Below are 144,179 nucleotides of genomic sequence, written 5' to 3' on the forward strand. Positions count from 1 at the left end.
ATACTTAATATTAAATAAAATATAATTATATAAAAATGAAACTAAATGTAAAATCATTATATAAAAAATATAATTATATAAAAATGAAACTAAAGGTAAAATCATTATATAAAAATGTACTGATGAATATTCTTAAAGTGAAAGGGAAATCTTATAAAAATAAATGGGAAATATTACTAACAACCTATTACAACCAAATAATGGTGAAATGACATGGTATTTTAATGATAATAAAAAAAAGAAAAAAAAAAGAAAAGAAAAATGGCAAATAAACAAACGTTTCATATTTGTCTTTTTCCAAAACTTCACATTTCTCAAAATTATATAGTCACTCCGTAGTTTATTCCTACCAAAATACCCTCACTTTCAATTCCTTCTTAACATTTTATTTTGCTTGAAGTGTGAACAAATGGGAAAATAAATAAAACAGCATTAAGCACAGAAAATATACTTTATTTTGTTCCATCTTGCAAACAATGAGAACGAACTTGACCCTAATAAGGTTGTGAAGAAAGTTTTGACAATTGCACATACTTAATGAATTGTACATAGTAATATACTAATACATAGTAGTATACTAATGCTTTATAAACAAAAAAGTAAAGTTTATTGGCACTAAAAAGAAGGAAAAGAAAATATATTATAACATTTTCTAATCACCCAAACACATAAAACTAAATAAATATATACCATTTGACATGTTTTAACACTGCAAAAAATATATTTTCATACAATTTAAAATATATAGAATATTCGTAAGTTACATTATATATATTTACAAGTTTATATTACATGGTCAATTTAGAGGAAAATTTATTTTTTAAACCTTTGCTGGTTTTTCTTGGTTTAAAGCGAATATAATATGTTCATATGACATATTTAAATTATAATTTTTTCTAAGATAGAAAGCAGATTACTATGGTAAATAAGTGTTTTTTAAATGTATAAATGAATGAAATTACAGAAAGGATGAAAGTGACTGAATTAGACATAAAAATAAGTTTGGGTGAAGTTTATTGCTTTTAATGGAATTTTTTTAAATTTTTAAATAATAAATTTTGGTTAAATTGAATCATTCAAACAATATACATTGTATATAACTAAATATGTGAGGATAAATTTGATGCTGCACAATAAATGTTCACAAATTATTAAAGAAAATCTAAATTTTGTTAAGTCGTAATGATAATGTTAAAGCAATTTATACAGCGAAATATTATGATATGCTAAATATGATGTAAAAGTTCGTTTGGGGGGATATGGAACAGGCTGTTCTAATGACAAAATTGAATTTAGATATAATTAGTTTTGGTTTATTTCATGCTTGGCTAATTGATCTAGTATTAGGACTTTTTTTTTTTTTAAAGATTTGAGTAAGAGTAACGAGTAAACAAAATCTATCAGGACTAACCAGTTTTTATATTTCATTATGCCAATGAAATTAAACATCAGCCTGTGAAATTGTGACAAAAGAAAACATGAGGTAAGCAAATATATATTCAATAGAATAGAACTACCATTTAAGCTAATTATACGTCTAATTTATTAATTATACTCAGACTTCAGAACTTTTTCTTGAAACTAAGCAGAAATGCAAAAAAGAAAGAAATACTATATGACCTTAACAATGCTAATATTAGGGATTTATTCTCCCTATAATCCTGTGAAAAATAGATAAAAGTAAACTACATCAATATAACTGTGACAGTTTGAAAACAAATTCATGGATTTTTATTTGCGAAAAGTAATAATAAAAAATAATAAGACTAGGATATAACATACATTGTTTAAATAATTTTTAAAAATTATAGGAGGCACTATTTATTAGGGGGGACTTTGGAAGGTGGAAGGAGGGTCTGCAGGGAGACATATCTGTCCTTGTCAGTTGTGCCGACGCTGGTGATGTGCTGAAAGCAGCATGGCTGGGAAATATGCGACTTGGCAGGAAGCGTCCTCTGTGGCTGCTGCTTCTTCGTCTTCCTGGCCACTGGGACTGAGAGGCTGATGTTCTCCGGGCAGGAGGTGAGCCTCTCTATGTGTTCCCACATCTCACGGGCAGCCGATTCGCAATCGAAACTCAGGCCGATGTATGTTGTATGGTCTGTCGACAAGCACATGGTGTGGAACGATGGGCTGTTTGACCTGTATGCTGACAAATTGTCAATTTTATCTGACCAGAGCCTGAAGGATGAGCCCCTCTCTGCCAAGACGATGCTGATCCCTCGATTTGTCCTGGATCTAGCCTCTCCTGTGTCAAGAAGCACCACAGGAACTCCTGTGTACTGAAGAGTCCACCTCCTGTCGCTACCCTTACTCGAATAAAGGTTTACCAGTGATCCGCATACAAACACCTGAAATAAAATTAAACTTGTTATTTCCTTCATTTATACAGAAACCCGTATGCAGTTTATCATCAGTTTATCAGGTTATAAAGTACAAATTATAAATTTTTACATTCCTACAAAAGGTGCATGTTTTGACCTTATCTCTCAGGATGTCATGTTGATTTAAAAGGTAATGAAAACATTTGTTAACATAAAAACTGGAAATATCGCCCTCTTACACTGATAAATTCCAGACTATCGAGCATCTGAGGAAGTAAAAGCGTGAGTGAGGAAATGATGGGAATCGCTCACAGACACAAACACCCCAAAATGTCCTTGCAAATTTGGATAAAAAGAAACTACAGAATAAATCAAAGGAAGCAGGAAAATATACTGAATCCTAATAGGGCAATGGGAATTTGAGAAAGACTATCGATACCAAATGCAGATTCTGCGAGAAGGCAGAGACCCCAAACATACTAATATCAGATCAAGGTAAGAAGAAAGCAAATTCAGTTGTTACTGCCAAACTTTTGACCTATTTTAAGGTCATCGTCAGGGCAAACAATCTTAAGTATATATACAGATTGACATATTTAACTTTTTTTATAGGCAATCTCAAATTTCCTTGAAGACCGACTCATCCCAACATTGCCAAGGACCTTAATAGTATTGCAGTTACTGCAAAGCAACCTGTACAATCTCTGAAAATTTAATAAAAATTGGTCTCATGGTTGTGGAGTTTTGCCGGTTATAAGGAATTGACCTCAGACAGACAGACATACACTAAACAAAATTAGTTCAGAAGGTCATTTGATTGATTTGACATTTTGATTTTGGAGGACAACTTTTTTTCAACTTGAATGAATACAAAGCTACCTTACTTTGGTAATTGGGAAGTAAAATATAACCAAATCCTTAATGAATTCATTGGCAGCTTACTTTAGGTACTGAGCGGCGGTAAAATGCACGGTTAGCTTCCCCTAGAATTTAAATTTTCTCTCTTTTATTCTGCCAAAAAATGGCTATAAAATAAAACATGGGGCAGAAAGTAATAAATATTACTTCAATTCACTTGCTAAAAAATTCACAACTTTTTTGTTTATATATAGCCTTTCCGGTTTACTGGTTTAACTAGCTACATACTCTATTTGGAACTATTAGGAAAATATAATTTAAGCAATACTATTTCCTTGTTTCTATTTTAACTGTAAGCTCACTGGATTGATGACTTTAAACATTTCAGGTTGTTGAACTCATGATTGTGTTCCCCCATCTACGAACCTATAGATCAACTTCATTATCAGCTTATTTCCATTTGGTTTTATTACAAATTCCTCCGTTAAGTATAAAACATGCTTTCAACTCGAATTCAATCTCGAGTATGTTAGTTGATAAAATGTTGTACTATTGACTAGTTTGATTTTTCGACTGAAATGAAAAACAAGCAAGAAAGTCCATTATGCTAAGAATACCATAGAAGTCACTGAGCCCAGCAGCTCATATCCGGAGGAAAAAAGAATTATTTCCTATCATCATAAAAAGAAGAGGAAAAAGAGATAAACTAAATGGCCCGCAATTTTTTTGTTCCCCTATGACATTGAACTTGACCGAAGCTCGTCCATTTTGCAATGGGGCACTTTACTCGAAGGCCTTTCACAAACGGCTTTGAATATTCACAAGAACATTTCACGCGATTTTCGTCTCCCATTAGGAGATATTGCAGTAGGAAAAAAGAGATGAAATAACAACGGTGTTAAGCAATGCCAATTTACAAAACAATCTCATCAGCGAGTTCTCAAGGTCGGAAAGGGACTTAAGAGCAAATTGCCTTCTCGTGCCTGGCTAATTTAGCCTGAAGAAGATACAAGTGTCCATTCCGTGAGACCCATTGTGTAAACGTTTCGAGCTTTTTTCAAATTAACAGCAAATCGTTTTTGAATTTCATGATATTAGCATATCGATCAGCGATCTAGCCTACATAAAAAAAACTAATGCTTAGTTAAATTTTTTTAAAATAAATAATTTGCGCTACTACTTCAGTAATTTAGTGTATTAACATAACTCAAAGACAAAAAACGGATTTGTGCTTGTTTATTTTCCATAATAACTAGGTCGACTTAAAACGTCAACAAAACATTAAAAACTTGTTGTTACCTTTATAGTGTTTGTAATCCTTTACACTCATTAGGCTAAAAATAAAGAAAATCAGTTCAATTTCATCTTTTCCAGAGGCAACTTGTCGAGTTAATTAGTTTTTTAAATAGTTTTCTTTGATAAAACAATAAATTTGAGTAAAAAATTATTAAATTTCCCCCGAAGATTTCGCCCGGGCAGATGCTTTGACCAACGACGGATGTCTGTTTAGATAGCTCAAGTCCTTGGTGTGATCGCTCTACCAATCACGATGATCTGCAGGATTTAGGACCAGCGGAAGTCTAGAACGAAGAGAAGGTGGTCGACCGCGATGTTCGACGGCTAGAGACCGTTGACTTGAAAGTCAACTCCAAATGGTCCTTAATGTAAGGATTCTAAAACATTCATCAGAGAGCTTCTTGAGAATAGCCTATCTCTAGACGTCCCGCCTCAGGTTCCCTACTACTGGCATCGAGTAGATAGATCGAATAGGCGACTTTGCAAATTTCGCTTGGACACTTGAACAATGGGGGCACAAATGACTGTCGGTTTGTTTTGTGGCTTTCAGATGACCTGGACCGTGGAATTACTTCTACATGTATTACTTTATGTGTCATTCGTGAGTAGACAGTCAAGACAGTCAGTATGGGGTGGAATCAACGTCCATGCCCATGCCGAACTGATTATCATACAGAAGGATCTTTGAGTTCTGAGTAGGTTCTGTTCCATTTGCTACATTTATTGGGAAGAACCTCCAGTTAATTGATATGCTCGAGTTATCCACCCGTTACTTAGAGCAAGGCTTCCCAAACTTTTTTAGCCAGCGGACCCCTTTCACAGAACAAAATGGCGGACCCATCGCATTCAAGTATTTAACATTAGATACTTATAGTATATGTAGTAAATTAAAATTTTATAAATTGGCATTAGGCAGTTCATTCCTAATTAGATGATGGAAAGAGATACCATTGTGAAAACAAATGTTAGATTGACATATTTATCGTTATTTACAAAATCGGGAGGTTAAAATCAATAGGTATGTAACACTCGAGCGGGAGGGTGGAGTCTGAAATAATGACCATCGACTTTCATATTCACTTGAAGACAGAATGGTTGGCTTTGTCGAAATTGGAAAAGGTTTGACCACCCATTCATGGTCTTGCAGCAGCTGTTGGGAGGACATCTCCCAACTTCGAAGGCGTTCATATAAAAAAGGAAAACAAAAATTGAACACAGGAAAAGATTCCGCCTCTTCCTTCTCAACAAATTCAACACAAAACTGGATTTTCCTTTTGAAGTCGTGACCTTTGTATAAGGGGGCGTCGGTGGCCGCAACGGTTTAGGCGTTGACACGGCACTCATCACTGTAAGGTAAAGGTCCCGGGTTCGAATCCAGCGACCCTGCATTCGAACCCGACATACTTGCAAATGTTTTTTTTTTCTCAAAAACACCGGCACCCTGTGGAGAACACAATGGCTGGCAAAATAAAAACTTTTCGTTTTCAGGATTCATTTTATTATTTTTAATTTTATTTATTCATTCTCCGTTTATTTTTGTAATTATTACTTTTTCTCGAAGTTGGCCGCGGACCCTCAAGGGCTTTGCGTGCCACAGTTTGGGAAGCCCCGACTTAGAAGATGTACCACAATGAACTGTACAGGACCTTCCCCTGACACGAATCCTTAGAACACTAAAGAGATGGATTAGATATCGTTCGCCTTATCCAAAAAGCTTTGAACAGTTTCAAACAATTCTTGTTGAGGAATGGGATTCTGTTTTACAAGACGAAATCCGATCGCTTATTTACTAGATGCTTAGGAGACTTAAAGCCCTCCACGAGGCCAGAGGAGGAAGTACGCGGTTTTAAGAGCAAAACTAGGTAATAAATTGTTTGTTAAATTTTAATCTGTCACTGGAATGATTTTCTGGTATTTTGGCGAATTTTCTTTCAAACCATCATAATTAAATACACGTTTAATTTGGTTTACATTAAAATGAGTATGTTGTAATTAATATAGTTATAAAAATACATATAGTTTGAAATAAGGCGTGGGCGGGAAGGAAATCTTTTAACCTTAGGGCTCAGGTCATTCTGCCCACTTAAACCGGCCACGGCGAGGCGACCACATTCCAAACCAGTAGAAATCCGATTACACTGCAAAAGGAATCTGCAGACTTGAATCTTACCCGTCAGGGAAAAGTGACGGCTGCTGGTTGCATTTCGCCCTGACAGACATGGATGCCGGGCTGATTAAAACAAACAAGAAAAATTTTTTTTGGGTAATATCGTTCTTTATATCGTCCTCTTACGTTCTGTAAAAAAAATGCTTATCGAGTAATTTTATAGATATGCTATTATCTTATTCGTAAGGCTGATCCCTGTCTAACAGACGCAGAAAATTTGAGATTAGCGACAATTAAGATAGAGCTCGTAAAAAAGACTTAAGTATGAAAACCCCCATTGGACTTTTGATTACAAGTTATATTATCCTCCTAGGAATATGGTTAAAACCGACCATTCCAAAACTCGTCTTGTGGTTTTCAAATGGCATTAATTTGCGGGGATCAGTAAAATTGTTTATAAACAATTTGGTGCTGCCTGTCCTCGCTTGCCAAAATGGAGTGTGCAGTGGTACCGAATAATTTTACACTTAACGTTTTGTGTTTGTTTCTCATTACTACTATTCATTATTACATATAAAAACGTAAAGTAGCAAATAAAATAAGTAACTAATAGATTCAAAAGGTTTGTTTTATCTTTTAATTGAGAAAATTCCTGTTGTACCACATATGGAATAGAGTTGAACATAAAGCCGTAAAATTAGAATGTATAAAAATATAAGCTTGAAAATATATTTTCTTCATAGAAAAACACAATTTTGATAATTTAAAGTGTGTTTATTGCAATATAATTTTTACGGAGGAGATTAAAAACTTTTTCCGATTTTTTATTTTTATTCTCACTCTCATTCTTTTTATTTCTCTTTATCCTATCTCTCTCTCACTCTTTCTATATTTATCCTTCTTTCTCTCTCTCAATCTCTCTATCTCCCATGTCTCTATCTCTCTCCCTCCCCCTCACTCTCTCAATTTCTCTATCTTACGTCTCTCTGTTTTTTTCTTTCTCCTTCAATCTCTACCTTACATGTCTCTTTCTCTTTCTTACTCGTCTTTCCATTCTCTCTCTCTCTCTCTCTCTCTCTCTCTCTCTCTCTCTCTCTCTCTGTTGTCCATCTTTCTCTTTTTGTTGTTCATCTCTTTTTCCTTACATGTCTCTCTCTCTCTCTCTCTTCATCTCTCTCTGTCTCTCTAACTCTGTATCTTACATGTCTCTCTTTTTCTCTCACACACACACACACACACACACACACGCACACACCTATACACTCTCTCTCACTCCCTTCCTTTCCCTTCTTTACTTCGTTAAGTGTTCTTATCTCATTCTAACTATTTTATTTCTTTTACACCTTATATTTCTCTCTTTTACTTTCACACATCGCCTTATCTATTTTTTTCTCTCATTTTCTTTTATTTTACTTTCTTTCGTTCTCATAACTCCTCATCTTTCATTCTCTCTTCTCCTTAGTGATTTTTGCTTTTTATTCCTTTTTTCTTCTCGCATTCTCTTTTTTTAAACTTATTTTTAACGTTTCTCTATTTATCTTTGATTGTATTATTTAAAGTTCCTCTATTCTTAAATCTTTTCTTTCTTTTTTACTCCCATTCACTCTACTACTCTACTATCTCTTTATGCCGTTTTTCTTTTATATACATTTATACCTAAACCACAGAGAGAGGGAGAGAGGGAGGGTGAGTGAGAGTGAGAGCGAGAGAGAGCGAGAGAGAGAGAGAGAGAGAGAGTGAGAGAGAGACATGTAAGATAGAAAATTTGAGAGATCCAAGAAATCCAAAACTTTTGTTTTTGAGCAGACAATAGTTAAATATTTTTAAAGATAAGTTGTGAAATTACCTCTAGAATTAAACACACTCAATGTCAAATTGAAACATTTTATGTAAAAGTTGTGTTGTTTTAACTGTTTCCAAATCAGTTAAGGAACTCGGACCAAACCAGTGTCACTGTTTTTTCCCCACGTATGAATGCAAATTTCACATCCTGTCAGTTTTAGATTGACATATATTCTACCGTCTGGGCAGGACAAGGTGGTACATCGTATCTGAGAGGAAAGTCAACGGAGAGGAAGCGTTTGCGTAAGCGTGTGCAAGGGGAGATAATTGGAATAATGGGCCGGAGCAACCCTCGTCCGGCAACTTCTGACAGCGTTTTCGCTTTAATCTCTGTAGCTGTTACGAACTTGTTTGATTAAAAAAAAGTTTCAATTTCAAGTCGACTTCCTTCAGGGAGGAAAGGAATAGCGATCTTCAATTGGGGCGAAAAGTGAAATCTTGTTTCAGACGGATTGGGGAAATCGGACGGCCGCACGCAAAGACCTGCCATAAACGTTTGAAAGATTAAATTCCAATGATTTTTTTAGTCAGGTTTTCATTTCATCGATGGCGAATGAAAAATTCAAATGAACAATTGCATAATTTCGATCCAATATTGCTTTTCATCTCTGGCTCGCCGAAACGGGAATAGTACAGAAATCGGCCATTTCTCAAGAGCTTTTATATCTATTTCTCAACTTTTGCGGATCGGAGTTGAGAATTTTTGTTTAAAAGTCAAATCTTTTTCTAAAGGAAAAACAATTGAGATTGAGAAAGGAAAAGGATCAAAAGGATGGTTGAAGCAGGATAAAATTAAATTTCATCTGGACCATTTTCACCAAGGCAATTCTAAAGAGATAATCGAGCAACTCGGCTTTTTTAAGCTATCATCACAAAAATAACACTAATAACTTTCCGAAAAAAAAAAGAAATTCTTAATACCACATTTAACACGATGTACCAGTTTCGTAATCATCCCAAATAATATAAAAATATATCAATCTTACTTTCACCATTTGTTATATATTGCTCAATACATATTTAATTTTAGGAGAGTGAGCTATTAGTTTACATGACATGGCGAAAGCTTTCGATACAGTCTGGCATAAAGGTGTTGTTTACGGGCATATAAAGTACAACTTAAAAAAAAAAAAAACTTAAGTTACATTGCTAATACACAGCTATGTGCCAATTTGAACATTTAGAGTAACCTCAAATGAATTTGTCTCGCCACTGTGTAATATTTTTTTTATCCCACGAGGTTCAGTCTTAGGGCCAACTTTGTTCAAAGTATTCATAAATGCATTCCATAGTCTTGATTGTGAAATTGCTAGATACGCTGACGATATAGCATCTTGTTCATAGTGGAGAGCGAGTGCTATCATTAAGGAACTGACAATGAGTCGTGACCTCCAAAAATTTTCTCACAGATGCAAACTCAGGCTAAATACAGCAAAGACCGAGACAATACTTTTTACAAAACGATATACTTGATAACAAATTTAAGTTCGGTGTTATCACTCGCAAAAAGGTTAAAAAGGAGAAGTGTGCCATCAAGACTTCATTTCCTCGTTTTTTGTATTGAATCAGGGTTGAGCCTCGAAAATAAATAAATAATTTATAAAACAATAGTTAGACCCATGCTGTTACATGCCTCCTAGGTGTGAGTTACACAAGCCAACATAGAATTCATACAAATAATTCAAAATAAATTTTTAAGATTAATAACATCATCTTCAAGGAGCACTCTTATAAACTAATGCATGCGATTTTAAACATCCCTTATATTAAGGATGATATTAAGGGGGGCGTCGGTGGCCGCAACGGTTGAAACGGCGCTCATCACTGCATTGGAACCCGACATACAAATGCGCTTTTTTTTCAAAAACCCCGGTACCCCGAGGGGATCGAGAAATAATCACGAAGTTGAAATATCCTCTTAAAAAAAGAAGGATGATATTGAAGGATTAACCAGCTCCTTTTTTCACGTAGAGTTGAGAGTACCAACACAATAGTACAAAACATAGGAAACTATAACTCTCCAAAATTTGGAAATAGACCAAACACATTTTAATATAGGTAAGGCTTTTATATTTATATATTTAAATGTTAAACTATGTATCTATTTATTTATTAATGATGTATTATGAATGTAAATTTACTAGTTTTAGAAACAGTAATAACGGTATCGTCAAACAGTGTTGTTTCCTAAGCATGCTGTGCAAAAATTTTATTCTAACTTTGTACGTGGATTTTTTAAAACTTTAAAATATAGTTAAAATCTCCTCTGCCACTAGGAAGTTTATACTTAATGGCCTTAGCTACCACAATCTTCCATTTACTGTTTTTTTAGACACGTATGTACAATATTAAGTATTAATATATTAATCGATATATGTCTTTAGTAGTCATAATTGTCTGTATTAATTATTTTAATTAATTATAATTTTTAATTAAGGTCTTGGTTGAGATGAAAAAGCTACTACTACGAGCGGGATTCGAACATCTCAGCTGAAGGTCGTGGGTTCGAATCTCGCTCGTGACATTAGCTTTTTCATCTCAATCAAGACTTTACATAAAAGCATAATTAATTAATAATATTTGTTAAATAAACTCAAATTCAACTCAACTTCTCACTTTACCCGGCGACAATGACGTAAAGTTGGATTGAGATGCGAATAATTTTATGGAATAATTGCCCCCTTATGGTTGTTTATTTCAGTACGAAATTTTCCGAATTTTCACGAAAGGAAGTTTGGTTAGTATGTATTCGTTTAAATTACAAAAATTATCCTCTAGCTTGACCAAATGAACAACATACTTGATATACTAACTTTATTATTTGTTATTTATTTATGAGACAAGTTGAATAGGAATTTTTGAATTGCTAATTGTTAGGTGGATTTTCAAAAGTGGTTTCTTGTATCCGGCCCTTCCTTATGCAAATTTTCTTCATACTCTTGTTAATTTGGAAAAATGCTAGATTTCTTAAATGGTAATTAATTCATTCAACTTGTATTATAATTATTTTTATTTATAAAAAACGAATGTACAATTTGATAGGTATCGTTATGTAGGTGTTAAGGTATGTTACCTTATGTAACTACAACTATTTATCGAAAAGCGAAATCACAAAATGAAGCAGAAGTGTAAAGAATAAAAATGGACGGGGGAAAAATGTAATCCACTCTTTCAAACGAGAAGGTGAGTAACGAAGCCGATCGAAAAAGGAAATGGGGGGAATAATGGATGAAATTACGAAATTAGAGTGGCTGGGCCCCTAAATGCTCCCATGGATCGCGAAAGTAAATCGACCGGGCCAAGGTGAAACAATTTGATTGAAGCCCTCGGGCCGTTTATTTCAAATAGGCTAACGCCAGTTTATCTATGAGGTCAAACAACCTGTAAAACCGGACGGTTGCCGAAACAAAACGAGACTTTTCACCCGAAAAGGTGAATTTTGGTTTGTACCTGGTGATATGATCCGATTAAAACACCCCGGTCCGCTTATTCTAACGGTGTTTTTCGGTTTATGTTCTTTCTTATATATATACAAAAACAAAACTGACATGGCGATTATTTTTCGGCTACTCCTACGAACTATTTCTGTCATTCTGATGGTGTATTACGCTGTACAATTTGGCCCAATTTACTACGCAACTTACTGACCTCTACCGACATTAAATTGCCCTTTAACTCGCCTGAGTTGTAATTAAACAATTAATACTGCAATTAAATAACAATGGGTCTAAAAAAAATAAACATAACAAGTTTATATTATGATTTAAAAAAAAGTCTGGCAAATATTAATGTAATTCCATTTATACGAGGGTCTGGTACAACTAATATATGGTTACAAAGGCAGAAATTCGACATTTTTTGTACTCAGGGGTGCCGGTGTCGCAATTTGTGCGTTGGATTTGAAGTCTGGTCAGCTGGGCTCGAACACGAGACTTTTACCTTACAGTTTACGCCTTACCGTTGCGGCCATCGACGCCCTTGATAATCAACTATGATTGGTAAATTTAAAATTAATGCGTAAAAGGTTTTAACATAACGTAACGTAATTTTCACAAGGATATCGCTTTTAAGGCATCGATGACAAAATGAAAAACATTTACTTGATTAACAGAACATAGCATTTCAATGGGTGATGTTGTACACATTTTTTTGAGACTATATAGTTTTTCACACATATATGAAATTATCATAAAACTTCTAGTGACATTTACATTTCCATTCCACATAAATTGTGAAGAAATTGAAATTTTGGGAAAATAAGATCTAATCGAGTTGGAAAACATATAATTGTGGGTTATAATATAAATATACATCAAGATAAATGAAAATAAAAATATGCCAAATATTTAACAAAAAATAACAATGTACAATATATTTAGATCCAAAGATAGTGAATAAAAACCACTATTTTTCGATCTAATTATATTGTACATTGTTATATTTTTTTAAAAATATTAGACATATCTTATTTTTTATCTTGATGTTTATTTATATTATAATCCACAATTATATGTTTTCCAACACGATCAACATCAAGATAAAAAATAAAATATGTCAAATATTTAAAAAAATATATTGTACATTGTTATATTTTAAAAAAAAATATTAAACATATCTTATATATTTTATCTTGAGGTTTATTTATATTATAACCCACAATTATATGCTTTCCAACTCGATCAACACAAGATAAAAAATAAAATATGTCAAATATTTAAAAAACTATAAGAATGTACAATATATTTAGATCCAAAGATAGTGAATAAAAACCACTATTTTTCGATCTAATTATATTGTACATTGTTACATTTTTTAAAAATATTAGACATATCTTATTTTTTTATCTTGATGTTTATTTATATTATAACCCCCCCCCCATTATATGTTTTCCAACTCGATCAACATCAAGATAAAAAATAAAATATGTCAAATATTTAAAAAAATATAACAATGTACAATATTATCAATATCTCGACACGAACGCAAGAATGGCACAATTACACAGAAAACAAACACTTTGAGCCCTGAAGATGATCTCAATAAAGATCGAAACCTAGATTTGGCAAGATAAAGAAAATGTTTTTCTGAAACCTACATCACACCAGACCGCATCCCACGATTTCTAAATAAATGTACAATGTATTTAGATCCAAAGATAGTGAATAAAAACCACTATCTTTCGATCTAAATGTTATTTTTTTTTTAAATATTAGACATATTTTATTTTTTACCTTGATGTAATTTATGTTATAATCCACAATTATATGTTTTCCAACTCGATTAGCTTTTATTTTCCCAGAATTTCAACTTCTTCACAATTTATATTATGTCCTTTTTTTACTATATGTTGACTTAATCTTCTTAAGTTATAAGCCTCTTAACTTCGTTTTATTTTATATGTAGAATTTTATAGGTAGTAAAACACTGGGTCTATTTACAAAAAAACGTGGATTATTAATTAATAGTTTGTACTCATTTAATTGGGACTGAAGTGTAGTTGTTGTTATGAACATCGAGAATTTTCAAAATTTTGCTCTATTTCAAATATAAAAATTGATTGATATTTAACAAGTTGAGGTACTCGGCAATATATTTTACTGTTATACTTTCATGATGTAAAAGATCTGATCACCTAAACAGACTCGGTGGAGATCTATAATCAAATGTTAAACGGCTTTGTATCAACGAATCTGCAGCAATTTTAAGCTCTCCTATCGGGAAGGCGGTCGGGACTTGCAAACCTAAGTACCATATAGTTTTACAGTAGTGGGGGAACATATCTGAATACAAAATGACCTCACCGTTCCAAGGTCCTGGGAACCTCGCTGGGAAAAACGGCGGACGATAAATTCTGACCCCGGAGAGCCTAGCCAAAAAATAAACAAATCAAAACACTTCCCGTTATCTAAATTTTCTACTTCCAGTAAATAACCCACAGGCCGTATCGACTGGATTTGGCACCCCAAAAATGTAAAATTGACGAAAGTTCAGAGTCCAATTTTCCAACAAGGGCATGTTTATTGAGCAAAAAAAAAATCATTCTTACCTTCTGGCGTGTTTCAAAAATTTCGGAAAAGTGAATACATTATATTTTCAAGAGTTGATAATATAATTTTATTAAAAAAAGCAAACATCCAGGAAAAACACGAACAGCTTCGTTTGTTTCAAATAAATAACAATTATTTCCATATTTTAGAAAACAGTTAATATAAGCCAGTAAAATAAGCCTTTACGTGCTTTTTCATTATATTTTTAATATCTATATAACTAAATTGTTAAAAAAAATTATACAGGATGCCCAGCACGTCGTGATAGTACATCTAAATTGGAGTAGAAAGCCGTAAACCTCATGGTTTTTCTCAATTCGGTCAAAATTCCGATTTTTTAGTGTTTATGTAAGAAAAACACGTTTCTTTACATAAAACCTGAATTTTCGCTACTCTAACGTAACTTTTGACCCAATTTTTAGATTTAGCACCAAATTTCCTTTTAGATGGATGCACTTTTATTCTAAAAATTACCGGTCTACTTACAATATATTTGTACAAACATTATGAAATTTGCGAAATGGTAATTTTGGATCAACTTTTTAAACCGTAGGTCCTTTAAATGACAGTTTTAAAAATGTCAAATCGGCTAAACACTTTAAGATTTTATGAGTTTTCCACCGGTAATTTGATTCTTTTGATGGGCAAATTCAGTTGGGAAAACGTGGTCCGAGATGTATCCTGGGAATAAATGCAAAGCACCAAGAGTTGACCAGGCATGTAAATTAATAATTACTAAATACATTCCGAAATAATTTATTAGCAAAGAAACAAACTGTTCTTCAAAATGAAAACCCGATCGACTGGCAAATTTTAGAGTAAAACTTGACTAATCTGAAAGGAAAGTCGGTACTAACTTTAAAAGTGGAGTCAAAATTTGGGAAAAGTTACGTTTGAGTAGAGAAAATTTAGGTTTTGTGTAAAAAAAGTTTTTTAAATTTTTTTTTAATAAACACTAAAAAATCGTAACGTTTGAACGAATTGAGATAAAACCATGAGGTTTACAGCATTCTACTCCTGTTTAGATGTACTGTCATAGAAAAATTATTTTTACCAAGACGAAGCTGACCACCCTGCATATTCTTGTGGAATTGATTTAAAAAATTCCTTTCCGAACAAGTTTCACAGGTTCCGGAAAAACGAAAATATTTTAATACAAGCAAGAAGAGTGTGGAAGATGTGGGAAAATTTATCGAGCTTCCTTTCCAGATTTGTGCATTGTTTTCCGCTAATAATAGTACGATTTTCGTACCATGCGGTTTGTTATTTTTATACTTAAAATAAAATATGAACAGATATGAAGCTTGCTTGAAACTGAGTAGAAATAAACAAACATTTCTATATTTATCTAGTTTTTCATGTATCTACTACTACGACCCATCGGGATATGGTATCAGTAATATGGTCGCGTTTTTCTACGGCAGTTTGTCCCTAGGAATAAATATGAAATTTTTGTAAAAAAAAAACTTTTCACTAACATTTAGAAACATAAAATATAAACCGCTCTTTGTTCGAAACATTACTAACAAACACTTTGTCTCATTTACAGACAGGAAAACCTGAAATTTAGCTAAATAAAAAATAAAAAGTACATACATTATTTTTCGAAACTAGCCGATATGAAGATTCGGTGAGAATGTAGTGAACGTGTGTTCTAAGGTGTTTCGGAGGGAGTTTGTCAAATAAAAGGGAATATCATTTTATCTAAGAACAGAAAATTCCGAACAAAACGAAGAAAAAATGAAGATCATGTACGTAAAACGTATGGATAATGTTTGCTCCATATCTGAAGTAAAAAAGTATATATTTGCTTCTAACCTCTTACATTCCTAGTTTTTGCAGGTGTTTAAGCGACAACCATAAATTTTGTCCGAAGAATTTTTTGTCCACTTGTCTAAAAATTGTTTTTATAATAAACAATCATACTACACATAAATATTTGTATTAAGACAGATTTAATAATGAAAGGTCATACATTTAGGGAGTCGATAATAGACCCATAAAACACTGTCGTAATATATTTTTCGTTTTAAGTGGCAAGGTCTGGAGACATCGTCAGCCCTAACCCTTAAAATATTTATGCCCTTCACAACATGGACAAAAACAAGCAGGTCGTGTTTCAAAAAGGATGCACTGAGTCGTGTGAACTCTCGAAGATCAAAACCCTCTAGTTTTAGTGGACCCTTTTTAGTGAAACTTCGATTGGGAATCCACCGTGTCCCGGCTCTGAGCATTGCGTCCGTCGGGTCTTCTTGTGTGACGACCTGTCCCAGTCACGTTTAAGTTGCTCAACATGACAGGGTCATTATTCTTTACTGTTTGCTCACAGGAGGACAACATAAGCACGGCTCTTCCATTATGCTATTGCGTCACTTGCAAATAAAGACTCGACGAGAATCTTGGGTTAAATAGTTAACTAGTACTTTGTGATCTGAAGCCATCTTCAAGGAAAATTTCTTAAAGGTGTATGTAGTTGAGAAAATTTTTTGCATTTTACGGACACGTAATAGTAGTGTTATTTAGACCAACCTTTTAACACAATAAGTTATAATGGATAACGTGGAATTTACTAAATAAAAAATATGTATGCAAAATTGTCTTTCATTTCAATATTACATGATTGCTGATACTAAAATTGTCTTTCATTTCAATATTACATGATAACATGATGCTACTTCTTGAATTGCTTTTTGAACGATTTACTTGACGAAATGGAAATGTACTGACAATGCCACTCTCGAATATATTTATTTAGTTTTAATATAAAAACTGTTTTGCGACGTACAATTCAAAATCGAGCGAGTAGATTTTTTTAAACGAAAGAATTGTAGAACATAGTTGTGGGAAAAATGATCGTTTTGAAATCGGATTGCACAGTATTTTCCGGTGAAGGATGGCACTATGAAGGATATACAATTTTGGAGATTTAAATTTTTTGTCATTATTACATACAAAACAACACGGAACAATATATTGATCTGTCGGTTTAGTTAAAATTTGAAAGTGCCTTGAAAGTCAATGCTGGGAGGTAGAAAAAGAACCGACAAGATAAAAGAGGGGTAGACCAAGATTATAATTCATTATCGTTTCGATTATTTTATATTATCTTTTAGACACAAAATTACAAAATAGGCAAAAACGCAAAACAAAAGATTAATAATATCGATTGTAATTAATTATTTCGTAGTTTGGTCATTTCCTTTGTCTATCATAAGCGTTTCGAATTTTTTGCATCTTCAGTCTTTCGTCTATGTGTTATTTATAACAATAAATATAACGTAAAGAAGGTTTTATACAGAATAGCCACTGAGGATGGCGAGAAGCCGATGAGTATCTGACAAATAAAAAAAGCTAGGGTGGGCAGGCAAACATAGTCGGAAATGTTTGCAGACCTCAGGAAAATTTTTCGCAATTCCATATTTTGTTTTTATAGATTGAACGGAGTTGCATATTTTATGTATTAAAAAAGAAGAAGAAAAAAAAAACCAGTTGTGATCTGTTTGGACCATAGTGGAAGAAAATGGCCTCTACTTGAACCAGGAGCTGGAGGGAGTTTTTAAAGAGCATAAAAATTTATCTTTCCATGTGGTTTCTTTTCTCCGTGGAAGATCGGCGAGCATCTTGAGCCCCCAGGGGACTTTTTTGCCCATATAATTTTCATTGAGATTAGATCAATTCGAAAATTCCTCGCCGAGAGTTCGGCCATTTTTGAATCACTGATCGAGAAACTTTTTATCCTCTTCAAATCTCGCATCCTGTTTAAATAAATAAACATGACATCGCTCTGGGTTATTCGATATATGGTGATACATTTCATTGTAAATTTTTCACCGATCTAGGCGTAAAGAAGTTTCAAACAGCAAGAACAAGATGCTTGAGTAACTACATTTTACAAAAATTACCATTCATCTTAGGGGATGGATTTATGAAGGAACTTATGTCCTTCTTAGGAATTGTGTTGTAAAGATTGCTCAGATTCGATGGATGTTTTGTTGAAAAATACTGCGGGCTTACTGAAAAAGAACGCAGACTTGGGATCTCAGCAGGGATAAATAAAGGAGGAAAAGCCGTGACGGATAGTTTGACAGCTCTCAAAATGTTGAATTCTTGATTAAGATGAAGTAGTACTTTAAAGTTCAAAATACTTCGACAATTACCACAAATCGAAGCTGGACACTGCGAAGACACGAAATCCAGCTGCCAAGTGTGTTTCGAAAAGGATGCTTTGAGAGCTAGTATCTCATCACTTGATAAAATTTTATCCCCTAACCTGTAAATCGTAAATTGTTCTATTTTTTAGAAAATCCTTCTAAAATTGAGTGGCTATATGCACAGTCTGAGAAAGGAGGAACGATCATCACAAGAAATGTTAAAATAAGAAAACAGAGTTAAGCCTCAGACTTTACATCTTTAGGTCCACAAAGGTAAAAATTTTTTGCCTGCAAATTAAATTTAAGTAATCATTGAAGCCTAAGTAAGATTTTAGTCCTGGTTTTTAAATATTTGAAGTGGAGTCTCACGAAGGATAAAGGAGAATTAATACCAAGATGAAGCATAAAAAAGATATGTTGGTTTTAATAGCTGATCCGTCGCTTGCGAAACCAGTGTTCAAGGTGTTTCAGATATAATAAGTGGTGTGCAATGTTTGAGTCTTCAATTGTTGAGAAAATTGTACGTGTATCGGCCATGATGAAAAAAATGCGTCAGGATGATTCGCAATATCGGAAGTGCGTACTGAATAATAAAGGAGACTTGAAATTACAGTCTAATGGCCGTACGAAATGCTTTTTATGAAGTACATAAAAGACAAAAACAAAGAAGATTCGCGGGTATCGATAGTTTTAAAGAACCATTGCCTTGAGGAATTCTTGAAGAAAATAAAACGTGAATAATGGGCAGTGGGCCCTCTGTTGAGCTTCTTCGGTAAGCCCAAGTGCTATATCAGATGCCTTGTGAAAAAACAAACGAGAGTGAGAAGATTGCTGTTTTGTTTAAAGTGAATGAAACATAGTACAGATAAAAATATCAGAAAACGGTCTAAAATCTTTGTTTACCACGTTCTTAACAATCAGATATCGATTATAGATGAAAAGAACTCTCACCGCTAGAATACGCTGGAATATTCTCTTCGCCCATTGATTCTCACTTTTGTCACATAAATCTAGGCCAGTACGCCGGTGAACGGTGACGACGTTTTGTGACGTGTTTTTATCGGTTTTGCGAACGGTATTGGGGCAATAGCGGAGAATGTTTTATTATTGGATGATTGCCGTGATACAGTTAGATGCGGTCCGTTCCATGCCTTCCTCCACAGATGGAACATATCATACTTCATGCACTTGCCACAAGCTGACAAGGTTTTTATCGTCCGAGTTGGGAATTATGTTTGATTTTGAATCACTGGAAAATTTATCTATAAATCATTCCCAAAGAAACTTCAAAAATACCTCTAAATCATTGGTTTTACTGCAGTGTTTTTATTGTTCATCTAAGCATAAATTCAAAGCTGTCAGGGATTTGTTTTACATAACTGAATATTGAATTAAACTTGAATTAACCGAAGAATTTTGATTTTCCCTTTAAAAGGATATACAAAATGAACTCTGTTGATTAATCACGTTAATTGGCAGAGTTGTATTATCGATAACTAAGCAGTTGGCCCTACCTTGTTGTAGGGCATTAGCAAATTCCTTTCAATCTCACCCGATTATTTCTATCCAACTCTAATCTTTTTTGGATGTAGTTTATGTAGTAGCAAGAGGATGTTAAATTCCAAGAAAAAATCTGTTCGGTTTAATTTCAGCACCCTCCTTAAAGGATAACAATAAGACAAACTTACCAACATGTACAAAATTATCGTGAGATTTTCAAGTTTGATTGTTTCAGTTGTGTTTTGGCCAGTCAAATATGTTTCGGCTTCTTTAGTGGTGAATCAATTTCTTGTTTATTCAATGTCCTTGTGACGAACCAAGCACGAAGACGAAATGTAAAAATGCGTCTAACCAAAAAGTCGATGTTAGGCAGATCAAAATGATCGGAAATGACCAAACTACAGATTTATTGATAAATTGTAAAACGCTGTTTATTAAATAACCGAGTGGATCGAAGTCACGATAGCTCAAGTGGTTTAGAGAAGCGAGGTATTGGGCCGAAGGTCGTGGGTTCGAATCCCGCTCGTGACACTAACTTTTTCATCTCAACCAAGACCCTACATAAAATGAATAATTAATTGAAAGAAGTAATTTGGTCAATTAGACCACTAAACATAAATGGATTAATAAAAAAATTTTCCTTGACTAAGAGTGTCTACATGAGTGTGCATGTGAGCGAATGCGTATATGCGCGTGCCAATTATATTATTACCAACAATTATGTTTTATTAAAAACTACTAGACTTTATATCAAAACATTTAGTAATTAGACTTTGCATAATATTTCACCTTCTCGTCAATGTGAAGAATGCAAAACTACTACGTAATATTTAAAATTTATTGGTCCTTTGCCATATGAAATCCGATTGTCACGGCGGGGGACTTTTTCTAGATTTTCCATTCGAACCGAAGATAATCCAACGTCTCCCAATGACCACGGAATCTGCCGCCGGACGGATATGCCCGGCCGGAGGAACTGAAGGGGTCGCGATGCCGCTCCCCGGGCTTGGCAAAGGGAAACAGGTCGCCTCTCAGATGCACAGCCGATTACTTTCTTCGATGGGCGGCTTCTTTCTGAGACACCCCGAGAAAGTAATTTCTAAAGCCGGTTTGACTGGGTTCCAAATCCCAATAAAAGTGTTGGGGTAGAAAGCGAAAGCTACTATTTGTTCATTGCCGGCCATCCGTGATTTAACGCATTCATTTAAATTTAATAAAACTTTCGGTGAAAATCTGCGGGCACGCTGAACCGCCTAGCTTTCGACACCGTTTCTGTAAAGACCCTAGGAAGACCCAACGGAAATCTTCTAGCTACTATCCATCAACGCCTTTATTAATAAATTATTTCAGAATGTATTTGCTAATTGTTAATTTACATGATCGATCAATTCTTAGGCTGTGCACTTATTCCCAGGATACGTCCCGGACCTTTTCCCAATTTTCAACTGAAATTGCACATCAAAAAACTCAAAATAATCGAGGGTTCGAATAAACAATTGCAAAGCTCATAAAAAATCACAAAATGTTGGTGTTTAGCTGGTATTTTTTAAAATGTAATAAGCATACTTAACCATTCTTAACCATGAATGTAAGGGAACTAGGGTTTTTAAGAAGTTGATCCAGAATTACCGTTTTGCAAATTTCATGATATTTGTGCAGATATTCTGTAAGCAGACTTGCACTTTTTAAAACAAAACTAATCTAATATGAAATATGGTACTAAATCTACGAGAAGTCATACGTTAGGCAAAGTTACGTTAGAGTGGAGAAAATTAGATTTTATGTAAAGAAACATGGTTTTCTTAAATAAACACTAAAAAAAAACTTTTGAACATATTGAAATAAAACCATCGTTTTACGGTATTCTACTCCACTTTAGAACTAGTGTATCCGAATTTTGTTTTTAACACGATGAGCTGACAACCCTGTTTATAATTATTATATCGTTCGTAAATATGTTTGTTTGTATGAAAGGGCCGATGGGTTACGTTCCGCTAGTGCATAAACCAAATAAATAATTAATTTAAACCAAAATCCTTTTGTTATTGTTTGAAAATCTGAAGAGATAGTGGGGTGTAAGCCATGAATAAAGTGGTAATTTCAGCAGACAAGAACGTTTATTTATATATTAGTTGATAGTTTTGTTCAAACAATATTAAAGAATTATCCATTTACGTTTTCATAGTCAATTGACTAAGTTACTTCTTTCAATCAATTAATTATTCTTTCTAAGTTCTTGGTTGAGATAAAAAAGTCAATGTCACGAGTAGGATTCGAACCCACGACCTTCGGCTAAATACGCGGCTACTCTACCACTTGAGCAATCGTGACTTCGATCCTCTCGGACACCAACTATCCGAGTAGAAAACGAACTAATAAAACGTAAATGGATTAATATTTAAAAAGTAAAAGAAGTATCGCTTCACGAAACAGCTTCCCGTGGACACTTCATAAGTCGCTGAGAATCCGATTACACGTCATTGAAAATGGCAAAAAGAGGGAAAATTCGAACGGTTATAGTTTGAGATGGAGAGTTGGTGTCCCAGAAGTCGATAGTTCAAGTGGTAGAGGAGCGGCGTATTTAGCCGAAGGTCGTGGGTTCGAATCCAGCTCGTGACACTGACTTTTTTATCTCAACCAAGACCTTAGAAAGAATAATTAATTATTAAAGAAGATGAACAATTATTTTCCTTCCAATACGATCATTTTATTAAGACAGTTCTATCCTTACGATGGAGTTATCGTTCTCTGAACTAAATTTTTCATTCGCATTAACCAACATTTACGAACTCACACCACTAAAACGGACTATATTTTTGATTTTTTAAAAATTGATATAGTGCTGTGTGAAGAGAGACCGGGTTTGAAATTAAATTGAAAAAAAAAATCTGATATTTTTTCTTTCTTTTGATTAGATAAAATGATGTTTTCAGGGACCGTAACCATTAATGCATAAACTTTATAAACATAGATTTAAATGTTCAGATCTAACTCAAATTAATTAATTAATTTTTAATTAACTCAGTCGTTATTAATTGACATTAAGCGTTTTGTCACGCAACGACTTTATTTGTTATTTAACTGTCGCTTTCACTTAATGTTAAATTTAAAAATAAATGAAGAAAAAGTGAAATTGAAATATAAATTGGAGTGTAAAATTTGGAAACTTGGAATTACTTTAGTAATTGAAAGATAAATCATTCGAAGTGTATTGTAATGATATGTAAAATAAAAGATATATTTTCATAATTTTGAGATATGCACTTCTAAATAGATATGATCGGGATATTTCTTGTTAAGGTCTACTGTTCATGAAACTACATATGGTCGTTCGCCATCCTGTTCGTCTTAATCTCACTGTTTTGGTATATCACGTATTCTGGCTTTTCACCATTTTCAGCGGTTAGTATGTGGGTTATTTCATTACAACAAACATTTCTAAAACAAGATTTCAGGCAGACCAATCGCTGAGTATGATAAAAAGGCAAAACAAGTGGCAGACGTAAGGGTATATCAAAGCGGACCAAACCAAACGATTTTATTAAAATTATATTTGGTGTAAGAAAAAAACCATCCAGAAATAGCAGCGTCGCTTTTTTACAAGGAAATAAACCTGTTCGGTTTAAACACTTCCGCTTTCTCATTCGCTTTCGGTCTTATTTACCCAAGGGTGGAGGAGGTTTATAGTCTGTTTGTTTCCTTTGGGCAAAGAGCTGATCCGGGGCGTAAATAACGTAAATCAACCGGACTCAGTTCTTTCTCACGTTCGGATCGGCCGGGCCGAAAGCGAAGACACCCTTGACAGGACGATAAGCAAAATAGAAAAGGCAGCCGGTGAGAGCGGAGTGAAGAGGTCCTTGACAGGATGGCCCTAGCCCCGCTGTCAAGGTTTACCTTCTTGAATACGGAAATAAAAGTCTTGAGCGTTTCATGGCTTCAGTTATTCCAATGGGTCACGTATCGTATACCTCGATCGTAAAGATCATGATTCATACAATTAAAACAAAAAAATTACCAAATCCGGCAGTAGGAAATAGTTTAGGATGTTTTAATCATATCAAGTATGATCTGGTTTATTAATCTCGCAGTTTTTGTTTCATAGAGCTCATTCTGTACAGCAAACATCTATCTGTGAATATCAACGGAAATGACACGACTCATTGCACGTATTGTATTTTATTATAAATCCTTTTTTCTTTATTATACTACGACGTCAACTGAAATTGGTACGAAATGAAATCCGCATTAAATACAAATTTGAACTTTTAAAACATACTCGTTGAATTCGTTGAATAACGGAAATGCAATTAGGTGGACAAGCCGGTCGATTTGTGCATAGATTTTGTTGTAAAATTGTTTGATTTTTAAGATATCGAACAATCTGAAAGTGTTTTGACTAATTGATATTTAAAAACTTAAACTCAATTACTGAAAGTCTAGAACAGATTTTTGCAAATTCTTGTTTTTGCGTTTTGAAGAATTCAGCCGTGTTGACAAGAATTGCGACATTTGATTTGACATCCGAACAACCGTAACAAAACAACCATAGTTGCTTCTAACGAAAGAGAAAAATGGATCACATGATACACATAAAACTCAATAATATTGTGATACAAATGAAAAAAACAGGCCAAATATCTAAGCGTTGCATTAGATAAAGCACCGGCGGTAACACTACCAAGAAAGCGACACGAACATTAGTGGTGTGCAGAAGAATAGCACGAAAAACTGGGGGATTGAAGTTAGAAACTTCGCTCTGGATGTATACCATGGTGAGACCTATCCTTACGTAGTGCAAAAACCTGGGCCGATAAATTAAAACATAAAACTGAGGAAAATACACAAACTCGCATGCGTTGTATATCGGGAGTGATAAGAACATATCCGACAGCTGGTATGGAGAAAATATTGGGATTAATCCACTCCACCATATGGTAATGAAGACATCATATAAAAGTATTATTAACATCGTCAAAAAGAAACTTCAAACAAGGCTAAAACTAAATTGTAAAGATAGCAACAACGTAATGAAGGAACATGAGATACTCTTAGCCCCAAGATGTGAGAGTAGAGGGCAAAGAGTGAGCGAACGCCCTTGCAAGCTTCCTGCTATACCCCGTCCTGAGCTCTTCTGTGGCATAGGGTTCACACTATCAATGAGTACCTTGGATAAAAAAGGACAAAATGAGGAAATAGTGGAATTTACTTATTGGACGCAAACAATCAACAGTATACTGGGCATCTGAGGAAGATTGACATAATACAACACGTCACGTGCAGATTCTGCAAAGAAACAGAGGAAACACCAACACACCTACCAACAAACTGTGGCGCCACATTTGCCAGCAGGAGGATGTGTTTTGGGATGTACAACCTAACTGTAAAAGAAATCCAACCACTGAAACCGGGCCCCAATCAAGTTGGGGCGATGGCGGCCGCAACGGTTAAGCGTTGAAGGGTGCTCATCACTGTGAGGTCCGGAGAGTTCGAATCCAGCGACCCTACGTTCAAAACAGTCATACTTACACATTGTTTTTCCCTTTAAAAAACACGGGCACCCCGAGGGTAGATACGATCTCTACTGTTGAGAACCCTTTCCCATAGGGTAACTTCACTACGGGCCTATACAAGCCCTACCATCAGCCCTGGCGCCTAGGGATAACCAATGATGGACGCAAATCCCCTTACCTTCCTATTCCTATCCTTTCCTTTCCTTAATTCCTTCCATTCCCCCCTCCACTTTGGTGGAGGCCTCCTGGGTTTGTGAACCCTCACCCCTCGGGTAACGGGTGAAAACGGTAGGGGGGCGATCAGTCTCACCTTAAAAATAACACAAAGGGGCGTCGGTGGCAGCAACGGTTTAGTCGTTGACACGGCGTTCATCACTGTAAGGTAAAGGTCCCGGGTTCGAATCCAGCGGCCCTGCATTCGAACTGGACATACTTACAAAAGGGATTTTTTGATATAACCTCTGCTGTTTCGAATCTCGTTTAAAAAGAAAGAAAAAAATAACCACGGGAGGGGGTGACTCCACGTAGCCCCCAATTGAGGTTGGACTCGTGGTGGTCGTAGTTTGTAAACAACTTGTACCTCAGGAGAAGGGTACCGACCGGAGCCGGGAGTAGAGCTACCCTTATCTACCTCTCCAGTGGTGGCTGAAGGTGGAAACATTGGAAGCCACCAAACTCCTCGGGGTGTTCCGGCACCCCTGGGCGTCCGGTAAGCCTAGTAATAGGCAGGTACGTGCGTTAAATAACCCTGAGTCCTTAAAGGACAAAGGGAAGAAAGGGAAATATGTTGAGAACCCACGTAAAAACATTTGCCAAATGGGTAACTCCACACATGCGCATATATTATTCCGTTTGGAATTAAATAAGAGATCATATAGAAAGCAACTAGCACAACCCCTGCAAATTTAATCAAACTCCGTGTAATGGTTTCGGAGATACAGCTGTGTATGGGATTTTATGTTTGTAAATGCGCAGGCGATACCGGTTGGGATGAAATAGATAGGGGACCGCCTAGAAACCAACCGGCACAATGTCTGAAAATTTCATAAAAATGGGCATCATGATATCGGAGTTTTGCCAATTACAAAGAATTAACCACAGGCAGACAGGCATCGGAACCAAATCTGTTCAGAAAGGTCTGAAACGCAAAACGTTAGTAGAATTTTGTTCAACTTCCCGCATGAGGTTACCCTTCGATCGGTAGTTTGGAAGCAAAAAAAATATTTAGAACATTTTATGCAAACGAATGAATATATAAAATTTTAACAATAATAATGATAATTCAAAATAATGTGGAGTAAAAAATTTTTATAACTTTTTAAGTCTTACTCATTATAATAATTTTCAAAATTTGAACATCATGCATGATAAAAATTTTGAATTTAAACCGAAATACCAGCTTTTAATTGATGCAGTCCTAGGCGAGTCACGAATTTTCCCCCTTCATTTCGCAAAAGTGTATTTTAACAATTGGACTATAATTGTTTTGCAGATTATATAACCATTTTTGTTATACGATGTATTCAAATAACTAAGGACAAAAAGTCATTGTTTGAGGAATGCCTTTTTTAAAAGATGAATTTCAATTTGCAAGAGTTTATTAGAAGAATGAGAACTTGCTCATTTCCACATCACTCCGTACCATTGACGTTGCAGGACGTTAAATTTCCGTTTGTACGTACGGATTATTCCTCTCAATGATATCAGAACAAGGATATTTTCCCTGATATTTCACTCTATGATGTGTAACGACAGAGAAAACAAGTATGTTAAATCAAAAGGCTCCATCAAAATACTGCAGATCCCTCAAAATTTATTATTTAGATCTATGGTTTTAGATATATCAGGCGATTTAGTTTTTTTAAAATACTATTTTAATATTAAAATTAGCAAATTTTCTTTGATGCTTGTCAAAATTTTCACATTTGCCCAGGTAATGTTACAAGGACGAGGAGAAAACTTCATTCTTTGATTTGACTTATAATATGATTATACGGGTAGTCACGCAGTGCTAATCGTGTTAATCTATGATTATTTCATCAAGCCTACTTAACCATTGAACAGTTTAAGTTCATTCAGATATTTAAGAGTAGGAAAATATATTTTAAAAAGAGAGCACATCATTAGCATAATAAAGAGAAATCATGAACATAAAAGTTGACAGAAAATTTATCACAGTTATTTAATTTTATGCCAAGTTCAGGGTCATACAAGTGTTGCGTAAAACTTAAAATTCGTAACAGCTTCAAAGACAGTGCCATCATAAAGACAAGGTTACATTCATCACAACTAACATTATGAAGAAAAATTTGCCAAAGTCCTTGTGCAAAATTATTCGAAGGGGGTATTCGACGAAGTTCTGCTAATATATCTGTAATTATGTTAAAAGTCGGGAATATTTATGACGAAAGTCTGTTAACTGGTGTACCATTTCATAAACTCCAAAAATTTGACATTTTTAAGGCTTAAAAAACAGAAAAGAAAGGAAGAAACATACAGATTGAGAAAGGAAGGATAATGAAATTCGTCAAAGCGCGATAAAATTCGACCAAACCATTTCGATCACTTTTAATTACATATGTATATATATAATAGTTATGTCTCTTGTGCTTAACATTGGAGTTTTAAAACGTCAATTAATCATTATTGATCACCAATAGACTCATTAAAGTTATTCGAACTCATTTGAACAAACTTTCTTTAAAATTTGAAAGTTTCACGCATATTCATTGACGATTGATTGAATGCTCATTTTTGACAATGATATCAGAAAATCTGTTATTTTTCCCAATGTTACAGGTATCGAACATAAAATCAATTTCTTTCTATACTATAATAAACTATTTTTAATTATACTATTTTTGCTTTAATTCACGTCTCTTGAACCAGAGATCCATTTAGAATATATTTATATTTAATAACGTGAAATATTGTTATTCAAGATGTGATTAGACGATAATGTAAGATGAATTTGTTTTATGTTTAGTTCCTTTTGAGAGAGGTTGAATTTTTAATAACCTACTTACTTGTCCAGACATCCTACTTTTATGTTTAAACCGCATTAAAACAGTTTTCATTCAACCTACGCCTACATATATTATTCAGAGATATTTTAAAACCTAATTATTGCAGGATACGAATACCAAGGGGATACAAGTAGAACGCCTATTTGCATATATCATATTAACAACTTATAACCTACTGACAAAAAGTCGTTTGCAGCCACGCAAAACATAGAATAGCACAATTTTGACCGTTTTGAAAAATAGTCCTACGTAAACTTGGCGAAATACTTAGATAACGTATGAAATAGTTCCTTATCATGTAAGTGTTTTAATCCATTTTCTTAATGGCGAAGCTTGAAATTAAAAGATTAGCAAGTTCGTCAGGTTGGAGGGAAAAAGCTGACCTTAGTAATCGAGGATGAGGCGTGTGCTAAATATTGTTTCATAAAGGTCAAAAGAGCCTTCTCAAAGCGGCTGTGCCAAACCTAGAAATTGCCCCGCGACCTTACTCAACCAGGCCTAAAAGTTCACAGAAGCGATTTTACCTTCATTCACAAATGGCTGCTCATAGCTATTCAGAAAGAAGGAAGGAAAGCGATTAAAGCAGTACAGAATGAAGTAAATTATAGAGATTTTTTCTCCCAAAATGTCGTTATTTGTAAGCTGGTAGATTCATTTTTATTAAATAAATTGTTATTTTTATGATATTTAAACTGTTGTATAGATAATTTAATTGCCATAAGCCAACGATATATTATAAATAAAATAACTTATTTAAACAAAAACGGCAATAATGAGACCCAAATATCGAAAAACGGAGTGAACGATATCCCTCCTTAGATTGTTGTTATACATATCAAAACCAAAACATCGATATCCTAAATAAAAAACTAATCATGGATTTTCTAACTATAAAAAACGAAAAGATCGCTAAGTCATAAGCAAAACTATGATTCCCTAAATGTAAAAACAAAAAGATAGACATCCTAAAGTATACAAATACAGTTCTAAACTAACCTATTTTAAATTAATACGTGGTCACCTACTGCCACAATTATCGAAGATCTGGCCTTATTGAACAAACGAGAAACACCTTCTCTGATGATCAAGGCAGAATTCTTGCGAATTTTAAATAACTATCCCAATTATAAAGTTTTTTATACCGATGGATCTAAAAATGAAATTGGTGTAGGGTGTGGGATATTTGCTGATGGGTATCCTCAGCTGGTCTCTATCGAATGAGGCTAGCGTATACATACACAGCTGAACTTCATGCAATCAGAAGATCATTGAGCATTATAAAGGAATCGCAAGGAATTTGTAATGCCATTATTTGCTCTGATTCGAAAAGTGTTCTCGAAGCAATCAAAAATAATTTCTCGGTTGACCCATACATCTTAGAAATTCACAAATATCTCTATGAAATCAGAATCAACAAACATGTGGTATTCGTTTGGGTTCCTAGTCATGTCGGCATTTCTGGAAATGAAAAAGCTGATCAACAGGAAAGGAACGCTGCAAACCATCCACAAAGAACAGATCAATTTCCTCTCCGCCCAGATGATATAGTCGTTTATGTTAAAAACATTATCAAACGAAAGTGGGCGGCAAGATGGAATGTCTGTAGAGATAGTTCGAAAGAAATTAATGTTGGCCGTTTATGGCCAACTGAGGAACTTGAGAGAAAAGAACTTGTGATTCTCTCTAGGTTGCGGCTAATCCAACGGATAACATCAGGCTAATCCATAATAGGCTTTTAGTAGGCAATAACCGTCCAACTTGTCCTCGATGTATACGAAGTGGAGTACGTATCATTCTGACAGTAAAACATATTTTGGTCGACTGTCCCACTTGAACCTTTAGGCAAAGGTTCAACCTTTCGAGTTGATTTACAGGAGTTACTGGGTCCCCAGTGTTTCTTTCGAAGAGCACTTTTCAGTTTTCTCAAATTTATTGGAATTTATAATGAGATTTAGGCCTTTTCCCAAATTGTTATAGCATTCAACGTTTGCCTGCTAATGTTTGAATGAAAGTTGTGCAAGATTTTTTTTTTCAGAAATTTTTGATGCTGCCGGAGCGGAAAAATGAAATGGAAGAAAATACAAATTGCGGGGTAATAAACTGCAATCCCCCCCCCCAAAAAAAAAAATGTATGAGCCTATACTCATGCTGAGACTGTTGGCGCGTTTGACTGATAAAAACAGCAAGGCTGGAAAGGTGAAGTTGATCGTGGACGAAGCATCGATTAAAGAGCGTTCATCACCTTGCACATCTCACCACAATGTTTCACAAAAATAGTTATGTCCTCATTTCCAAACAGTATTTTTTCTTCTTTACGAAGGGCACGAAGAGATTAATCGGTTGCAAAATGGAATTCCATCAGAAAAAGGAGCTAATGCGGTCTAGGCTGGTGATAGCTTATAAAATTAGAGACTGATTCATCCAAATTGGGTTTGTAATCGGCTCTTTCAAAGAAATAATTGTAAACATTCTTGAGACTAAAGACTGAAAAACAAAACAGAGGTCATATCAACCCTCGTGTCTAGTATTCTTCCATCGAAAAAACTAATTTGGAAGTACTTTGGATTCGAATTCAGGGTCGCTCAGCCGCCGTGTCAACGCCTTAAATTTGAGAAATAAAAAGAAATCCGAAATATCAAAAACAAAAAGGACGATAATCCTTATAGCCTAATTACACAAAAATAAGGTAATCAATAATAAGATAATAGATTACCTAAAAAAATACGTAACAACTTTGCGTCAAATTAAATACCGTAAAGATAGTTGCCTCAAATATATAAAACGAAAATGTCTACCTCAAATCTAAATTATGTAAAGATAGTTGCCTCAAATATGAAAAACGAAAAGATAATTTCCTCAAGCATAAAAAAAAGATAGTTGTCACTAATATAAAAAACGAAAATATCGTTGTCTCATATATAAAAAACGAAAATGCCTGCCACAAATATAAAGGTTATAAAGATTAGTTGCCTCAAAAATAAAAACCGAAAAGAGAGTTGACTAAATATAAGAAACGTAAAAATCATTGCCTCAAATATAAATAATGTATATATAGTTGCCTCAAATATGAAAAACGAAAATATAATTTCCTCAAATAAAAACAAGATAGATGTCACAAATATAAAAAACGAAAAGATCATTGTCTGAAATATAAAAAACAAAAATGTCTGCCACAAATATAAATTATGTAAATATTTGTTCCCTCAAATATAAAAAAAGAAAAGATACTTGACTCAAATATAAAAACGTAAAGATCATTGCCTAAAATATAAATAATGAAGGGTAGTTACCCCAAATATAAAAAATGACAAGATAGTTGACTCAAATATAAGAAACGTAAAAATCATTGTCTCAAATATAAATAATGTATATATAGTTGCCTCAAATACGAAAAACGAAAAGATAATTTCCCCAAATATTTATATAAAAAACAGATAGTTGTCACAAATATAAAAAATGAAAAAATCGTTGTTTCAAATATAAAAAACGAAATGTCTGCCTAAAAATATAAATGATGTAAAGATAGTTGCCTCAAATATAAAAAACGAAAAGATTCTTCACTTCAACATAAGAAACGTAAAAATCATTGCCTCAAGTATGAAAAACGAAAAGATAATTTCCTCAAATATTTATATAAAAAACAGATGTCACAAATATAAAAAATGAAAAGATCGTTGTCTCAAATATATAAACGAAATGTCTGCCTCAAATATAAATGATGTAAAGAAAGTTGCCTCAAATATAAAAAAAGGAAAAGATTCTTCACTTCAATATATGAAACGTAAAAATCAAATATAAAAAACGGAAAGATAATTTCCTCAAATGTAAAAGAAAAGATCGTAGTTAGAAATATAGAAGAAAAAAGATTATGTTCAGAAACATTAACAACGAAAAGGTCGATACACTAAGTATAAATAAATGTTGAAAACTACAAATAGATACACTAAGTATAAAAAATCGATATTCTAAATAACAAACCAAAATTTCGATATCCTAAATATCATAAACGAAATGATCGATGTCTGAAACAACAAAAACAAAATGATCATGTAAATATCAATAACAAAAATAGTTCTTCAACACCATGCAAAACAACGAAAACAATGATCGGAATTAACATCGAGTAGATCTAGACACTATATATCAACAACAAAAATATTGATATTTCATCATACAAATCAGACTGAGTCTGAAATATCAGAATCAAAAAGAAATACCAAAAACTGTTATTTCAAAAGGCTGCCAGCAAATTTAACCATAGGCAACATTTCAACATTTTAATTTTCTTTCTCCAATCTGAATGCTTAAAATAAAGAAATCGAAATATACATGTATGTACTTATGTGAAAAGGTCTTCACTGTTTCGACGTACATAAGTGCAGGTTGCGTGACTTAAAGATGGTTCTAAAAAACAAGTCTACAGAAGGAAAATTGAGGAGAGTGAATTTGTAAATGACACGAAAGCACCTCTCATTAAAAGACGATCTCACGAAACGTTTCACAACCACTGTCGTTTCTCTGTTCCATTCTTCAGTTCAAGAGTAATATTTTGCCTTTGAGTATTCAAATGTAAAGTGATTTATAGCTTACTTGTGTGTTAAGTGCTCTGAAGCAGGAATCTATCTGAAGTCTTTCCAGTTCGCTTAACTCCGTGGAGCTGTCGCTGCTGCCTGAAGTGCTTGCAGCAGAGCTCTCGCCATCCTCCGGAGAGCCTGTTCTCTGTCCTGTCCAATCGGGCATGGTGTTCCTAGAACAAAATAAGTTTCGGTATTATAAACCCTGTTGAATTTTAAATTTCAACTTGATTTCCAACCACGTTCAGGTAACGAATGCAACGTAATCCGATTGGGTTTAATCTTTAATATCTCATAAATCGTTGAATGTACTGGGGAACCGGTCCCACCTTGTAGACTTGGTCCGGTTTTTGAACTAACCCAGCGGCCGCCAATGCCCATTTATTATTTGGATAACGGAAATGCAAATGTAATTGTTTTAACGTAAGAAAACCCTCGGATAGGATAATCGTTAACATTTTTAACTGCGTCCATGCGCTTGTAGGACCTTGTTTGGAAAAATCAATTACGCAAAAGAGGTTTTGACCAATACCGGATGAGAAGTCATGTCCTCGAGACCCCAGCAATGGCAAAGAGTTATTTTTTCACATAATGAGTTTACTTAAGGGCAAAGTGAATTTCTCGTAAAACAATTTATTTTTAAGTTAAAAAAAGGAAATGTTGAAATTTATGTAATTAACAGTCGGTATAATGTAAAGACTTAAATGACATCTCAGTATATTAATGATTAACTATAATTTTGACCTGTTGAGATCTTTCATTTGTAATCTTCATTCTATTTGTAAATATTAACAAACCTGAAGTGACCGATTTGATAAATAGTTTATCAGTGACATATTTTTTTTCTCCTTAAACCTATATCAACTGGGCCGTTCCAGGTCACTGTAGTTTCATAATATCACATTGCTTTATCTTTATTGACAAACAGCAGTAGACGACGAGGTACTGAAAATATTAAAAAGGGATATGATTTACGAAAGGGGGGCACGTCCACAGGGGGGCGATTAAACGTTGGCCAATCAACCAAGATTGGGGTTTGATTGTCTGAGATTTTGGACGGTAATGAAAAAATTACAAGGGTCGAAATTGACAGGCACGTTTCAAAACTAATTACGTAGTATCTTTCGAAAAGCTACTAAGCCTAATAAAAAAATTACATAGATTTGTATATAATTCAATCATACATGCAGAAGAATCGATCCTTCAAATCTAACTTCTAGATCAGGTCTAAAGATCTATTTGAAAGTTCAATTTTTTTTGCAAATGTTACTACATTTCAATATATTCTTTTAAAAGTTGGTAATTGTTATTTTTTAATATTACCATTTTGACGTTTTTGATATGGTTTACACTACAGAAATTAAAGATATTTTGCATATCGGCGTGAAGGAAAGGAGTTCATCAGTAGTTTCATATTTTCACAGGAAATTAGGACGCAGGCGAAGGCTGGTCTTAATAAATTGCTATAATAAATTTAACCTTAATTAAAGGGGTACACTTCATACCGGCTTGTATTCCTAATTCTACGCAAACCGGAAAACAAATAATGCACCATATTCGAAATATTACCAAAATTTCAAAACAAACTATATGAAGATGTATCGAAGAGACTGGGTTCGCCGGGGTAAAAAATTTTCCGGTTCAAACTCAAAATTGAAATGAAATGAAAAAAAAGGATTTTTTTCATTAACGTGCCAGAGGTTTGTCATGTTTTGTGGCCACGCCAACACGACATATAAACGTACAAAAACAGTTCGTGTGTCACACGGACTCAAAGGTCCCGTCGGTGAACTTATTTTTCCCACCTCAAGTTCTCAGGCGATTATTAAAGATGGGGAAGTACAATTCACCTTTGTCACAAGTTTGAAACTTCAATAAATTTATTTTTTAATAGCACTTGATAGCCTATTAAAAACTTCAGAAACGTTCTATTTTCCCACTTGATGTTCTCAGGGCATTGTTAAACATAAAAAATGCACATCTCTATTTTGCCAAGAGCTTCCTGTTCGAATAAATATATTGTTTTTATTATTCTTGTTTTTATGGTCACTTGACGTTTTTATGATTTTGCGTAACTGTTGAGATTGATTTTCTGGAGTAGCTTTTGGTTGGATTTTTGCCGTGTTAAAATCGAGTGTATCATTATCATGCTGGCTTAGTGATCGTGTCGGCCGAGGGAACGGAAGAACTGATCATACTGACTGGTGGCTTCATCGCGACCGGATCTACCTTCCTTTTATTTTAATTGCATCAATATACTTTTGCCTTTTCAAATTGTGTCCTTTCTCTATTCGCTCATAACATATAGATGACCGGGTATGGCATCAGAGACTGCTTGCAAACTTAAAAGCTTAACCTTCTAACACACTGTACAAAACTGTCCATTCATACCTAACAAATCGCACTTTTGTAGAAAAGTGTGGAAATCCATCAGTAATTTAAGTGCTGAATAGGTCCATGCTTATACTTAATACATAAGTTGTTAAGTTATATTAACTTCGCAATAGATAAATCAGTTTAAGTTTTTTCCCATTTTATGTTATAAAATCATATAATAAAGTAACGTCATCAAACGAGCGAAATCTTCCTGTGGAACTTTTATGCCTCAGCTTTCTGTTCAACATTCTTTCTTCTTCTACGCGAAGGGAGGCAATTGTTTTTGAACTAATCCGTGTGTCCACTTCTGATGTAAGAAAATAGCGAAAGATGTAGGTGTAGATATAGTTTCGGGGTATAGTATACTGCGCCCTTTAAGAGCTATTGTATCCCCCGTGCTCTACCTAAAGCACATCGGTGAGTCCTATTTCATCAAGAAACTTGATTAATAGGCCCGGTTTCAATGGTTGAAGCTCTTCTATGGTCACATTATACATCCCAAAACATTTCCTCCTGTGGGCTAGTGTAGCTCCGCAGTTCGTTAGTAAATATGTTGGTGTCTCTTCTGCCTCTTTGCAGAATCTGCATGTGCCATCTTGGATTATTCCAATTTTCTTTAAGTGTCCATTTAACTTACAGTGTCCTGTCAGGAATCCTATTAGGATTCTGTAATTTCTTTCCTTCCAAAATTGGTTAGTTGGATTGTCTGTGTCCAATGAGTGAATTCCAAAGTTCCCTCATTTTCTTTTTGTCCTTCTGTCTGAGATACTCGTTAATAGTGTGGGTTCCTATGCCACAGAAGGGTTCAGGTCCTTTCAGCGGTGTAGCAGCCCCTTTTCTTGCAAGGGTGTCCGCTTTCTCGTTGCCTTCTACTTCCCATATGTCCTGGGACCCAGCAGAGGCTGACTTTATTCTGCGTACCTAGTATGTTTAGTTTGGTTTTGCAGCAAAATAGAGAAAAGACACAATTTGAAAAGGAAAAAGTATATTGGAGCAATGAAAATAAAAAAAGAAGGTGTGAGGTCCGGTCGAGTTGAAGTCTCGAATTAGAATGATCAGTTCTTATCGATATGAACTTGATTAAAGGATTTTAAGAATTTTCTTCTCTTCAAGAATTTATTTGTTTATTTAACTCTCCTTTTTTGTTGTTTAGTGACGCTATTTGAGTTGCGAAGCTCACTTGTTTTCTCGCTCGGGTTGTCACACGATCTCTAAGCCAGCGTATTAACGATGACACTCCATTCTAACGACATCAGTTTTTTTCTGTGACAATTTCAATATTTCCAAGGGCTTGAAATGGAAGTTACTGTGAGGAAGTCTGATGTATGCAATAAGTCAAGTGTCATAATGGGAATAATAATTATGTGCACAAATATTTATTGTAGAAAGTTTAGAAAAATTAATATAGAGAAAAAAATTAATAAAAGATTCGAAAGCAGATGTAAAATTGGTAAAACCTACATTGTACCGTACTGATAACATACTTAAATATAACCGGTAATTAAAAATTAGCATAAGCACTCATGTTTTAAAATTCTAAGGGCGGTACTGTGGGAAATTCTGCGGTGATTACAGTCCCCCAACGGTATTGGCGTATAACCGTTGGGAATTAAAACGATTCTGGGCTTTTTTAAATCATTACAGTAACTATATCGGATTTTTGACACTGATGATTTATCATGATTGGTTATGGTGGTTCGTTTCATTTCGGAAGCAGACAATGAGCCTTTTTATCGTCGTCCTTGCATCGAAACATAACAATTGGGACTTTTCCCTTGAACGGCCGCGGGTTGACGCGGAAACGAAAGTTAATTAATCAGGCTGGAAGAAGCAGAAAACGATAAGAAATCTGAACCCAGCGACCCAAAATCTAACGGACTAGCAATTAATAGGGAGATAAATCGGATAATTGAATATAACAAGCGAAATTTATTTTATAATTATGCAATTCAAAATAATTTGTTGCGCTAGATGAACAATCGATTGGATTAATTGGAAAACAACGCACACAGGATTGTGTAATCCGTTTCACATTTATAATATGGAGAATTCGCGCAACCGTTGAATCGAGTTGAATGTGCTATTATGCTATTGTAAAGATTATTCATAGGGTTCTGAATAAGTTTCGTGATTTCTTTTTCACGATAAATAACGATTAATTGATTTGTTAAATGCCAAAAATATGTAAAAAAAAAGGCGAAATTATCTGTTGTAAATTTTAACCTTTTTCGACCACCGTTTTTGTTTTTTCCTTTTTAAATCAAGATTGTTTCTTACGGTAGGTAAACAAAGCTTTACCTTAAGGTAAGAAATATAACACTTACACACCGTTTAACAGATCCCTGATCGTACAAGCTACGAGTGTGCTATTGGTTCGGAAATAGCAAAATTGCATCACAAAACTCCTCGACGTTTATAATTCGATTAACACAGTTTGCTTGAATCCCCTTTATATTTTTTAAAAATATTTATCACAATGAAAAATATATATATTCCAAAAATTATTCACACAAAAAACAACTTGAAAAATTGTATAGATTTCGTTAAATATTCCCGAGAAAATAAATTTTTCTTTGAGGTTGTTCAGTTGAGTTGTTTATTTGCACTTTTACGCAACGCTTTTACACCCCAGAATTGGGCAATAAATTAAATAAATGTAATTAATTTACTATCATCTTTGAACTTTACGACTAGTACTTCTTACATATGGATTCAGGGCTTTCTTTTTTATTTCAATTGTTTACATTATTACCGCAATAATTAATTAATAATTTAGCTTGTTATGGATTACGTATGCAAGTTAATGATTAACACGATTAACCCAGTTTGCTCGAATACCCCTGTTTTATTTTCTTAGTGTTTACCTCAATTTTACACAAGCATGTTTTTCAATAAATAATTAATTTATATTTAAAAACCATTTCCAGTTGTAGATTTTGGCCACGATTATGGGAAATATTTTTTACTGGAACATTAGTAGTAACTGCAACCTTCATAGAGTTTTGATATTTTAATTTTTTGTTTCTTTTCTTGTTTCAGATTTTTGTACTTTTACGCAACAGTACTATGCCCCAAAACTGAACAATAAAATTAAACTTTAAATTTACTTTAAATTAATTAAACAATAAATTTACTTCCAGCTTTGAAGTTCTCGGCTAGTCTTTAATATATTGATCCAGGACTTTATTGAAATAAATATTTTTGAAATACATTTTGACTGTTTAATTAATTATTTAGCGTTGGTTAGCACTTGTTTGTGTGTAAACAATAATAATAAAATCTAAAACAAATTGAAGAATGTAGTTTGCCACTCGATCTTGTCATTATCAGGGCAAATGAGGAATTTGAACATCAAAGGATTTGGTAGTTTTCTCTGACATCAGTGGGACAAATAATCAATTTGCAAGTCAAATCAAAGAATTACGTTTCTACAAGTCCTTGGGCAATATTATTCGGATTAAATATTGAAATTAGTATTACCAAAAACGCTTTTGCTCAGATTATCCGGTTTTTAGGTCTACAAATCATTTTACGCAAGGATTTTTTAATATTTTGAAAGGACGAAGATAACCTCAGATCTGCTTATGTAATTGGATTTCTGTTTGAGATGCGTTTTTCTTTTTTGTCAATCCGGAGTCCGGACGTCAGCACATATTACGTAGGGAAAACCGTTGAGACGCGCTATCTCTACAGATTGAACGATTTCAGACTTTTGTCCATTACTTTGATAAAAAAAATAACCGAATAAATAACAATTTTTTACGATATTATTTTTAACTACGCGCCGGGGAAAAAACACTATAGCAGAAATATGCGGAGGTAGCGCAATATCTAATGGACAATTTTCAATTACCTGAACAGAAAATTAATGGAAAAATGTTTACAGGAAAAAGAAACAAACGAAAAAGATAATTTAACTGGTAGTCTGCAGTGAACATATATTATGTAGAATTAAGGGGCATTTAGAGAACTAATCGGTTCATTTATATTTTCTGTTCTATGATCTCGGTAGCAAAATCCGCGCTATTCAAAAACATAAAACCATGTTTTTGAAGAATCTTAAAGCTGTTTTCTTTAAACATTTTTGGAAGGGAAACATGACATGTAAATTTTTTAAATAAAATAAAAATTATAGAAAATTAGGCGTAAGGCCAATAACTTGCGAAATCACATCTGACCAATGAATTTATAGCATAAAACAAGACGGGGACATTTTACTAACAAGATTTATTCGAACCTAGGTTCTGCAGGGAAGTGTCTGGCCTTTATTTGTGCTATGTCCATGACATTCCCAGCCAACGAGAGCCATGTTTCCATATGATCTTGCAGTACTAAGTAAAGGCAAAAATGGTGTATTAGCTTCTAAGCAATTACATATCACCAATCAAAAATGGTGTATGAAAGTAAACCCTCAAAGGCTGCCCTAGTTCACCTATCGCACAAGAATTTAAACGATACTAGTCCTGGATGCAGCTCGGGTACTGAAAGTTGATTCCGTCAAATATTTAGGCGTCACACTCGATAAAAGTTTAACATATACAAAACATATCATAAACGACTTTTGGGTTCGGATCCGTCTTCTAAAGCCCGTCCTTGTTCTTCATCAGTCATCACTTTCGCTCTTCAACAAAAGGTTGTTATACCGATCACTTCTCCATACCATTACGCAGTATGCGTGACCTCTCCTGAGGCCTGCAAGTGACTGTCATTTAAAAAGACTCCAAGTCCACTAAAATCGAGTTCTGCGGATTACTACGAATGCGCCTTGGTTTATTCGGAACTCATTTCTTCCCCATGATTTAAATATACCATACCTCGCTGAAATGGTGAAAGAAGCATATGCGAAATTGTATCAGCTACAGGGTTAAAACCTCCTTACATTTTCCATGAGTTAATAACGTTAACGCTGGTGTATATATTTTCATTATTTGCCAAATTGAGTATGATTTATGTCCAATAATGTTGTTTATTTTGAAAAATCCACATTTCGGACGACAACTGCTGAGTTGAAACATATTCCATGTCTTAATAACATTAACTCTCGTGAATATTTTTCATTATTTGTCTATGTTTATCTATAAATAGAGTTTATGTCCAATAAAGTTATCTATTTAAAAAAAAATCCAAATTTCGGCTAGGTACACCACTTGAGCTATCGTGATTTCGAACCTCTCGGACACCAACTCCCCATCTCAACCTACAACCTTTCGAACTTTTCTTCCTTTTTGCCATTTTTCAAATGTCGTCTAATCAGGATTCGATTCTTGGCGACAAATGAAATGGCCTCGGAGAGCTTTAGTGAAGATATACTTCGTTTTACTTATTAAATCTATTATATTTCATGGTCCGATTGACCAAATAACTTCTTTCAACTAATTAATCTTTATGTAAGTTACTGGTTGAAATAAAACAAACTAGTGTCGCAAGCGGGATTCGAACCGTCGACCTTCGGTTAAATACGCCGCTGCTCTACCACTTGAGCTATCGTGACTTCATTTGTCGCCGAGAATTACACATTTGAAAAATGGCAAAAAGGAGGGAAAATTCGAAAGATAGGTTGAGATGGGAAGTTGGTGTCCGAGTGGATGGAAGTCACCATAGCTCAAGTAATAGAGCAGCGGCGTGTTTAGTCGAAGGTCGTGGGTTCGAATCCCGTTTGTGACACTAGCTTTTTTATTTCAACTAATACCTTACATAAAGATTAATTAATTGAAAGAAGTTACTTGGTCAATCGGACCACGAAATATAATATAATGTCAATAGCGTTAACGCTACAGTATATATTGTATTTTATCTTATTTGGCAAACTGTACGTGAATTATGTCTAATAACGTTATCTATGACATTTTGTTCGCAGTACAGCCACTGGGTTGAAACCTGGGTTCCATGTGTCAATAGCGTTAACAGTGTAAATAATTTTCATTATCTGCCAAACTATGAATTATGTCCAATAAATTTATACATATTAAAAAAAGTTATGTCATGATACGAAAAAATTCTTGTTATGTTCAAGTTGAGGACTTAACTATCTACGCAGTTTGGATGTCTGACAGTATGAAAACTCAAGAGGCAAGATTTGAAGTCTGGACTTTGCTGTCAGCCAACATATATCCTTGGCCTTCGGATCACCTCCTAAACCGGTCCGGGGCTCACTTTTTGTCGAACAAAACGTTAGGGACATTAGTCATGTCAAATCCCTTGCCTCTTTTGTAGCACCGGACACTGAATTACTACAAAAGAATGTATTTCAATGAAAACCATCGGACAATATTTCAAAAAAATAGCTTCGAACATTTTAACATTCGCTAACAAAATAGAAATGTAGAACCTCCTATGTTTTACATTTAAATAAGCTATAACAATAAAATACTAGAATGAAATTTATAATATGTTCATTAGTAAGCTAAAACAATAATTATGTTAAAAAATTATGTATGAAAATAATAGATAATCTTAAACTGAAAACATAAAATAAAACTTATTACAGACCTAAGGAAGTATACCCTTTCCAAATTTATTAAATGAACTCGGTTTAAATACAAATACAATTATTTTCAGACGTTTTCTTCGTTGGTTGTAATTTTTTCTTAAATTATTGGATGGAATGTTGAACTGTAAACAACCAATGTGAATAAAATGCAGTTTATTGCCGACGGATGTTGGTTCATTTTCTGACACTAGTTAGTTAAAGTATATAGTATCCAATAATGAATAATATATTTAGTTCGATAATTAATTTCAGATGGTAATTATAACATATGAATATTTTATCTTTAAACGGAGAAATAGATACGTGTCAACTTTTAACCTCAAAATAAAAGATTCCAGGATATGGCACTTTAAGTATTTTATATTATTTAAATTAGAGTTGAAAAATTATTTGTATGGCAAGTGTTGGACTAGTAGAACAAATTACTTTAAAACTGGATGAAATAGATACTAACAATCGAAGGCAACGGACATGAGGTTATCGATTTTTATGTAACTTTTTATTAATTTAAAAAAAAATATTTCATGTGTTTTTAAATAACATGGACATTTTTAATACCAACTTGCCTTTTTTAATTATTTGCTTTTATTAAAACAAAATTCATGTGGTTTTTCTAAAACTAACTTACGTAACTAAATTTAAAAAAAATTTAACTAGATGTCTAAACTTTATAATACGTTTATTAGTAAGCTTAAACAATGCAATATTAGTTATTTTTTGTCATACTAGACCTGAAAATTATTAGACAGGTTCAGACCATTTTGACAATTGACTTTTTAAATATGGTTCTCCGCCTTTCATATGCATATAGATATATAACAAGTAAAAAATATTTATTGTAAACTCTTAAATACTCATTTTAATTTCAATTAAATCAAACAATAGACATTTTTGCAATTTTTTTCTTATGTCCGGTGTTCCAATTAAAAATTCCTAACTCCTCTTGATTTTATCTAACGTCCACTGTATTACCACTGTTGGAAAGCTGAATCCGTTTAATTTCAGCCTATGCAAACATCGTTTAGATTTTATGCCAGTTTTAGTGAAAAAATGAGGGGAAATCGACAAAAATTCCTCAAAAATTCTGTGTTATATCTCTAATTCTAATTTACTTACAGAGGTCAGTTTTATGCCATTTAGTTAGTTTAGAGTGTTCTATTCTTGTTAAGTATTCTATAGATCATTGGAATCGTTTCAAAGTTATCTTAATTTTTGTGATTTTTGAAGAAAAAAAAATCGGAAGTATTCGAAAGGCGAAAAAATTGTGCAAAAATCTCAATTTTCTTGATTTTCCCAAATATGACAATAACATATCGTACACACCATATCAAAATAACCTTTTTTTGCCTTCTATTGATTATTTTTCCTTAAGCGGCTGCAATATCAGGCTTTGCTTGTAAACTTCACAACCCTTTTGTATGTATCTTTTGACGCAGTATACACTATGGTTGTATATGATGAAAATATTGATAGGTAGGTAATATAGGTATTCTTTAAAAAATAGAGAATAATAAAGTAAAAAATAATAAAGCTAAAATAGACATGTCTCTGCTTGATTAAAATCAATATTCGAATTCATGGCCGCTGGATTGGAACCCTGGACCTTTACCCTACAGTGGCTCAGTCACTGACGCCCCTTTTACTACTCTTATTATGAAACAAATGTGTAAAAAAGAGTCTGGAAATTTAAAATAAGCCTCTTTCTCCAATGTAAAAAGTTCGTTGTTAAATTCCTGACAATATAAGATAACTGTATGTTTATTTATACAATATTGTCTTAAAAATGGCATGTGAAACGTAAGGTAACACGCTGGACAGAATTAGCATAAATTCCTCGTGGAACAGGTCAAAGCTTTATCTATAATAAATTCTATAGGACGATTCCAGACAGACGAAAGCCTCAAACCATCATTTACTATCATTTGTGACTCTGCATATTCCAAGCATTCGCCGAGATACACGGCGTTGGATTTAAAACCGGAAACATATTATGCATGGAAACGTCAAACGTTGCATAATCACACGTTAAATCACAAGCGAGTTATGTCAAATAGCGACAACGTGCAGACCAATACCCATACTAAATCCTTAAAGTGTAAAATGTGCATACAAATCTTGAACAGATTGAAAACTATTTTGCTATTAGAAAATACTAAAAAAATATTACTATATAAAACGTAAAATCAAAATCAAGGAAAAAAATCTTTCTGGTTGGAGTTAGTGAAGTAGTTCAGTATTGACTAATAAAAATGGATGTGGGAGTACTTGAGTTCAATGAGTTTTGCGTGACATTTTTTGGACTACCTTTGGCAATATCAGAACTAAAAAAAAAGATAGGTTGAATAATAAAATGGATTAAAATAAGGAATATAACGACACTGGGCGGACCCAAAGGGTGAGTCATGACAAATTTGATAATATAAAAGTGAAAAAGTATCCGTCAAAAAATAAAAAGCGTTTGCCCCAAAACCGCACAATCAAAGACAAATAATATGTCCTAAAGAGTAAATTAAACATACTTTTAACGTTTTATAGACCAACCAACACAGAGCTAAGCTAAGCAGATAATTCTCATTAAAAGTGAACTAATTTAGCTTAAATTTATTACAGGGATCATATTTACAAGAATTCAAGGATTGCAAGAAGGGTAAAGTGACAGGAGCAAACATGGGATTTTGTAAGGTTTTCCATAGGAAGATTTTTATTTGTATAATTTTTTACTGTTATGCCAACATTAGAACCCAAAATTCGGTTCTTTCAAATAAAGTATATTACCTTCCTTATTTTTAACGTCAACAAAATAATACAGTACATAACATAAAAGAATAATGGTATAAGGTGGACCCATAACTATTAAATCCTTCATTGAAAATGTACTTAAACTTAGACTTATGAATACTGTACTGAAAATTTCAATACTGTGCAGTTATAGACCACTCTCTCTCCCTCTCTCTCTCTCTCTCTCTCTCTCTCTCTCTCTCTCTCTCTCTCTCTCTCTCTCTCTCTCTCTCTCTCTCTCTCTCTNGAGAAAGTGAGAGAGAGAGAGAGAGAGAATGAGAAAAAATGAGTTTTCGTCAGGTATTTGTATACAAGCACCGGAAATTTTTAAATCTAAATTTGGAGGGTTAATGTATTTACATGCATATGCTTTCAACGGTCGAAGAAGATCTTTAAATCTAAATCGTGTGTTAATGTATTTATATATGCTTTCATCGAAGCATCGAAGGTCTTAAATCTGGAGAGCTAAGTTTTTACATATGCTTTCACCGATCAACTATCTTGAAATCCAAATCTAGTGGCTCTGAGCTGCACAAATTAGAGGTATTTATGAAGTTATGGTATTTATTCATAAAATTCAGTTCCATGTTGTTCTATGGCTAAAATGAAGCGTCATTAGACGGAACATCAGCTAATATTTTTGTGTTAATTATGCGTAAACATATGGTAATTTAATGAAAGTATGCTTTAGTTGTTGGATGATTCAACTGAACCGAGATATGCTTTTCTATTATTAAGTTTTTTTTTGTTAATCCGATATCGGGTATGCCTTTGATGCTCCGATTATACGGATAATCCTAATTAATAAGAGGTGAACGACCTTTGAAGAACAAAAGAGTTAGTGTAATTGCTTTCGGCCCATTGTACGTACCCTTGTGCAAAGTTCAACCAACTCGCTAAAATATCGGCTTTAACCAGCGAAATCCTTCCCTTTGGCACATTTACTCGGATATAATCCATTTGGAGACTGTGCCCCGGCCATGGGCGATCCCCCCTCAGTCAATTACGTGCGCTTCATGACACGTTAAAGGAGGTCATGCAAAATGTACACGCGGATAATTTCGACACCGGCGATTATACGGGAAGAGGAAACAACGCCTTTATAATTTCATGGTTTTACTTTCTAAGGCGCACTCCATTGTTTTCAAGACGGAATTGCGTTCTTTCTTACGTTCACTTCCATTCATTTCTACTGTTGTAGGCTATATTTGTATTGAAGCTTATCCACCTTTGTATGAAATCGTACAAATTCCTATCGGGTTGTCCGGAAAATAATGCAGGATTTTGGTATTAAACAAAAAAAAAGAAACTAGTTACTTTAAAGCAATGTTCTTTAATCAAAATAATTTCCCANCAGAGGTAAACAAACAATATCATTTGGAAGAGGATTAATAAGTGTTGACATTCATACAAATGAGTAATCCTGTAAACGTAAAAAGAATATTTTATATAGATTTTTTTTAATGAAAACTTAAAATCCTGCATTATTTTCCGGACAACCCAATAATAAAAAAATTAAAGTTAAATCATACCATTCTAAAAATTGTGAGTGTTCCTTCTTAGTGGTATACGAAGTGATGGACCTGTGATTAGTTTGGTCTGTCTATGCTTGTTGAAGATAACGAAACGCCGAAACGCGCCTGACAATCAAAATCAGCGGGAAGACTACAATTTAAAAAAAGGTAGATCTATGACAAATAACCAAAATTATAAACTGTTGAAAACAATCTGCGAAATTGCCTGGTTTTGATAGATGAATAGTGGAAATTCCAAACGTTCTAAGTACCAATTTCCTCAAAACAGATTTTTTTCTTAGTATGTTCTATGTGCCATCGCCAATAACCATAATGATGTTCTAAGTGCCAAACCTCTTTAAAAGGGGTAAACGGCACTGGTCTAATTATGGAACATACCATTTTTCCAAAGGTTCTTTGTGCCATGGCATATCAGCTGGTTAACACGGAACATTCGTACATTTAGACTTAAAATACAAAACACGCCTGTGACTATATTAAAAGTAAATTTTCCAATTGCAAAAGCTACTATGCAAAAGTTTCCAAAGATGATCCAAGTTTTATTCAGTATATGTCCACATTCAATGGCACAGACTTGTGGAAACGTGTTAATATGCACTAAAAAAAGGGGCTAAACTTGATGATATTAAAAAAGTATGTACGTCATTGATTCAGAAGCCATTCCTGTCGGATGGCAAGAAAAAAAGATTTCTCTACCATGTTGGATTTTTTAGCAAAACATTCTAAATAATTAAAACTTTAATTTATCTTTATACGTTAATTTCATATATTAAATTATTTAGGTTTACCATGTTCTATGTATCAATATAGTTTTCATTCAAAGAGTTCTATGTACCACGGTACATAGAAGATTTCTTCAATTTCTTGTTTTTTTTTGTATATTAAGGAGTTTGTTTTTGTTTTTCATTGGACTAGCTGCGAAATAATATACTCCTATATTACCAATAAAATATATTTCAATATAGTTTTTGAGCTACCATTTGACTTGCGCAGTTTTATTGCTTTCCTGGAAAAAAAAGAAAAAAAAAAGAACACGGCTTGGCGTATTGTATAGTCGGCAAGATGATGGATGTACCTTCCCTCGGTAAACAATCAAAATAATCCACTCCTAACTCTTAACTAAACAATTCCAAGTTTCCTTCCGATCATCCGTTTAATAAAGGAGAGACATTGTCACTGGTGTTCCTCAAGGCTCTATCCTTGGGCCCATCCTGTTCTTTGTACATTTTAACAAAATATCTCGCCTAAAGTACTGGCTCTACGCTGACGACATCGACTCTACTCTTCCCCTTATAGTCTGCGGGGTGGTAAATCTGTAATTTGTTTTATCCGAATATTTTGTCTATTCTTGTGGTTTTTGATTATCACTTCTTCTGACAATCTTTATCGATGCGAATCTTAGATCAAAATGATTTAAAATTTTATAGACAATCTTTTTTAAATTGAACACAACGTTTGGGCAGCTGAAAGACTATTTTTTCTGCACTCCCTAGTATCTTAAATAAAATAGTTTTATTAATTATCTTTATACTTTTATTATTCAGAAATCGTGAGATGCGGTCTGGTGTGATGTAGGTTTCAGAAAAACATTTGACAACATGAAAAACATTTGAAGACAAACACTTTGAGCCCTGAAGATGATCTCAATAAAGATCGAAACGTTGGCACGATAAAGAAAATATTTTTCTGAAACCTACATCACTCCAGACCGCATCTCACGATTTCTGAATAATAAAAGTATAAAGATAATTAATAAATTAAATTAGATTAATTAATAAATTAAATCGATTAACGGTCACTAATCATCACACATTTATACTTTTAATCGACTGAATGTGGGATTCACATTTTCTTATTATATTAGTTGTTATTTATATGAAAAAATCATACCGTATGTTGAGTAAAATTGACTGAATCAGTTTTGAGTATTATCACAATGTCAGCACATCTAAGCTATCAGACTACCATTTCAAAAGACATTATAAAGCCACCCCTATTGTATACTTCCACCCTATGTCCATTTAACGGTTTGAAGTTTTCATTAACAGATAAAACTAATTTTTTAAACATCTATCTTATTGTAAAATAATTTTCGCTGGTGGAGCATATACTCTCTTATTTATTAATGATATCTATCTTGCTCTCACTTCTGCTCAATTTTTATTATTTGCTGACGATCTGAAAATCTATTCCAAAATTACCTCTCCTTCTGATTGCTTTCAACTACAAAATTCTACCAATAATGTGCTAACCTGGTGCTCTAATAACAAACTTGCTCTCTATGTCTCCAAATGCTACACAATTACATTCTCTCATAAGAAACAACCTTTTCTTGTTCACTACATTCTCCATGATTCTCTTTTAACGCGAGTGAGGTCGTAAAGGATCTTGGTGTACTTTTTGATCAAAAGTTCAAGTTTAAAGAACATATTTCTTCAATAAAAAATAGATCTGTGAAGATGCTAGGTTTCATCATCCGGAACACCTATGAATTTAAAAATCCTCTGTGCCTTGACCATTTTTATAAAGCTTTTACAACCCATACTAGAATACGCTACACCTGTTTGGAACCTATACTATCTTAATTATCAAAAAATTCTTCACTCTTTACAAAACAAATGAAAAAAAAACCATTCTTACAAACTCAACCTTCCTCCGAACTCTGCCTACCCTGGAATCCGCTCTGAATTTAAACTTTTTGAAATGGAACTAAGAAGAGATTACTTTGATATTGTTTTTGTATTTAAATTATTAAACAATCTCATTGATAGTCTTCTCTCTCTGCTACAGCTTAACGTTCCTTCGCATTCTCTCAAAACCCACGAACTATTTTATATTGAATTCCAAAACTCTAACTGCATACTCTCTTCTCCTCTACATCGAATGATGATCAGAGTAATAACATCTGCAACAGCATTGACTTTTTCAATAGTTCTGTGCAATCTGTGAAAAACCATATTCTACAACCCTACTCTAGTTGAATTTTCTTACCAGTTTATATTTTTTAAATATATATAACTAATATATAACTTTTATATTTCATACTGTTAAAAGTTTATTACAATTTATTTCATTTACTGATTCACCTAAATCTTGCACTCTAGTTTTATTATATATCTACAAAGAGCATTATTTTTATTAAATATGTACCTAAATATTATAGTTTCAATTGTCTTAAAGTTTTATTTGGTTTCCTTTGCTTTAATTTTGGTTAATAATTATGTCTCTCATTTTTGTTGTTGTTCAGTTTTTACTCTTTAATTGTGTTTTTATATTTATCATTTATATTTAGCATTTATAATGTTACCATGTATATATGTCGTTATTCTTTTCGTAGATATTATTTGTTTTTTTGCATATATTATTTTGTATATTGTTTTTATTTTTTGTTATTGTAAAATGTCTTTTTACAGTGGATTTCGAACCGTAAATAAATATATAAATAAAAACTAAAAATACCAATAAAACTATAATTGATATAATTTATTTTTAATGATCGACACTTGAACCCTACAGAGTATCTCGTCAGTTTATAAAAAATTCAAAGTATTAATTTTAAAAGAATGTTGAGGAATAAATAAGTGCTGGAATGAAACCTAACCTTTTTCTAAGGTTTTTTCAATTAATTAAGGTTTTTTAGTTGAGATACAAAAGTCAGTGTCACGAGCGGGATTCGAACCCACGACCTTCGGCTAGATACGCCGCAATTCTACCACTTGAGCTATCGTGACATCGATCCGTTCGGACACTAACTTCCCATCTCAACCCACATTTTTGAATTTTCCCTCCTTTTTGCCATTTTTCTAAGGGTTGTTACTCCCGATGTGCCGATCCTAGGATTTATACCTACACCGTCAAACTGCTCTAGTACTCTCCTTAAGTCAGATGGAAGGACTACCACACTCAGGACCAGATATTATTATCCTTACAGAAATCCCGTATAAATAACGGGAACATCGTGGAAATAGCACACAATAATGATTTCATGGTACTTTAAGATTTTTAAATTAGGTATTAACAAACCTAGTTAGGCCTATTGATTGAATGAATGTACGTGAATGTACTTTAAGTGAGGTTTTCTTGTCCAATTCAAGGAACATCACATTTCCCGTCTGATTTTCCACTTACGGTAATCGGATTTTTCCGGTCCTGTGATATGTATGTGGCCTATTACTTTCTTAAAAGAAAAAAAAGACTTATCCCGACATCAGTGGAGGTCAGTGGAGCAACGGCGGTATTCCGTAATGATACACCAGAAGAGCCCTTTCATTACAGTAATTCGGTAACTACCAAGCCCGGGACGCGCTGGATCGTCGTTCCTGCCGGGCAAAAAACTCAAAAAATCTGACAAACGAGAAAAAGGAGAGTTTTATAGTTCGCCGGGGATCGTTAATCAGCGTCGACGGCTTCCACATTAGGGTCGTCAGTGATGTCACTGCAAAACTTTCTCATCTTATCGTCCCACTTTTTCTATCGTGTCTGCACCATTGACCCGTCAGAAGTTAATTAGGCTCATTTGGGACCTGCTCGATTTTTTCCTCTTGAGTGTAAATGCACGCAAAAACAATGTGACCTACTTTCATAGAATGGAAAAAGTGGAAAACTGATAGGCGATAAGACCGGAACTCATACAGGTGGTTTCAGGGCTGAGTATGTACCTTCCAAAATTTTATATCATTTCTTTATAATTTTAAAGTTGAACATGGATCCCTAAATTAAATAAATGAACAGTAGCAATAAATTATTAGTAAATGGAAGTGAATTTATTCTTTATGTATTTAATAAATAAGATTTAATTGATTGAAATTATAGTATCAGAAATGGTTAATAAAATGATGAATTCAAAATTTGAAAATAGTTCTTAATTTTAAAATAATGAACATGATTGTCACAAAAGAAGTAACACATACAATAAGTATATTAGCGAAAAAACCTAATTATTTCATCATTTGTTTTATTTATTGTAAATATTTGAGTTTGAGCATAATTTTTCGTGATCAACAATTATGGACGAATTAACATAATAATTTCTCTATGTTTCAAACGAAATAAATCACATAATTAATAGCTTGGTCTATCTATTTTAGTTGTTTGGGTCTTTCAGACTTCCGACATAGTAAGTGGATGGCTTGGGATATAAGCAGGTTTAGGCAAGATAACAAAATACTGGCTTGAGACTAATCAAAGGTTTTTCTACCACTCGAAACAGTTCTTTCAGTGCACATTAGATCCAAGTAAAGGACCACAGTTGTGTTTACAGACTCATTACTAAAGATGGCGATAGGTAAATCACAAAAATAACCGAAAACGACCCAACAACAATTACATTGTATTTTTTCCAAAGTTTAATAAATAGTTTTCTGTACTTCAAACAGAAACAAATAGATTGGAATTTTGAACGTTTCCGATCATTTTGGTCTGTTCTGTGTTTCGGTCTTCCGCCAACGTCATTGGTTGGCTAGGGATATAAGCAGGTTGAGTACAACACCATTGCATTCATTATGATTGATGTAGTTAGTTTATTTAAGCTCTTTCTTTCCTTATAACTAATGAGTTAAAATACCCCAGTTTATGATTTTTTTCCGCATTGGGGTCAATAAGATAAGCATAACATTCATTGTGTTCGTTTTTTGAAGCTTGAAGAATGATTATCGGGCTGGATTCTATGAGTGTACGAAAATGCAAAATTAATCGGCATCTTGATATTTCTTTTTATTCCTGAAAACAAATTCCATAAATGCAAAGAGTTAAATCACAGATAAATGTGTTTTTTGGAATCGAGGTCAATGCCCTGGGCTTGAAACAGGTTCATTTTCTATAAAAATTTATTAACAATTAGGGGAAGGTAGTCGGTATGGAATCCGTGTTTAGTCCGATTCGTCAGTGCCTAATATACAGAAAAATTCTGACAGTCCTAATTTTTTTTAGCCAAATATATTTTATATTTTCTGGCTCCTTGTTCGCTGTTTGATGAATCTGATAAGCGAAAAACCGGACCTAGAAAGGAGTTGTCTGAGGAAGTGTTGGTCCGAAAGGGGCCCTGCCAGAGTAGGGCATAGCGGGCAGGAAATCTCACAGCGATGGGTGCAAACTGGACTGGAAAGGAAAAACGGTACGTGTCTCGTCCAAACGGCTTTGTTTACCTCATATTCCAGGGCGTAGCCGGTATTCTCACGTACGGAGATTCTCCAAATTCGTCCCACCTCACTTACGTAAATTTTCCCGTTGGTTTCAAGGTTGGAGTCGTAAACTTTTTATCTGCCAATGGGTCGGGTATTGGTTTCATAATTCGGAATTACGTGACCGGTTGACAACGGTGGGCCCTGGCTGGACCTGTGCCACCAACAGCCCACTCGCCTAACCTTGGCCTCCATTGGCAATGTTTTCAAGAGAACGATGATCCCTTTGTTTATAAATAAGCCGATCACGGAATAAAGTGATGATTTACCATTTGCACGAACAAAAAAAATTATATGCCAAACTAACTTAATATGTACTTTATGTATCTATATTCCACTTTGAAACCATGTATCTGATCGATCGGATTCATGACTACCACCGACATGATATTCTCAAATATTATTTTGCAAAAAATTCCACATTTAAGACTTTTCGGAGACAATTGCATCTAACTGTAAAATATCCAACGACACCATTCAGTAACCATCTTAAGGTAAGTGTTTCAAATAAGCCCATGCTAATTTTCTAGAAATTTTCCCTCTGAAATTTCTAAATGATCATCTTAAAACTTGGCGTACGTTTAGATTATCTTCATTTTTTATATATTTAAATATGCATGGTTTAATTTTTCTTATTTTTAGGTTTTTTTTTTTTTTTGAAGGCGGTTAGAGACATTTTTGTGGGTCATAATCACTAAATCACTTACAAATGGGCTTTTTAATACCAAAAATACCAGCACTCGAGGGTTCATATAACTTCATAGTTAAATAAAGAAAACAATGTTTTTCTAATATAAAAACCGTGTACTTGAAAATGACCCAGAAAACCGAAACGTCATACATTTGAAAATGCCTTTAAACACCATCAAAAAAAGACCATAAAATAAGAAAAATAAATCATCTTTAAAAATATAAAATAAAAAAGAAGGAAAACAAAACGAAGAAAAAATATTATTCTTCAAAAAATTTCCAGTTGCCTAGTACATTGACGAGATCAAGTGTAATAAATTTAAGTTCTTTTTTTAGCATAAAATCATTTTTTTATCCAACTGTTGATGCATTTTTAGGTAGGCCAGTTTTGCATCCTTTGTAGTTTCATTAAATAATCCAAATATCAAAAAGGCGAAAAATATGAATTTTATGTTTCCTTCAATTTGCTTTAAGTTACATAAGTTCACTCGAATATCATAATATACAGTGCACTGCTAGTCAATTTTTTTTTTAAATTGAAGGATATATTTTTTATTGCATAGTTCAATAGGGCTTTTCCTCTGAAAACAACGTATTTTTTTTAAATTCTCTGTTTTCTCCATCAGAAGGTATGGCCAAACTTAGAAAACGCCTTGGGCTTTTTCACTGCTGTCGAATTCAATTAATAATTGGATCCAAACTGTATTTTAATGTACTATTTCTTTCATAACATTATAAAGAAACTGTGATCCCTTGCAGAATAGACGCAAACAAGTCTTTGATTTGAGTATCCCATTCAAAGGGATTGATAAAAAATTCTGCGACCCGTTTTGGGTGTTGTTGACAAGGGGGTCAGACGACATTTTAATACTTGTTCATCCAATAAATTCCATATAAGATTCTAGGGGAGATATTACGAAATTGTAAATATTGATACAATACAATCTTTTAGGTATTAAATGCATGGAAATCCGGTCTCAATATAAAGTTATGAAAGCTGATAAATAAACAAACAAGTTCTTAGTCTGTGTAAATTTAAATGGAACAAGTCGGATTGTTAATATTTATCCTGCAATTCATAAGTTGGAGAATTTGTGCTCGTAATTTACTTACGAAGTATATAAATATTGTTAGCAATAAATTATGTGCTCTCAGAGGATCTGAGGCGAATTAGGGTTAATTATTTCCCGAGTAAGGGACAGGCCGTACATGGTTGACATGCGAACACCCTATTTGACAATAGTAAATTTCAGGAATCATAGAAAATTTGCTTGTGATCTTACGTCCATTTAATGACCGAATACGCATTCCACTCTAAATGTGAATTTTACTTGAGCACAGCAGCGAATTTAATTTTTTGAAAGAAATTGTCATATTATATCATACAGTAATTCAACTTTTATTGTCAATTGCTTCGTTTGTTTGAAAATAATCATTAGTGCATAGGACGAAGTATGAAATGATGTATTTAATAATGTGTCGTAGTGTGAGTTTTATTATGTATAAAATGACTATCCGTTGGGAGCTGAAATAACTGAAACTTCGATGGGCAAGATGGACAATGCTTAGATCTGACCCTGTACTTCCAACAACACCGAAGTAGGCGATTCTCACGGTTCGCCCTGAGAAGATCAATTCTAATTCTACTAAACAATGTTTTGAATTCTGACCTATGATATACTTTTAGAGGTGAAAATTGCCGTCGATGGTGTTGTGGTAGATCCCCCAAACCGTTATTCGTCCAGTTGCAACGACGATTTAAAAAAATACAATTACAGTGTTTATTAGCCTGGAGAACTATTTCTGTTTTAAGAGTATAGCTTTCAATTAATTATCCTTTTTATGTAAGGTCTTGGTTGAGATAAAAAAGTCAGTGTCACGAGCGGGATTCGAACCCACGACCTTCGGCTAAATACACTGCTGCTCCACCATTTGAGCTACCGTGACTTCGATCCTCTCGGACACCAACTTCCCATCTCAACCTACAACTCTTCGAATTTTCCCTCTTTTTGCCATTTTCAAATGTGTAATTCGGATTGTGTAAAGGATTCGATTCTTAGCGACTTGTGAAGAAGCCACGGGGCGCTGTTTAGTGAAGTGATACCTCGTTTACTTATTAAATGTTAATCCATTTACGTTTTTAGTGGTCAATTGACCAAGTTATTTCTTTCAATTATTTATTATTTTTATTTGAGGTCTTGGTCCGAGAAGTATTTAACCGAAGATCGTGGGTTCGATTCCCGCTCGTGAAACTTCTTTTTACCTCAACCAAGACCTTACATAAAAAGAATAATTAATTGAAAGAAGTAACTTGCTCAATTGACCACTAAAAACGTAAATGGATTCATATTTAATAAATATATATGTATATGAAAAACGTATATAAATAGAGTATAGCGTTGAGTACAGTTTTTCGTTTATATATAAATTAACTTGTTCAAATAATAAATAAATATGGAAATCGTGGATCATATCAAGCTATGGTAGTTAATGTGTATTTATTATTTATCCATTTATCTATCTACTATCTAAGTTTTTATTTATTTATTCACAATACCCATAATCTTTTTAGACAGATCAGGTTTATCTTTGCTGCTTTTTACACTGTTCTTTGAAAATTGAACGTTAGTACCTTTTTACAGTCCAAAACCTTCTATTTTCAATCTTCATGTAGGTCAACGGATTGCATATCATTGTACAAAACTGTTCAGCTTATTTGCTAGCTTTAATAAACGCCGATGCGATACGAGGCCGTTTGAAAATACATGGGAACAAGAGAATTCTCGACCTAGTGCAATATGGTTGATTAAAACAAGTAAAGTCAGGTTTTAAGGACTTGGAAAGATAAAAAATCATACAATCCTCGGAGGGTTCAGTTAACCAAATTCAATGAAAAAAGTTAGTAACATTCCATTCACTAGTTTTCGTGGTCCGCTTGATCAATTTATATGTTTCAATTAATTAAGGCTTTTAGTAGAGAAAAAGTCAATGTCACGAGCGGGAACACGACATTTGAAAAATGGCAAAAAGGAGGGAAAATTCAGAAAGGTGGGGTTGAGATGGGAAGTTAGTGCCCGAGTGGATACCATTTGTGGTAGAGCAGCGGCGTATCTAGCCGAAGGTCGTGGGTTCGAATCCCGCTCGTGACATTGACTTTTTATCTCAACTAAAAACCTTAATTAATTGAAAGTTAGTAACATGTTTGTTACCTTGTTAACTTTATAGGGTATATTAAGAAAAACGTGTTTTCAAGCACAAAGGTCACCAATGATTAATGTTTGATTTTAAACCTTAGTTCAATTAATTCTGTTGAAATAAATGACCGTTTATAACAATAATAATATTAAGACATTAGAATAAAAAATTTAGATCTGCTTGAATAATTCAAATTAATAAAACCGAACTGGAAAGTGGGTTCCTTGACCAATACACCTCGCAGGTTCGGTTTGAAGATTTTCTTTCTGTAGAAGTAAAAGTATTGCATTCTTGCTAGGATGTGGGCAGTGTCGAAAGACCGTTAGCCGATATCTACAAGACCTGGAGGATATGAAAAAGTGCGGTTTACTGGTCCCGCATGAACTGAGTCTCTAGAAATCCTGAGAGGGTATAAATTCGCTAAAATATTTCAAAAAGCTCATGTGATATGAGACTTTGCTAAAAGATTATTACGTGCGATGAAATTGAAATCCTGATACCGGCTGAAAAAGGACAAATCGTGATCAATTAGCTTTTTAAGTACCAAAGTTTGTTTTTGTTAGATGTACTTTGAATTCAATTGCGAAGTGAGCCAAGTTGGAAATAATGTACATGAAATTGTACGTTACACCTTTGGACAACAAAAGAGTTTCTGTTCGAGCAAGGTGATCGGCTGCGGACTTTCCGTCGGACCAAGGAAAAGTTAGATCTTTATGGGATCAAGCACCTGCCCCACCCACCATATAGGCTAGACCTTGAGCCGTAAGATTATACTCCGTTGCGATCCATGGCCCACTTGTTCAAGGGGAAAAATGAACAATTTTGCAGAAGTAGAAATTGCGGAAATTTTCACCTGCCATCCCAAGGGGAAGCAAATCTCCTGAACGATGGCTAATGGCAGTGGATCTGGCTATAGTTTGAATATTAATTTTTTTTATATTGAAGAAATAAAAATATTTTTAAGGTGAACGATGGCTAATGGCAATGGATCTGGCTATAGTTTGAATATTAATTTTTTTATATTGAAGAAATAAAAATATTTTTTCCTGGAAAACTGGTTATTTTTATGTTCATACGTGTGGAAAACATTGTAATTCAAAACTTGGTAATCAACCAGTTGGTTTGGAAATTCACGTCTTATCTATGAGGCCCTGACGATTTTCATGTTTTCAACCTTTTAATTAAAGAAAATTCGACTAGTCAGAAAAATGCTAACAATCAGATTGGACATTGGACATGTTCTTTGTTCTCGGCTTTCACCGGTCTTTCTTAACATATATTTACAAGGACAAGACAACAAAAAAAGAAAAAGATGACTTTCTAGTCATGAAAGCAAGTATTTCTCTCAGTGTCTAGCCTTCGTCGATGCTAATTTTATGTGGCAACACCCCGCTAATTGGGCAATTCTATAAACTCGGTTGTCTTTCCGTTCAAGAGACGACAATAAATGGGCATTGTGGGAAAAAGAATAGCCGAGGAGAAAAAAAATCGTTGGTATTCATTTTCTCTATAATTTGCGGTCTGCTGTCTTAAGTAAATCAGGTTATCAGATCCTAACAGTCGGAAGTTAGCATTGCGGTCATACTTTATTGTATGTGGCATTATACGCCGTTATCATGCGCTTAAAGTTATCTGTCACGATTTTTTTTTCATGAAGTATAAAAAATGGGCCATTTTTATACTGTATATGGAAAAGAAGACTATACAGACGTGCTTTTATTTGCTTTGCAGAATTGGCACCGATTTAAGGCAGACGGTACTCGAAAGTGACGTTATCGTCAGCATCAAAAGAGCAAAGCCATGTTTGCTTTTTCAACTCTTAAAATGGTAAGCAACATTTCATGACCCTCATACAGATACAAACACATCTTTCTTTTATCCAGAGATTTCGTACCGCTCCAGAATTAAAATGTTTACACGGAAAAAGAACGAAAGGAATTATATTTTAACTTTGATTTTTTGCCGTGTCCATGCTTGCAATTTTATTGCTAATTCAGCAATTTCACACATCACTTTCATGCAATCACACCTCGAGTTTTGCATTTTGCCTAAGCGGTTTCGAATCTTTATCAGGTTTACGTGATGCTGCAGCTACTTCCACATTAATACATAGAAGAAAGTGAGATAGATGAAAACACGACATTGAAAGCAGGTTCAAAGGCCAACGAGCGAAAGCTGATCGCCTATTTTCTTGCGGCGCGACTCCACGACAACAATTTTCTTTTTTTTTAAATAACTGCATACTAACAGTCGAGTTGCATAATTCAATAATTGAATGTTTAAGCCGTCGGTGAAAATTCTCGACTAATTGACATCAATGACATAACTTATTGCAGTTCACTTCCTCAACACTTGGGAATCATCCTGCCAACTAAATGGGAAAAAAGTATATATAACATTTATGCTCATAATAAGAATGAAAGGACTCAAAAGTGTGTCTCACGCAAAAAAAGCTTGTAATCTTAAAAATAAATTCAAACACAAAAACCGGACACTCGTATTTTGATGTTTATTTTAAACTATATATTTGCATTTTTATCATTATTTTAAAGTAATAATAAGATCGGAAATTCGTGAGTTTTAATTTTTAAAAATATTTATTTAAGACGGTTTTAAAGAAAATGTACCAAATCACTGAAAAATTGTCGATCGAGATGCATTGAAAGTAGGGCGTCGCAAGTACCGAGAGCACTGACGATAATGGCCCTCGGAGGACTTTGACTTGTTTAACATGGGTCATCGACATCCGATTAAGATTAGGCCATGCGAGGTTGAGACTTTGTGGCCAAAGCTCACTTATCTGTCAAGAATGTAGAGAAAGGTAGCTGGATATTTCCCACCTAATTGAAGGGTGAAACTCCTTGGCTCTATATAGAGAGCATGTAGGAATGCCACCCGATTTGAGAATAGCGCTTGAGCACGGCAGCGAGTATCTGGACCCTCTTGATTTGAAGAGAAACAGGGTTGTTTTATTGCATGTAACACTTGTAGTTTTGTGTCTCTAGCGCGTGTTGAGAGTGAATGTATTTATTTGCGCGAATGTGAAGTAAACAGAATCGATGGCGGAATACCCATCGACTCTTAATTAGGTTAGTTATATAATAGATTTAAAGAGTGATGGAGGAATATCGAGTACTTCACCACCCTAATTGTGCTAATGGCATTTAAATAGGAAAGAATGTATTTAAGAATGAGTGAGAGTGTGAATAGGCAAATATATGTAATTCAAAATATGCAGCTTCACCCCAATTTAATATAATTATTTCAGCTGACATCACTTGTGATTTATGTCAATAATTAAAATTCCATTCCATTTTGGTTTATTGAATTTATTTTTTATTATAATGTTTCTAGTTGTTCGACAATTTTACTTTACATTTTTTAACCTAATAACCAAAGAAAAAAAAAGAGAAGTGAAATTCAATAAATAAACGAATTATTTAAATTTAAAATAATAGAAATGAATAAGTCACATAATAAACGTTAAAACGCAATGGTTTTTGTATTTAAAATTCATTCTTTCAAATGTTCATCCAAATGTTCAAAGTTCAAATATCTATCACTGTTTCCAGTAATAAACATCAATTTATTTTAAAAAAAATGTAATAAAATCACCCCCAGCTGTTCAGAGATTGTAATAAAATCACGAAGAAGATCTATAGTAAACATCACGGTATTTCAAAGTAAATAATTGGATAAAAGATGGCCATGACTAATGACCAATGAACATCTGGTCATGCTTGGCAGAGCTTGTACGACGTTGCTTTAAAAGCCCCCTACTTTCAAGCTCGAAAACCTCCCATCACGACTCATTTAATGAAGTATGTCCCAAAGATCATGTTATATCTGGGCTCGCCTCGTTGCTACAGCACAGTGACACATATCTACTACATGCCATCATCTTTGTTCGTCAGACTATCAAAACGTCAAGGATGTGATGTAACATCATTCCGGATTTTTCGACAAGCTCGAAACAATATGTTATTTTACTGAATGCCAATTAGATTTTTTGTTATCAAATGTTTGTATTTTTATAAGTAAAACGAATAGAATTAAGTATGCTTAAAGAATTTTTTTGCTATAAAAGATCGAGAAATGGACGTAATTGCATGTTAAATTAAAATAAATACACTGGTATTGCATGAAATATTAGAAAATAACACATCTGAAAAATCCTCGGAAAAAGACAATCATCACAAGGCACACACATTTTTTCACCCTTTTTAAATCAAAATACTCTAAATCTCACAAATGTATGATCAAATATGTACCAAATTTTTTGAATGCCGAATGTAATACAAAGTTTAGATTTTCGTGTGTGAAATGTTGTAGGCCGATTATTTTTTTCCCCGTAAATCCTAATGTTGTAGAAAAAGCGAAAGTTGCCCTTTTATCTACTGACTTTCCTATTTTTTGGGGGATGAATGTGTACAAACCGTGGATTATAAGAAAAAGATGTTTTCAGCCCAAGAGAGGTCGCAGCTAGAACGAAACCTGCATGGAGAGATTTGTGGTGCTTTGGGACGCTTTTTATTGACGACATCCCCCTCAAAATGGGATGGAAATATATATTTACCTATGGTATAGTCCAGGCTGATGATGTGCCGTCAGCCCGAAACATCCAAGTAATAGACAAAATAAATAAAATATTTCAACCACGGATAACTTGGGATTTTTCAACCTTTTGGAAAAAAATAAATATAAATATACTGATATTGAATTAACGCATTCGCATCGTTAGAGTTTTTAATTTTTCCATTGAGAAGGATTTCCTCTTTCTCCTTTTGGGTTGTTTTTGATAGTAATGTACTTCAGTTACCCAAGATTTTGTTTTTATGTGGTTATATTTTATGCTATAAAATGGATTTGGGCCCGAGCTATTCCTGGGCTCCTTTTTAGCAAGTATATTTGCTGCCTTGTTGTCTGTAATATCCTCATGCCCTAAGGCATTAGGCCATTTGAAAATCCCAGTTTTTTTAGGGTATTTAAACAGTACCAGAGACGCTTTTACGTGAAAACCTTTAGAGCCGCTTGGCTGTCTGAAAGAATTATTATTGCTGTACCTTTGAGATGTTTATTATTTATTTCATGGTTTGCAGTTCAGTTTGAAAAATGGTTGTGGTGGGGCCGAGGTCCGTGAGGTGTTCAAAGTTAGACTCCTTTATGCTTGACCTACAGGTTTCTCTTCTTTTGCATTAGTTTTCGAATTAGGTATCTTTTCAATAATTATTTTGAATGGTTTTTTGAAGTTTATTATTTTCTCTAATAAGTCAGTGATGTTTTTAGCCATGTCGAAGATTTGGGTATGATGAGCATTTGTTAGATGCTTTCTTTCACTGTCGGTTGAATTCACTGATCCTCTATACTTGTACCAATATGAACTTACGGACTTTACGAGACAGCAATGAACTCTAACCTCCATCAGAACCAGGACTTCCGATCCAATGCGTACTGTGATATGCTATTTTCTATGTAAGGATTCACATCATCCCCATGACCAAACGTTTGCCAAATTTCTGAAAAATTAAATTCCGTTCCGGATTATCTTCCAACCCATTAAGATTTATTGATTTAGTTATTTAGAGCCTGTATAACAGGGATGATTATCAAGATTACTGGTACAGTAGCTGTCTAACGACTGCACTTCTGATCGACCGATCTCCTTTTAACATATTTCTTTGTGAGAAAAAATTAGAGAGAGAAAAGTAATGTATCGTTGTGCTCTGGGAATACATGAATACACAAATCAGAGAATATTTATAATTTATTTGAAATTCATTTACTGATATACAGTTGTTGGAATGAGTTCTATTGTACCCAATGTAATAAAATCTTATTTTGTCATGTGAAGTGGTCACGTTCGTCATTTGTGGGATATCACATGCGCCGAAATGAGGGCATGACCGGTGGTATAAACGAGTACAGTTCATATTCAGCAGAACGATCCCATTTCTTTGTAAACGGCGATAACAATCGGCCGTCCGTATAATATCATACTTATACAGGGAAACGACCCGGAGGATTGGGGAAAGGATCGCCATTGCCGTGTCCGATCCGACAATGCCCAGGAAGGTGTAGCGCACAAGGCGGCCGAGGGATAACTCTCACGTTCTTTTGTTCGTGGACATCAGGGGAAATGGGTCGCCGCCTTTCCACGCCCAAACCAAAACATAATCGGCAAAAAGAGAAATGCCGGAATGTATTTTTGGTGAAAGTCCGCTGATGTGTTGAACAGTGATATAATATTGAAAAAAAAGAAGAGAAAAATTGACAGCCTTATGGACATTACAGAGGAAGAAGATGACTCAGGAAACCGCCCCTTTCAGACTTTCTTTCGGTTCTCCATTTTTGTCGAGTGTCTCTCGAACATTCGCTTAACTGATTTTTGTAAAAGCGTGATTTCAATCTGAAAGAAATTGTGATTGACGGACAAAGCTCAGGTAATTCATTTTCCATACCGTCATTTTAAGTTTCACAGTTCGAACGATGAAAGGCACTCGAAAAGTTTCTTCCCCTCCAATTAAACAATTAAATCTTTATATGACGTCTCAAAAGCGGGATTATTGAGTGCGTGATTCAGAGGTTTAACTGTTTCTATAGCAACCGATACTTCCTCCAGACTATTTGCATCGTCTACTGATACAGAAAAGCTAATTTTTATTTATTATTTATTTATGCTCATGGCCATGCCCTCATTTCAGCTCATGTGATATCCCACAAATGATGAACGTGACCACTTCACATGAAAAAATAATATTTTATTACATTGGGTACAATAGAACTCATTCCAGCAACTGTATATCAGTAAATGAAATTCAAATAAATTATAAATATGAATAAATTCTCAGAGCACAAAGATGTATTATTTTTCTCTCTCTAATTTTTTCTCACAAGCAAATATGTTAAAAGGAGATCGGTCGGTCAGAAGTACGGTCGTTAGACAGCTACTGTATCAGTAGACATGATAGTCATCCCTGTTATACAGGCTCTAAATAACTAAACATTAATGGGTTGTAGGAAGTCGGAATTTAATTTTTCAGGAATTTCGCAAAGACTTTGGCCATGGGGATGATGTGAATCCTTACATAGAAAATAGCATATCACAGTATTGGATCGGAAGTACTGGATCTGATGGATGTTAGAGCTTAATACTGTCGCGTAAAGTCCGTAAGTTCATATTCGTACAAGTATAGAGGATCAGTGAAAGGAAGAATCTAACAAGTGCTCATCATACCCAAATCATCGGCATGGCTGAGAACATCTCTGACTTATTAGACAAAATAATAAACTTCATAAAACCATTCACAATAATTATTGAAAAGAGACCTAATTCGAAAAATATTGCAAAACAAAAGAAACCTGGAGGTCAAGCATAAAGGGGTCTAACTTTGAACACCTCACGGACCTCGGCCCCACCACAACCATTTTTCAAACTGAACTGCAAACCATGAAATAAATAATAAACATCTCAAAGGTACAGCAATAATAATTCTTTCAGACGGCCAAGCGGCTCTAAAGGTTTTCACGTAAAAGCGTCTCTGGTACTGTTTAAATACCCTAAAAAAACTGGGATTTTCAAATGGCCTAATGCCTTAGGGCATGAGGATATTACAGACAACAAGGCAGCAAATATACTTGCATTCACAATAATTATTGAAAAGAGACCTAATTCGAAAAATATTGCAAAACAAAAGAAACCTGGAGGTCAAGCATAAAGGGGTCTAACTTTGAACACCTCACGGACCTCGGCCCCACCGTCAATGTACATATATATATATATATATATATATATATTTAATATATGGGTATACCAACCCTCATATATAAATTTAATTCATTTATTTAAAAAAGTCCTAAGCCAATCGATCGTGATCACAATACAGGACATGGCTGTTCGAATTGGCCCACCACAGTCATGTTGAACAAGAGAAATGTAAAATTACTTTTAATGGAAGTATAAAAGTTATTCTTCAAAGGAAACAAGAATCAAGGAGAATGTCGTTACTGAGACAGGCCCCTATGGATGACATATGACCTATCAATTGTAAGATCACGTAGATCTTTTCATTAACATTTTAGTACTATCCAGGAAGGAAATTTAAATTAATATTTCCAGGCTGAAAATTACACTATGGTTTTTAAAAACCATCGAAATTTTGGATGATCAGGTGAGGTAATTGGAAATATCACTGCTCTTATTTTTTCGAGTGCTTAAATCTTCAGGGAATGTTTACTTACTAACCTATGGAAGAGATTGAGAGGATTCCCGCGTTTGCCGATGAGCTAATGATCATGTTTGGAGGTGACACTTCCTAAAAAGTTGGTAACTAATTGAAAATCTTATGTTTTCTTTATTCGGTGGCCTAAGAAACATAAAGTAAGTGTTCCAACTTTTGTTATTAGTTATATACGATGTGAGAAAATGTGTGAATGGTTTTCTTTTCCGTTTCTGTGGGTGTGCCAATTAATGTTACCAATTACTCCTTATATTTTGTACCCTAGGCAATAGGAAACAAATAATTTAGGTTTATTTTCTACTTATTTGCGAGCCTAAAAACATAAAATTTTCTTTAATATGTGTACGTATTTTTCATAAATTTAGCTTAATCAAATTTTGTTGAAGTTGTGAAATATGCCGGAGTCAATCGGAATTTTGGGTTATTTGTTGAAAGAAAACAACACTTGATAGTTTTTACGCTAAATGCATATTCCAGGCCTAACAGGCCTCCTCTTCAGAATATTTGGGATTCAAAATTGACTCCTTGTATGTCTAAACAACCACGATAAAAATTAAAAAAATTCCATGCTAACGAGTTTTCCTTTGTTTCGCTGGGTTCACACATTTTTGTATCAATAGATTTTTGTTTCCCGGATGCCCCGAAACTACCAAACTAACTTCATCCGTTTCTGTCAAAATTTTTACCTATACCAACCGTCAACACCCTACCACAAATATATGGGTAAATGGGAAAACTGAGGCGAATCAGGCTATCAGTCTCTTAAATATTAGGTGCTACGTCGATCGAATTTGCTCCATACGATTCCAATAACTATAATACTTAATTTTTATTGGTTAATTGGACAATTTCAGAAAGAGCAATGAGGAGTCTGGAACTTTTTTATTTTTTTATGAGTTCTCTACCTTCCCTTCACCCTCTCCGGCGTGAGCAAATATGGTCCTGATGTTTCAATCCTCATTCAGAAACTGTTCAAGAGTTAACCAATAAAAGTGAAATAACTGTGTTGCTCATAACAAGTGAAGTGAGGTTGGCCATAATGTAGATATCACTACTTTGATAGGTTGACTTCTTATATTTTTTTGGGAGGAAGCTTAGAACTTTTATCTTTTCTTTTGAGTTGTCTCAGGTTATGGACTAAAAAAAGAACGGACTTGGCCTCAGTGTAGATATCATTACATTGATAACCTAACTTTTTTGGAATGGGTCTGGAACTTGGCTCTTTTTTCACGGCGAGGATTTTATTGGGTTGAGTACTTTACAGCTAATGTTCAAAGTTCGAAGTGTATGTAAGTAAATAGTTATGATGTAGATAAAAACTATTTCCTTTATTTTTATACAATTGAAGTAACTATTATAAAAATAAGATACTCGAAATGAAGGATCATCATCACACGATTAAGAATAGGCCATGGAGGTTGATACATGGACACTTGCTTTTGGAATAAAGCCGGCGTATATGTGTGGCTTACAGAAAAAGGTTGCTCGATGTGTTCCACCTAATTGAAGGGTGAAATTCCTTGGCTTCATAGAGCGTGAAGGATTGCGATATGAGAATCGTGCTTGAGCACGGCAGCGAGTTTCTTGAAAGAATTGTACATAGTACTGATAGTTTTGTGTACCTAGCGTGTGTTGAGTCTGAACGTATTTATAGGCGTGCATGTGCAGTGTAAGAAATCGGCGGTATATTGAGTACCCATCGACCCTCAATAAGGTTAGCTATATATTAGGTGTAAAGGATGATGGAGGAATATTGAGCAATTCACCACCCTGAGTGATAATAAATTATGCATTTAAGAGTGAGTAAGAGTGCGAATGGATGTAGAAACTGATTGCGTTGGGGCTGAAATGACCTAGCTGTTGACAGGTTGACGGGGCCCAACCATGGGGTTGGACAGATAAGTCCGAGGTTTAGACCTCCAACCCCAGACTGCCAATGCCCGAGTTGGATGATTATCGACGCCTGCCAATTAAATTATAAAAGCTGGAATTGACGGCGCTCTGCGAGAAGTGATAAGCTCAACTCTGTACATCTGTAGATTTGAGCTTAAATAAAACCAAATCCAAGGTTGATACAAGAACAGTTTTTACTGTTTCCTTCAACAGACATTTAGAGAATTTTTATATCCTTGTCTTCAAGCACAGGATATGGATTGGCGTGTTTTGTAGTTTCGAAAAAAAAACGCTTTTGTATTGTTTCTATGAGATCTATCAGAATGAAAGTTTCAATTTAAAGCTCGCGCAATCGGTTATCAAGTCGAGCGAATTGGCTTTGAAGGGATTGAAATCCCATAGCATATTGTTTACAGGAGCATGTGAGATCCTGACGTAACAAGTCCCCCCATAGTGGCATCCAATTGCACAATTCTCAACACCCAGCTCCTTGGGGAGAAGAGTCATGTCAGCAAAACAGGTTGACTGTGCTTTTTGAAGCACTTGCACTTGAAAAGAAGGAAGAACAGCCGAGTCATCGTTACACATCTGTTTTCTTTAAACACTGCGGCGAACATCTTGTTTTGTTTAAAAATAGTTCCAATTTACCTCTCAGTAAGATGCGAATGTTAAAAAACTTCCTGATTATTTGAAGTTGAAGGATTTTCTTCGTCTTGGTTGGACAGTTTCTTCATCCGTCAACATGATGGCCATCATCATTATTTGGCCATCTCAGAACCAAGGTGTTTTCACCATTTATTTGTTTAAACACAGTTTATCTGATTAAAGTTGTATGTAAAAATTAGGAATAAGGTGAATTTGAAAGAAAGGAAAACACCCAGTTCCTTCATCCCCCTTCATCAGGACTTTGAAACTATATAAGAGCACTAATATGCTATGAAACTATATCTAACTAATAGTTACACAATTTACCGTAATTTTAATTGGATATTTTACTGCTATTCGACTATTACAATATTAAAAATTATGGCTTCAACCGTATTGTATTTTTCAGTTTAGCTTAATAGAGATGTGCATTACAATTTTAACCTTTATCTGGTTTTCCTATATCACGTAAAGTCAGGGCATCTACCCATTTATCTTAAATTTCAAAAAATAATAACCATATATATATATATATATATATATATATATATATGTATAGGGTGTTTTTAGATAAATTTCTCTTGAACCAATGACGCTATCAGAAAAACAAAAAATACGTGTTAAATATTTTTTAGTATAGTTTCAAATTTTTACCTTTCTTTGGAGAAAAATTATACAGGGTACCTCAGGCCCTGTTCAACTTCAAAATTTCAAATACGATCCTATATATCCTGACACATCTATTTTGTTTGCTATTTATTAATCACAGTTCATGTTCAAACTGCCTGCCTTGCGTAAAGAAGGAAAGATTCGCTCTTTTTAACCACTCTTCACCGGTGCTCTGAGTGATAGAGTCAGAGGAGATGGATTGACAAGTATTTTCTATCCTTTGCCACAGTTCTTCAACTGAGGTTAATAGGTTATGATTGGCGTAGACACTGCATCTTAAAATGGCAGCAAAATGGCCCTCATCTAACAGGGTTGGTAAAATCTCGCTCAAAAAATTGAGTAACTGAGCACCATTTAAATTATTAGAAGGAGAAATAAGGCCCAATTTATTCATTGCCGAGAAGTACACACCAAACGTTGATACTGTGTACAGCCTAATGATGACAAGAGAACGAAATTCTCGAATTTACCTCTGCCTACGTTCGAAAATTCCAGCTGTTTAGTATGCAACACACCACTATCAATAAAGCAGTCGTACATATCAACTTGCTGTTGATCGGAAAAATGAACTCTCCGGTTCATTTTGAACGGAATACTGAATGTAACGAACTATTGTAAAATTTGTTTACTTCCAGGAATTAAGATTTGCTTTCATAATGCAAGTTTGACAAACAATGACAGAATATAAACAATAAAGGCAATTAATGTTTACTTTAGTGATGAAACAATTTATTGGAATTAACAACCAAAAGAAATGCGTTTTTTCTCATTTTTGCCATAACTTTGTCATTTTTTGATTTATAACCGTTATTGCACCATTGTTTTCAGCTATCGTTTAAAAGAAGTGTCAGGAGGGTCGTATTTGAAATTTTGAAGTTGAACTGGGCCTGAGGTACCCTGCATAATTTTCTCCAAAAAAGATAAAAATGTGAATCTAGACAAAAAATATTAAACAAGTATTTTTTTTAATAGCGTCATTGGCTCAAGAGATTATTCAGCCCGTCATCTAAAAAGGACATGTTATTATATAGAATATTATACAGTATTATTGTACAGTATATTAATATTCAAACATTTAATCTAAATGAAAAATTATCATACGTATTAATAATTGACTCCAGTTTAAGTCAAAATTTAAACATGTGCTTTACTAAATTAGCAGGTTTTTTTGAATTTTCTCTATATGCATAAAATGAATATTATTGAGTTGTTTCTCCCAATCATCCTGACCTGCTTAACATTGATGGTTTTGTCTGTCAGACGTTATGACTTTTCGCCATCAGTAGTGTATTAAAATATCTCACAATGTGTGGTGATTAGTGACCGTTAATCGATAATTATTCAGAAATCGTGAGATGCGGTCTGGTGTGATGTAGGTTTCAGAAAAACATTTTCTTTATCTTGCCAACGTTTCGATCTTTATTGAGATCATCTTCAGGGCTCAAAGTGTTTGTCTTCTGTGTAATTGTGCCATTCTTGCGTGCGGGCACTCTCAACACGACACGCAAGAATGGCACAATTACACAGAAGACAAACACTTTGAGTCCTGAAGATGATCTCAATAAAGATCGAAACGTTGGCAAGATAAAGAAAATGTTTTTCTGAAACCTACATCCCACCAGACCGCATCTCACGATTTCTGAATAAATATCTCACAATTTTCATTAATGCTTAAACATCAATCGATTATCTATAACCTACAGATCTTAAACCTAGATAGTAAAAGGTGACGGAAAGCATACCTAAAGCTTGATAAACGAGTGGAGGATAGGTAATACGCTTGTGAATGCAAGGGATCGACTGAGAAGTATAGAAGCAAATCAAAGCTTTAAAACCCCCTCGTTAATCCAAATCTCAAATTTATAAATACTTAAGTTCATTTTATAACAACGGTCATCTTTCTTCGAAAAGCCGTCTGCCGTGTTTATTCATAAATGAACCACCTCTCTGAATTAAAGATGACTCTTGGCACCGTTTGTCTTTCTTACGCCAACGTTTATTTTCACGGGGTGAATGGATCCGTCAGCGATCTGTGAGATCGCATGATGAGCGATAAGTGAGCCATCGCCATAATGAGGAAGCAATGAGGGAGCATAACGATGCTGACGAGGCTGATTGGGGACTTAATAGATTGGGAAAATTTAATGAAAAGTTTCCTTTAATTTAATTAAATGATGCGTGTTGTAATTATTAAACATAACAACCTTTTTTTTTCAGTTGAGAACCTCCTGGTAGTCACCTCTTGCGTGAAGATTTACCCACCTGAAACGAACAAGAGTTATGTTAGTAAATTAAAACATTAAAAGATCAAAGGCTGGTTAAACCGCAGACCGTAAAGTCAATAGGATCTTTTATTTCCTTCCAATGTGTTGGTGTGTTCACAGCTGCTCGTGTTACGCACAAGCTACGGAAGGTTTTGACGTAATAACATTTTTTTCCACAGCTCCGCTTCCTGTAGAACTAATATTAGCTTTAATCTGATCGGAATTGTAGTAAAGATACGGACAGTAAACAAAATCAAAATTAATAAGAAAGAAAGCGAGATTACCGTCCTGACCCAAATCTTCATCGTATTCTTCCAATAACAACTGACTTTACGGCCCTACCCGCACTAGTGACTCGACAGTCCGATAATACCACCACTCCATCCTAGGGTTATCACGATTAAAAAAACATTCTACCGAGTACAGTTTTCAAAGAGGCTAAGTAATAAATGACCTATTAATTTTTGATTAATCAACTTTTATACTTCTTTGTTCGCATGCTGCCTCCATGGGTTTATCCTCATAAATTTATCTCATATGTTTCGCTTTTCCTTCTTTTTTTTGCAATTACAGTTATTCACTAACTCCTCATTCTTTCTTTTGCTTTCTCTCGCTATCACATCTTTCCCACATTTTTCTTTCCACTCTCTCTCTCTCTCTCTCTCTCACTCTCTCTCGCTCTGCCTGACTTACATCTCTCTCTCTGTGTCGGACTTACAACTCTCTCAGTCACTATCTTTCACACGTTCTCTATCTTTTTATCTTTCTCTCACTCTGTTTTTCTTCTCATCCTTTCCCGCTCACTCTTTGGCTTTCATCTCTACATCTCCATATCTTACATGTCTACTTCTCTCTCTCTCTCTCTCTCTCTCTCTCTCTCTCTCTCTCTCGCTCTTTCTTTCTCTCTCTGCTTGACTTACATCTCTCTCTGTCGGACTTACAACTCTCTCAGTCAATATCTTTCACATATTCTCTGTTTCTTTATCTTTCTCTCACTCTGTTTCTCTTCTCATCCTTTCCCGCTCACTCTTTGGCTTTCATCTCCCAATCTCTATATCTTACATGTCTACCTTTCTCTCTCTCTCTCCATCCCTCTCTCTCTCTCTCTCTCTCTGCTTGACTTACATCTCTCTCTCTCTCTCTATCGGACTTTCAACTCTTTCAGTCACTATCTTTCACATATTCTCTGTTTCTTTATCTTTCTCTCACTCTGTTTCTCTTCTCATCCTTTCCCGCTCACTCTTTGGCTTTCATCTCTCAATCTCTATATCTTACATGTCTACCTTTCTCTCTCTCTCCATCCCTCTCTCTCCCTCTCTCTCTCTCTCTCTCTCTCTCTCTCTCTCTCTCTCTCTCTCTCTCTCTCTCTCTGCTTGACTTACATCTCTCTCTCTCTCTATCGGACTTTCAACTCTTTCAGTCACTATCTTTCACATATTCTCTGTTTCTTTTTCTTTCTCTCACTCTGTTTTTCTTCTCATCCTTTTCCGCTCTCTCTTTGGCTTTCATCTCTCAATCTCTGTATCTTACATGTTTTGCTCTCGCTCTCTTTCTCTTAGAGAGAGAGAGAGAGAGCGAGAGAGAGAGAGAGAGAGAGAGAGAACGAAAGAGAGAGAGAGAGAGAGAGAGAGAACAGATAATAACTACATAAATGTGTAACTGCAAACAGGAAAGCTAAAATGCAAGAACGTCAATTTCATCAATAATTTATTCGCAAAAAATGCGGTCATGTTAAGCATATTTTTAAAACCGATGGCCAGGTTCGATACCGTCAGTTGCTCCCCTCTTACCAAATAGGAAAAGCGAATCTGAAATATCCTGAATTCTCCCAATAAGTGAACAATATAGACGATTATCTTTAGAAAGTAATTGTATAAAAATTTAGATTCAAAAAGGCAGAGAAAATCCCTTAGTCGACCTTCCAAGGAAATGAAGTGTACGTGCTATCAAATGGAAAACCTGCCCGCGGGCACGCTCGATGAACTTTCTTCCTCAGATATTCTGGAGAGTAATGTATGGAATATACTTTCTGAAAATATTATCTAAGGTTAATAGGACGACTAGAATATGCTATATATCTTTAATCGAAAAATGAATAATTTTATTGTTATATAAACAGTATAAATGAATTTTCCACAAGAAAGACAGCTAGTTTATTTATTCGTCTAGATAATAGAACATAATTGACTGTAATGAATTTTGATGAATTCTATTTGTACGTGGCTTATTCTTAGAGTGACGAAGAAATATCTTTTCACTTAGACCTTGGTATCAATCTTTTCACAAAATAAAGATGTATTTTTCTTCTTGATGAGGTGCCACTCAGACACTATTTTTGTCATGATTTTATCATTTTCAATGATCATGTGAACAAATTACAATGAATAGAATATATATATATATATATACTTTATCATAGAAATATTACAATTATTTAAAAATATTAAAATTCTTGAAGTTGTGGATCTTAAAATGGTTGGTCATGAACAGAACGATAATGCAGATAAGGACATAATGATAGCTTAAGTTGTTGGTAATTTAATTTATTACGTGATATGAGTTCAAATAAATATAGTGAGCCCCGCCTGGATTCAGTGTTGTTTGAATTCCACAAAAAACCACCATTTTCAATATTTAGATTATTCTAATATTTTTAAAATGCCTACTTATCTTCTGACAATTCGTAGGTTTGTCACTTTTTCAAATTCGATGAAAGATTTCAATTTTCTTAAAGAAAATGTTGAGAGTAAGTAAATAAATTCACTCCTTTTTTAAATTGTTTAAATAAGTAAAATTGATTATTTTAAATTATTACTGTATTAATTCTTGAAATTGTGAACAATTTTGAAACGAAAGTTAATAAAGTAATTTGTTATCAGATTGAGCCAAATTCTGAGAATTTTTATAAATAGCTATTTTACGATAAAAACTGATTATTTTGAAGTTCAGTAATCGTCATTTCTATCTGTTTTAACAATTGTGATTCATAGCCAGACGACTGTATGTTAGAGATGGTTAAATACACAATAAAGAAAAAAAAAAGATTTGATCAACGATTCAACCGCAATTTGTTTTATACACTTGCACAGTTGCACTAACTAATCCGATTTGTTTTTTTTTGTTAATCAGATTTTGTTTGATTGGTAATTTAATTTATTACGTGATATGAGTTCAAAAAATATATGAGGCCCGCGTGGTTAAGTAATGTTTGAATTCCACAAAAAAACACTATTTTCAATATTTGGAAAATATATAATATTTAGAAAATGTCTACTTTTCTTCTGACGATTCGTACGTTTGTCACTTTTTCAAATTCGATGAAAGATTTTAATTTTCATAAAGAAAATGTTGAGAGTAAGTAAATAAATTCACTCCTTTTTTAAATTTTTTAAATAAGTAAAATTGATTATTTTAAATCATTACTGTATTAATTCTTGCAATTGTGAACTATTTTGAAACTTTGAAAGTTAATACGTAATTTGATATCAGATTAGCCAAATTCTGAGAATTTTTATAAATAGCTATTTTACAATAAAAACTGATAATTTTGAAGTTCAGTAATGGTCATTTTTATCTGTTGTAGCAATTGTGATTCATACCCGGCGACTGTTTCGGTTAAATACACAATAAATAATAAAATGGTTTGATCAACGATCCAACCGCAATTTGTTTCATACACTTGCACTGACTAATCCGATTTTGTTTTTTTTTCGTTGTGCAATCCGCGATATTTGTGCAGAAAGAGAGAGTGAAGAGTATACGAGTTCTGCCACGAGTCACTGCCCTTTTAAAAGCTGATCCCAAGATAACTCGGCTCATTAATCATAATCATCAACCAGTTACGTATCTAATTCGCCCAACTATTAATCTGAGCGAATAATTTAAAAACAAAGTAAAAGACGGACAGATCGTCTCTTAGTTTTCAATGAAATTTGACTGACCAAAAGGATCTTAAGACTGTCAAGAACAGGTTTTCCTTGCTAAAATACAAGGCGAACATGAAAACCATGTGGCGATATTTCAGAAACAATTCGGTCGATAATTACACAAGTTTAATAACTAGTTACCAACTGAGACTATTTATTGGTCGACCGTCCATGATTAATTGGCCCTTTAACATTTGATTTTTTCAACGGTTAAAGCAGTCTCATTTCCAACATAAGTCAAATATTTGATGTCTGTAACAGTCGTCTATAATTTCCACAGATTATCCGATTATTGGTTTATATCACCAGAAAACCTTTATTGTTTTTAATTTTAGATGAATTTTGTTCATTGTTTTGTTGTTGAGTGTTGTTGTTGTGTTGGATGAAAAGTTTTTCTTTAATTAAGGATGATTTATGTATAAAAAATAAATTTTTTTTAAACATATATTAACATATATTGTAAATTAGTGTTTCCAATCTTAAATGGTCTAGTTCTTTAGTACTTGCCAAATTAAATATAATAAACCCCAGGTTGAACTAAATTATAACATTTTTCATTATTTTATTTAATTCCTCCATATGTTTTGTTACTCTCTTACAACAACTTCGTAATTTTTTGCCTATTAAGTTGAGTATATAAATTTATATTATAATGGGGATTCCGCCCCGAGGGATATCGAGCATTCTGTGATGAGTGAGTGACGTCTGGAAGATAAAAGTTATTTATTAGCGAGAATGGAGTGGGTTCAACCCCGCCCCGAGGAGTATCGAATACTCTTGGGGAGTGAATACGACCAGACTTATGTTTGTATGTATTAGTATGATTGTAATTTATTAGCGTGAAAGGAAGGGTTTGTTTAACCCCGCCCCGAGGAATATGGGGGAGTGAATGTGGCCAGATTTCTATATTGGTTAGGGGTGGTTAGGGATGGTTACCGGGTGGTGATGTATTGGGTTGTCCGGAAAATAATGCAGGATTTTGGTATTAAACAAAAAAAAAGAAACTAGTTACTTTAAAGCAATGTTCTTTAATCAAAATAATTTCCCATACTCTCNAGTAATCCTGTAAACGTAAACAGAATATTTTATATAGATTTTTTTTAATGAAAACTTAAAATCCTGCATTATTTTCCGGACAACCCAATATATGCATGTATGGTATGTTTTGTGATTCTTCTATTTGACAGCCTGAGGTACAAACGAGAAGCTAGCATTTTAGGATATTGGCGTAGTATACGTTAAAAGCAGGGAGCAAATAGCCAGATGTAGAAACTCAAATGACTGCACTTGAAAAAAATAAAGAAATAGGTGTAAAAGAAAGAAAATGAAGAAAAACACGAAAAGGACCTCAGCTATTTGTTGTAATAAACATCCCACATTAAAGTATACATTAATATAATGGGGATAGCCTTTTTATATCCTTTAAATTTAGGTACTTACCGAATTAAACATGCCCTATTTAAGAGAAATAAATTCAAAATTTGAACGAAGTCACCCTTGTGGAAAGATTGTACGAACATTGTAAGTTCTGATGAATTTGTTTAATTTATTTTGTCTTCTTTCTGAAATTAATGTTTATTGTAAAAAGAGATAAACAGAAAAGGTCAAGTACATAAACTACAAAATAAAGTCTAAAGTGGAATATTCATGCAAATTAAAATAAATCGTGTCAATTAAAACAGATAAAAATATATGTGTTCTTTACATGAGCCAAAAGGATTTCCTTTTACGTAAAAGAATTAATTAAAATTCCAACAAGGCGTGTAGACAATGGGAAAATTAGATAAATGTTATGATTCATTCCTGTGAAAGATTTTTGAGAGGAAATTTGCAATCGGATGTTCTCATGAAACGTAGATGTATCAGATTATATGTATTTCCTTTAATATGAATCCCGCAAGAAATTGTGGAAGCTTTTATCCGATTTTTTTAAAAATTCTATTTCTAATTCTTGGATAATATTTTTTAAATTTTCCAATAATCTTACTCTTCTTCCCTTAGCCGTGGTGCTTTCACAAATTTTCAAAACGGTGCCAAAAACCGGCTCATAGGTATTTTACAACTGAGAGCCCTAGGCGTCCTAAAATGCAAATAAGGACCCAAGAGGTTTCTCTGTCAAAATGACTGGCCCTGATATCTATAGATTTCTACTTTCTCATATTTGACCGGCGTTGGTAAAATTTTACTCTACGTCTATTTGACACTGTGTATAAAGTCAATACTGATGTTGTTTTAATAAATTATAATAATAAACAAAACTGAGAAACCGTAGTGACAAAACAGAATGATAAAACATTCTCAGCACGCGGTTTAAGGGTAAACAAGGCTAAAATGTTTGTTTTGATCTGATCTCTTGAAAAAATGTTTCTGAAACCCTAAAAATACTCAGTTATAAAAACCAACAGCGCAATTTAGACTTGATGCTGCTAGTGAATTGATTTATTGCTTCCCTCTTCCGCGTTTCTCATACTCGAAAGCCTATTTTTAAATGCAGCGCTTAAGCTTGGAAATACACGAAACTAGTCTCAGGGATATCAATTATTGCAATATTTTCCGACCTTTATGCGCAACAAGTCATTGTTTCTCAAGAAAACGCACGGTCAGATGCATTTCGAAAGCATGCTCGTGTGTAAGTTTCTTTAAAAAATAGACATTAGACACACAAAACAAACGATGTTGTGAGAATTAAAAAAAGGAAACGTTTCTGATAAATTTTATCTCGTTTTAGCCGTGGCTGATTAAGAACAGCAACATGAACAAGAAGCTGACTAAGGTAAAGTAATCAGCATCAGTGACGGCGAGATTATTTCTTTCAATGCTATTCATCCGTTTAAAATGATGAATCAGATTTTGGTTAAGAATATGTAAGAAAACAGACCCAGCATAAAATGTGGTCGTCCAAAATTTATCGTAGTACGGGACAAATAAAACGAAGGGAACCGGTCCTCCTAAAGAGGGGAAGTGGGCATTTTTATTCCTTTCTACCTTCCTTCTTAAAAATATTGGATCAGAAAAACATTGGCCAATTTCTTCTATCAATTTTATAAAATATTAATTTATACTATTTGAAATGGACTAGATGGATTTGAAATGTTTGTAATATAAGTTCTTAAGTTTTTAAACTACTACAAAAATAGTTATATGAAAGAAACATGCTGAATATAAAGAAACTAACGGTTTGAATTGTGAAACTGCAATTTCGACAATACTTTAAGACAAAGGCGTATTCAAAAATATAAAAGCTGCTAAACAAACGAGAGAATTGGTTTTCATGCCGGTGATTCGAAAATGGCTGTTGAGTTCCCATCATTACGAGTGAGACAATGAAGGTACTAGGATTTCTCACATTACTGAGAGCAACTCGGACAAAATCCGATGAAAGAGATTCCAACTGTTGCGAGCCCAGATTGAAATTTAAGCCAACCAGTGGGGGGAAATCCGTTATCCAGTCTATAATCCATTTCTAGGAGCCGGCTCGCACCCATCCTACGGGTAGGTATCCCTCGGGATAACAGTTTTAGAGAATGTTGTCACCGGGGCCAGCCAGGTACCGTAACGGACGGAGAAATTAACGCTTCAGTGGCTTCTTCAAAGTACCGGCAAATTTTTTTTCTGCCCGTGCTTGATTATACCGTAACACTGATTTGAAAGCCTAAACGCAGGGAATTTCAAATCGACATCAAATGGAGGGCAACCGCTGAATTTAACGCATGAGCCACAGTGGTTAAGTTTAGTGATGCATATTTTGCCAATGAAATCGCAGAACAGTTTCCCAAAGCAAAAATAGTTGAACTATAAACTATTTAATAATAATTACAGGGTTTGCAATATATTCCAGATTTGGACAATTGATTCAAATGACCATCTTAAACCCTAGGAGTAAAACGTACTGGTATAAGGTACTGGAAATCAGAGGAACAAAATCATTTTCCTTGTGGAAAATATTATTCTTTCTAAGGTCTTGGTTGAGATAAAAAAGTCAGTGTCACGAGCGGGATTCGAACCCACGACCTTCGGCTAAATACCCTGCTATTCTACCACTTGAGCTATCGTGACTTCGATCCTCTCGAACACTCTCCATCTCAACTTACAACCTGTTCGAATTTTCCCTCTTTTGCCATTTTCAAATGTCTTGTAATCGTCGTGTGATCGGATTGGATTCTCAGCGATTTATGAAGTGGCCACGGGGAGCTGTTTAGCAACAAGGAAGTTTCAACTACGAGGTTGAACCCTGAGGGTGCCGGTGTTTTGGAAAAAAGCCCATTCGAAAGTATGTCGGGTTTCGAACCCGGAACCTTTACCTTACAGCGATGGGCATTAAACAATGTGAAAACCTCATCTTTTTTTAACCAAAAACAAACAAAAGCACAATTTTTAATTTATGAACTTGACTGTTATCTTAATATTTTCTTCTAAGAAAGTATTACAAGTTAGTGAACAATACAGATCTGCTTTTGTTTATTAAACTATGAGTATCGTACATTTTGAACACAAAAAATAGACAAATTTGAAAAAGTTACCACCAGTTCTTAAAGAGGTAAGAACCGTCAAATTGAGCGTATACATAATATTATTACTGTAGCTTGGCCGTTATGATCATTCAGTATTTTGTTATGTCAGGCGCGACTTGGCTTTTCACCATATTCAGTGGTGGGCTTTCGAATTGGTTGGCCTACTAGGTATTCCAAAATTCTTAAATTGTTCCCAAAATGCGGAAACGTGTCTGACGGCTCAAAACAGTGATGTTATTCGGACAGAAACGATTAAGTTCTTCACCCTCATAGACCTCAAGTAGAAATTTTTGAATTTGTCTTCATTACTGCTATACACTAGGTTTTGGAAATATCGACTACAAATCGAAGAATGTGCATGCGTGAGAAAGTAGGGTGCGAGAGTACGACATAATCGCCACAACAATCAACTTACAAAGGTCAAGAACAAAAAATATCAACGATTATTTATCGCCAGGGTCGATTAATATAATGAACAACTCGGTTTTTTGGCATTCCTTATCATCATTGAGTCTGCTTAATCAAGTTTATCTCTTGTTTTTAACCCACGATCTTGCTGTCTTCAGCTAAAGAAAAACAATGGCTCGTGTATTTAAAAATTTTCACTGAAAGAGGACGTTATTGATCATAATAGCATAATAAACCTTTAGTTTTTCACATGATAGAATTTTTGTTGCAAGTATATTAATTTGCGTTATTTCTCGGTCGGACTTTTTCAATCAGACTGGCCGGATAGCTGGAGACAATTCGATACGTGCTTCCATTTTGTTGTTGCTCTCGATGGTATTATTTTTGTCGCTAAATTACGTCGAACTATCGAGGTAGATTAAGGGGGTAGTGAACTGTATTTGAAAGGTTCTGCCGTTGCCAAATTACTTTCACCTTGCCTCCTGACTTTCTTGGTCTCACGAGGTTCTTGAGTCACGGCCGGGGACGCCCACATCGGGATATTGACACAGGCGGTGTGCCTTCCTTCCTGTAATCCTTGCACTCACAATAACGACTGTTTATCCCCCAAAATTACTAACATCATGTTTTTTTATTATAATTGGGCATTTACAGCTAACAGTATAACGTGGTTGTACTGCTCTTATCTGATATATCGTTGACGCCAATTGAAGCGCCGGGTTCTCGTCTTCTTCAGAAGAATCTGTATTATCAGACAAACACTATTTTCTCCACTCATGTCTGAAATAATCGTGTTCCAAGTATATGAGTTTTTTAAAAGGGGAACGAGTTCATAAACAAGCTCTAAATATCTTGAAATGGTGCGAAAGAAATAAAGTTACAACAGAACAATAGTCAGTAAAATATTTCCGTTTAAAAAAATCTTTATTATCAGAGGATCTTTCTAATTAATCTCAGTTTCATGGTCAAAGGGTTCTCTCAGTTCTCATAAATCTTCTTTTTAAACGTTGTCACGATGATCAGGGAGTTGTTTTGAAACAATATATTTAAAAAAAAAAGATATATTAAAAATAAAGAGAAATTGTCTATTTAAAAAAAGACTGCAATAAATTTTTGCAGAATTTTTAAAATCACAAATACCAGTGCCTAACAAAAAAGCAGTTCCAGTATAAAAATCTCCCTGATGAGAGAAACGGACAGAGCTCCGAAGGCATTGTAATCCTTTTTGAAAAAAAAAGTAAAATAGTTGCATAAAATACTGGATCAATAAAATCAACACATCTATAAAAGAAGAACCAAAAAAACTTACAAAAATATAGAATAGTGTATAAAACGTAGTAATAAATACCAAAGACCGTGTATCAAACAGAGTAGATGATTAGACTTAATTAGCCAATCAATTTAACAAAACCTTTGACACAAATAAGAGTTTACATTTCATAAAAATGTTGCCAAAGGTTTTGTATGTGAGGGTGAGCAAATTTTTCATAATTTATTAATAAGATTTAAACCCCATGGTGGAAATAGTTAATTAATAGATGTAGAACTTAATATTAAAATTAAATGTGTGAGGCCTTTTGAGAATAACATGTAGGAAAACCCTATGCTGGAATTAATTAAAAATTAATAATTTTTTTTCCCGGCCGGCTGACTGCTAGGGTCATTGCCGGCTCCTCACTTTTCATCTTGCGGTTTTTCCTCATTACGAGTGTCCAGTATTTAGTACTCTTCGCAGTTTTTAAAATTTAACCCTTCCACACGTGGTGGAACCTACGTACATAATTACATTTACATACTCATCACATTAAAAAACATAATATAAATTTGATGGCGTTATAGCACTTGAAATACCACTGAACACCAATCCCCAAATATAAAAGTTTATGCTAATTACCTCGGAAGGCCGAAAGGGTGTTCGTAATTACATTCTACCATAATTCACGCCAATAAATACATTCATACAGAATTGAAGGTTTCAAGCCATTTGTACAATTAAAAGTTGGGGACGCACCGTAGTTTTAATTACTCGACAAATCCTCTATTAATATAATTAACTTTACTTGATCGATAGGTCTATGAGAGGGTGTAAAGACCTGTTCACAGACAAAGGCACAGACACAGACACAAACAGACACAGACACAGACACAGACACAGACACAGACACAGACACAGACGCAGACACAGACACAGACACACACACACACATATGAATACATTCACATATAGGAGTAATCACTGGGCCTTTGATATTAAGCTCACGACTAGATTTAGACTTGTTCCCTAGTTGCTGCATCCGATTGAATTGATTATTTGATTTAATCAACCTATTATTTAACCAACTTTGCTGGCAAAATTTGATCTTAAGTTTCAGAAAGCCAAAGTTTCTTAAGTAAAAATTACGATTGAAATTCTACAGCCAAAAGTCGGCGATCGTTTCTGAATAACAAACAAAATCCACGTGCCTCAGGACGTGAAGAGCGAAGAATGATGCTGTTGTAAGATAACTTTTTATGAGCAACCTTTTCTGGACGTGGGCAAAGTGCCACGCCATGAGATACATGAATAAACAAAAGGTCCCCACAATCCGACGTACGCATGTACACATACTGCATATCTTAATGAATAAAATATTAGGTACATGAATGGCCCGTAGTAACGTGGAATTCGAAAAGTCTGTTAATCAAATTTTTTCAGTTCTAATGAAAAACAAACGAACTATGTTTTTTTTTTGCTTGTCCTGCCTAAGATCGTGAGACCCAATAGTAAATTGTTCGATTTTTTCCCAGACAGTTGTAGTATCTTAACTTTACGAGCAGTGAATGATAAATAGTACATTTTTCCATGATTTATGTAGAGAGTTAGTATTCTAGTCACTGGGCGCATTATTAAATAGCGAATAACATCGTGAAAATAAAACCTTACTTAATAAAAATACCTAATTGAGTTTGCAATGTTTTGTTGTCGTTAATTACTCTTTTAAACAATAAAATTTAAAGAGAAGAATTGAATGACAATATCCTTGGATATGTGATTAATTATAAAGAAAAGGCCCCAAGGGTGTTTTGACCCATATTGGATATCAGTTTGGTACTTTCGTCAGAAGATTAATGATTTTAAAGCAACACTTACAACATTACTTTCCATTTCTGAAGATCTTCTTTCTTAAGAAATATCTATGCATTTAATAATAATGTGGGGGGCATCGGTGGCTTCAAAGGTTTGGACGTAGACACGGCGCTCATCACTGTAAAATGAAGGTTCGGGGTTCGAATCCAGCGGCCCTGCATTCAAACCCGACATACTTACAAATTTTTTTTTTTTCAAAAGCACCGGCACCCTGAGAGTTTGTATGACCTCTGCTGTTGCGAACCCTGTTAAAAAAAAATTGTGTGAGGTTTATGGGCCACAAAGAGCTGAGACCATCGCCGCCCTCTGCGAGATTTTACTTCTTTTTTCAGTATTTCACGTAATTTTTTTAATCTGTCAGGTTTGTACCTCTTTAAGACCACCGTTTCGAATAATTTATATGATCTCATAATGATCAAAAAGGCAAAACTGAATCTTCCCAAATGATGTTTTCGATTGTTGTCAGTGTTGGATTAACTCCCATGTTTTCTATGATAATTGCATTTTTTTTGCTCTCGACGTGGTATCTTGATTGTAATTAGAAGAAATTCTTGTATGGATTGTTGCAAACCTTATTGACTCGACTTTCTTATGCTGACACCTGAGAACTCTTATGCAAATTGTCTTCCAATTGGTGTTTTGAATTATAGTGATTTAAAAACAAATCACTCTCGTTTATCTTGGTGCAACCCAACTGCAAATGGTCTTCGGTTTTTCTTTGGTGCAATATATTTGCTGTCATGTGTAACAATTTATATGTTAATAGCTGTACAGAACGAATTGTGAAATAATTGTAATCAAAAAAGAACCAGGAAGCTAAAGAAAGGACTTCTTTGTTATATAAATATTTAAAAAGCCTTAAACCATATTATGGAAGCAATTAACAGCGTAGTAAATTTAAAATGTAACTTTTCCATTAATTAAGCTCGAATTGGATACAATTCGTAAGTAATTTATGCGTAGACACAAGTAATTGCAGGCGGTGGCTGGGAGAGTTGAACGCCCTCTCAAATAGGAATTATCGCCTCCGGGGCATACGCTAAGTCCCGGTGCTGGGAGGGCAGGGACTTAGCCAGACTCTTGCCGCTCCGCAGGAGTTTCTCAGCAATGATAAATCTCGGCTTCGTAATGAGCCGAGGAGAAAAGGCCGTGGAAAACGTCGGATATTATTCCGGGCGAAACGATTCTACATTCGGACAAAACAATGGAATTAGCCTTTCCTACGGGCAAAAATAAAAGCTTGACACTGTGAGAAAACGGTTTTCCAATTTAGCCACTGCTTCTTTGGACAGGTTTTGATTTAAAATCAAACAACAACAAAAAAGTAGGGCAGGGGATTTTAAGGATAAATTGATTTAACATAAGCTGTCAACGTTACACTCCTCCAAACAATACAGATCAGATTATCTATTATCAATTTTGTCGCAACGCTGTTAACAAATCATACATCATTTTCTATTATGTTATGATAATCCGTTGCAATCCAAACATTGCAAAAAATAATTACGTTTAAGAAGTAAGGCAATTACTTGATTAACAAATGTGAAAACATGTTACTAAATTTTAACCAGACACAGATAAATATAGCTTGTTTAAAATTCATGCTTCACTAAACATAGAACAAAAACAACATACAGCATTAATTAGAATGAAATAGTAAAATCAAGATTGTGAAACAATCAAAGGAAAATGTTTCTAACTTAACGTCACAATCTCGATTTCATCGACTCAACGCGAAAACAGAGAAAGCTAATTTTACAGTTTATATTCAGATTCGTAGCATAGTAGAACAGAAGTATAAAGTTTACTTTAGTACGTATTCAGTTTTTATTTTAGAGTGCCAGACCGTTCCCACACGTGTTCTTTATTTTAGGGACATTAAATGCTGTCATAATGAAGAGAGAAAAATACATATGGTGTACATCAGCCGCGATTCTAATATCTGTCTCAAAAATATATGATTTTTCGTTTTTGAAAAATTGCAAAGTTCTATTCTCCATTGTTTATCTCCAAAAACGCAATATTTTCTATAACTAATTACAAAGTAAAGCACAAATATACACAACATATTTCATTTCTATATAGGTTATTACCTAAAGGCTTACTAAGTGTAAATAATATTTATGTGTACAGCTCAACAGAGAATTTACAAATTGTCCGAATACAACATCGAACAAAAATAGGCTGCTTTTAAGGACCACTGAACACCCCAAGTGATGGTACAATCTGCCCCTATGATCATCTTTGGGTTTTATAAACTAACATCCTTTTACGTCCTTTACTCTCTTAATTCCTACAGGCAAATATTTTATAAAATGTAAAAATAGGGGACCCAGCAGAAAGTAACTTTATTTAGTTTAGTTTTGTATGTTTGTACTTAGTGTTTTGATGACTGCCTTACCCCTGATAGCTTAGTTCTTGTTTTTGTACCCCTTGTTCAAATTGAACTAATTTCTCAATTGCATGGACTTCAGGATGGAAGACGCTGGTACACTTTCCCATGGTTTCAAAGTATTTGGTTCCAGGGCCTAACAAACCTGCCACCGTTGCTTCTTTGATTGTCGATCCATCAGTATACCAGCAGAATTTCAAAGGTCTTGAAGTTGTCGTTCCATGTACAAAAGCCCCGGATCTGGTTCCTAGGCGCGTTTCGAAACCAATATAAATTGCTCAAAAATATTAATTATAAATAAATATGGATGTTGCCAATTTTGTACTATATACTTTTCCTAGAATTTTTATTTTATTTTTATTATAAATTGCATTAAAAATGGACATAAAATATTATGTTTTTTACTGAAGGAAAATTTAATTAAGGAATTTTGAAGAATAAGAAAATAAATTTCCTAGGTTAGCCAAAACCTCTGTGCACCTGTCAGGCATACTGTTAATAAAGTTATCACTTATTTTATAAGGAATTTCACTCCTTAGATGTTGCAACGCTGCCTCAGTTGTTGCAGGTCAACTGGCTGCGGATGGTGATCGATGCCTTCTCTGCAACGCATTCCATATGTGGTCAATGGGATTGAGGTCTGGAGTCAATGGGGGAGAGGCAGATGGGAAATTCCTAGGTTTTCTAAACATAAATGATCAACTCTTCCCCTATGAGGACTGGCATTGTCATCCAGAAATCGAATGTCCCTGCCAATGAGATCTCTGGTTTGAGGGATGTATTCCTCGATAATTTCTTGGACATAACGGACTGCGGTGGGGTAGCCTTCAACAGTATGGAGTCCTGTTCGTCCTCCAGTGTAAATCTGAACCCAGACCAAACAGTACTGAAGGCGAACTAGGATAAGCATCCCCGTTCTCGGTACACTTCAGCGCCTGCTATCACTATCCAGGCAGAAACGCGACTCATCAGTAAACATAACAGGATTCCAATTGGTGTCCTCCTATATATTTTCCTGAGTTTCTCATGGCGAGCTGTTGCTGCAGGTCATCCCAAAGGGGCGTATGATGAGAGGTCAACTTCTCACATACGATTCATTGATAAAGGCCTCGGCAAAACATCTTGTACTTCATTTAGGATCTGGCAGGCTCTTTGAAAAGGGTTCCATCTTGCAGCAATGACAGTATTTCTTCCCTCCCTTAGCGTCGTAATGCGCTGAGATCCATTACCATAACTCCTATTGCCACTTCCAGTCCGTCGGAATCGGGCTAAAGCCCGGGAGACCACGCCCTGAGAAACCTCAACTGCCTGTGCGACGTCCACTTGCTGGTGACCTCCACGAATCACAAGATGTCTTCCCAAGGTTAAAAAGTATACAACTGGATTAAAATGGAAAAAACCCCAGAAAACGTGTGTTTTTACAAAATGAGTAATCTTAATGTTTACTAGTCTGAAGTAAATCCGTTATTAGAAATCAGTATTAACAATTTTTTTTATTTTCTTTATCGTTTTAACTAACTAGCAAGAATATATCGGTTAATTTAATTAAAATTAATAGAATAAGAGTAAATTACAAATATCCCTTCCATTTTTGATAAATGCCTGGCTAGACTAGTACCCCATCCCTAAAAGGTCCGGGACTTGGTCGGCTCACGTGTCCTGCATCTCTTGGACCTGTTCCCAAACACCAAGATTTTGGACCATTTAATCTCGGGAAGTGATTTGGTGATGTCCTCTCCTAAAATGATTTCAAATCTAGACCTAGCATACCTATCACACTCTGCGAGGTAGTGCCTTGCCGTTTCTTCTTTTATTTCGCAAAAACGGCAAAAGGGATCTGGTAGAATACCCGTTACGGAGAAGTGTCTTCTCAGTGGGCAGTGGCCCGTCAGAATACCTATCAGCCTCCTAATTCCCTTCCTTGAGATAGATAATACCTATTTCGATTCTGCTGGTTTGATCGCCTTAACAAACTCTTTCGATTGCCTGTGTCCGGGGGATAAATTCTACTCCTTAAGGAATTGTTTCATGCCCCAGTTATTAATACGCTCTTTCGCTGTGCTCAGTGAGGTAATACCGGTTGTGGCCCGACATACGCAGTGTTAGAACCTTCTTTGGCCAGGCCATCCGCCTTTTCATTGCCATAGTGCCCTTTATATGCTGGTATCCAAATAAGGGTTACTTTATTCTCAACCCTGGAAAAGATTCTATTGATAAGATCTACAGTTTCCTCCACCAGTCGTGAGGTTGACAAATCTTTTTGTAATGACCTAAGACTAGCCTGTCAGAAAAAATTCTAATATCTTTTCCCTTAATTTTATTTTCCATAAGTGTTCTGCAACACATTAATGACCCAGATTTCCGTCTGAAAAACGGAGGTGTTATTACCTAGGGGGGGGAGGAAATTCCTAATTTTGGCATGTAGATTCCTGCACCACTCCCTCTACCTTTGATAAATGAAGGATTAACAATTTTTTGTATTTTCTTTATCCTTTTATCTAACAAGAATATATCGGTTAATTTAATTAAAATTAATAGAATAAGAATAAATTACAAATATCCCTTCCATTTTTGAGCAGTTCAGATCAGATGCATTCAAGTATACAAATACTAACCCATTTCTTTTTTTTTCCCAGCTGACATATTGCTAGTTTACTTTCGAAAACAATGTCGATTGGTGGTGCCGAAGCGAGGACTTAAAAGGCGCGTGTGGGTGTTTTCTGAATCAAGCCAATGCTTAATGTGCAAAACTTGTCGGTTCTGCTGTCCAGGGTAAAATTTGACTGATTCTGAATTGTTCTGCGCATTTAAATGTACAATCACAATGCACAAACTCATTTACATAATAGGGGACCTATAGCTGAGATATACTCAAAATAATGGACTATCAATGCGATTATGCGGTGTACATGGTTCCACTAGTGATATACAACTTACACAAATGCTCAGATAAATCTTTGGGAGCTTCGCGATTTAACCCAGGATGGAGCCTGTACATTGTTTTTAAAAGCTTCCAACGAATATCAAATAAATATGTTTGATTTGAAACTGCTCAGCTAGCTTGAGAAAGAGAGAAAGAAAGAGAGAGAGAGAGAGTGAGAGTGAGAGAGAGAGAGAGAGAGAGAGAGAGNATAAGTGTCTTCTCAGTGGGCAGTGGCCCGTCAGAATACCTATCAGCCTCCTAATTCCCTTCCTTGAGATAGATAATACCTATTTCGATTCTGCTGGTTTGATCGCCTTAACAAACTCTTTCGATTGCCTGTGTCCGGGGGATAAATTCTACTCCTTAAGGAATTGTTTCATGCCCCAGTTATTAATACGCTCTTTCGCTGTGCTCAGTGAGGTAATACCGGTTGTGGCCCGACATACGCAGTGTTAGAACCTTCTTTGGCCAGGCCATCCGCCTTTTCATTGCCATAGTGCCCTTTATATGCTGGTATCCAAATAAGGGTTACTTTATTCTCAACCCTGGAAAAGATTCTATTGATAAGATCTACAGTTTCCTCCACCAGTCGTGAGGTTGACAAATCTTTTTGTAATGACCTAAGACTAGCCTGTCAGAAAAAATTCTAATATCTTTTCCCTTAATTTTATTTTCCATAAGTGTTCTGCAACACATTAATGACCCAGATTTCCGTCTGAAAAACGGAGGTGTTATTACCTAGGGGGGGGAGGAAATTCCTAATTTTGGCATGTAGATTCCTGCACCACTCCCTCTACCTTTGATAAATGAAGGATTAACAATTTTTTGTATTTTCTTTATCCTTTTATCTAACAAGAATATATCGGTTAATTTAATTAAAATTAATAGAATAAGAATAAATTACAAATATCCCTTCCATTTTTGAGCAGTTCAGATCAGATGCATTCAAGTATACAAATACTAACCCATTTCTTTTTTTTTCCCAGCTGACATATTGCTAGTTTACTTTCGAAAACAATGTCGATTGGTGGTGCCGAAGCGAGGACTTAAAAGGCGCGTGTGGGTGTTTTCTGAATCAAGCCAATGCTTAATGTGCAAAACTTGTCGGTTCTGCTGTCCAGGGTAAAATTTGACTGATTCTGAATTGTTCTGCGCATTTAAATGTACAATCACAATGCACAAACTCATTTACATAATAGGGGACCTATAGCTGAGATATACTCAAAATAATGGACTATCAATGCGATTATGCGGTGTACATGGTTCCACTAGTGATATACAACTTACACAAATGCTCAGATAAATCTTTGGGAGCTTCGCGATTTAACCCAGGATGGAGCCTGTACATTGTTTTTAAAAGCTTCCAACGAATATCAAATAAATATGTTTGATTTGAAACTGCTCAGCTAGCTTGAGAAAGAGAGAAAGAAAGAGAGAGAGAGAGAGAGAGAGAGAGAGAGAGAGAGAGAGAGTGTGTGTGTTTGCATATTGCGTGTGAATGGTAGGTAGGGTACATTGTTCTTCGTCTTCAAAACATTTTTCCTGACTCATTTTCTTGAGAGTTATTTGGAAAGGATGATAAAGGGCGAACCAAGTGGTTCTCAATTGCCTTTGAAACATTCCGTTAAAATAGTTTAAACGTTTATAGTTGTGAGTTGATGCGTCGTTAGAGGGAGCGAGGGCGTTTAAAAGGTCGACTCGAAATGAGAAGAATATTCCACGTTTTACGAGGACGTACTGCTGTAAATTGTGGTCTGGGGGCTCTCGGCCGGGTATCTTTTTACGCCCGCATCCGCGCCCTTCGATACTCTTCGAGGGGCCGTAAACCCAGTGGAAAAAGGAATAAAAATTCCCGTTTTAAATTTTGATCCGGTGGTCGGACGAGGAGCAACAAACTCAAAACCATAATGGGCAACTTTCAGAGTCAAGTGAATCACGTGCGTGGGCGCAGTAATGAATATGGCCCAGGTGGAAATAAGTGGCCACCTACGTGTCCAGTGCACAAAATACCATAAAATGCATAATTAAACCATCAACTAGTCTGAACTTTATAAAAATATATCCGTTGAACGTATAACTAATATCACTATTATTATTTACAACATGACAATACAAACAATAAATACAAAGATTTATTTAATATTTATCAAATGGGATCACACTTTAGAAAGGTTTTTTTTCAAACTTACTGACGATTGAACCTAACACCCTTGACAATTCCAGCGGAATAATTTTTTTGTCAAATTTTCTTTCGATTTACGACCGATTGAACGGGATCAACCTTTTAGATAAAGGGACAAAAGTTATTTCAGTTCTGGTCTCGCTGAACTTTTTACACCCCCGTTTAACTTTTTCTAACTCGTGTAAGTGGCGAGGCACGCTTGATTTTGCAGACCTACTTCCGTTGATTATGGCTGGGGTGGTTTTTTTTTTAAAGATCAGCCTCATTAGAATGTTTTACGGGTTCTATGGATGACCGATTTGAAACTTGTTCCCGTTGACTCAGTGGCACCGAGGCTGGGAAACCAAAAAATACCACTAGCACCTTTTTCCACCAGAGGTATTGATGCAAATTATATTAATCATTAAGTAATAATCTGCGTTAATATCTCGTAAACTCTTTTATGGTTAGGTTTTGGTTTACTTCTTGGTTTAATTGGTTATAATGAAACTGTTCACAAAAGAATCAGAAACAACTAAAAGATGGTCAAAGACGGACAAAATTCAATATCAAAAAATAGGTATATGCAGGGTGAACAATGAACTAACATCAGTATTCAGGAGGTTATGCTACGTCAAATTGAACTAAAAAGTCTTTATTATTCAAAGTCTAATTCTAAATTTAATTCGAGATATTTCAATCGTTCACAATTGTTTTTCATAACCCTATCCTTCGCTCATAAAATATTAATCATACTGTAAATTTGATTACAGTGAAAAGTGCATTAAAATCTAATAAAATTTATTTTTTATTTATTGTAATCAATCTTAAGAAAACAATTAGAATTATTTAAGTAGAGAATTAATTACTCAATTAGAAGGTAAACTTTTACGAGTTTCCAAAGTTCTTGTCTAAAGTTTAAGTAATATTATTTTTGTTTCGGTAAATATTGATATCGTGAATTTAATTTTTAGAAAACCATCCGAAGTATTGATGTCTGTTCATGGGACCCTGCATATAAAAATGTATGTGTTTGTGCACCGATCTATTTGTATCTTGAGGTATATTATTAGTATTTTTCCATTGAGACTAAATGTAATAGAAAAGATAGGGGCGTCGGTGGCCGCAGCGGTTTAGGCGTTGACAGGGCGCTCATCACTGTAAGGTAAAGGTCCAGGGTTCGAATCCAGCGGCCCTGCATTCGAACCCGACATACTTACAAATGTTTTTTTTTATCAAAACCACCGGCACCCTGAGTGTTTATATGACCTCTGCTGTTGCAAACCCTCGTTAAAAAAAAAGTTAACAAAAAAATAGTTTGCACAAATCTTCATAGCATGGTGGCAACTCCATCATGCTTGCAAAATAGTGAAGACCGAAATAATTATAAACAATTCAACCAAATTATCACAATACAAACAGTGAAACTTTTAAATTGAAAACAATCATTAAAAAACATGAAATAGTTTATAAATTAAGCGTTTTAAATTGAACCATGAACACGCGTGGGATTCCTTATGCTCCGGCATAGTTTCGAGTGTAGTTTTCCTAATACTGGAGAAACAAGGTTAAGTCTTTCCTTCCGATGAGGGTCGGTCAAGTCAAATTACGTCACCTCTTACTCATCTCGCTCATTATTATACTAAGGACAAGACGAAGAAAGTATGCGCAGCATTTATGATTTCCGAGACACACCGACTCACAAAGAACCTGAAAATGGATGTTTTAAAGTATGTACACTTCATAAAATTACTTTCAGTGTAATTCTGTCAATCTTTTACAATATATTTCAACGCTTTAAATTGATATTGTTTTGAATATCAATCAACTGAGGGACTTGTGACTACTTGGATAGACCCGAACTATGTCCTAAATAACTACAATTCAGGATGATAATGTTTTCTACATTCAATGGTTGACGTCTTCAGCATATATACTCTGGTAATTGTTTAAATGTTTTATATTGTTGTTTGCACCATCGCCGGAATTGGTTTGACCTCTCAGACGTGGAATGTTACTTCGTTGGTTTGACTGCGTATTATTTTACCTTGTCCTTTTCTACGTTCCAAAGAATGGAAAAAAAAATACGCCGCAGATCTAAACAAATTTCACAAGCATTTAACCTGTTTTCCCTTTAGTCTTCATTTTCGTCGTATATTTAATCTAAAATAGGTTTATGGTAAAAGGGCATTTATTGGTTATCTCGTGTCAGTGAAAAAAAATGTTCTGTCTTTTCTAAAACATAAAACTTTCAGAAACATTTGAAAGCAAAATATTTACAGTTCAAATATACGGTTTGTAAACAAAAACAACTTTTTTTCCATATTGGCCATCCATGCCGTTTAGAAAAGGGATTTGTTTTGTACGTTTGAATATTCTTGGGTAACGATGTTTGTCACCTCTGCCATTATCTCTTGCCGTCATCTGTTGACACAAGTGAGTGGAACAAATACACACCGTACAGTCATCTAACTACTTCAGATTTGGCAATGGCCAAACCCAAATGTTACACTGTCACCATGTTAGCAGACTCAAATACATAATAATTCAATAAATATGAGCAAAATATGTGCCTGTAATTGATGTATGAAATGTATAAAAAATTGGAGGCAGAATAATTAAAAAATATACATTTTTAACGTTTCGATATCTCTTGATACTTGACTAAAAACTTACTAAAAATGAATAATAATGTAATTAAAATTAACGGTATGGAATAATGTACATAATTTGCTTATTTGAACTGATAAAATTATTAAAATAAAAGTACAAGGATTTAAACAAAAGCATTTTTTTATTATAAAGTACGATTTTCATTTTGTTTCTTAAACAAAAATATGTCTTTTCTTTCTAAAATGCACTCAGTGTACTTTTACGCTGAAAAACATCCATTGTACATCAACAACAAAGAGATACCAGTTTCCACTCAAGTCATATACCTAGCACTTTATCTCGACAGCAGACTGACGTGGAATCCTCACACAAGACTTAAAAAACACAATTTAATACAAGACTTGGACTACAACGAAGACTTCTAAGACCGAAATCGAATTTGACAACCAAGACAAAGCTAACACTGTACAAGACTTTACCAAGACCGATATGGACATACGGAGTGGAACTGTGGGTACTGCCATGCCTTCCAATATCCAGCGCATCCAGTCCTTCCAATCGAAAGTCCTTAGACAAATTGCCAAAGCACGTTATTATGTCACTAACCTTACTATCCACAAAGACCACAACATTCCTTTTGTCAACGAACTATTCCAGTAATCCTAACCATACTGCTCGAGCCCTCTCCACTCATTCCCAACCTGACAACCCACTACGTCGCCTCAACCGACGGTGGCCTCGGGACCTCCTTGACCCCTAATCATACACACTGAGTATGTGTCCTACCGGTGCAGTGCTGGCATTAGTGCTAGTGTTGTACTGTGTGATCATGTGCACATATTTATAGTATACCAGCATGTATAGGTCACAAAAAAAAATCTTTTCTTTCTTTCAACAAAAAAATAAAAAGAAGGACTAATTAACTGCATTCTACAGTCTCATTTACTTAAAATAAAATTTGTTATAATGCAAGTTGTAATGTTTTTAAGGCAATTTGATTTATATTGAAAAGGATAGTTGTCCACAATTAGATAACGTGTAAAATATCAATGCGTTTTCTCGATTGTTACCAATTCAAATGTGCCCAATTGGATTTCCCTTGGCAGGAGTCCCATTCGAGTCATCCAACGATTCCGAATTCAAGACGAAAGTCAAAAACCCTTTCGTTCAAAGGAAAGTTTTTTTTTATTAACCGTAAATTTTTAACGGGGTTTGCCTCGATGTTTTACACCAACCCGACTGACATTGGATTGATAATGCGATGAAAGGCCAGTCCATTTCCAAAACCTCAATCGTTTGAATAGGTGAAAGTTTGGTGATAAATACGGGCGATCCGATGAGAAGAAAAAATCTTTAAATTGGGACTTGCCTACGATTGAACTGAATACTTTCGGTCGTACGCTTAAAAATAAGAGTTTTCTATTGACTTTTCTCCTTGGCTTTTTGACGAAACATTACCGAATTGGAACAGTTTCACGTGCTGTATAATAAAATTAATATGAAATATAATTAAACTCTATTCATATAATCATAATATTATTACAAAACTGTTTAGTTTTAATAGATTCTTTCAATAAATTCAAGAATTATGAATAGTCATTTGCAGAATGTTAACGACTTGAGTCTGAATCGGTGAAGAGTATTTAGGTTTTGAAATAACACTTTTTCATTGTTGAAACAACTAAATAAATATTTATCTTTAATACAACGCTCTACACCATTAAAAACCTTGCATTTTCATATCCGTAAGAGGAAGAAAATTGATAAATTCTTAAAATTTAAATTTTTTAAATTAAAAATTGATAATATTCTCAGATATGAACAGTGCTTGCACCTCTAGGTCTTAAGACGGGAGACAAATTATCGTTTTTGTAAGATGAAGATAAAGCATTCGAGTCGCACATGCGAGCAAGTAAGTTTATTATTGTAAAAAAGACAAATAAATTTCGGCAAATCTTTTTTTATACTAGTTTTTATTTTTTATTTATACATAGGGGCTTCATAAAAGGAAAATATTCCAGCAAAGCTTACCACAAATAAGGGATCCTTTTTTTTCTTCATAATTCAATAGCATTGTTTTTTAAAATAACATGTATGGTGTTTATGGCACTATCAATACGACACACAAGAATGAACCATCTACACGGAAAACAAACACTTTGAGCACTGATGATGATCTCAATAAAGACCGAAACGTTGGTAAGATAAAGAAAATGTTTTTCTAAAACCTACGTCACACCAGACCCCATCTCACAATCTCCGAATAATCATTTTTAAAATAACTTTTACACGTTTAAATAAGGTTAGGGATTATTTAAAATAAATTAAAATACAAAAATTGATGAAAAAATAAAATAAAATATCAGCAGTAAAGAACGAGAGATCTGTGATACCCACTTCTTTGTCCTTTAGGCTCTCTCTATCTCTCTCTCTCTCTCTCTCTCTCTCTCTCTCTCTCTCTCTCTCTCTCTCTCTCTCTCACACACACACACACACACACACACACACACACACAAACACATTTCCTTTTTCACTAGTCTAAATTTTGCAAGGCGTCGTGTAGCTATCATGGCATTTCGTTGAGGATTATATGAGAAAGAATAGCAGGACTAAGCTGACCGACCTGGGAAATGGGATATATGGGTCGCGAATCGTGGAATTTTTTGTATCTAGATTTATCAACATTTGGAACGGACCATGAATTGAACAGTTGATGAAGGATAAAAAATTTTCTGAGTACGTTTGTTTGTAATATCTCGATGGCTGTGTGTTAGAATGGTTGGATGACCCTCAAGAGTTCCATAACCTTAGATTAGATAGGCTTTAATACAACGTTTAATAGCAGTTTCTTACGTCTATTTAGTTTATTCTGCTTGTTAGTATTACATGCGGATTAGTTATATAGGAAGATTGTGGGTTGCCCATCACTGTTCGATCCTACAGCCAACAGTTTGATCGTAACTAGAGTCCCATGTAACGTACTTGCTCGATAGAGGGTGGTAAACATGTAAAACAAATGGATGGTTCTGATTAAATGTGAAATTGAAGTAATGAACTATTGGACTAAGAATCAAGGTGGGGCAATGGTTTTGAAGGGTTCCTTAATAGGGATATATGCGGGGGTAGGAGTGGAATGTCAGCAGTATAAATCGTGCCCAGGAGTAGAGCCAAGAGACCCTTTGTGATTGAACCCAACCATGCAAGAATAGAATAGTCTAACTCTTCAGTAATGGCAGGCACTGGGTCCGTCTGTACTCGCGGGTGTAGACCCAGGGTATAAGTGATCCAGTCCGGTTTAACATGTGTTCACCGTCTCTCAGGCCAACACCATCATCTGTAGTATGGTTAATTTTAGGATTAGATTGTAGAACAAGACTGCAACACTGTTTCTGTTCATAACAGTGTACGTAACAACATGATGGCATTGTTGCATTGTGAAGTGCCTGAATCATACATTTATTTTTAAACCAACTAGACTTGGTTTTTACTGATATTGGAGGGACGATAATAATAAATATTGGATTTCAATACTAAGAAATATTAATTCGAACTACTCTTAACTATTCATGACACAAAGATAACTATACACGATTTAAAAAGTGGGAAAGACAATTTTTCAAAGCCAAGGTTGTCAAAGCTATCGTCGCATAGCCGGTACGCTTTACGGTTTTTAAATATAGTATGAATAATTCAAGGTTTTCTTTATAAAATTGAAATATTTACATAACTGACTTCTGTTATAAGATTAACTATTGTTTCTATAAAAAAATTAATTGTGTTTAAACGTCTTATACATTTTTGGCTGCTTAGAATTTTCAAATCAGCGTAGGGCCCGATATTCGATATTCGTAATCCACACCACGCATTAAACAGAAAAGAAAAAGATAATAAGATGTATATGGGCCGACTTCCACTGTTGACACATGATGATTATGCGACAGTCAGCTATTGTGACATAACCCATATTGGATTTCCGTCTTCTACCGGTGCCCACTTCCTTTCCTCGATTTTATGCCGTTTTGTGAAAAGGTTTTTGAATAATCGTGGGAGGGGGAGGGGGGAATCGTCGGCCCATTTTTACGACAAAGGTGTTATAATATGAAAAGAAACGGAGGATTTGGTCTAGTGTTGTAACGCCGGGAAGCTCCCATGGAGCGGCCCATTACCAGGTTCCGTCAGCCTTAAAAACAGTTATTACGCTGCTCCATGCTCGTTATTTGTCCCACACCTGGAGAATACATTCCCGAAGACTAGTGAAAGAGATTTCCAGGAAAAGAAATTTTTTGGTTTCTACAATGTCTTATTTTTTCATTCTATCACCCCAATACAATTTTTTAATTGCCGAATATTTCTTTAATAAACTGCACAAAAATGAATAGAGATATTTGTAATGTATTCTGATTATATTAATTTTTAATTAAATTAACCGATACATCCTTGTTAGTTGGATAAAACGAAATAAATCAAACCAAAAACAAACAAATGTTAATCCTCATTTTTAATAACGGATTTACTTAAGAATAATAAACTTGAAGATTACTCATTTTGTAAATAAACACCTTTTCTCGTCTTGTTTACATTTTAATCCAGTTGTATTCTCTTTAACCATCTTGAACCAGAAGTTCGCAATATTATTGTGAATATGAGTCATCGAGGTCACCAGCAAGTGGATATCGCAGAGGCAGTCTCTCCGGCTTTAACCCGATTCCGAAGAGGCCTGTTAGTGGATCTCAGCGCATTACGACACTAAGGGAGGACAGAAATACTGTCATTGCTGCAAGATGGAACCCTTTCCATACAGCCCGCCAGATCCTAAATGAAGTACAAGATGTTTTGGCAAGGCCTTTATCAACGAATCGAAGTTGGCCTCACATCGTTTGCCCCTTTGAAACAACCTGCAGAAACTGCCCGCCACCAGCAACTCAGGAGAATATGGTACATTGCACCTAGCCTTCCAGCCTTATCAAAGTTTTGATTCTCAAGATGAGAGCTGACGCACCTTCGCATACGACAGAATTGTGTTACTGCCGCAGCATTGGTGTAGAGGCAGCTCAGCCCCGAGGGGCCAAGACAACCTCACTTCCCGCTTGTCCATTCCGAGTTGTCGGGTCCGCATTAAGCATAACCTGTTTGCCGCGCGCAAAGGGCTACCTAGGCCGAAATACATCAGCCTGTCTCCCGCTACTCCCTAGAAAGAGAAGGCCACAATATCTCTCAGAGTATTGAGGTTTCCCCAGCGTAGAAACTTCCGGATCCGCTCCGGCCGCGGTTTCGTTTAAAGTGGAATTACTAACCACCCCCTAGAGGAGACTGCCTACGGTAAAAGCCGCCAATCGAGCACATTACGTACACCTTTGTGCACAGCGCACTCAAATAGGAGCAACCGATTCACTACCCATTTCCATCCGCCACTACTCATGCATTCGCAGGACTCCGTCAGCGTAGTCTGAGCGCCCTCAACGCTATACGCCTCGATAGTCCGATCCTTCGTATCCCGTGAAGCCGGGTGAATAACGATGGTCATACGCAAGTTTCGTGCGAAGGTCACAGATAGAAGACAGCCTCTCCAGCTAACCGCCAGGGGTGTCACCACGTCCAACTACGAGTCCATTCCCAGTGTAAACAGGGGCTGAACCTTGGAACATTTCTGTTCCCCCGTAGTACATATGGTTATGCACCCTCTCCCGTCTATGCAGACAGGATCTGGTACCCTAACCCATGTGTTCCTCTGATAAAGCACCCGCCGCCCCATGCCGACCCGAGGACGACATGAGTATAGCTTGTGCTACAGAGATAGGTTGCCACTCCCTCAGGGCTACACCATTATTATGGTACAAATACCAAATACTTGGAATGGTACAGCGATCGCCTAGAAGAGAACACCAATTGGAATCTTGCTATGTTTACTGATGAGTCGAGTTTCTGTCTGTACAGTGATAGCAGGCACTGAAGTGTACCGAGAACGGGGATGCGTACCCCAGTTCGCCTTTAGTACATTTTGGAGGAGGCGCTGTAATGGTCTGGGCTCAGATTTACACTGGAAGACGAACAGAACTTCATATTGTTGAAGGCTAGCTCACCGCAGTACGTTATGTCCAAGAAATTATCGAGGAATACATCCCTCAAACCAGAGGTCTAATTGGCAGGAATATTCGATGACAATTCCAGACCTCATAGAGGAAGAGTTGTTCATTTATGTTTAGAAAACCAGGGAATTTCCCATCTGCCTCTCCTCCAGACCTCAATCCCACTGAGCACATATGGGATGCGTTGCAGAGAAGGCGTTTCGGTCACCATCCCCAGCCAGTTGACCTGCAACAACTGAGTGAAGCGTTGCAACATTTGTGGAGTGAAATTCATTATGAAATTAGTGACTACATGACAATCAATTAAGGTTTTTCGTTGAGATGAAAAAAAGTTAATGGCACGATAGGGATTCGAACCCACGACCTTCGGCTAGATACGCCGCTGCTCTACCACCTGAGGTATCGTGACCTCGATCCACTCACACATCAACTCCCCATCTCAACCCCACCTTATGAGTTTTCTTGAAAAATGGCAAAAGGGGGGAAAACTCATAAGGTGGGGTTGAGATGGGGAGTTGATGTGCGAGTGGATCGAGGTCACGATACCTCAGGTGGTAGAGCAGCGGCGTATCTAGCCGAAGGTCGTGGGTTCGAATCCCTCTCGTGCCATTAACTTTTTTTCATCTCAACTAAAAACCTTAGTTGATTGTCATGTAGTCACTAATTTCATAATGAATTTCACTAGCGGACCACGAAAATAGTGAATTAGTGACTACCTTATTAACAGTACACCTAACAAGTGCAGAGGTTTTAGCTAACAGAGGACGGTATTAATTGTTTAAAAAAGTATCCGGTAAACAAAATTATGGAATTAAAACCATTTATTTGGTGATTTTCCAAAATCCCTTAAATAAAATTTCCTTCAGTAAAAACATAATAATTTCTAATGAATTTATAATAAAAATGCCAGGGAACATAATACTACAAAATTGTTAATTTAAAAAAAAAAATTCATTTGTTAGCAGTTTAGTTGACCTTTGTAATAACACACTTTATTTTTGTTACTTAGTCATTTCCGATCACTTTGATCTGCCTATCCTCTATTTCTTACATATTTTATCGATTTATTGGGATAAAAGTTTTTCACTTAGCGAAATAATTTATTCTTCATATAAATGTGAGATATTTTCGAAACGAACTATTTAGAAAAATCAATATTGAAAGAATATGAAATATTGATTTACTAAAGTCATAATTTGCGCTGTTAATTGAAAGAAATTAAATGTTTAAGGTAAAAAGAGTCTTTTTCGGAAAATATTACAAAAATCGTCCTTGACCAAAGGACGTCATCTTTTTCAAAACGTTCATATAAAACGACGTACGTCCACAAAATAGCCGATAACGAACGGTACAAATAAACCAAGGTGTATGTGTACTTTACAATTAGTCAATCGTTTAAAATATACTGTGAGGATAAGAGTCATTTGTGTAATTTAAGTTTTAGACAATTTTAACTCTCGTAACTTTGCAATTGAAATTTGCAGCTTATTTAATTAAATTATTATTTTATAAGATAAAACCATAACTGAAAAGAAGGTCGGAACGTTTGTGGATCAAATGCAAAAAGTAGAACAAGCGTCATAAGACAAACAATTGCTGACTGGTTTGAATGAAAAATGCTTCACGGTGGGAAACATTTGATAAAATTTGAAAGGACAGTTTATTTTGTCATTGACCTGTGACTCAAATCGAGGATTTTTAGAGATAAAAATAAACAATAACAAAAGTAGGATTTTCCTCTCGATATGAATTTATTAAATAAATCTTATCTATAAGGCTTTAACGAATTTTAAGTCGTGCCACTTAAAAGTGATTGTTTCTTTGTTAAACGAACGAAATATCAGATTAATGCCCCCCTAAAATGGTTTATATTTTAATGTTTTGTTAAGTTGCACTACGTCTTGTTGTCTGTCCATAATTATTCATTAAAAATCATGAGGGTGGAATGTCAATGTAGTCAAAATTTTTAATATATTTTGTATACATATTTTATAGTGTGCTGGTCTGCAAGCACTGAAGTTCTTCTTTCCGGAGAAGGAAAAGTGGTGGAAGAAATAATAATTTAAAAAACTCAATGTTGAATCTTAGATATGTAACCTAACCCGTCCCTAGCCCAAAACTTAACCCAAGGGACGTCGGTGGCCGCAACGGTTTAGGCGTTGACACGGCGCTCATCACTGTAAGGTTAAGGTCCCGGGTTCGAATCCAGCGGCCCTGCATTCGAACCCGACATACTTACGAATGGGCTTTCTTCAAAAACACCGGCACCCCGAGGGTTGATATAGCCTCTGCTGCTGCGAACCCTCGTAAAAAAACAACAGCCCAACCCTACATAACCCTAACCCAAACCAAAACTCAACCAACCCTAACCTAACTCAACCCATGCGCATTGCATTCTCTGGTATCGCGAATCGAGTACACGAAATGGTGACGCAAAACCAGCCCAAAAATATATCCATGTTAAAAACAAAGAGTCTGCTAGTCCCTACATACTCAATTAGATTTTGCAAAAGGAGGTTTGGCAGGTTTGAATTCTACAGTTCTAGATGTAAATATTAGACAATGAATATCAGATATGTTTATAAATTGAACGGAATAAAGTAATAAACTTATTATAAGCAAAAAAACATGTTGAATTAATAAACAAATATCAAATGTTGACTGTTAACGTCACAAATACTTTGATAAAAAATTGTAAGAGCTGAAAAATTCAAACTTTATCATTCTGTCCGATATAAATTTAGCTGAAAGGATTCTTAACTGTAGACTATATATTTTTTCATGGGTAATGCGAAATATTTTAAATTAATAATCAATTTGATAAAACTTGCATTGGAATGAGTCTCTTGAAAGTATATGCTAGGCAGATTTTTGTAAAAAAAAAAAAAAGTAGAAAGAAACTGTCACAAACGCGTATGTGCTATATAGCTGTGTACCTTTTACTTTCACAAACATTAAATAAAACCTGAAACTTTGGTAAAAATATGTTGTGGAAAGGCCAAATTAGATGTATTTCGCAGCGTTTCATCCTTCCCCTATCAACTATGCACACGTTCGTCCTTTTTGCATTTTCACCCCGTCTCAATAAGGAAAACGTTCGTAAAACAGGAAATTGCTTACTCTCGCCTGTCCTTATCTCAGAATAGAACCAGAAGTATTTTGCGATTCTATGCTGTTCCGACGTCTGCAAAAAGGACATGTTGCTGGCGTTAATTGTCCGAGTCTGGTTAAGGTTTAACTGTTCCCGTAACCGATGAGGATGGGAAAAATATGTCCCGTTCCGGGGAACTGTTTACCTTTTCCGATTGGCTGATAGAAAAATAATTACAATTTATATTTAAAACTATCTCATGAAAATTAAATTATTAATTAAACATGTTAAATTTTGTACGAAATATGGACTAGCCCTAAACTTCAAAGCTGACGGTAAATTTATTACAGCTATTAACTTTATAGCCCAGTTTTTGGGCAAGCGTTACGCAAAAGTACAATTAATATTTAAAAATCTGAACAACCTGAAAGACCACTATTTTTTAAAATCAAAATCTGCAACCGGCAATGGTTTTTTTCTAAATTTATTTTTTGTAGAATGTATATTTTTATTTTACAGTTAATATATTCACGCAAATTGTACCAATCTTTCTATAATCGTGTTAACTACGCAAATTTTAGTGTCACAAGTGTGATAGCCGTTGGGCTGGTGTGCTATTTCGTAAAAATTTTTAAGTTTCCATTGCTTCCCCACGTTACTTTTAAGTGTTTAGAAAAGATCAGAGAGTAAGAATCAAACGTTATCAATAAAATTCAATAATCAAACTTGTACGAAAACCTCGAACATTTAACACGATACAACGGTTATACGAATACCATAAATATTTCATATTTTTGCCAAACATTTTTATTATTTTTGTATGAGTTTTTATTTCGTTTTAGTTAAATTTAATTAATTATTAGTACGTTGTTTTTACTTATAGTTAAATATTTGTCTTCACACTGTGTACGTATATTCAAAAGTAATTCAACATTAAATTGAGGAAGGATAGAAATCCTAAACTTTAATAACAACCCTGTAAACTTAACTTATTCAACTTAAACTTAGCAAGATGCAACATTTTGTCTATATGAATATAAATGAATACAATAAAGAACAGAAAAAATTGACAATTTAAAAAAATGGTTCCTAAATAACATCATCATGACATTTGTTATCACTTGATGCAATCAATCGATATAAGAATGAAAGAAAGTAAAGAGAAGTAGAATTTAAAAAATAGGTAAAAGGATAGTATAGTGGAAGAAATTAAAAATAAAAGTGAAGATAGAAGAATGAAACAATTCTAAGAAATGCGGCATAAGAAAACTAGAGAAATGACAGAAGGATATGAAAATAAAAATGTGAGAAGAAAAAAACTGAAAATAAGTAAAGAGAAAAGGGAAGAAAAGATAAAGAGATGAGAGAGAGAGCCGGAAAGAGATATAAATAAATCTGAGAACGAGAGAGAGAATGAGAGAGAGATTAAGAGAGAGAGAGAGATGGAGAGAGAGAGAGAGATGGAGAGAGAGAGAAATTCACTCCTCTTTCTCTCACGCTCTCTCTCTCTCTCTCAGATCTTTCTCTATTTCTTCCCGGCTCTCTCTCACTCTTACTCACTCTCTCTCGCTCTCTCTTTCTTTCTTTCTCTCTCTCTCCCTCTCTAGTTTTTTTAAACATGATTTTGGGCCTTTTAAATACTTTGAGAATTAGAATAGTCAACCCAATTTGAATTTGTTTTCTTCTCCTATCAGCCTGATCTAACTATCAGACGCTTTTCAGCGTTTCTGCATCTTCGAATGTTTGTTCGTTATTTTGGAAATTTTAATATAATTCGCAATTCAGGAGAATTTAACAATTTGTTAAATTGAGCTTTCATTGTAAACATGATTTAAAACTCGTTTAGTATATAGATAGAATAATTACGTTACGTTAATAAAATAAAAATTTAGATGCAACATTTAATAGAAACAAATAAGAAATGTTTTTTCAGAATTTTTATAGTTTTACTTTTTTTTCAGTTTATAATATATAAAACCAGCTCTTCTTTTCCAAATTTATATATATATGCCTAAATGCGAGAATGGGCATATCAGATGAACGGACACGATAAATTTCAAAGTTCACCACATCGGTAGTGTAAATATACTTAACTAGGTATTTCAAGATCTCTATTATAAATCTCTATCGTTAAAGTAAATTAAAAAAATTTGACGCATTTGTATAGACAACTTTGCTTATCGATTTAGCTTACTTTGAAATGTGATGCAGTTTTCCAGTTTTGTAGTAAATGTTAAACAGAAAATAATAAAAAGTAACCTAATCCTTTTTAGACTGTTTTCAAAGGAATTTAACTACATATGTACCGTTTCGAAAATAAAAAGGTAGGGCTCAGTTATCATTATGTACATTTCTCTTTATCTAAAACCCAAGCAAATATTGTAAATAACCATGCGATATATTATTTCGTGACAAGCGAGAACCCAACTTAAACATTAATTAAAAAGAATCCAGGTGAAATCCAACTGAGGGCGACTGCATGGTTGTTTTTTCTCCTTCGGCGTTGAAACGTCATCGAATCGCAAATTAAATCTGGCCCTGAGGAGCCGAATGCGAACAAGTGATGCATACAAGCTTAATCTGAGTCATATCTCGAAAAAAAAGGTTCCTTTGATTATTTGCCGTCTTTCAAGGATCGGCACTACTGACCCAGTTTCGAGTAATGTCAACTAATCGAAAAAGGATAGACGAAGGGCGGCAGTCGCTCTTGAAACGTCAGACGGTACGCAGTTTTGACTAATTGCGGTGTATCGCTTAAGATGATAAAAAAACAAAAATATTATTGTTAAAAAAACGAGCTTTTAAAACAGTCTTTTACCTATGCTAATGTTTTAGCTATGATTCAATGTCGGATTTGGCTCATCCTTCGGCCGAAAGGTCCCTTCAGATATTCAAGGTGATCCGGTGGAACTGCGGATATGCCTACTTGACATTGTGCCACAAAAACGATAACATTGTTTAAACTTTCATGCCTTTTAAGTGTAAAGCGCATGATGTCAGAAGAAAACACGTTCTTTTTTCAAACAACAACCAAGTGCTATTGGATGTAAATTTACAAACAATATTCGTGAAAAATTAATAATAAAACGCATATATTACTTACAACGGAGTATATATTAAAATGTATGAAATTGAGTTTCTGTCGCATATCAATTACCTCCAGAGATTAAGAAGAATAAATAATTTTTATTTATTTATCTATTTATTTATTTTTTTGTGGTGATTAGTGACCGTTAATCGATAATTATTCAGAAATCGTGAGATGCGGTCTGGTGTGATGTAGGTTTCAGAAAAACATTTTCTTTATAATGCCAACGTTTCGATCTTTATTGAGATCATCTTCAGAGCTCAAAGTGTTTGTCTTCTGTGTAATTGTGCCATTCTTGCATGGCACTCTCAACACGAATTACACAGAAGACAAACACTTTGAGTCCTGAAGATGATCTCAATAAAGATCGAAACGTTGGCACGATAAAGAAAATGTTTTTCTGAAACCTACATCACACCAGACCGCATCTCACGATTTCTGAATAATTTTTTTTTTTTAATGGCTTTATGTACTATGCATATTAGCCAATGCCAGACACTATGTTATTCGCATTTGCTTTGGGGGGAAGGGTATCGTGAAAAAAAGGCCAGAGGCAACGGCGGGAATTGAACCCACGTCCGCCGGGTCTACGAGCCGAGAGTCTCTCACGCTAACCACTCGTAGACGTATACATGATTTTAGTAGTCATAACTGACATATTTAAATTAATTATACTTTTTATTTAAGGAGTTGATTAGCGTTTTCTTCTCAACTAAGAATAAATAGGTAGTAGGGCATATTTATATTTTATTTCAGCTTCTTTTCAGCTAAAAAAGACCCATGTGTGTGGAAACACACCATACAAATAAAAAAAGAAAAGAATTGAGAGTTTCAAATAAATAAAATAAAACATACCCTACTATTGAGTGTTGATTGTTAAGGAATGAGCAACCACCAAGAAGAAAGAAGGGTAAATAATACAATATAACAAAAGCTGATGGACATGTTAAACAAACGGACACTTTTTTTCATCACCTCATCGGCCAGAGCCACTGTCTTTTATTTTATTATTTCTATTTGTTTTATATATTATTATTTAAATTCTCATCAAAGAAGTGGACAATAGCGGAGAGAGCACCTTGACTTAGATTTTATTATTTCCAATTTGATTTTGTATATTAAAATATTTATAGCTAGACTACAAAACACAGGGAGGAAAAAGTGTCATGCTGATAAGAAGGAAATAACACTTGTCGAAAATAAACATAATCGGTCGTGATAGCGTTACAAACTGATAAAAATATTTCACTCATTTTCTGATGAATGCACCTGTAAAAAAATATATAATTTTGAAACGGTTCGATTGTAGTTAGTAAACAAACAAAACCAGTTTTCGACATCACACCGGATCAGTATCCCGTTATTAGGAAAATTATCAAAGTCAGACTGGTTAATTAAATTAAAAAAAGTGTTTTGCATCATAGTAGATTAAAAAAAGAAGAAAAAAGTTATAAAATTAGGTAATATTTTATACATAGTAATATAATTTTTTGTGAATGAAGACTACTTCAAAAAGAGATTGAATTGGGAGAATTTGACTACAATAAAAAGCCATCCATTTTTTGGCCACAACGTTTTGAAATCACCCATGATTAATGATGGAAACCTAATTCATTATTTATCAAGAAGCTTAACAATATTAAAAAATAATAAATCGTGTAACCAAAGGTAATGTTTTTTTTTCAAAACGGCGTTAAATATGATAGTCACGGGCGTCGGTGGCTGCAACGGTCTAGGCGTTGACACGGCGCTCAGCACTGTAAGGGAAAGGTCCCGGGTTCGAATTAAAAAAAAAAAAAAAAAAAAAAAAAAAATCGACCAAGTAAACAAGGGTAATGATCATATTATAAACCGAATATAATGTCCGACCTGTTATTGCAAAGTTAATTGTACATTCGGTCCTATGATATTTTAGAAAATCAAAAACCAGAATTATACTTTTTTAGTCAAAATAGTTTTGTTTTCACGCCATCATAACTGGTCGAAATGTATTGAGGTGTCGTCAAACTACTTAACTATAAAACTGAAAATATTTCAGTGTTTACGAAGGTGAATCATAATAATATTGGTTTTGTGATGTTTTAAATATTTTTAGATAGAGAGGGAATTTTTACGAACATTTTAACGACTTTCAACATTTTCATTAACAAAGTTATTATTTAAAAGAACAGAATTGTATTAAATATTTAAAAAGTTACATAAACTAAAAGACGTTAGCAGTAAAGTAGGTAAGAATATTATTTTAAAAAAATCAATTCAGATTCGTTTTAAGTACCCTTTAAAACTATTAAATACGAAATTTAATCACAATAAAAATAGATAATTTTGTGTTTATTTATAGGGCTATTTTTTTCTCGCCAATATCCACCATTCCGCTTAAAATTTCATAACTCCTCCGGATTTTGCACAAATTACAACTGTTAGAAAACTTATCCTCTTTTCTTTTGAACTTGGGTAGTTGGTTGCACAAATTAATCAAAACTATTAAGTCTTAATATTTTGTAGTACTGTACATTTTTAGTCTCTTTCAGTCAATTATCTTTAAAATTCAAACACGACTTTTGCTTGTATTAATATTATTAATATGACCGACCAACTCTATTTTCTCTCTATATGATCTTCAAAGATTAAAAGATTCAAATCCGATTTTTTTATCGAAGGAATAGAACTCAAAATTCACTAATTTCGTGGTCCACTTGACCAATTAATATATTACAATTAATTAAGGTTTTTAGTTGAGATAAAAAAGTCAATGACACGAGCGGGATTCGAACCCACGATCTTCGGCTAGATACGCCGCTGCTCTACCACTTGAGCTATCGTGACCTCGATCCACTCGGACACCAACTTCCCATCTCAAGCCCACCTTTTAAATTTTCCCTCCTTTTTGCCATTTTTCAAATGTCGTGTAATCGGATTGGATTCTCGGCGACAAATCAAATAGCCACGGAGAAGCTTAGTGAAGTATACTCAGTAAGATTGGTAAATATTAGATATATAAAATGATATAAAAACCAAGACGAGTCCTATAAAAACTAGCCCAAAAAATGGTAAGAACTATGTAGTGAAGTACGTTAAATAGTTTCCTATCAAGAAATAAAATTATATTAGTTTTCTGAATGCAAACATTTTTTTCTTCAAATTTTGTGTTATACAAAAATGCTTCAGATTTTTTCTTCAAAAATGTCTCCATGGATGTGCCACTTTACAGGAGTTTAGTTTAGAATAAATTAGAAGCTGAGTAAATAAATAAAATAAAAGGTTTTGGGAGTTTTTGCTAAATTCATGCTTAACCATCTCACTTATAATGCTACAAAATCCAAAGGTTTTTGATATAGGTTTAAAGAAGAGAAATGCAGCTTTTCAACGTCCATAATACCGTGTACATTGGATAAAATCCAGAGGAGTTATGAATTTTTAAGTGGGACACCGGACAGAGGAAAAAATTGTCTCAAGCTGATCCACCCCAAAAATGTTTATTTTCTGTTTGTTATAAAAATTTATATTTAAGGCTTCAAAGGGAGTTCAAAATTTTTTTTAAAACAGTTGTTTTGGCATAGTTTACTGGAAGCGTTTTAAGTTTTCACAAATTTTATCATTTCTACTCTAATTTAATAAGATCCTACATACAATTTTCTTATCGTAGGTACAAAATCAAATTGATTGATATACAATAACCTTGGAATACATGCACAACAAATGAAGAGAATCATATTTTTTTTTAAATTGTACAAATTATTTTAAATTTTTTCCCCCCGACCCCGTACCACCAAAAACGTAATTGTTCCACTATTTTCAAAATAGTTTGTCTACATTTGAAAATATTTTGGTTTCAACGAAGAAAAATAACAAACAAACAAATTTTCATCGTTAGCCAATTACAAATTCAAAAATTTAATTATTGTATGTAAAAATGTTAATTATTGTTTTAAGAAGAAAATTAATTATTGTATTGGAATATAGCCAAAAAATAGTACTAAAAGAAACAATCCATATTAAATTGTTTAAAAAAATGTAAATGTTACGTTTGGATCCTACCATATTATTCATTATTATTCAAACATTTTATATATATTAAGTTTAATTAAAAGTTTATTGTTTCGCGTACTGGTGTAATAATTTCAACGAGAAGAAGAAAAAAAAAGAAATCTCATAAGCAATTTATCATTGCATTAAAAGAAGAAGAAAAAGATCGTATCTTTTTCTAATGTGCACATCGTTAGGTCAGTGCCTCGCAGTCATGTCGTTCTTGTAAACAAACAATAGTCGAAAATAGGATTATTGAACCTGATTTTTAATTTACGTGGGTAAACATTTTTCCCCTGTACGAATGTAGAACGAGGGAATGAGCAATCGGTTGTTTTTCAAAAGTAATAATCTTTAAAATACTGATTTGATGATTCATTCCGACTGCCATGTGTATCCTTTGTTTTAAATATGGGTTAATGTTGAATAAAAAAAATATTAAGCGATATTATGTATGTACCTGTATAGCCTATAATTTATACATTTTATCTTGTGACAGTACGATAATGTTTTACAGAATCTAGAAAAAACTGAAAACAATATTATATATTTTCATTTTAGTTATTTTTTTTTACAAAATCGTCCAATCAAATGTACTCACTGTGTTGATATTAGAAACATTTTTTTTAAGAATTATTATTTTAAATGAGTTTTAATACAGAAAATGTGCTAATTTTACACTGTTTTGAATTGTCGATACCTTAAACCAGTGATTTTAACATTTTCATATTTTGGGACGAAGAAATAATTGTTGACAAGCTCTCGGTCCGCCTAATCTCGCTTGATGCCCTTCGTCAAAATAAGGCCACAGCTGATATAAAAGACGTAATAGGAATAGGACAAAACACAACTTACAAAAGTTAATTCCTTACTGAAAACAATTATATTTTATTTGATTGTTAATGCTGGGTGCTCTGCGACTCAGGGGTTGAACTATACAAATGCGTTTCGGCATCGCGCTAAGTAGTTATAAAGATTTTATTTTATGTATTATTTTTTGTCAACACGGTCGATTCTATGTCAGATTTGAATAACTAATACCAGGAAAGTCTGTAAGGATCAACCTCTTTAATAATTTTTTCTACAATTATTTTATATATAGATTTAATATCATATTCAATACAGTAAGAACTGGACAAATCAAGCCTCATTTATTACTACAAAAATTATTATAACAAAATTGGAATGAATCAATTGTCACAGATTTATTGTATTTTTTATGATTTGCTTCATTATATGCTTTATTGTCACGTCACCATGATTGACAAAAAATGCTTAGAAACCTTGATGGAGTTTTTCGATTAAATTCGTTTTTAAAATTTTCTTTTTACCGAAAAGCTTGCCAAGGCAAGAAAATTAGGTAATTTTACAATATTTTTCGTATACTCGAACCGTATGCACCGAGGCTAAATTTACGTTTTCAAAGTGCGTTATTTACGTCGATTGCCATTCATAAATCTCAGAATGAGTCAATTCTCATAAACCAGTGGAAACAACAGCGCAGATGACCTCATCTTGCCGACTCTTTGCATTTTTTCCCCACCTTGCCTGCTGATTAGATGCAACTGCAGCTGATTTCATTCATACGCAGCACTCGTCCCGAGTGGTTTTCTCTCGGAAAACGCCGATACAGAAGCGATAAATTAACAAGTTTAATCCACGCTGACCCAATTCGAAGAAGTACGATTAATAAAGAGATTAGGTCGTGATTTTGGCAAAGTTCGAATTTTTTGGATCCCTCGCCCCTCGATTGTATTCAATGAGATAATGACGTAATTTTAGCAAGATTAATCGCTCAGTTGTTTCATTAATCCAGGCTTATAATATTCTACTGCTATAATAAGAAAAAATTCAATTCAAACTAGAAAGCTTTATAAATTTATTTTAAAACAGGATTCACGAAAACATCTTTGTCTATATTTCTTTTCCTGTGTTCAAAATATCCGTAAAAATACGTATTTATGGATAAAATTGGTTTAAGTAACTCCAGTTTTTTAAAAATATTATTATTAATTTTATTTAGCAGGTAGTATTGAGTTTAGCTTCCATGACAAGCCTAAAATAGAAATATCAGAAAAAATATTCTTATAATTAGTCTGCCAATTTCTGATTGACCCTGTGTATGCATAATCCAGGTTTTTGGTGATATAGGTCCTACTCATGTACATAACACAAAATTTGCTTAAAAACTAAATTAAAAAGGAATTGAGATTTTATACAATTTTGCATGTGTACCTCAAAAATAAAACGTTTTTTCCCAATTTACAGAATAGACACACACAAAACACACGAGCGCGCGCGCCAAGTTCCAGGATTTTCACACACCTTCCTTCAATCAGTTCTAATTTAAAAATTACAAAACAGTTTTTTTATGACCAACCCATTTTTCCAAATTCTTAATACTGATTAATGGAATAAATGAACAGTTAAACCTTTTCTTTATGCGTTTGTGTTTTCAAAAGACATGTGTGATTAATTTGGTCATTAGTTATGGTCTTTAACGTGATCTAGAATCATATATTTGCTTGACATTAATAATATTCATGTGTGGTAGTTTATTATACGATTAGTTTAATGAGGGATTGAGTTGAATTTATAATAGAAAGTGAATATGTATAAAATGACTCAAGAAACGTACATAAAACACACACAAAACCAACTTGCACATGCAATCAAAGAATTTTGCACGAATTGTATTTTGACAATAAAACAGTCCTATTACTAGAGCGTTTCATTTATTCTTAATTTTTAATTTTTTATCTTAACCATCCACAAAGTTAGATGTTCAAATTTTTTGAAACCTATCTTTCGAATTTCCAATTAAACAGTTATTCATGAATTATCTTCAAAACCAGAAATTTTATTTATTATATTTATTATTCAATGTTCTCCTTCGTCGATGCTAATAAAAATTCCTACAAAATCAAATATTAAGTCTATTTTTTTAAACATTCAAATTATAAATTTAAAAAGGCTTACCTTGTATGTTTCAAGTTGAAATTCTACCCGATCCCGGGCCAATTATCGTCCAACAATCCAGAGGGTTGAATTACATACAAAAAATGCACTTCGTCGTGTTTTCAACTTTTCGTTCACGAAAGCTTAAGACGCGACTCGTTCGAGATTCGGCGGAGGAATGAGCTTGGCACCCAGTCTAGCCGGGCAGCACCGTCGACCAAGCGAGACCAACCGGTCCCGCCTCTCAAGTTTTGTTTACAACGGCTTCCCGGCCCAAGACACGCCCGTTACCCAATATTATATACTCAAAGACAAATATACCGGAAACTCATATTTTTCTTTCAGACTATGTCTTTATTTTTAACGTTATATTAATTATTACATTCTTATTTTAATATAAACCAAATTAATAGAGATCAAATGTTCAAGATTTTTAATAAAAAATATTTAATTATGATGTTTTGAAAGAAAATTGATCAAAACACCGGAAAATCATTTAGTGATAGAATAAATTGTTAGTTAAATTTTAATCTTTCAATAAAAGACTTTTTGCTGCTTTTCAAACCATCATAATTAATTTGTTTTTAACTTCCATGTGGTTAAAAAAAAATTCAAACTTGAAAAACAATTGTTTTAAGAGGGCTATGGCCTTGAAACTTGAAAGTTTCTATGCTGATATCATTATACTATAATCTGTTTTATTGTTATATTAGCAACAGCGAACACAATTTCAATTGATCAGGATGATAGGTAGTAAGATTTAATCACACTCGAAGGAAAATTTCAGCATTTACACAGCCAACAAGTTTTGGCTCTTCTCCACATTATAAAAATTAGAGAATCGACGCACTGCCCATTCATTAAACTTAGGAAAATTGCCAAATTGGGTTGTAGTTGGAGTTTTCGTAATGTACAAAAGGGTCTACATTCTGATAATCAACTATGTAGCTATCTTTTTAAAAAAATTGAACAACACACTCACTCCACCGTTCATAATTTCTAATAACTATGTAGCTGCCTCTTGGGGCCAAATTGCAAACAAGATCTAGGAAAATATTGCAGCAAAGTCAAAGACTAACCCTGTTGAGGGTGACAAAAGAATACCTAATGATATCCACTCATACCCTTCCAATTATCGCTTCAGCATCCCTCCCTCCATAGGTATTGATCTCAAAGCCAAAATAACACAAATAAATATAAAATGTGATCATGTTTAGAGCATTACAGGCATTTCGGATCACGGGATGGACTTGTTCTGAGGCTCACATTTACGCAACAGTTATGCTTGGACACATCAGTCATGGGAAAATAGATGGGATGTGAGTATTAGAGAGTAATTGACATTTGTATGCTTTCCAAAAATTAAGGAAAGATTGCTCACAAAATGGTCCTACCAGAACCTTGGACAATTGAAATTCTACCAGGCAATAAAACTTTTCTTGCTTACCTGCAAAATATAAAATATGTGGGTATATATGTGTGTATGTATATATATTGCAGTATTATAATAATAACATAATAGTAGATTATAGTGTTGACAGGCATTTCGGCATACCTTTGACATATGATTAAATTTTCAATTATTTTATTTTATGCATGTTTGGTATTAAGTATTATTAAATTATATTTTGTGAATATGTGAAATTTGATTTTTAATTATAAATATATTTTATTTTTATACAATTTTGTTATTGTTTACGAATATATTTACTGAGTATTTAAAAAAAATCTATCTAATCTAAAAAAGATCTACCCTTCCTAATCATTGGCCATTATGCCAAAGAATAAGCTGGATGTTTACGTTTTTGAGCGTTTATATTATGCAAAGTGAGTTAAAGGTTATAATTAGATAGGAATATATTTTTAAATCAAACACCTAAATTAAGAAAAAACATGTTTGAGCATTTGTGACTGTACATAAAGGGTTATCCTTATAGCCGTAGTAAAATGTACGTGCTAAATGCTGACAATGTTTTGATGATTTAACAACACAAGGGATGATTAATAAATCGAGCAAATATTGAAAAATTATGGGATATAAATATAAATTTTAAAAAGTCCCAAATTATTGAATTTAGAGGAGAGGGAAGAAAGGCGCTATTTGAATTATAGAAATGTGATGGGAAAATAATAAGTATAGTTAATAAAATTACAAATACATTGATGTTACGTTGATTTCAAAACTTTCTTTTCAGAAACACTTTGAGGAATAATGCTAAATTAGGAATGTATTCCACATGTAAGAATTTAAAAGAAAAAAAATATATAGTCGGACAGTTATATGTTACACAACATTCTGGCGCAGTTTGGGGTGACATGCAATTTGAGGACCAGAAAAATTGTGCTTGTTTTTGTAAAAGGTTCTTTTCTTCCAAAACAAATCCTGAATTGTTATGTGTTGAACGGCTGAACCACTATGTATTTATTAGAGATGTCTATTACACATATACAAAAAGTTCTACTTCTTCCTAACAATAGGTTTCAAAATATTTTACCAGAAGAAATAATTAATAAAAACATTCTGGCTTAAGGGATTTAAAAAAATTGTGCCACGTATGACGAGTAGTAATTATTATTGTAGGGCTGAAGAAAAAAGAAAATAGAGAATATTATTGGGTTGTCCGGAAAATAATGCAGGATTTTAAGTTTTCATTAAAAAAAATCTATATAAAATATTCTGTTTACGTTTACAGGATTACTCATTTGTATGAATGTCAACACTTATTAATCCTCTTCCAAATGATATTGTTTGTTTACCTCTGTAGCATTCCGCTACTTGGAAATAATTCAGTCATCCTTATAATGTCAAAGCGAGAATTTCGTACGATTTTCTTTTACGAGTTTAAACTCGGCCGAAGCGGAGCCCAAACGGCTAGAAACATTAACCAAGTCTGGGGCGAGGGTTGTGTTAATGAGTGCACTGTGCAAAGGTGGTTTAAAAAATTTCGGGAGGGAGATTTCAGCCTTGAAGATGAAGAAGGTCGTGGAAGGCCTTCCTCTCTTAATGATGATGTTCTGCGATCAGTGGTGGAAGAAAACCCCAAAACAACTGTTCGAGAACTTGCAGAGCAACTCAAAGTCAGTAAAACGACCGTCGCTGACCACCTCAAGGCGATTGGAAAAGTGAAAAAACTCGAAAATTGGGTTCCACACTCATTAAACGATCGCCAAAAAAATCAGCGCTTTGATGTTTGTGCATCACTTCTTTGTCGAAACAAAAATGACCCATTTCTGGCCAGAATTGTTACATGTGACGAAAAGTGGATTCTCTACGATAACACTAGACGTTCTGGACAGTGGCTCGACAAAGGAGAAGCTCCAATACATTTTCCAAAGCCCCCAACTCATCAAAAAAATGTAATGGTTACGGTATGGTGGGCTTCATTTGGTTTAATACACTACAGCTTCTTAAATCCTGGCGAAACCATCAATGCTGAATCATACTGTAACCAAATTAATACCATGCATCAGAAATTGGCAGTAATGAAGCCCTCTTTGGTCAATCGGAAAGGGCCCATTTTGTTGCATGACAACGCTCGACCACATGTGTCACGTGTAACGTCACAAAAATTATTGGAGCTTGGCTATGAAACTTTGCCTCACCCACCCTACTCTCCGGACCTCTCGCCTACTGACTACCATTTTTTTAGACACCTGGACCACTACTTACAACACATAATATTCAAAAATCAAACGGAACTGGAAAATGCATTTATTGACTTTATCAATTCTAAAAATTCTGAATTCTACTCAGACGGAATTAATAAGTTACCAACACGTTGGGAGAAATGTATTGAGAGTATGGGAAATTATTTTGATTAAAGAACATTGCTTTAAAGTAACTAGTTTCTTTTTTTTTGTTTAATACCAAAATCCTGCATTATTTTCCGGACAACCCAATATTAAGAATGATTTTAAGAGTAAATAACTTTTAATAACTGAAGGCGCTTAACTTGACTTTTGGCTTAAATGACAATTGGCTAAAAAACAATTTGATTATTAAATTTCTAAACTCAATATATCACAGATTGTATAAAGAGCTAGATTTGAATTTACATGGAGCATTTGAAGACATTATTTGGCTGTTTACTCTGTTTGGGTGAAAAGATCTTCCATCTATGTTTGGTGTAAGTTACATGAATTTGAAAATGTTTGCTGTGTGCAGAAGAAAATAAATAACTTGATTATTATTATTATACCTGTTAGTTTTTAACAAAATTATTAATTTTGGATTCTTTTGCTTTCTTCTTTCTTTTGTTCAACTTGTATTCCTATTCACTTTAAAAATCTAATCCAGCCCCAGACTCAGCTCAAGTCCACCCTCTATTGCCTTTTTAACTGGCCCTCTTGCCCCACATCCACTCATAACCACCGTTTTAACAGTTTCATTTGTACATCCACATTTTTATGGTTACATTTAGTGGTGTTTTTCTTTATTTTCAGTCATGTTCTTTATATGATATTTGGGGCCTCGTTTTCTTCAATAGTACATTGTTTTAATTTCAATTTCATTTTAAATTGAAAATTTTTACCTATTGCCAAACAAATTTTACAATATTTTGTTTAATTCAACCTTTGGTTTGTATCGATGTTTCCGCTTCTTTCACTAGAATAAGCGGAACATCACAAAGACAACCATGTTCATGGTTCCATAAGCACGTTAATTATTATCGTAATATCAGACAACAACTTTAGCAATCCTACAACCAATTTCACAATATTTTGGTTTATTATATATTTTCATATTGTAGTTAATGTCTATGAATTGTCGTTTTTGGCATGAATAAACTGGATGACCCAACAGAAATTGTCTGGAGTAGGATTTAATTATTTCATTCTGTAAGGCAAAATTTTTAGAAACTCAATAGTCGTCAATTTTACAATATTTTGTTTAATTCTTTTATTTCTTATCATAATTGATAAATGAGATTTAGATTTGGTTGTTTTGGACTGCAATAAACTAATTAAAACAAAATATACTAATTGCAAAAGCATCTTATTTTTTAATGAACAATAACCTTTTAGCATTCAGCAGATAACAATTTTATAATAATTGGTTTAATTATTGTATTACTGAATATAATTGAGTTATACAACCGAGTGACAAAATTATAGAATATTGTTCATGATTTAAATTAACTAATTTCGTGGTCCGCTTGACCAATTAATATATTACAATTAATTAAGGTTTTTAGCCGAGATAAAAAAGTCAATGGCACGAGCAGGATTCGAAACCATGATCTTCAGCTTGATACGCTGCTGATAGCTCAAGTGGTAGAGCAGCGGCGTATCAAGCCGAAGATCGTGGGTTCGAATCCCGCTCGTGCCATTGACTTTTTTATCTCGGCTAAAAACCTTAATTAATTGTTCATGATATTAAAAGAAAATTACTCTGAAAATGGCTTGATCTGACAAGCTTATACAAATGTACATCTTAATAAACAGTATTGTTTTGATTTAGCTGCGACAGAATTATAGACACACATTTTGTTTACATTTATTTTATAACTCCAAAGGTTTATTCAGTATTCACTGTGCCTTAGTAAAGTCATTTGGAGCAATTCAAAGTTATTTTAAAATGCCCAAAGGAAGAAAATTTTCTGATGAGGAGCACCGGTTGATTCACTTGTTCAATGAAGATGGAATAAGCTGCCGAGATATCGCCCGACGCATAAAATGAAGTTTTTCATCGGTATCGAAGATAATAAGACTAGGTGAAGACTACGGAAGAGGGCATAGCTCTGGAAGACCTCCTTCCTTGACCAGAAGAGACAAATTGCACATCCTGCACGTTGCTTCAAACAGCCTTTCAAGAGAGAAGGCAGGTGTTGATGTTTCTGTACAAACTGTTCAGAGATTCCTTAAAAAAACTGAAAACATAGTCCGAAGAAAACTGAAACGCAAACCAGCTCTGAAACCCCGCCACAAACTAGCCCGTGTCAAATTTGCTGAAAACCACATTTTGAAAAATTAAGATTATTGGCGAAAAGTTATTTTTTTAATGAAAAAAAAATTAAATTTGGACGGCCCGGATGGATACACATACTACTTTCATGATCTAACTAAACAAGAAAAATTTTTGTCACGGCACCAAATGGGTGGTGGATCTCTGATGATTTGGGGGTGTATTGGGTGTAATAAAAAAGGGAATCTTTGTTTTCTTCCAAAAAAAGTCAATTCGGAATATTACAAGAAATTACTGAACAAAGAAAAAACTAGTTTCAGCGATTTATGCGAAGGGCTCCAATATTCCAGCAGGTCTACGCACCCATACAAAAATTGTTAAAGAATGGTTTTCTCAGAACAGCATTGAAAAACTTGAATGGCCTGCACTCTCACCAGACTTAAACATTATAGAATATGTATGGGGAAAATTATCGAGGATGGTATATCAAGACTGTAAGTAGTACAACTCTGTCGACAAACTTAAAACAGCTGTCACTACTGCCTGGAATAATTTGCCTCAAGATTTTATTCGAAACTTGTACAAAACCATTCCAGAAAGATTACTGGAAATAATAAAACTGAGTGGTAATGCCACAAAATATTCTAACCTTGTTTTAAATTGATTTTATCCCACGTGTCTATAATTTTGTCGCAGACAAAATCGTTTAATTTTAGTATTTTAATAATTTTTTTCTCTTATTAACTGAAAAAGTAAAGTTTAATGAAGAAAAATATTTATTTCATGTGTTTTGAATAAATATTTGTAGTACAAACCATTACATTAAAAAATCATAACAATTAGGGGTGTGTATATAATTTTGTCACTTGGTTGTATGATTTAAATGTGGTTATTTTAAGCTTAAATAAACTGGTTAAAACAAAATTTACTAATTGTAAAAGCATGTTTTTTTAAACATATTATAATGTAACTTATTTACTATTCTGCAAACACAAATTTTACAATATTTTCTTTACTTTTTTATTTGTTACCATAATTAATTTACGATTTAAATTGATGTGTTCTTGGCTTCAATAAACTGATTAAAACAAAAGATACTAATTTCCAAACGATGTTATTTGGTAATGTATGATATATTATGCAGGGTGGGCGACCAAGACCCGAGGGGTTAAATGCCTGGTTAGACTCGTACCCCATCCCTAAAAGGTCCGGGACTTGGCCGGCTCACATGTCCTGCATAAACCTCTTGGGCTTGTTCACAAACCCCAAGATTTTGGACCATTTAATCTCGGGGAGTGATTTGGTAATGTCCTCTCCTTCAAAAGTTTCGAATCTATGCCTGGCATACCATCACACTCTGCGAGGTAGTGCCGTGCCGTTTCTTCTTTTATTTCACAGAAGATGGGGGTCTGGTAAAATACCTATTATGAAGAGGTGTCTTCTCAGTGGGCAGTGGCCCATCAGAATACCTATCAGCCTCCTAATTCCCTTCCTTGAGATAGAGAATAGCCATTTCGATTCGAGAAGAGCCATTGCCTTAACAAACTCTTTCGATTGCCTGTGTCCGGGGGATAAATTCCATTCCCTAAGGAATTGTTTCATGCCCCAGCTATTGATACTCTCCTTCACTGTGCTCATAGAGTGAGACAATACCGGTTGTGGCCCGACAAACGCAGTATTAGAACCTTCTTTGGCTAGGCCATCCACCTTTTCATTGCCATTGTGTCCTTTATGTGCTGGTATCCAAATAAGGGTCACCTTATTCTCAAACCTGAAAGAGATCCTATTGATAAGATTTACAGTTTCCTCCACCAGTCGTGAGGTTAACAAATCTTTTTGTAATGCCCTAAGACTAGCCTGACTGTCAGAAAAGATTTTAATATCTTTTCCCTTAATTTTATTGTCCATAACTGTTCTACAATACACATTGATGGCCCAGATTTCCGCCTGAAAAACGGAGGTGTTATTACCAAGAGGGGAGGAGATGCTGATTCCTAATTTTGGTATGTAGATTCCTGCACCACTCCCTCTTCCTTTGATAAGTGATCCATCTGTGTAGCAGTGTATGTTATGATGGTCATCATCCAGACTATAATTATAATCACAAGGGGTGACTACCTGAAAGTGCTTTTTTCCCGAAGGGGTTTTAATCTTTTTATCACTAACGCTTAATAATTGACCGTTAACCTTACTCAATAGTTGTGAGATTTTCAAGTGACCTATGTTGTTGCACTTATGATTCCAGCTGCCCTCGCTAATTAATCTGTAGCAGCTGATTAGTGCTCTGACCTTAACCTCAATGTGAAGGGGTGTGGTATTGGTTATGATTTGAAGAGCTAGGGTGGGTGTAGTTGAAAATGCTTCTGTCATCATCAAACAACCTAGTCTTTGAAATGACCTTAATTTATTACTATTCCCTTTATTTTCTAGACCTTTCCACCACTCTAAAGCTGCAAAAAGGAATCTAGGTAGAATAATGGCAGTATATAGTCATTTGGCTACACATGGTTTGATGCCCCATGTTTTACCGACAATTCTCCTACATTGAACCATTGATATAGTGCCTTTCCTGTATATGTTATTAATATGACCTTTCCAATCAAGTTTCCTGTCAAGTGCCACACCAAGGAATTTGATGGAATCCACTAACTTTAATTCTATGCCCTGAAATTTAGGGTTTTTAAAATTACCTAATGTTCTTCTCCTGCTAAACATTATCAATTCTAGTTTATTATCAATTTTTTAATTTATTATAATGTTATATTTTTATTATTCTGCAGACAATATTTTGTTTAATTATTTTATTACTGTATATAATTGACATTTATGGTTTAAGCTAAAATAAGCTGAATATACAAACCGAAACTTTTTGATGTAACATACGATTTTCCTGTAATGTGTAAAGGAAAATCTTTATCTATTGGCAAACACAAATTTTACATTATTTTTTTAAATTCTTTTATTTCAATGTGTATATTATATCAATGATTTACATTTGATTGATTTATATAAGAATAAGATGAATGTCACAATGGAACCTGATGCAGAAGCATGTTAATTAATATAATAATTGGCAGGGATTAATATAGTTTTGACCAAAAATTCGCATTGTGTGGCGATAGATTTTTTAGTGTAGCGTTGAGAGAGGAAATACTTTCCACAACCTCGGATCAATGAAATACAGGTTTTTTTCTAATGTTCTAAGCTACTCCTTTGCCCACATTATCATCACTTTATCAAATTAAGAATATTTGGTGAAGTGCAGAACCCACATTAGATTGTAGTGTTGCTGGACGATGTTGCTTTTTCTCACACTCCTTGGTTTCTTTCTTGTGTTGAATTTAATTCTATTATAATATATTATTTGTGCCAAAATTGCAAATCATCCACAGATTTCTCAGCTCATTTTGGAAATAGATATGGCTTACCATTAGCCCATCTAAAAAAACAATAATATATACACTTATGTATAATTATTATTTTTTCTGGCAATACTTAGACCATACCTGACACTTAGATTGAACATGTCTGTTCTTAATATTTCTTTTAAAGTTTGCACCTCTTTGTGATGTAACCTCATTATACATTATTGATTAGGTAAATAAAAAAAAAGCTTTGAAATAAAAAAAATTAAATCTGGTGGAACTAAAAGCTTTTCGAATTTACCTAGACAATAATATATAACCATTCTTCTTAATACTATAGTTTTGTTGAATTCCTTTCCTTAATTCAAAGCCTTAAGGGATTCATTTTGCAAAATCATCAGGTTTCAATTTAAATTTATCTTCAAAAGTTAAATTTATTTTTTTAAAGAAAGAATTGTTTCATAAAGCAGGCATTTTTAATAAAGAACTATTGTGTTGAGGTCTGCAAGATGAAAAACATTTAATATAATCTTGACAAATCATAGTGGTCTGTGCTGTTAGCACAACAATTAAAACATTTAAATTTAATTAAATATAATATCTCTGGCATGATATTTTACTTACAAATGAAATGACATAACCATAAAAGCTTTTATTCATGCCATCACTTTAGATGACAACTTTATTCCATGTGACATTTAACAGTTTACACAGACTGAAAAGTCTTGAATGATCAAACGTGACAAAACAAACCATCAAGTATGAACAGTTAATTAAAGTCATTTTTGTCATAAGGAGACCTTAATCTGCAACTATCCGTTGAGTGATGTAGGGTCAGACCACTTTACAAAAATTGTTTGTTCAGATTATTCATAAATAAAATTACAACAGTTATTCGGGATTTGAACCCAGAACTGCTAATATAGCAAATGCCCATTAATATGCCACAACTTTTGGATTAATAGGATTGACTGATATCTCATTTTTCTGTACTAAAGACCATTGTATTAGGTTTTAGTTCAATTTGGTTGATTTTATTCTAAATAAATAATAATATTAACTAAATATATGATTTTAATTTATGCATTTCTAGTATGTAGACTAATGAACATTTACTATCACAAATCCTTTCTCATAGAGACCTGCCTATGATTAAGCTTGGAGTTTTGAAGGGCCTTTTCTATGGGGAATAGCACAGCTTTTGCTGACCATATTGCTATGACAAAACCATTGGAAAAAAGCCAGGAAAACTCAGTTAATAGCTGCTTATTAAATAAAAGAGGAGTGTTTTTATCTGTGATGTAAATGTCAAAAATGTGTGAACAAGGACTTCTGGATTAGTAGAATCTCAGGTTTTGTAATATTGCATATTCTTTCTTCCATTTTCAATATATTTTTTTAAGTTTGGACAGTGATGTAAAATTTAGTCATACAGACTTTAACTGAATATTAAACATTAATTTTTTAAAGCTTTTTGTGTATTTTCCTAGATTGACTGGCTGACTTGAATCTTAAGTTTTGAAATTTCACAAGTCCATGCTTCCAAATTATTATGCCACTAATTCTTAAACTATAAGATATTTCATTTTTTCATTACAAGAAAAGTTTTTTAATTTTTTTTTTTTACATTTATTTGTTATTTACAACAGAAATATCCTATTGAGTAAAATTTTCTATATTGCCTCAATTTTTTATATTTTCTACCTAAAGTTGCCCAGTACAACACTCCTTCACACTGAAACCTTGTAACTCACCATTGCGATGCCACTTTCACTTCAATCGTCTTGTAGGATTTTCCAGTAGGGCTGGGAGTGATGTCGTATTAACAGATATTGTGGAAGTGCAGTGATTGATGATATTTTTTATAGCAGGTTTTGATGAGATATAAAGGGGAATAGTAGGTCATTTTGAATAAATAACATGATTTGCAACTTAAAAAGGAGCATTTGTAATTTGATAGAGAATTTTCCACTGAATAGATTGGTGATGTTGAGAATCAGAATCCTTAGTTGAGCCCCACAATTCACAACTATATGGCCAGACTCAGAGAGATCATTGCGTTGTTAATTAAAAGTTAGCTTTCAATTGATCGTGAGTGAAGTAGTCTTTTTATTAATTTAAACATTGGTTTGTTTCTTGTTTCTACAGTCTAGTGTGGGGATTCCAAGACAGTTGTTTATCCACGGAAAGTCCAAGATAATGCACAAGATCAATGTGGCAAAGGGGTTCCATTGTTTCTTTCTCTTCAAAATTTATCTGTATGCTTTTCATTAAGTTTATTTTCATTTTGTGTAGTGATTAGTAACCGTTAATCGATAATTATTCAGAAATCGTGAGATGTGGTCTGGTCCAGACCGCATCTCACGATTTCTGAATAATTTATTTTCATTCTCCACTTTGTGAACCACTCTGTTAATTCATTCAATAATTGTTGAGTGCTTATGGAGATGTGTAAGAATAACATAATGTTAACACATGTAGGATATCTGCAATGTATATTGAAAATAGAAATGGGCCATGTATGCTTCCCTGAGCACTTGCCATAAAATGAAAGTACCTGATGCACTTGGCAAAATCAATCTGTCAGACAAGATATCAGCCTGAAAGGGAGGATGATCTCTAGTTTCCAAAGCAATTCGTTTTTTTTATTTTAAGCAAACTTTTTTTGACATTTTAATGTTGTAGTGTCAAATTTAGTCCTGCAGTATACAACTTAATATTATATGCTACCTACATTAGATCTATAACTGAATATTTTGCCAGACAGACTGGCCAAAGGGAATTTTGACTTTTGTTATATCAAAAATTATTTCTTCCTTGGTGAACAATGTACAGCTTTTAAAATTATCTAAAGTTAATCATAAGATTTTTTCCATCCTCCACCCAGCATGTCTAAGGAGACCCCAAACAGGTGGAAAACAAACAGCTTCTTGGCTTGCTAAAATTACAATTTTTGGTAAGGGTTTATTTTCTTAAGGAGTTAATTTTAATCATAAGATGTATCAATTTTTTCAGTTCAATTAAGAAAAATTAAAAAATTGTAGTGTAATAAAAATGTAGTCATCCAGTGTTTAACGGAATATAAACACTACATTCTTCAATCTTTTTGGATATTTTACTTGTCAACTGAAATCTTAAGTTTTGATATTACAGATGCTTCATGTCGAAAAAAAAGTCAAAATTTCATACAAAAAATTGCGATATTCTCTAAAAATTAAAGTTATAGGTGAAATGGGAATTAAAAAAAGGAAGAAAAAAGCCGAAGTTTGCTTTTTTCAGCTAGAATTTTTCAGTTCAAGCAAAAAGCAAAAAAAAGTAAAATATAATTCTCCAGTGTTTAACGGAATATATACACTAGATTCTTCAAGTTTTTTGGATATCTTACACGTCAACTGAAATCTTAAGTTTTGATATTACAGATGCTTCATGGTTAAAAAAAAAAATTGCATACGAAATATTACGATATTTTCTTAAAAAAAAAAAATAAAAGAATAGGTGAAATGGGAATTAAAAAAAAAAAAAAAACCGCATATAGCTTTTATCGTCTTTATTATCTTTTCCACGACGCTTGGTTTGCAAAGAAAGTACATTTTTCTTTGGTGTGATGCGCCCACCTTTTTTATATAAAGTTTTGCAGCTGGAAGTTTGCTTTACCGCGGAGGCGGTATTAACTCGCCGTGAAGTCCAACTATATTTGTTCCTTTTCAACGGCTTCTTACTTGTCTTCTTCATAATCCTCCTCTTCCTAGACAACTCAAACGCCAGGGCAGAAGAAATCGATAAGCCGTTCCAGTTGAGCGGCAAATTCTTCGGTTCATACAAGGCTTTTTCTTTTTCCCATTTGCCCTTATTGGATTCCGAAGGGTTTAGTGGAGACGGCGTTTCTTTACCCGTTTCTAGCATTTTCGCAGGTGCATCTTTGTACAAGTCGAAAAACTTAACTGCATTGTAGGCGGTGACAGTTGATTTTAAAATTCTTGCCACTTTCATTTTTTCCCCAATCGACTCTACTTCGAATATCTAAGTAATAAAAGGCTATTTGGCATCAACCAACACAATAATTTTCATAATAGAAATGCTTGTTTCAACAGAAATTTTGTTCTCAATGCAAGATTTTATACATAATAAAACCATATGGTTTCAACAAATTTGATAATATGTTATCAGAAGGATGGTAAAATTTAATTAAAGCCTTTTAACAATTTACCACTTAAAGACGGGCACTCGGTATTAATATGTTCCCTGGACCATCCGCACGTAGTTCCACTCTAATTAAAATTTCCAGCTGGAAATAGACTGCCAGAGAGTTAAAATGAAACCTTTCTTCGTCTCAGCATGAATACAAATTATCTTTATTAAACAAACCATCATCATGCTTCACCAACATGAAAAGTGTCGAACTAATCCTTTTAAGTACTTCCAAACTAATTTTTCTTGCTAATACAATATCGTTAGATTAGAAGTATTTAATTGGAAGTATTGGACTCTTTTGCATTTTAAAGGCACCAATGTCACAAACCGTAGTTGATTAAAAATTATTGAAGGATCTGGATGAATTTGCACCAATTAGCGTTTTCTATTGAAGACAAACAAATAAGACTAAGAAAGACATAATAAAAATTTTAATGTCTTCTGTGTACACAAAATGATCTCATTTCATCCAAAAATCATGGTTTGAACCTTTAGCGAATAGGATAAAATGACGTTATCAGATTTACAAAGGAAAAATCCGTTTCTTAGTTAACTATAAAATTTTTTGTAAACAGTAAAGATCGTTGGAAAATGAACGAACTTCAGTTAACTTCTCTTCAAAGCTTTAGCAAATTATGCTTGTCTTTTAGATGAGAAGGGTTTTGGCGTTGAAACACCTTATCATTACTGTAAGGTACAGGTCCCGTCCAGCGGCCCTGCATTCAAACCAGACATACTTACAAATGAACTTATTTTTCCAAAACACCAACACTGGAATTGACTTGTCCTCTGATGTTTAGATCGGTTGGATGAATTTGATCAAAGTTGAATTAGAGAAATATTGCACCAAGTAAAGTAAAGTAACTCTTGGGCGGACTTAACGTCTAATAAGCGATTATACCAAGTATATCACCAGACATGTTGCTGGCTGAATTAAATTGTTGCCTTATTTCAACGGCTAAAAAATATCAAAGTTTATTAAGGGTAGTAAGTTTAGACAATAGTCCACTGCAAATTAAAAAGCCTGTAATTTATAATTTTGATCAATGGTCTGAAATGTAGTTCTAGTCGCATAATTTTTGGCTGGCGGTGACTCCAAAAACAAAATGAACTTAATGCATTTTAGCAAACTAAAGTTCATTAAGCCTGGTAATAAGGGTAGTAAAATTAGGCCCTGTGTTCGAACCAGACATACTTATAAATATTTCAAAAAACCCGACACTCCTAGAGTTGATATTGCGAACCCTCGGAAAAATAGAAGTGTAGTTCCAATGCCTTATGAAATTATGAAACTAAGTCTTAACTTAAAATCGACTTGATTAATATTTTAAATCAATATAAGAGAAATTTTGAAGAATTCAAAACTAATATCAAAATTGTATTATCAATTGTAACTCTAATTCCAATTATGTTTACAATATCGCTTGATATTCCGCTGATGATGTTATAAAAAACTGTTGAAATTTCTTGTATTTTCAAGTAAAATTAATCTAACTTGTTATAACCCAGGTCAACCGTAGGAAAAAATCAAGAGCTCGCTTTTAACATTTCGCTAGCGGTAGGAAATGTACTTCCTGGCCCTCTTGTAATCTTCGTTGATGTTTTCGTTGATTTTGTTGTAGATAACAATACAAAGTTGTTTAAACAAATGTCTTGTGGACCTATGGAAGAAGTTACAAGTACATCACTTATAAAAACACTCTTTTGGATTAGAAGGTAATAATACATTATTTTAAATTTGATAAGAAATTATCTAAGAAACCTTTCAATATTGAATTGTTTATGTAAAAAATAATAAAAAATTAACAGGAACGGGATAACTTCAGCAGGACTATGTCGAATTTGTGGTAATAATTTAAATTTCAATAAGGATAATAATAATAATAATAATTCAGACCAAGGCCCAGTTGCATCCAACAAGAAAAGTTTGTCTATGCGACCCATGTAATTGAGAAGGGCTATATTTTTCTATGTTTATCCTCGCAAATTGCTTTTTTAAAACAGAATAAAATCTGATAATAATAATTATTCATAAAACTTTACGAACTGATGTAGATAGGTTTTCATAGTTCACACACGGAAACTTAGGATTTACTGAGAAAAATCTCTCCTTGAGATATGATCGTATAATAAGATAATAGGCCTCGGGTACAAATAATAATAATAATAGTAAATAGTAATAAACTTTGTCGAAAGTCTGAGAAACATCTATAACCACTCCAGTAAAATAGCTCTGTTTATAATTATGATTCAATCTGTTTTTAGATAGTTGAAATTTATAGGCGTCTATTTGTTTCCTTAAATTTAGGAAAATTTAATTTTTTAAGATCTGCGGACTGATACTATTGATGATAGGAGGCTGGGGTTAATTTTTTAACCGATGAAGCTGATTTGTTTGTATATACTGGATTTTGCAGGTTATGTGATTTATGATATAGCAAAGAGCTTGATAAAATCAACTTTAAAACTTTAAAATTATTTTTAAACAGGCTACAAAAACGCTTTGTATGCAAAATTAATAAATAATGAAAAAAAGAAGATTTTTTTAACTAAATCAGAAAAATGACGGATCATTATTTAAAATTACCGAAGTATGGAAGGTTCTGTTAGTCGCTTGTAAAGAAGCGCCAGAACGAGGAACTTTGAAAGCCGATATTTAATATTATGATGATGAGTAATGATCGTTCAAGTGCACAACGCGAAAGAATTAAAAACCACTGTGGATATTAGACGAATATTAATTCCGAAAAATTAAATATTTACGGTAAAACGACAGGAAATAATTTGATGGAGCATTTTTTCATTAATGTCTTCTTTTCTCCGGATACTTAATTGAACTTAATTTACTTTACTTTTTATGTGTTCAGTATTTTGTTAAACATCTAATTGTCAATTTAGAAACTTTTATTCATTCGAGATTTCAAATTATTCAAAAACGTTTCTTCCAAGCACGTATGTAATGCCAAAATTCAAATATTAACAAGTAATTACGTCTAATTTTGCTCGGAAAAATATAGAAAATCCAAATTTTGGAAATTAGCTTTCTCTTCTGTAGATGTTTGTTATGTTTTGTAAATTGTGCTTTTTCATTAATAAATATGGTTTTTGCTTTATAAACACAATGTAAGCTTTTATATACATTTAAGTTAATGAGAGAGCGAATGCTATTTTGCTAACCTAAAATATACTAATAAAATTATTAGTATATTTTAGGTTAGCAAAATAGCATTCGCTCTCTCATTAACTTAAATGTATATAAAAGCTTACATTGTGTTTATAAAGCAAAAACCATATTTATTAATGAAAAAGCATTCATATGGGTCGATTTATGTCCACATTTCATCATTGGCAAGAAAATGAACAGTTCATTCGACAGGTTATTAAATAATTAAGTGTTGTTTTCGCCTTTGTATTTTATGAAGCTACGAGCTTTCTGATAGCCAAGTTTATGAGCGATGATGTGAAATTTATTATTACGCCGTATTACGGGACAGAATATAATCAACAATTACAGGGCTTTATTAAACTTTGTATTTTATCATTTTTGAACATCATATATAATATACAAACGAAATATTTGGAGATAAAGAATTGTGTAAATTATCTGTTTCAAATCATGTTTTTGTCAAGCTGTATATTGTAAAATTAAACTTTTACTAATCTTAAAAAAAATAAAAAATAGACTTCCTCAGTTTTTAAGGCTTCTTTACAATGTACAAGCAATAAAATTTTCATGTTGCTTCATACATTATGTCTGCTGTATGCTCTCTATCTCTCCCACTCACTCTCTTTCACTCGCTTTTTCTCTCTCTCTCTCTCCCTCTCTCATTAATGCGACATTAAATAAAACCGCATTCACTCTCTCTCTCAATCTCTTTCTTTCTCTCTCTCTCTCTCCCCTCTCCCTCTCTCTCTTTCTCTCTCTCTTTTTTCTTTCTTTCTCACTCACTCTCCTCTCACTCGCTCTTCCTTTTGCTTTTTTTCTTCCTCACTAACTCTCTCTCTCTCTCTCTCTCTCGTTCTCCACTCTCTGTCCTTCTCTTTCTCTCCTTTCTCTCTTTCTCTCTCTCTCCCTCTCACATATACACTGACTTTATCTCTCCCTCACAATATATATATATATATCTGTGTGTGTGTGTGTGTGTGTGTGTGTGTGTGTGTGTGTGTGTGTGTGTGTGTACATAGTGGCAGGATTTATAAATGAAGTGCTTACAAACGAAATCACTAGTACTGAATAAAAAATTTGTAGACAATACATAATTCCGTAAAAATTTTAAAAAGAGTTTTCAGAAATAGCGTCGAAACATTGCCGAATTATTGCTAAAAATAAAAACTTGATTGCATACTCTCACTAAGTTTCAGTTACTCGCATTTATGAACTCAGAAATTTTTGATGGCCTATAGTTTTTTTCATCTTGTCCACATACCTTTGGCCGACATGGGGAAACTAACGATAGATTGTATTTATTTGCTTGTGATTCCTTATTTTATCTATCATTTACCATTGATCAATATCCAAATAGAGTTGTCGTTTTGAAAACATAGTTGTACAATGACAGTATAATGTTTCTCAAATTTTTGACCGACCATCACTAACACAACTTCATTAGCCGTTGGGGTTGTTATAGCGGCCTCTGTGACAGTCAATTGGCTTTTTTGCAGCATTGGTAACAACTGAATGAATCGCAGGTAGATGGCACCTTTTCAATTGTTGTTTTCAAGTCCCTGATATAAGAGTTCATATAATGGAGTATCTTTTGAAGTATTTTGACCTGGACAGTTTGAGCATCTCAGATTTGATTCTCGACAAAAGATGTCTGTAAGAATCCAAGCTTCCTGTTGCAGGCAATAAAATTCTAATTAAATGGTAAACTTGACCCTGCACCTTAAACTTCGGCATAATTCCATCTTCAGATACCTGCTTAACTCCAAATGAGGTCATCTTAAAGCAGGTATTGTATTTCCGGATATGACTTATAAAATGATTATGCACAGGATGAAAATCCATACGAAAATGTACAGCGGTTCTGGCAGAGGTTCAAATGCCTTAAGAAAAACTTGCCCGCCACTTCGAAGCGTTACACCGCTGACTCTTATGGATCATGGTACCTACGCTAACTGTGCTATCCGATTCATAGGATAACTCGAAATCATACGCCAAAAACGCGAAAATCTTTCCAAATTTTGAGCACTATTTTTTCGATGCCGAGACGGGACTTGTCATTGCTAACAGCTTGCCTTTTAGATTTTTGAAATCTTGCAACCGCTTGTCGATGCCCAGTAGGATTCTTATCAGAAGATATTTTTCTTTTCAGAGGATCTTGTATCCAGCAGGTCGATAATCTATTTTCATCGAAGATATTTTTATTTGATTCTTTCGGTGTTATTGTGTATCGAGCCCTACGTTTTTTTTTTTAATTTTCTTCTGTGTTTGAGTTGGTTGGACTAAGACTGGTCTAACTCTTGGTTGGTCGAAGATGGAGATATGGACTCAGTTTCCAACGTCGGAGATGCGGGTGTTTTAAACCTTTTGTTGTTATTTTCCTCATTCGCAAGTTGGCAAAAAAATTGTTCATAAGATCTCCTTAGAGATGGAATTTAAAAAAACCCTTTATTATATATGTCATTGTCATGGGTATCCATTTCATTATAGGCACGCACTGTCGAAATTCCAGCCCTTTAAATCCAGCGGTTTGTCTGTTAGTCAGGGACTTTATATATATANATATAGATAGATAGAAAAACTACATTGTTTCATATAGTATAACATAAAATCGGACAATAAAAATTGAAAGAAACGGTAGAAATATAATAATATATCGTATAAAATATATTGTTTTAAAAAAATCTTATATCAGGCTTAGGAGATTCAAAACAATTATATTAAATAATAGGCTTTGTTTATTTCCACTTCTTATTCGCCCACTGTAAAAGCTTTAAGCTGAAGCTTTTTGGATAAACAAATAAATCCGAACCGATACCGAAATCCGTATAACATTTGGTTAATAATTGAAAAATAAAATAGAACGGCGTAAAATGTTTTGGCCGTAATGAAGACGTCGCCCATCTGCGCCTTCCTTAAATCTCTGCCAAATATTAGGCACAGAGCTTAACTTGAATGTATAATACATATATGCAAATGTATATTTTATGCGGTGTGGAAGACAACCCCGGTTGCTGTTCTAAGTTTTAGGAGTTTAAAGTGTCCCCCTCCGAGTTGAAATTAATGACGGAGTAAAGCGCCTCGAGGAAGGCAATTTATCGTTAGTTTCCATAATTAGGCAATATACAATCCGCAAAAGAGGCATTATAGACGTCAGGCTTATCACGGCCGGGCGTACACGAGGTAAAAATTGCCTTCTCACCCTTTCTTATCTCGCGGTTAGGCGGCTGTTGTCATTTCCTGCCCCAGTTTATGCCCATCTAATCGTACACCTACCCTTGGGATTTTAATGTACCCGAATATTTCGATGGGCGTTGGAAGTCGAAATCGTGAAACGCTAACCAACGTTCCACAGTTTTAAAATTTTTATTTATTTATTTATTAGTTGTGCCGATATACGTACCCGTATTTTATCGGGACAATAAGGGACGGGAAAAAAATGGTTTGATTTATGGCGTTGGATGATTCGGATTCCAGGGAATGTCGTTTCACTCATATACCCCCGGATTCCGAAGCGGGATGCCGACCGCACCGGCATACACAAAAAGACTATATTGCCTTTTGTCAAAGTTATGAAACAGGGATTGACGAAGGGGTTTTAATAAAGTATAAAACGATAATTTCAATATTGTGAGATGGGGCTTGAATAAATGCTTCCAGGAAGGATGCTAAAATTGGATCCTTGTCGCTTTGAATTCAAACAGGAGGGCGAAAAAAGCAATAACTACCTACCTAAATATACCGCATATCTTTTCTTCCCAAATCGGATATTTTCGTTAATTCCTTTGAACCTTAACATAACCTATAACTGAGAATAATGATACACAACATGATTATGGTTTTATCGGCACCACAAAATGTTTTAAATACACTGACAGGCAAAAAATTCCGCCCACTGGTAATACAACTTGAGATGTATGTATTTTTATATATTAATCAAAGTTTCACGCTTTTTAACGTTTAATAATTATGTCTGTCTAAAGAAGTAAAAAAAATTGATATTGCTAAGGAAAATGAAAAATAAAAAAGTTTAAAAAAAGACGGACAGATAAAATTTGTTTTAGAGTTATAATTAACATTTCAATATCGCGTATTTCCTCCTTTTGCCATAATTACATCTCGAAGACGCCTTAGCATATTTTCTACCAGTCTGGAAATGTCTCTTTGCTGGAGGTTAGCCCATTCTTCACGAGGAGTCCTTTCCAGATCGAGGAATGTATCAGGAAGTGATGGACGTGCTCTTATTCGACTTTTGAGGTTATCCCATAAATGTTCGAAGAGGTTCAAGTGTGGAGAACGGGCTGGCTAAGACCCTGATGTTATGTCGTTGAAGGTACGTTTGTACTATGCGAGCGGCATGTGGACGAGCATTATCGTGTATTAGAATAGGGCTGTCGAAAGTGTATACAGACCAATCGACCATAGACCAATGGCTGTGTTCTCGAGCAAATGCGAGCCGTGCACCTCGGTGTATTCTGGTCTGCTAATTGAACTGATTTAATTTTCTTCGAGCGTGCGTTCACGCATGTTTCTCCAAAATTTCATCCACAAAGCGAGTGGCCGCCAAAGACCCTCCAACAACAACCAACTCTGTGCGATTATACAATGAAATTCCCGCCCACACCATCACTGAGCTACGTTGAAAAGATCGGCTCTGGGAAAAATTACAAGCTTTGTACCTTTCCTTGCGCTTTTTCTGCACTCTTTCACTCCAATCTGGATAGCGTAGAGCAAATCAACAATCATCTGTAAAAAGTACAGCAGATAAATCGTCCAAAGATCAATGGCTGTGTTCTCGTGCAAACGGGAGCCGTGCAATTCTGTGTTTTCTGGTCGAATCTGGTCCTCTTACGGGGCGAAAAGCCATAGTCCATACTCATTTAATCTCCTTCGAGTAGTGCGTTCAGAAATTTGGACACCTCTAACTTCCTGGAGCTGATGAATCGCTTGAACATAGTAAGGTGTCGGTTTTGCAAAATTTTGAAAGTCAAAAAACCGTCATCCTTTGGTTCTGTTACTCTAGGGCATCCAGAACTGGGCCTTCTATGGTAGGACCCAGTTTCTCAAAAACTTCCAATGGCGTCTCGCAGTGTTTCGTAGGGAACTTTGATGGCAATAGTCGCATACCTGATGGAACGTCCATCATCAATAAGTGCCACACCACGCGCAACATCCTCATCACTAAGTGGCATTTTTAAGTATAAAAATTGAAATTAACAAAACAAAGATGAAAACTAAACAGTTTGTTGCTCCAGAATTCAAATAAGACTGAATAAACATTTTAAATTCCGTCAAAATTAAACAGTGAACAATTCTTTATCCTTGTTTTGGATTAAGGATTAAGTGTGTTTACTTCTAATTGATATTCCCAATTTAAAACATAGCATAAACAAATATTTATTGATAAAAACAATGGGACCAATTAAAGCCAGAATTTTCGTTTATCGAGAAAATGAAAAAAAAAAAAATCAGTTGGGTGGAATTTTTTGCCTGTCACTGTATTTGTAGCTGTAGACTTCAGTTTGTTACCATCCACAACTTTTAGCCATTTCAAAACCAGCTGTATGTGTTACTATGTTTCTATTGTAACTAATTTAATATAATACTATTTTGAGATATTTAATATTTTATGTATTTCCAGAAGATAATATTAGTTATTTTTCTTGATTTACAACTCTTGAGGATTTGGCTGTACCCCGGTTATGTCAAATGAAATCATATTTGTTCGAAACAAGGAAAGAACCTTAACAAACAAGGAAGGGAACCTTAGAATCGGCGTATGGTGGGAGTGCGATGGGTAGTATGTTTTTCCTATGTTATGACTTTATGAGTTTTCTACACCGTTTGGTTACATGCTTTCGTTTGGAAATTTACTGCATTCGGCACGGATTTAACCTGGGTTTGAGATTGTCTCAATATATGGCTGTTTTGTAAAATAGTGGTCTTTTTGCTACTTAATCCCAATCAATCTTTCTGAAATAAGACATTGAAGTAGAAACAGTATTTTTTTTTTTTTTTTGTGACTTATAACTCGTATTCTTGGGCAGAGGTGTCGGGATGGGGAGAGGGGTATCAGCAGTATATACTAAGTAACGGGCCGAGGACGCTAATCTCAGGGGTCTTCGCATCCACCCTTTGCCAAGGAGAGTAAGAGGATCTATACTTTAAAGTAAATTCCGATCAGGTACGACTGGATGCCATTGAGTTTCCATAGGATCCCAGGTGCCAGACTCGTTCGAATGCTTCTTCGACACCGAGAAAGATCTTCGAGCTGCGGTCTTTCTTCTCAAGGGAGGATGCCAAGATTTCCACAATACATTACACACAATACAACAGGAAAAAAATACTCTGTTTAAAACGAAAGAAAGAGAATATATGAAAAGCTAAAGAAGCATGCTCGGATACTTTCCATAATAATGAAGGAAAAAAGAAGGAATACACTACTGTCACGCCCACCATGTAGTTCAGGCCTTGTTCCGTCAAATTAATACTTTTTTCCATCAACGGAATTTTATGTAAAAAAAGGTTTAAATGCAAGACTTCTTTGACAGCCATTCTGAGGAGAGGTACGAGAATAGAATGGAACAAAATGCTGAAAGAGATGGCTGACTAACGGCTGCGAAAACGATGAGCTATCGTCTATTGATTTTATTTTTTGTATAAAACTTTCTATTGTTCAAACCATCACAATAGATTCTCTAAGCTAACGACATGTTAAAATGGATGACTTTAGAGCGTATTCCCTCTGAAACATACCCTATGATACATTGCCAGTTATTTGGGAAAAAGGCCCCGTACCTTGGGACTAAATAATGGGAAGCTCTTTTTGAGCCGGCATGAAGGACTGGCCGAAAAGGGTTGCATGCTTATGCTAATCAAGATTGGTCGAGGTCCGCAGGGACGGGAACATGCAACTTTAAGCGTGGTAAGGCTAAAGATTACTCATCTGACAAGTTTACTTTTAAAATTAGATCAATCAGTTTGCATCTGGGAATATTGGTTATTTTATCTCAATTATGATAATGGAAAGAAATAAGAAGCATATCAAATTATATTCAATGTTTAAATCGACATCTTAGTGGGAAATTAGGCTAAGATTTGCCAATAACACATTGTGCACAAATAAGAACAAGGCGGTAGATATACTTGCTAAAAGAGGAACCACCGAACAACTCACAGGCCAAAATCCTCTTTGGGGATTATATAGGTCAATAGCCATATTAAAAAAGAACTAGAACCTTGAGTAAATAAAGAACACAACAGATACTAGGATCAAAACCTGGCATAATACAAGCAAAAAAATGTCAAACAGCCCAATGTGATAAAAAGGAAATACTACTCCACAGAAAAGAGGTAAAACCCTTAAAACGCTATTTTCAGAACATACTCTAGTTAAATATAAAATAGAAAATGAGCTATCAACCCACCTATGAAACTGTCTTGCTTTTATTTTTATTTTTTTATGGCTTTATTTCTTTAATATTTTGCCATTGTAGAAGACGTAGTGCTCGGAAGGACGAGCTGGCCAATCTCCGCGACCGAAAGTACCAGAATTCAGGACGAAACGGGGACAGATGTTCCCATCTTTGGGTCTCACTGGGTGTTGAGACCTAAGAGGATCTTTAACGTCCGGACTTATCCACGAAGGGATTTCTCAGACGACTAGTGTTCTCGAAAAGAACACCAGGAAGATTTTATATGCATGGACTTGACACATCCCTTAGCTAGCGAGGTTGTACAATATTAACCAAGTTCAGAAGTGCCCTGAAAAGGGCACATCCATACATGAGCCATGAAAAAGGCAGTTTTGTGGTTTCCGGCACGACCTTTCAGCCGTGCCTTTTACGTCCCCCTGAGAGATAGAGACGGCACTCTATCTCCGGCTCCGGTTGGCCGATGCCCTCCAGCTAAGATAAAATTTGTTTACAAACCATGACCAGCACGAGTCCAAAGTCAATTAGTAGAGCCGCTTGGATACTCTACTCCCGTGGTTCAGTATTATTTTTAAGGTGAGACTAATCTGTCCCTGTCACCCTGTAGTTTATACGAACCCCCTACAGATGCACCCGTTGCCTGAGGGGTGCGGGTTCAGTAACCCAGGAAGCCTCTACCAAAGCAGAGGGGAGAGGAAAAATGGAAAGGTTAAGGAAGGATAGGGAAGGCAACAGGAGATTTTGCATTCATCATTGGTTACCTCCAGGCACCAGGGTTGATGGTCAGACTTTGCCTGGGCCCACAAGGAAGGTGTCCCTGTGGGTAGAGTACAATTTGGAACATTCAGTTCCCAAGAACTCCCGTGCTTCAGTATTATTGATTGATCGCCCAGCCGGGAGTTCATATGAACCCCCTAATGATGCACCCTTTACCTGAGGGGTGGGGGTTCAGTAACCCAGTAAGCCCTTGCCAAAGCAGAGGGGGAGGAGGAAAAAGGAAAGGGTAAGGAAGTATAGGGAAGGTAATAGGGAAATTTGTCTTCATCATTGGTTACCCCTAGGCACCGGAGCTCATAGTAGGCCCATAGAGAATGTTACCCTATGGGATGACAAAACGCACAGCACCGCCAGCAGAAAATTTCTACTACTGCTAAGCTAACTACTAAACTAACTAAAAACTAACTACTGCTCCACCCTACCGACCCGCCAGAGCCCCCGCCACCATGTGCCCGACCACAAGGAAGCACGACAACCCATCTCCGGATGCGCTATAGTTAGTTACTGATAACTTTATATATTTAAATTACAGTTTTTTTTATAAATTTAAATATCAATGTTTTCTGAAGCTATCATTGTTTCAAGTTGAAGGGATTTGTGTGGTGTTTAGTGACCGTTAGTCAATGATTATTTGGAGATCGTGAGATGCGGTCTGGTGTGATGTAGGTTTCAGAAAAACATTTTCTTTAACGTGCCAACGTTTCGATCTTTTTTCACATCCTACGTGTATTTGTAAAATTTAAACAATATTTATAAATCCCAGGCCCTGAAGATGATCTCAATAAAGATCGAAACGTTGGCACGATAAAGAAAATGTTTTTCTAAAACGTACGTCACACTAGACCGCATCTCACGATCTCCAAATAATCGTTGAAGGGATTGTCAATGACATTACATTCAAAAACTTCTGCTAGGAAATTTTTTTAAATTCATCGCAGTATGGGACAAATAACAGTCTTGATATGGTGATGGGAAAATCGCTCTTTATCAGTGCAAACCTTGAAACCATAGTCTATTAAAGCTATGAGTATTGAGTACTAGCTTTTGAAATTACGACTATTACGAGATATAAAGTCTATCAACTTAAAAGACTTATTTACTATGGATGAGAGTTCTCATTTAGGACCACTATTGCTTCTTTTATATCAAGGGTATACTACCTCTGGATACCGATGGTATCGATATTTTGTTCCAATATCGTTCAAGCGTATCCGTAGGCATATTGGACGAAATTAACTTTTAAAAGTTCGAAAAGGGAAAGAATAAACCGAGGGGCGAAATAAAACGAAAGGGAATTATTTATTTTGGAGAAAACGAGCTTTGTGTTAACCGGAGTGGCCTGCTTCGCAAATAATTACGATACAAAGTAAGCCTTGTTTTTGTTAGCGCCTATCCGTGCTTTGCCCGGCGAGTCATTAGAGAAAAAGATTTTTAAACAGTTAGTCAAAGGCTTTGAACCAAGTTCTTTCATTATAAGCATTCAACTCACTGTTTGCAGAAAGAACGTGCAGACGTCCATTATTAAATCCCAATTTACTTCTTCGAAAGGGATTATTTGTTTTATTGCTAACTCTCAATTGGAAATTGTTAAATATCTTAAAAACATGGATGAGAAATGAAAGAAGATAGGAAACAATATCAACATTTTTATAAATCTTAATAATTCCCTTCACAGTGCACATTCTGCAAAGTTATTGGCTTAATTGTTTTTATATATACTTTTATGTATATGTATATTCGAGATATCAAACTACATTGGTCTTGTCTATAGTAGGGATTTTCTGATTTAGATTACGACATTTTTCGATTATTTCAGTTAAAGCATTAGTGTGTAAAAAATCACATCAATCAGTGAATGCATCCAAAATATCCAACACCTAGGGAAACAAAACAACCTGATAATCTTGAGTGCCAGGAGAAAAAGGAATGTTGGACAACGTAAAAACAGACACAGGGCCAGAGGAGGTATGCAAGACCATATATAGGCCCTGAACTGGTACTTGTGATTACAAAAACAAATACAGAATTCTCTATCACAGAATGGATCCAAATAAAACGAAAAGAGAAGTGGATAAACTCCTCGCTAGACAACTTATGCTAAAACATGCTACCTCACCAAGTCCTCTCCTTCCTCACTCTTCTCTCTCCACTCTCACCTCTCTTTACTGTCTAGTCTTTTTCTCCTCTTTCATTATTTTCTCTTCCCTCTGTCTCTATCTTCTCTTTTTACTCTTTCGTATTTTTCTTCTCGCTTTCTTTTCTCTTTACACTCCCTTCTCTGTCTTCTCTCTCTCTGTCCCTTCTTTACCTCCTCCTTTTTCTCCTCTGTCTCTTCTCTTTCATTCTCTTCTCTCTCTCCTGCTTTTACACTTTCTCCTCTCCCTTGCCTCATTGGTATGGTATGGTATGGTATGGTAGAAAAGGATACTAGGAAGCGGGGTTTGTTCTCCCCGGGCACTGCAGCCTTCTGGCTTATTGTACCTTCCCAGTTCCCTAGTTTAGTCAATAGACTCAATCCTTCTTCTCAGAAGCATCAAGTCATTGACTGTTATTGCTGCAATTTGGTTCCCTGTGTCTTTTTCGTACGCTAGGTTAAACCTCCATTGAGCTGTTGCTTCGCATTCGAAGNTAGGGTCCTTCTTGTGGTCATTAGCGATATTTTACTTTTTGCTACTGTATGTTGCAAGTGAGGATTCCAGGTTAGTTTCTTGTCAAAGATTATTCCTAGATATTTGACCTCATTTTTTAAAAGCAGCATTTCATTATAGAAGCGTAATCCTTGTATTTCTATATTTCTTTTCTTGGTGAAAGCAATTAAGGTAGTTTTTGAAGGTCCCCTTGTCTCATTACTTTGTCTTCTCTCTCTCATTTTATTTTACCTCTTCTCTCTTCTCCTTTCCTCACTTTAGACTCTATTCTCTCTCTCCACTCTCCCTCCTCTCTTTCTCTTGCCTCTCCATTCTCTTCTCTCTCCACCCACTCTTATGTCTTCTTCATATTATTCACACACGTGTATACATATTTATATATTTATTTAGATATATTTTATATGTAGTATTTAGTGACCGTTAGTTGATGATTATTTAGAGATCGTGAGATGCGGTTTGTTGTGACGTAGGTTCAGAAAAACATTTTTTACGAAGATGATCACAATAAAGATCGAAACTTTGGGACGATAAAAAAAATGTTTTTTAAACCTACGTTACACCAAAACGCATCTCATGATCTCCAAATAATCAATGTTTATAAATCCCAAGCACTGAAGATGATCTCAAGAAAGGTCGAAACGTTGGCGCGATAAAGAAAATGTTTTTCGAAACCTACGTCACACCAGACCGTATCTTACGATCTCCAAATAGTCAATGTTTATAAATTCCAAACCCTAAAGATGAGCTCAATAAAAATCGAAACGTTGGCACGATAAAGATAATGTTTTTTAAACCTACGTCCACCAGACCCCATCTCACGATCTCCAAATAAGTTTTTTTTTATTCTATTCAAATTAGAAAGTCTCTAAATAATCGTATATTTTATATTTATCTGTTCAAACGAATATAATTTCTGAAGGATAATAGTTTAATAGAAACAGACGGTCCCTCAGACGGTTTTAAAGCATGAGGAACGTCTTTCTTGCTCTGTAATATATACTGCCGATCTGTAAACTTTGTATATATATTAAACAATAAAGACATATAGTAGTAGTAATAATAGTTTAATATATATGTGCAATTTCTTTTTGTAAACATTCGTTTCTGCTTGTTTCGCCTGCAGTTCTAACAACCCTACTCCACAATGGATTGCTACACCAAGTACATTAATAGAAATTGTGAAATATTTCGAGTTTTTTTAGGAATTTTGCTTCAGTATCAGGCATTCGAATCCGGTATAAGCATCGGCATTTCAAGAATGTAATTATACAATGAAGGGCGAGAGGGAAACAACAAAACAGATAATTACACTTGAGAAAGGGCGGTAGTGTGAGTGCCTCCTGGGGTAATGCTGAGGAATGGGTGGCTCATCCTTAGGGACGGGCGTAAATCATGAAGGCTCAGGTTATCTCATACAGAGTCCACTCCTTTGTCTCATACCGACCATGCCTCATCTCTATACGCACACAGATAACAAACTTTCGCCGGTTAATTAACAAATATGATTTCATTTGACATAACCGGGGTACAGCCAAATCCTCAAGGGTTGTAAATCAAGAAAAATAATTAATATTATCTTCTGGAAATACGTAAAAAATTCAACATATCAAAACAGTATTATATTAAATTAGTTACAATAGAAACATAGTAACACATACAGCTAATTTTAAAATGGCTAAAAGTTGTGGATGGCTTATATTCACTAATTTCGTGGTCCGCTTGACTAATTAATATATTACAATTAATTAAGGTTTTTTTTAGTTGAAATAAAAAAGTCAATGGCAAGTTACATAAACGAAAAGACGTTAGCAGTAAAGAAGGTAAGAATATTATTTTTTAAAAATCAATTCAGATTCGTTTTAAGTACCCTTTAAAACTATTAAATACGGAATTTAATCATAATAAAAATAGATAATTTTGTGTTTATAAGGACTATTTTTTTATCCAATATCCACCATTCCGCTTAAAATTTCATAACTCCTCCGGATTTTGCACAAATTAAAACTGTTAGAAAACTTATTCTTTTTTCTTTTGAACTTGGATAGTTGGTTGTACAAATTAATCAAAACTATTAAGTCTTAATACTTTGTAGTACTGTACATTTTTAGTCTCTTTCAGTCAATTATCTTTAAAATTCAAACACGACTTCTGCTTGTATTAATATTATTAATATGACCGACCTACTCTATTTTCTCTCTATCTGATCTTCAAACATTAAAAGATTCAAATCCGATTTTTTTTGATGGGAAGAATAGAACTCAAAATTCACTAATTTCATGGTCCGCTTGACCAATTAATATATTACAGTTAATTAAGGTTTTTAGTTGAGATAAAAAGTCAATGACACGAGCGGGATTCGAACCCACGATCTTCGGCTAGATATGCCGCTGCTCTACCACTTGAGCAGATGATTTCAATGATTTAAAATGAAGTATACTTCACTAATGCTCTCCGTGGCCATTTCATTTGTCGACGAGAATCCAATCCGATTACACGGCATTTGAAAAATGGCAAAAAGGAGGGAAAATTCAAAAGGTGCGGTTGAGATGGGAAGTTGGTGTCCGAGTGGATCGAGGTCACGATAGCTCAAGTGGTAGAGCAGCGGCAGATCAAGCCGAAGATCGTGGGTTCTAATCCCGCTCGTGCCATTGACTTTTTTATCTCAACTAAAAAAACCTTAATTAATTGTAATTCAGGCCTTAATTGGTCTCATTGTTTTTATCAATAAATATTTGTTTATGCTATGTTTTAAATTGGGAATATCAATGAGAAGTAAACACACTTAATCCTTAATACAAATCAAGGATAAAGGATTTTTCGATGTTTAATTTTGACGAAATTTAAAATTTTATTCAGTCTTATTTGAATTCTGAAGCAATAAACTGTTTAGTTTTCATATTTGTTTTGTTAATTTCAATTTTTATACTTAAAAATGCCGCTTAGTGCTGAGGATATTGCGCGTGGTGTGGCATTTATTGACGATGTACGTTCCATCAGGTATGCGACTATTGCCATCAAAGTTCCCTACGAAACACTGCGAGACGCCATTGGAAGTTTTTGAGAGAGAGAGGGTCCTACCATAGAAGGCACAGTTCTGGATGTCCTGGGGTAACAAAATCGCAGGATGACGCGATTCATCAGCTACAGGAAGTTAGAGGTGTCCAAATTGCTGAACGCAATGCTCGAAGAAGATTAAATGAGTATGGACTGATGGCTTTTCGCCCCATAAGAGGACCAGAATCGACCAGAACACACAGAATTGCACGGCTCCCTTTTGCGGGAGAACACAGCCATTGGTCTTTGGACGATTGGTCTGCTGCACTTTTTACAGCTGATTGTTGTGCTCTACGATATCCAGATTGGCGTGAAAGAGTGCGGAAAAAGCGCAAGGAAAGGTACAAAGCTTGTAATTTTTCCCATAGCCGATCTTTTAGCTCAGTGATGGTGTGGGCAGGAATTTCATTGGATAGTCGCATAGTGTTGGTTGTTGTTGGAGGGTCTTTGGTGGCCACTCGCTTTGTCATACTGCGTTGCCTATCCTCGATGAATTCGGTGACTATCCTATTCTAATTCACGATAATGCTCGTCCGCATGTCGCTCGCATAGTACAAACTTCAACAGCATAACATCAGGGTCTTAGCTTGGCCAGCCCGTTCTCCACACTTGAACCCCATCGATCATTTATGGGATAACCTCAAATGTCGAATAAGAGCATGTCCATCACTTCTTGATACATTCCTTTATCTGGAAAGAACTCCTCGTGAAGAATGGGTTAACCTCCAGCAAAAAGACATTTCCAGACTGGTAGAAAGTGTAATTAAGACAAGAAGAGGAAATATGCGATATTGAAATGTATATTAAAGATCTAAAACAAAATTAAAACAAATTTTATCTGTTCCGCTTTTTTAAAATTTCGTTTATTTTTTATTTTCCTTAGCAATTTACATTTATTTTTACTTTTTTAGGCAGACAACTATTAAACGTTAAAAAACGTGAAACTTTGATTAATATATAAAAATATATACAAATCAAATTTTATTCCAAGTGGGCGGAATTTTTTGCCTGTCAGTGTAGATATTGCAAAAGGGTCGGATTTACAGTGTAAATAAATCTGAAAAGGATTTTTTTTGTAAACATTTTGTTAAAATAAGTGATACTATTTTTATTAGAAACATCTTGATTTAAAATTATAGCCACGATTGGTGCCACTTTACTAACTTCAGCTTTGTTTTACGCGTATTGTCAAGTTTTTCCATATCTCCTTGAAAAATTAAACTCGGTTTATCAATTATTGGTAGAAATTCGCTCCTCGACTCGGATCTAACTCAAACAGTGCAACTTTCTTTTTTAAATTCTTTATCAAAACGGTTCAAGAAACCGGCAAAGACAAAACAAATTAAACGAGGGGAAGCCCCTTTGATATTTCCCGGAAGGAAGCCTGGATGTATTTACCGACAAAAGAAAAGTTGCCGCAAAGTTTTCCCCCTTGAGTTAAAAACGACGAAGCCCGCGCCGGCCCGAGGGGACACATGATGAAAATGCGATAATAATTGAGTAAGGGGACCCCCAAGACCTTCAACAAGACCCCTTAAAAAGCTCATTAATGGACAAAATGAGACAGAGACCGAACAAGTGAATTGTGCCCATTAATTGATGGCTAAATTAAGGGAACCCACCTTTCATTACACGCTATGATCAAGAACTAAAAATTTATCAGTGGAGCAACTTAACATGAACTAGCTTTGTTGATAACTTTCAATATCTACTCTCCTTTAAAATCTTATAAATAAATTACAATTAATTAAGGTTTTTAATTGAGATGAAAAAAAGTTAATGGCACGAGTGGGATTCGAACCCACGATCTTCGGCTAGATACGCCCCTGCTCTACCACTTGAGCTATCGTGACCTCGATCCACTCGGACATTAACTTCCTATCTCAACCCAAAAAAATGGCAAAAAGGAGGAATAACTCATAAGGTGGGGTTGAGATAGGAAGTTGATGTCCGAGTGGATCGAGGTCACGATAGCTCAAGTGGTAGAGCAGCGGCGTATCTAGCCGAAGATCGTGGGTTCGAATCCCGCTCGTGCCATTAACTTTTTTTCATCTGAACTAAAAACCTTAATTAATTGTAATGTATTAATTGGTCAAGCGGACCACGATATTAGTGAATAAAATAAATAAATTTATCGATATACAAAA

General features: G+C 34.4%; 1 protein-coding gene across 2 annotated transcripts; it reads right to left on the reverse strand.

The window, feature by feature from the left end:
* Positions 1 to 1,323: 1,323 nt before the first annotated feature.
* LOC106672641 lies at positions 1,324 to 111,701 on the reverse strand. 2 transcript variants are annotated; one of them, XM_014404221.1, is made up of 3 exons: positions 111,518 to 111,701; positions 33,252 to 33,408; positions 1,324 to 2,351 (listed from the first exon to the last, which is right to left on the reverse strand). In XM_014404221.1, exons 2-3 carry the CDS (start codon positions 33,399 to 33,401, stop codon positions 1,818 to 1,820), a joined length of 684 nt encoding a protein of 227 aa, XP_014259707.1. In that variant the 5' UTR covers positions 33,402 to 33,408; positions 111,518 to 111,701; the 3' UTR covers positions 1,324 to 1,817. The 2 variants fall into 2 exon arrangements, with proteins under 2 accessions (XP_014259707.1, XP_024082996.1); XM_024227228.1 differs by lacking the exon at positions 111,518 to 111,701 and adding an exon at positions 52,558 to 52,716.
* Positions 111,702 to 144,179: the final 32,478 nt, after the last annotated feature.

This window comes from Cimex lectularius, unplaced genomic scaffold, assembly GCF_000648675.2.
Source record: "Cimex lectularius strain Harlan isolate CLEC.00 unplaced genomic scaffold, Clec_2.1 scaffold152, whole genome shotgun sequence".
In the NCBI taxonomy this organism is placed as follows: domain Eukaryota; kingdom Metazoa; phylum Arthropoda; class Insecta; order Hemiptera; family Cimicidae; genus Cimex; species Cimex lectularius.

Excerpts from the sequence above, each read along its gene's own strand:
- LOC106672641 (XM_024227228.1), bottom strand. Across the intron at positions 2,352-33,251 it reads TCAGAGCACTTAACACACAA|GTGTTTGTATGCGGATCACT; the intron begins GTAAGCTATAAA and ends ATTTTATTTCAG.